A 127576-nucleotide genomic window follows, 5' to 3' on the forward strand; every position below is an offset into this window, starting at 1 on the left:
AGCTTCGACGCAGGGCCCAAGCTGCCGGTGATCAGGGATCAGGGGGGTTACCATGACGTGCTAAAAAAGCCGTTCAGTTTAGGTTGAGAGAGAGGGACGGAGCTATGTAACTGCTATAGCTGTGTCCCTTTCTCTCAACCTAAACTGAACGGCTTTAGTACGTCATGGTAACCCCCCAGGACTACAGAAAGAGGAACCGCCGAACTATCCGCGCTGTCTTTAAAACTACGATCCAACAACCTAGCGAAAGTCTATCAATGTGTTGATCGAGACTTTTTTCTATTTGACCGCTAGCTGAAACGTCTATCGGGACAGCGATCGTCGAATCAACATCCCACATGGCAGTTATCTCGTTAGCCGTCTGGGTCACTTACCGGTAAAAGGTACCTACTACCGTCAGTAATGAATCGCTCAGCATTAAAAACATCAGTTCGCGATACTACAATTTATTTTCCAATTTACCCTGGTAACAATACAAAAGCGTTAATTTTAATAATAAATCTTTTACAAAAATAAATGATATAATTCTTTCCTGTGCTTCATATTCTTGTTTCGCGTATGTTACTAACAGCAACAGTCTTAACTAATCATCGGTAGGCTTCATGCCCTTGTAATAAGGATTACAAATGTACAACTAAATAGTGTTGCCGATGGTACCATGGTCGATCTCAAGGAAAAAGTTATGGCTACTTGTGGTGCCAACTGGCCTTACGTTTTTCAACAAAACTCTTAATCCCCTCCTGTCCATCGTCTATATTTATATTATCCACCATTATCTGTTCACCTAAACCGTAAGCATCGAGCAACTTCATATCAATTTGTTTGTAATAGAACTCTTTTCCAAGCGCTATGACTCGTCTGCTCTTGTGTTTGATGCTTTCGACAACGTTGTTGACTTCTTCGTCTAGCTGGGTAGCTGGGACAACTTTGGTGACGAGTCCACTGTCATAGGCTTCTTGTGCTGTTAAGGGCAAGCCTAGAACAGAGAATAACATGAGGATTTTAAAATCAGAAAATAAGCAAAATATAACTTAAATTCAATTTAAATGCATAATCAGATTGTAAACATGTTTGCTGCTTTAACAAAGCCTAAGGCTGTATGAATATTAGGTACATTAGGCACATACTTAAAGGTTTTCGAAATTCTGATGTCTGGTAGAAATTCTTGACAAACAAACCACCAGTTTTTTTTTATAAAATCAAACTAGGTACGAAAAAGTGAGGCGATAGAAATTAAGCATTAAAATCCTCGGTTAGTATTGACCACGAGCATTATATTTAGGGTACTACGAAACCATGCATTTTTTTCTTAATATTCACATAGTAACATGATAACAAATACCTGTTAAAAGCATGTACATAGCCCTAGACTTCGGCACACATCTACCAACAGCTATCCCTGGGGTCGAGCAGAATATACCGAAGTTGGCGCTGAAAAGATAACAAACGAAATCGAAAACCTTGTTCAACAATATTGCGATGTTGCTATGCACGTTTGCTGACGTTTTTGGTGGTCAAAAAGTACAGTACCTAATGTATTTTCAGGTAGTTCGATTAGAAATAAAACGTTTTAAACGTTTCATTCTCCTATGCTTTCAATATCAAATTGAGATAAATAGGTCCTTTGGAAGGTTCCCCTTGTTTTGGCATAATTTTACAATCGAGAATTCTTTTTGACATAATTCACCTTTCGCATAATCTGTTATGGCATAGTATAGTTACGCATAATTTGTCTAGGCATATTTTTGTTTGTCCGAATATATTTCATGCATAAAGGTTATTCGCCGAATGGTTTTTATACATAAATTATTTCTGCATAACATGGTTTAGTGGAAATTTACTACGCAGAATTTTTGTCATAGGTAATACTACTATATTAATGTTGCAGTTCTAACCTAACCTAACCGAAATTCTTGACAAAATGTTTTATTTGTTGAGGTCGCAGTTCTAACCTAACCAAACCGACTCTCTTAACAGCATTTAGTATGGGTGGATATTCTGATTTTAAGAAATATGCCAAATACAATTATGCGAATTAATTTTATTCATAAAAACAATCGGCGTAAACAGAATTATGCGAACTTATTTTCGGACAATGTGTTATTCGTATTATTTTCGATTATGACAAATAAGTTTTCTGCCAAATTAACATTCGGCGAAAATCGATTATGCGAAGTCTGTTATGCGAAAATCGTTTCGGACAATTAAAGTTATGCCAAATAGAGGGAACCCCCTTTGGAACCTCTCATAAGTTTGTTTCATAGTACTTACTTGGCGTCTTTTATTTTACTTTGGGTTGCATTTACATATTTCAAAACTCTTGACGTGTAGAGGCGGCGGTCGCTACTCTTGAAAAAGCTCCTCGAAATGAAGCGAAACTTGTCGAGCGTTATATGGTATTTACATGTTCATTTAGATAATACAATAAGTCTTACCCAGGTGTAGAGAACTTGCTAGTGTCTGAACATACAATCATATCACAGGTCGCAACCAACTGGCACCCTGCTGCAGCCGCAAATCCATTCACCTACAATTTTAACTTTACTTGAAGGCAACAAAAGTTCGTTTGGTGCAATTTTCTGAAGTTATGCACATAAGAATTAATGGTAATCTTAATTAATGCATACCTTCGCTATAACAGGGACGGGGCTTTGAATAATCGACTTCATTAACTCTGTTGCTTTTTGGAATACCAATTTATGTTGATCGATTCCAGTACTTGATTGCTAAAAGTAAAAAAAAAAAACAGATGTAGATAATAAATAATGTTTTCCTTCATGTTTTCACGGAAACACACGAATGTGTCATGGTAGTTCGGTTATTGTTAGTAGTTCTTGTAGGTACTGAGACTGACTGAAACATTTGGCACTACATCTGCACTGCCAAACACAAGTATCTCAAGAGTAAATCATACTTCTACTGCCTCTACTGGATCAGAGAGTAATATTTTTGATCTTGTTTGTTATTATACATTTTCAGCAGGTTATGGGCCTTGTCAAATAGCAAGAATTTGTAAAAATACTAAAATATCAAAGGAGTAAGTAATTAAATTTTTTATTATACTTACTAATTCTTTCAAGTTGTGTCCAGCAGAGAACACATTGCCTTTGGCAGACAAAACAATAGCCCTCAGTGACGTGTCGTCCTTATTGGAATTGATTGCTTCTGTGAGGTGGCTCATCATATCCAATGATAAAGAATTTCTAAAAAGAAATTATTAGTTCTACTTAGACAGTATAATTCATATTATACCCATCATATTGTATTTGCATTTCTAGTTAGATGACATTAACAATATTGACGAAGTTAGGATCATGCCATGACATGAGTAGTAAATTTTTTTAAATTGATATAATAAGCTTCAAGATTAGTTGATATCTAAGTATGAATTAAAGCCTCCTAATACAAGTAGTATATTAGTAGACTATGGTGATAATCAGCGGTCTGACCAAATCCAAATAAAAATATAGCTCATATTTTAAAAAAAAATCTGTAACAACTTACTTCGTTTTCTCATGGTTGAGTGTTATTTCTCTAGTTCCATTAGCCTCATTTGTTATTAGATATTGGCTGTGAACACCTCGGTGCAATAGCCGGCAAGAGAATACAATATTTCTCTAAAATAAACACCAAATAGTAAGACTTCACATGTAACTAAAAAAATAAAGTTTTTACAATGTTACAATATAAAAATAGTTACCTTACCTCTATTGTGGCGAACATTTTTGTATATTTAGATAGTAATCTACTTTTAATTGGTTGGTTACAGTGTTTTTAATACTAAAAATATTTTCTTATCTAAATCTAACCTCTACTGCTGCGCTTGATTACTTCTTATCATTTGTTTACGAAATGAAATGTCAATTTGACATCTCTCAACTTGGGGTTGCCAGTTGAAAAATATAGTGTAAAATAAAAAAAAGGTATGTCATAAAATACATTTATTTGCGCATGATAATTCATGTCAATTTAGGTCTTTTAGTAATGGTTATAGCGTCTATTATGGTAACCGCTATCAGATCCAGAGTCCGACTCATAGTCCATGTATTCCGATCTTTCGTCTTCTGCAGTCATCACATCGATCACAGCCCTGAAAAAAAAAAACCTTTTCAGCAACCAAATGTGTACTTTTAAGCAGGGATGTAACGGAGTTCTGCTTCTGCTTCCGTTACTGCGGAACTTCCGTTTTGTTTTACACATCCGCTTCTGTTCCGGTTCTGTTATTTTTCAAACGGAAGTTATAACGGATGTCGGAACCTAGCGCGACTGTGGGACATGAGCGGCGTACATCAAAGACCAACAGGTCTATACCTATCATTTGCTCATCTCTCCGCTTGCCACGTGCTGCGATACTAAACATTAATCGCTTCATTCCATTGCGCGCCAATATTTGTCCTGTCCACCTAGTTAGTAGCGAGTGAACAACTATTCAGTGGTGCAGGGCTTATCTACGATCCCCTTAGAAGCTCCCCTTAGATTTGTTTATTAAATACAGTTTACTTCTTTTACAATCACTCCATTTAATTTAAAAATTTAATTGTGTGCTAACAATTACACATATAATTTTTACTAGTTAGTTTTGGATTGTATTATACTACCTACGAGTAAGTTTTCTTTTCGTTTCTAAAACCTTTTACGGCATAATAAAGGTTTAAAAGGATTCTTATGTGATTTTTAGTGATTACCTAAACAACAAACAATCTTAAAGTTCAAGGTGATTTAAATTTTTGGATTGTAATGAATGATATACTTAAGATAAAATATCAGGTAACTTTTCTTTTCGTTTTTAAAACCTAAGTGGGCCTAAAGGCTGATTACAAACTGCTGATTACAGGCTGAACAGTAAACACCTAAAAGTTCTAGGTAATTTAATTAGTTTTGGTTTATGTTATACCTATGTGGTATTTTTTCATTTCGTTTTTAACATCTATAACTTCCGCTTCTGGTTCCGGTTCCGCTTCTGCTTCCGTTAAACTAAATTCAAAACTTCCGCTTCCGCTTCCGGTTCCGTTAAAACCACATCCGTTACATCCCTGCTTTTAAGGACATATTAGTGATTCTTTCCTGGAATCCGTTCTGTTCCGTTGCTATGGTGACCTGGTCTATCGAAGTTTGGACGGAATATCTGCTGATACTTTCTGACACCTTCACAGTACACACTGATGTCAGTTTATTACAAACTTGAAAACTCAAACTGAGTGTGTCTCATTGATGTGTGACTGGAATCCGTCACCTTGGAGGCCAGGACCTTGACTAAAAAGGACCAAAGCTTGAAGAGCACATCTGCTATCTCTTTCTGGCCACCTTCACAAAACACTAAAAAGCACTATATAACAAAAATGAACTTACTTGAAAACTAATTCGTCAAATTGACTGTGCCTCGTGGACCTCTCACTGTTTTCTGTCACCATGGAGGCGAGGACCTGGTCCAACAAGGACCGAAGTTTGAAGAGCACGTCTGCTGTCTCTTTCTGGCATCGGACTTTCACAGTTGATACTGACATGTAGCACTCGTTGGGGGAGTCTTCAACTGAAATTAAAAACCTTTTTAATATGTTTTGATGACACTTTCGCAACCAAGAACCCGCTGAGCGGGTTGTCACCCTACAAGTGGATGGTTATGGAAAACGTCAAATTCGAACTCATGACACTGCAAGCAATGCGTGTTGAGTTATCTAAGAAATCTCATTGTGTCACTTCAAAGTAGAAAAGAAAAGTTAGCCAAAGAGTATGCGTGTAAAGAAAGTGGTAGATGGGGAGATATAGGTATTTGTATTAACCTTTGCTAACAGCCAGCTCTCCAAAGAACAGCAAAGGTAGAGTATACACCAGGGTTACATCAAACAGGAACAGATCCGAAGATTTCTGCTTCAGCCAATACACCAGCCAGTTCGCGCCAGGCTTGTCGCACAGAGGCCCTCGGTTAGGTTTGAAATTGGAACTCATAGCACTGCAAGCACTGCAGTATTGTGTTACCTACATAAGCAATCTTATTGGGTCACTCCAATGCAAAAACGAGGGAAGTTAGCAATAAAGAGAGTTGTTGATACTAACCTTTGCTAACAACTAGCTCTACAAAGAACAACAATGGCAGAGTATACACCAGGGTTACATCAAACAGGAACACATCAGAAGATTTCTGCTTCAGCCAATACACCAGCCAGTTGGCACCAGGCTTGTCGCACAAAGGCTCTCGGTTCGGTTTGAAATTGGAACTCATAGCACTGCAAGCAGTGCAAGTATTACGTTACCCGAGCAATCTCATTGAGTCACTTCAACGCAGAAACGAGAAAAGTTAGCCTAAGATTGTGTGAGTGAAAGAGAGTTTTTTTATACAAACCATTGCTGACAACTAGCTCTCCAAAGAACAACAAAGGCAGAGTATACACTAGGGTTACATCAAACAAGAACAGATCCGAAGATTTCTGCTTTAACCAATACACCAGCCAGTTGGCACCAGGCTTGTCGCACAGAGGCCCTCGGTTCGGTTTGAAATTGGAACTCATGACGCTGCTCGGGTGTATTTGGATTTTCCCGTCTTCCGGTGTTGAGACTTTGATTCGTTGTGGTTTTTGCGGGTTTCGAGAGTGTGTCCATCTGTAAAAAACACAATTTATTGGAGTAATGAATTTTACATGATCCATCCATCCATACCTGCAGCTAAGATATTTTTTGAGTCCAAGTTAAATATCTCAAAGCATCTCATTAGGAGTGTTCTTAATGTGTATAAGTTCTACTTTAGGTTACAAGATACAAGGCTAGCCCATTCTAGATTAAAAACTTAATTTTTAAATTTCTTCGCAATCTTAAGTTTTCTCTCGAAGGCGTTTTACTTCTTCAAAAGCAAATGTCGAATGGTAAAAATAAAATTACATTTGGTACTTTACTTGTACTGTCAGAAATCCGGAAATGGGACTTGTTTGCAGAAACTTATTGCTCGTTTCAAAAACGTTTAATTTACCATCGAAAACAAATCATTAACTTACCTAACCGTCCCAATATTCGGATACAGCGCAGCCGCCATAATGGCCTTGAACACACACAGGTTATCCTTATTCCGATTCTCCCACGACCCACGAACATTGGCACTAGCCAAGAAGCCCATTTGCCTCAGGTTCTCACACAGTTGCTGTTTCATTTCCGACAGCAGTTGTAAAGTGTTGTATGATAGGAAATAGTCGTAAGCGAAGTTGCTTTTGGCTCTGCGGTCGAGGCGCTCCCATTGGATGATGGCCTCGGATATGGCGACGTGGTCACTCGGCTCGCCGAGGGCTAGACTGCGCTTTGCATCGTCTACTTCTTGCTGCTTGCCTATAACAATTAATATTGTAAAGTATAGTAAACGGCCATAAAGAATGCACATCGGTCTTTGGAAAGAGACAAAGTCACATAAGCAAGAAAGAGACATCGCTTTACGAAGACGAAAAACCCATGTGCATTCTTTATGACCCTTTATTGTACACATGTTTTGGGACTACTATTAAAAAATTGACTAAAATTCAAATCGAAAAATCGGACTTGAAAAACTTATACATTTTTCAGACTTCTTACGTGGTAAGAGTTTTGAATGATTCACGGTTATTTTCATTAGACTTATATTGACCGGGATATAGACCGCAACTTTGACATCCACCCGCCTTCGTCAGTTTTCCGTGATCATGATGCATGCAACTGCGTCGAAATATCGGGAGCTCGACAAAAATCAAAAAGGTAATCACGGTCTATACCCCGGTCAATATAAGTCTCTTACGTGGCATTACAATATTTTGTTGACGTTGATATACTGTGCGCTCTGTAGGAGTCACTTGTGGCAAAATGCACGTAGGGTATTTAAACTCCAGCCAAGCTCCTGTAGCTATTCAAATTCGTTGGTTTGATAGGATCAAGGGGTAAGGGCAGACGCGCTAAGTTTCAGCCTAGAGTCAGTCGCGCGTCTATTAGATAAATGTTCAAACTTACCAATGACGAGAATAAAGGGGTCTTTGAAGCCCCAGACGGCAGCTACCGAAGCGGCGCGATCGACGCAGCCGAACAGTGCGCCAAATAGCAACAGTTTGCCTGCCGCTGGGTGTACTGGCAATCGAGCTAAGTGCCAGCCTAGAGGGGTCAACCGTTCCTCTCCGTCTAAGGCGCCTAACCTGAAAACAGGAGGAGGTAATTAGCCAATTACCATGATCATTTGCTTCTGTTATAGCTTGTAAATCCTCCATTGTAAATCTGGTCAGTAGTCTATCTTATATGTTTTATGCGTATTCGGCAGACTATAGAAAAGTAGATCGAAATGCAAGACAACGACTCTTTACATACGGTTGCGGTCTTTAAAGCCGACCTTTCAGTTATCGATGTTGGATTGCAAGATGCATAAATATACTTATCTTTATTCTTTTCCTATTCTTATGTGTGGCGGAGACTTTACTGTTGCAAATTCCTGAGAGCTCTATCCACCGTAACCTCCGCGGCCGGTCCCGGCACAAGTTTGAACGCGTCCAGCGCGTTTCCTAACCTCAAAAAAAAAGCCTTTTTGATCTGTAGTACTGGTTCCAATAACTTGCTCCGTTGTAACTCTGCCAGCAGCCTACAGTCGTGTTGAACTATCGAAGTTGGATCGACAAGTAACGATATCCACGAATTGTAGGAGGAAGGTGTACGACTTACCGTTTGGAATTATTGGAGCAGAGTTCTGTGATGGTTTCTATGATGCATAAAACTTACTGTTGCAAATGCCTGACAGCTTTATCCACAGTAACCTCCGCAGGTGGACCAGGTACCAACTTAAACGCGTCCTGCGCGTTTCCTAGCCGCAACTTCTTGATTTGCAGCACTGGTTCGAGCAAGTTGCTTCGTTGTAACTCTGGTAACAGTCGGTCGGGGATGTTTTGTGCGCGGTATGAAGTTAGAAGATGGTAGGCGATACCTGGTTGGCAACGACCGGCGCGGCCGCGTCTGAAAATTAGAATTAGGATTTTATCAAGCTTCTTAGTAGTCCTCCTTGAGCCAAGTCATTGAAGAAATCTCTAGTTTAGTGCGAATTTAAAACCGGAAAACCATGGTTTAACTGATTCAAAGTGGTTCTCTTAGTTTACAACGAGTATAACTGTAATATTTATGATCAAAAGTTATTCCAACAAAGCGAAGTGCCTTCTAAAGTTGATAGTGACACAGAAACAGTGAAAACTATTTACAAAACAAATCTATGGAATGAGTTCTATAGGTTGAAAGAGAGCAGTCGCTTATAAAGATGATAAAAGCTTCTAGGTATGGATCAGATCATAATACCATGCTGTCATATTATCGACTGAGCATTTTCGAACTTTACTGTACTTTTTTTAACAAAGTAAGTTCTACTAAAAATCAATGATCAAGAGTATTGTAATTATTTTGATTTTAGACATTTTTCTATGAAATAAATTTTATCTTATCTTTTATCTTATCTTAATGATCGTTTTGCTATTAACTTACCTTTGCATCAAATTAGCTTTAGACTCAAAATCCGTCTTCAGCGTCGAGACATTTGTTTCCACATTCAGTCCTGTCATTTTAATTCTCCCACAGTCCACAACATACACAATATCATCTATAGTAATAGAAGTCTCCGCTATATTCGTCGCTATTATTATCTTCCTAATATTCTGAGGAGGCCTTGCGAATATCTTGTGTTGGTCTAATGTTGGCAGCTTTGAGTGCAGGGGATATATTTCGAACTGTGAACTGGGGAACATTCCGCTATCATTCATCATTTTTACTAGCTTGGATATGTCACCGATGCCCGGTAGAAATACTAGTACAGCGCCAGGCAGGCCTTTGGATATGTGCGTTAGAAGAGCTAGTATTAAATCGATGTTGAGGTCTTCGATTCTTGAATCTTGGAGTGAGACGTATACGTTTCTGTCTATTTTTCTTTTTATACTTTCCAGCCAAGGACCTGTAATTAAAAAAATTACGTATAGAATTAAAACTTATAGAGAGCAAGCGTGCACAGCAGGGCCAGCTTCATTCTTATAACGAAAAGTCTAAATGTAGTAGTAGTAGTAGGTAAAACACTTTATTGTTGTTGTTGCTGAATGTTCTAAGGCACCCAATAGGTGCATAGGGCCTCCACAAGATCCTTCCACGCCTTTCTATCTTGAGCCACCGCCTTGGCCTCGTTCCAGCTCAGTCCATATTCCCTCAGCTCGTTCTCAACGCTCCGCCTCCAGGTGTGAAAGGGGCGTTTGCGGGCTCACTTCCCTCCTTGAGGCCGCCACTCAAACGCGATACTGGCGCTGTTGGTAGCTCCTCTTCGAAGGGTATCACCGATCCATCTCCATTTCCGCAGAGCCACTTCCTGGCCGATCGGAGGTTGTCGGCACATACTCCACAGATCCTCATTTCTTATGGTTTTCGGCCAGAAGATACGGAGGATCGACCGGAGGGACTTTATTGCCCAGAAAATAATACAACACACAAAAAAAGAGCTTATCATAAAAGAACGAACTTATCCCTTTAATGTTAAGTTTATGTTAAAGTTTTAGACCAAAGTTGATCGATCCTGCAACACGCAAGAAAACATACGTAGGTTCGGTTGGTAAGTCTAAAATATCAATGTTACACATTTGTACATGCAAGCGCCAATCGAAATAATAAGTTATAAAAATGCGTACTAATTTTAGCTATATACTGCTCACGTATGCAGTATACTGCAGAGATGTCTCCACGTGTTGTTTCCACTGCCCACCACGACCCCTCTTCACAGGCCCAGAGTTCCTCTTATTTTCTGCGGGTAACTGGTACCCCATAAGGACGAGAAGGTCCTCCAGGTATAGAGGCTGTACGGGGTACGCGAGACCCTCTAATACATATCTATAAAAACAAAATATACTTACTAATTTCAGCCCTATATTGCACATCTCTCTCCATCTGATTCCTCTCGATTTTCATCTGTTTCCACTGCCCGCCACGACCCCGCTTCGCAGGGCCAGAGTTCCTCTTATTCTCAGTGGGTAACTGGTACCCCGTTAGGGCGAGTACGTCCTCTAAGTATAGAGGTTGTACTGGGTACGCGAGACCCTCTATGTGCATGGTCGGACAGTTGTCGAAGTACGCGGATAGTCGGTCGCTATCTATGGTAGCGCTCATTAGGATGAGCTTTAGGTCCTGGCGTTTTCTGAGCACCTAAAAATAAGTTTTATATAAATTCAAATGTCTAATTTTTTTTTTATTATTTTACACTTACAGCAACCAAATTCTTTACGATTTAAAAGGTCCGTGTAGGTTATATTAAGTATACTGTAGATATATTGAAGAATTTGGTCTTTATAATTGAGGTGTTTTGATTACCAGAAAATTCAACATCAGACGCGTTATCGTGAACCTTAACGGAAGGCACGCCAGTTGTAGTCTATGGAAATCAAAGGTCTAAGTAAGACTCCTTCCGAGACGATAGGTATTTGCCAGTCTTTGATCCCCACACGCCCTTACATAAGTCGTCTAACGTAATAAATTACCTACTGACAACCAAGTCTCAATTTATGAATTTTAAATAGTTACCAGTTTCAACATGCACATAGAGAAGTCCATATGGCAGTCCCTCTCATGGGCCTCGTCCAGTATGATATGGCTGTAGTTGGTCAAGCCCTGATTCACTTCTAAATCCGCCAGGAGTATACCAGTGGTCACGTACATGATACTGCCGCGGGGTCTGGCGTCTGTTCTAAAAAAAAAAAATAGGACCACAATTCATTTATAGAAATTTCATTCATGAAGACGAGAACTATGGGTAAAATCAGGGGCGGCTCATTCCGCGATTCTTTCGCCGAACTACAAGTATGTACATACATACAGTGCTTGAGGACCTTCGCGCGGCGGAATAGAACTCAATGTAGGCTGCTCGCGTGCGGTCAGTTTCTTAGTGTAGGTAAAAATTACGAAAGGCGGCATTTTGTGAACATCAAAGCAGTGAGCCTTCTGTACTTGTACTATTATATATTCTATGATAAAGGTTAGATTGGACCAATTTCTCGTCATCATGATTTTTATTCGTTCAACGAGATTTGACTTAAACGGCTGGCACCTGGCATCCAGGCCGTAAAATTAAAAAAAAAATGTACGCGAAAATATTTCCACTCACAAAATCCATTGCCTCATGATGCCCAATTAACGCAACCAATAAAAAGTGGGAAAAGAAAACCAAAATCTTACTTTTCTAATCGCACGGCATATCCAACAGAGTTGCCCAGACTCTCAGCTCTCTCCTGGGCAACTCTGCTGGCTAATGAGGAAGCAGCTATTCTTCTAGGCTGTGTCACAAGTATGTGAATGTAGGCACCTTGGTTTTTACGTATGGCATCGTCTAAGATTATCTGTGGTACCTATACATGAAACAAAAGAAGAATGATTTTTTTAAATCTGCTTATTTTCGTAAAAAAGCTCAAAATTTGAAAATATGTTGTTTAGGTTGCTAGAAAAGTGAACAAAAGAAATCAAAACCAACTCGTAAAAAAGAAAATTGGGAGAAAACATGCCAAAAACAGCTTCTGGTTTAGCTACTGCTAATTTGCAGTTTTTTTAAGATAAAGGAAACAAACAATGATGTAAGATGAGATATTATAAAAGCCAAAAGAGTTACAAAACCAACAGAGTCAAGTTATTTAATTCAATAAATAGTAAATTAAAAATTAAAACACTTTATTTATAATTCATAGGTACTTAAAATAAAAAAGTAGTATTTTTTATCATATCATGTACATATCTACTATAATTCATCATATGGCAAATTAAGTACATTTATAGAAATACTTATCAGATGACTTAACTCTCATCTCTGTTGGTTTGGGCCCATAGTCCAGTGTTGACCAAGGACCACAAATAATTATTACCTGTGTAGATTTTCCACAACCAGTTTCACCGCTGATCACAACCACCTGGTTGTTATTGATAAGTTCTAAAAGCTCTGCTGACTTCTTATAGGTTGGTAGTTTCTCACGGAAACCCAACATAGATTTATACTGGTTTCTTGTAACCATGTCTTTATATTCTTCATGCATTGCAACACTCATGTCATAATTTTCTTGTGTATTAGTACAAATGTGAATACCTTTGGCTAGGTTCTCATCTAATTTTTCATCAAATGCGCCTGTTATTATATCCTGATATCCATATTTATAATGTGATTGATCTCTCAAGTGAAGAGTTCTTTCCGTGGAACTTTCATAATCTTCGGTTGGTTCAGTTTTCACTTGGATATAATCAGAACATTCCGCTGGAGGATGTTTTCTACTAGGTGCTTTAGGAGTTTTAAATATACCTTCTGAAGAACTTTCTTTAGATGAAGACGGCCCAGCTTGACTATCATATTCATCTTTTACAATATCTTCACATTTTATTGCTATTTTTTCAGACTCAAAACTACTATCAGACATTGGTTCTTCTTTAATATACATTTCAGATTTCCTTAAGGTTATATTTTGTTTATGAGCTAATTCCTCAATAGCTTGTATGTCTGAGGATAATCTATACATAACTGCAGATGGTATATTCAGTACCATATGGATCTAGAATAAGAATTACTATTAAAATATTTCATTGCATTGTATATTAACCCCTCATATGCGGCCTGTCAATTTTGATCTTTGAAATAGTGACTTTGACATTTAAAACAATAGACTAAAATTCCCAGGCACGGATCCGTGTCTAAGCATACGAGGGGTTAATAAAAAGATCACTAGTACCATGTAGCATTTAAATGAGGTTACATGTAATAATTAAAGTTACACAACATAAAATTAAAATGATCCTATCCTTTGGGTTGGAAGCTCAGATGGCAACCGCTTTCGTAAAAACTAGTGCCTACGCCAAATCTACGAATAAGTTGTCACAGCGGACCCCATTAGCCGTGGCTAATGCCGGGATAACGCAAGGAGGATGACGACACAACATAAAATTAAAATCTTTTTTTATGGGATAGGAGGCAAACGAGCAGACAGGTCGCCTGATGGTAAGCGATCACTGCCGAAATCTGCTGGAGTATTACCCTATGTATGCAGTAGAGTGCAAAGTAGTCACATTTTACAGTATATTTTGCATAAAAATATGTTTCTAAGTCAATATCAAATGAAGAAAACAATATCTACGTTTGTAAAGTGGTCTGAAAACTGTGACCGAATGTTTAGTATAAATCCTAAAAAAACTACTCACATCCCTGCGTTCTTTCTTTTCACCATTCCTTTTCGCTGCCTGATCTCTGTAGAATAATCCAATAGCTTTGCCCTTTAAATGTGGTGGATGTGAACTCTGTTTTTTAAAGTTTCCCCAAGATTTATTTTTTCGCCCTCTTTGCCAGTTGTTCGACATTTTTAATAAAACTTGATAATACTAAATAAAGAAACCCAGATTGCTATTGCACTTTACGTTTTATTTAATATTTATATATTAAATGAATGTACAATTGGAATTTTATTTCACATTGATTTCCCGCAACTCGCAAGTGGGAAATATACAGGAAATATAGAATTGTAAATGTCAGTAATGTCACTGTCAGCCTCGTGCAGTTCCATTTTACGAAGCGAGATTACAACGCAATCAAGTTGTTGTAGGCCAGGCCGGTCCAGACCAAAGACCTTTACAGGGGACAGAGGAATCACATTTTTTGCCATACTAAATTGAACCTTATCACTGAGACAGAAAGGTGATCGTATCAGACGAGCGAAAACGGTCCACATGAGAGGGCATTGTTTGGGCTGGTGTCCCTCTCGCACGTGTGGCCAGTGTTAATGAGGTTACCATAGTAGTAGTATTTTTATCTGTATATTACCTGACTTTATAACTTCTTATATTATTTTAGTGTTATATTCAAACTAGGGTTTCGATATATTTTAAAGAATTGGCAAATAATTATAATGTAATTATTTTGATGCCAATAAATCAAAGATTTGTATAATTAAAAAATACCTTCAATTGGGTATTAGTAGATTTGGTAATTGACTTTGAAAATTGACTGGTATCCCCAATGTATGACAGTGATGACGTCACTGAAAGCTAGGAACATACTACGCGGACGTCCGTCGTAAATCGACCGCGACCGATCAGTGTGCACGGAACAAAACATCCAGCGAGCCAGATTTCGATCGGACGTCCATGTCCACGTCCGTCGATCGATGGTTTGCACGGTTAAGTGTATATTCATTGTCCAGATCCCCGTCCGCGGTCGATCGACGACGGACGTCCGCGTAGTATGTTCCTAGCTTTGTTGACATTGTCAGTAAGTGCGAGAGGGACACCAGCCCAAACAATGCCCTCTCATGTGGACACACTTTTTGACCGAACTAATCATTCTGGCTTAACTATATTCTGTGGTCCAGTCGAGATTTTTTTGTCAAATCGCTTCAAGCACAAGCAATCATACACGGTGTTAACATGAGGAAGAACAAAATATAAACAAAATGTTATAAACTTAAATATATTTTAGTTTTTTTTTGGTTTCTCGGAAAAAGTTAATTTTATCCGTAAAACTGGCACTTAAAATTGTGACAGAGAAAAACTAGTGAATATTATCACTTATATTCTTTGCTTTGCTACCGTATGTTTGCAAAATTGCTATGGATGTACTTCAAAAATCCTCGTATGATTTTGCCTACGAAATTTCCGAAATTTGGTTATCTGCATCTTGATGATACTATTTCGATACTATATGATAGTTTATATGGGAAGAATTTATTATAATAATAGTAAGCCAGTAACAGACAGTAATAAATACATCATGAAATGTAAGCGCAAAGAGACGAAAGAATAGGTATAAATTCATGTTTTACTACTGGCAACATTTTGGCTAAGGGCCAGTTGCATCAACCACATTTGACAGACACATCATCGTCACGCAGCAGATGTCTATGGAACTTCCCATACAATAAAATTTAACGAACGCTATAACGGAGACAGAGGGTTTGATGCAACCGACCCTAAGTGTGATATTTTTTTTTTGTAAAAGGACCATGGGCAACTTTGTAAACAGCATAAAAACACTATCAATTAAACACATTTAATCAATAACAATAACAGGGTAACGATCTTCAGGCTTCATGTCGCATACGACTTCACAGTCAGAGCTATCAGACTCCGAGAATTCGTCCTCCAAGCCCTCAGGTCTCTCATCTTCTAATGTCATGAGATCTATCACAGCCCTGAAAAAGTTGATCAATAGACAATAGCAAAGAGGATAGAGTATTATAGAGAGTTACTGTCAAAGTAAAAAGTGTAATCACAGTGCATAGACTGCCATCTCTCGATACAAGCTTAAAACTTTTGAACCTCAGTACAATTTGGCCCAAATTGTTAGCTTGATATGTGTTAATATGTCAAATATTAATATTAGCGCCATCTAGCCGAGCGTTCCCCAAAGGTGTAACGCCATCTAGGCCACCGTACCTTTTTCTCTAGGGCTTTGTGGTACGTTTTTTTCTTAGACTTTATCCGTCTATACGGAGTTACACAATAATATGTCTTTGACTAAAGGTACCTATTCATTTAAACTATACTAAAGATCAGACATATCATGGGTCATGCATGAGTTACTTAAAAGCGATTTAATTCCTAGTTACCTACTGATACTACGTTTAAAAGCCGACACAGACAAGTAGATAATGGTGTATAGAGGTAAAGCAAAAAACATTTGGTTGGCTGACACTGCTGTGCCGGAGTTGACTATCACGAGGGAATAAGTCACCCGAGATGCTATTATACTAGGTAATTGGTAATGGAATAAGGTATAATATTTATTGTATACTTACTTAAACACTAAATTATCAAATTCACTATAACGCGTAGACCTATCGCTGGTTTCCTCCACCATGGAGGCCAGGACCTGGTCCAGCAAGTTTCGAAGCCGGAAGATGACGTCAGCTGTTCCCTTCAGACAGCAGACTTTTACCGTCGACGCAGATAAGTAGCATTCTTCGGGAGAATCTTTCACTGAAATGTAAAGACTTATTTTTAGACGAAAAAAAAAATCTAAATACGCGGGTATTGTAATTTTGTGAAGTAAGCTAGTTTACTCTAAAATAAGCATATCTCGTATAAAACTGATGATATTAGGTACAGATAGAGTAATTTTGCTTACTTAGTCATGAGTGACTAGCAAAGTATAACGTATTTTCGTAATTAGTTATTACATATTATACATGCGTAATTTAATATAATTTTATACAAATGGTGGTATAACCGTGTTTCACTTAACACTAAAAACCTGAAAACTGTTTGTTCAGAATCGAGAGTAGAATCGATTGAGGTATATCTTGATGGGGGTAATATTTTTTGTTTTAATTTGTATTATTAGTTATTGTTTACGTGTCCATTCTACAAATTCGTAATACAACATTGTGCATATCATATTGTTAGAGGTTGTATACCTTTCTCAGTATTTAAGGGTATTAATACTGGCTGGTTACTTGGACGATTTTTTTTTCTGCTACGAAATAGACGTTGTGCGTCAGTTTAAATTTAAAGTTTATCATAAGTCATAACAAACTGAACTCGTACCTAATTACAACCTTGTCATTTTGAATTTTAGGTTTAAATTTGCTTACTGAGTCACCTGTCCAATTTGAAGTTTACTGTGAGACAGGTTAAAGTGCTTTACATTGCCATAGCTGTCTATTGGTAAACCTTGTGTCGTTGCAGTAACGTACACAATTAAACAGTTTGAAGGCTTATGGTGGTAGCTAGCAATTATTTTATTGAGTGTAGAGTTAAAAGCCGAGTAGAGCTGCACAGAAAATTAAAAATTCAATTTAAACAAATAATAATCATCAGATTAAAAAATGAACATTCTAGATACGTTTAAAAAAATAAAAATCTGTTGGGGTGTCTGAGGTTTTGAGTGATACCGGAAACACGGTGTATGTTGCCAGCTGCAGTTTACGTTAGTGACATGATCTGTTGTTTATTTTATAATGGCATCTATATCTCCAAAAAGTTATACAACATTACAGTAGGATTTTTTTTTTAAATATCCCTTTTGAGGAATACCTCCTGTCACCTTTTTAATCTTTTTATTTACCTTCACTCACTGCCAACTCTCCAAACAACAACAAGGGTAAAGTAAAGACCAGCGTGACGTCGAAAAGGAACAATTCTGAAGATTTCTGCTTCATCCAATACACCAGCCAGTTTGCCCCAGGCTTATTACACAGCGGTACCATAGGGCCTCGTTGAGGAACAAACATCATACTGCTTGGATGCAATTGGACTCTCCCATCTTCAGGTGTTAAGATGTTTAGTATGGTTTGTTTCTCAGGGTTATGCAGGTTTGTCCATCTGTAATAATTATTGTTGGTCAAGAAAATACTTTTATTTTACGAGTAGTACCACTGATACTGCATTTTTACAGGCATGCGGTGTGTGGTGGATGTAAATGTCAAGACCCATACGTAACGTAACGGTTTAAAAAATAAGATGAAACTACCCAGGTACTCTTTGAAATCGTACTGGAAACATGTTAACTGTCACATAACATAACTAATACGTCAAAGGCACCAAGACTACAGCTTCTAGTAAACATATTTAAATAATTTTTAAGAAAAAAAACCGCCTTCCTTTGGGGTTCTGGTGATAAATACTTTCAAATGTTGGATTATGTTATCAATTCGTCTGTATATGTTTGTTATTCGATATCTCACTTAAGTCACTATAAGTGTGCCGTTCAGATTTGGGGAGTTCCATTCTGACCATCATCAGGAGTTCCACTGCACCAAATGTCACTGTTCCGTACGTAAATGCATGCTGTTCCTTTAAAAACACAAAAATCACCATATGTATGCCTTTCAGATTTGAGGAGTTCCCTCGATTTCTCCAGGATTCCATCATCAGAACTGGGTTCTGAGAAAAATGGGACCAATCTGTATGCATATACATTCAATAAAAAAAAAATTCAAAATCGGTCTAGTAACGACGGAGATATCGAGGAACGAACATCAAAAAAAAAAAACATACAGACGACTTGATAACCCCTTCCTTTGAGATTTGGAAGGCGGTTAAAAATGATCACGTTCACGGTATATTAAAACTTACCTAACAATAGCGATATTTGGATACAACGCAGCAGCCACAATCGCTTTAAAAATATACAGATTGTCTGCATTCCGATTCTCCCACGACAAGCGAACATTCTTCGATGCCAAGAATCCCATTCGACGCAGATTACCACACAGCTGACATTTCATTTGCGACAGCAGTTTCAGTGTGTTCTCTGAGAGAAAATGTTCTTGAGCGAACTGACTCTGATTTTCACGATCTAACTGTTCCCATTGTATAATTCCCTCTGATATAGCGACATGGTCGCTAGGTTCCCCTAGAGCCAGCTTGCGTTTAGCTTGGTTTATTTCGTACTCCTTATCTTAAATAATGAAACAAAAAAAAAACATTTACTTTCATGCAGTTAGAGACTCACCACGATAAGTTTGCAACGATTTTCACAGCCTCGCCAGTGCAGATGTTATTTTAAACGTCAAACTTTGATGAAATTATGACGTTTACTTAACCCTTGCAGAGGCGGGGCTATTAAAATCTATGCAGACGTATCGTGGGACGATTCTAGAACATAGTCATATTAATTTTGCTTACTTGGTCATAGAAATGGGCGTACCTAAAAGCATGCCAAAGAATATATAATATACAGATCCGAACATCTTTTAAAATTGTAAAAGGCGCAATGTTTTACGAGTGTGTGATTAATACCTATCATTGAAGAGCGTTTTCCTAGACAATACTATTTCCGCTAGATGCCATTAGACGTAAATGTCGTAATCTCCATAAAACTTACCAAGAATGAGCTTGAAGGGGTCTTTGAAGCCCCAAACGGCAGCGACGGAGGCGGCACGATCGAGACAACCAAATAGTGCACCAAATAAAAGCAGTTTACCGGCCGCTGGATGCACTGGCAGCCGAGCGAGGTGCCACCCCAGAGGGGTAAGCTGTTCTTCACCATTTAGAGCACCTAATCTGAAAAGTGAAAACGCCAATGAATATAATTTACCATTTTGAAAGTATCCATTTTGCGAAACCAGTTATTATGCAGAGTTAGTCATTGCCGTGACTAATGACTAAGTCTGCAAATGAGTTAGCTATGGAGGTACTACAACGAAAAGTATTTATGTATGAAGAGTTGTTGGAAGTTCAGAACGATAAGGAAGGTATTCACTATTAATATTGTATTTACTTACTTTTGCAAATGCCTCACAGCATTTTCCACGGTAACATTTGCTGGCGGATCTGGAACTAATTGAAACGCGTCTATTGCGTTGCCCAGACGCAGTTTTTTGATCTCCAATACCGCCTCGAGCAAGTTGCATCTCTGTAGTTCTGGTAAAAGACGTTCTGGGATGTTTTGTGAGCGGTATGACGTCATCAAGTGATAGGCGATGCCTGGCTGACAACGACCTGCGCGGCCTCGCCTGAAATTAATAAGAACAGTTAAAGCTTATGAGGTCGGTGAAAGATGAAAACCTAGGCAATAGTATTAAGTTCAAACTTATAATACCTTTGCATTAAATTCGCTTTAGACTCAAATTCAGTCTCTAGTGTCGAAATGTTGTGTTCCACATCCATCCCTTTCATTTTTACTCTGCCACAGTCCACAACATATACTATATCGTCAATAGTTATAGACGTTTCTGCTATATTTGTAGCTATTATTATTTTCCTAATGTGTCGAGGTGGTCTCTTGAATATCTTATGCTGCTCTATTGTGGGCAGTTTCGAATGCAATGGGTAAATATGATAGTTTGATTGAGGGAACATCTCACTTTCATTTATCATTCGCATTAGTTTGAATATTTCATGGATTCCGGGTAAAAATACTAGCACAGCACCTGGTGGACCCCTAGATATGTGTACTAGAAGAGCAATAATTAAATTGAAGTTTAATTTTTCGATTCTTCGATCTTGGAGTGTTGTGTATACATCTTTATCCAATCTACCGTTGAAGCTTTTCAGCCAGGGATCTATAATCAAATCATTACTTAATTATGGACCAATGCAAAGTATTTATTAGTTGCCTGATTTTAGTTTCTTTTATTGACTGTTTTTGACTGTTATAAAACAGAAACTATGTTAAATTCCTAATTTACTCGGTCTACATTTTGTTCATGGTCTCAAGGAGAAAACGTATACTGAAGATCTCTTAAGGGCTACCCCTCGAAGGCTTGAAGTGGCAAAGAATTTTCAAAAATTTAGTTTAACTTGATCTCTTTACACAGAAGAAGAAGAAGAACAAGGCGAGATAGTAAAAGCAAAGTAGATTTTGTTTACCTATTTTGGCTTTATACATCCTGTCTTTTTCTTGCTTACTTAGACCACCCGTCGTTTCATTTCCATTTCTGTCTTCATCATTTGTAACACCCTGGACTGGTGGAATTCTGTATCCTGTCATAGTCAAAATATCCTCTATGTAAAAATCTTTCACCGGGTATGACAGACCTTCAATGTGAATGACAGGGCAGTCATCAAAATAAGTGCTTAATCGCTGAGTATCCATGGTTGCGCTCATCAGGATAAGTTGTAAATCGTTACGATTTTCAAGTACCTGTTATGGAAAAATAAAGTGACATAAAGTTAAAATCTTTTGATAGTAAATAAACACTCAACGCTTGCAAGGTAAAGGCACCATTATTAAAATGTGGGCCCAATTATTTAATTAAGGTGACATTATGCCCTTAATAGAGTAGGTAGAATATTTCCTTTTTTGAGTTCAGACATTGTTCACGAATTTATATTAATTACCTGTTTCAACACGCACATAGATAAATCCAAATGGCTATCCCTCTCGTGAGCCTCATCCAATATGATATGGCTGAAGTTCGTTAAACCTTGATTTACTTCCAAGTCTGCCAAAAGTATGCCAGTAGTTACGTACTTGATGCTCCCACGAGGTCTGCAATCTGATCTAAACATAAGAAATAATTATGATATTGACTTTATATACATTTCGAAAGGTCTTGTACGTCTTAAAACTAACATGAAGCAAATTAAGTTGTGAATGAAGTGAATATTAACCACTGACGCCTTAATTGACATGAATAGGTATTTTTAATGTCCCTATTTTGTAAGCTGATTATAAATAAGAAAAAAATTAAGACGCCTATTGATTGATCTATTTTGTATTATTCAATGTACACTAACCAAGGCATCAAATGGGTTAATCAACTTTTTCTTGCCTGTTATTGCCATGGTTACGGTCCCCTGAGTCACGCTGGTTTTATGCAAAATTATGCTACTGAAATTAAGCAAGCATGCATGTAGTCCATGTTTGTAGGTGGCAAATTGAGAAAAGGGCTTGTTAAATGTTAACACCAGAAAATTGCATGTTTGCATAGTTTAAGTACCATAATTTTGCATAAAACCAGCGTGACTCGGGAGACTGTAACCATGGCAATAACAGGCAAGAAAAAGTTGATTCATCCAAATAATTATAAGTGGAAAATGATGTTTCATATATAAGTTTCGCTAATTTAGTCATTGAGTGACTAAATTAGCTTTTGCTTCCTTAGTCATTAATGTAATTTAAATTTTATTGAATTCTCTCAGTATGTTTAAGCTGGCCTAATATATGGTCAGTTAAGTTAGGGAGAGAGTTAGATAAAGTAATATTTATATTTCTAAAGCTCACTTTGCATGTTTAGTCATGATTGTAATTGCTGGCTATAAGATTGCTTCTCTAGTTTGAAAACGTGTTAGTTATAATACAATCTCTTACTTTTCTAATCGCACAGCATATCCGACCGAATTGCCCAATTTTTCAGCCCTCTCTTGGGCAACTCTGCTGGCTAATGATGAAGCCGCTATTCTTCTAGGTTGAGTCACTAATATGTGTATATAGGCACCTTGGTTTTGGCATAGGGCATTGTCTAGGATAATCTGTGGGACCTAAAGGAAAATTAGAAGACATATAATCTGGCACATCCACTGTCACTAGAAAAACGCGGCAAATTAAAAAAGTTGGTGCTAATATGCACATAAGAAATGATTATTCAAATTTAAAAGCGACATTTCAATGCTCTTGAGTATAGTATAGCTGAGAGCTCTCTAGGTAAATAAATAAATAAATAATGTATCCATCTCTAAGGTCCTTGGTGGCATCATCTGTCATGATGACGTCATGAGCCATCCTTAAGTTCACTACTTAATTAGAAACTTATAGCCTACATTCTCTTCGTCAAATAAAAAACCCAAGGCTTATATTTAAAAACTGGAGCAAACATCTGAAATAAAATAATACCTGTGTTGATTTGCCGCAACCAGTCTCACCACTTATCACCACCACCTGGTTATTATTAAGAACATCTAGAAGTTCTGCTGATCGCCGAAATGCAGGTAATCGCTCACGGAACACCATCATGTCTTTGAATTGTGGTCTAGTAATCATATCCTGAAACTCCTCATGTAAAGCAATACTCAAACAGTCATTACCTTTTGTTTTTGTACAAATAGATTCATTTTTAGCAAGGCTTTCATCCAATTTTTCCTCAAATGTCCCTGTTATAATGTCTTTATAGCCATATTTGTAATGTTCCCCACCTCTTATGGGTTCCCTTTTTGGAAGACATTTTACTTCATCAGAGTCTGAGTCAGATTCAATTAAAATTATATCAGTTTTGATATCTTCATTTTCATGTTTTGGTACCAGTTCTTTTATTCTTTCATCAGAAAAATCAGCTTTTGTTTTGATAACTTTGGTTGTGATATCATCATTTGTACATTTTGATGTGGAAGGGCTAGGTTCACTGTCATGGTCAGAATCTCCATTGTTCTCAATTTTTGTAATTGGCACCTCACTAGTTTCAGTTTTAAACGAACTAAAATCAGAACTTTTTGCTGGTGGTGTCTTTGTACCAGTCTCTTTAGGCAGCTGGGATTCAGAATAGCTTTTGCATTTGGCTTCAGATTTAAATGAAATAAAATCAAGGCTTTCCACTGGTGTCGGTTTTACATTTCTCTCCATCTCATAGTTATGTTCAGTTTTAAAATAAATATAATCAGAACATTTTGCTGCTGGGACCTTTATACCAGTTTGTTTAGCTTGGCTTTTGCATTCATTATCTGAATTAAATGAAATAAAATCAAGGCTTTCCACTGGTGCAGGTTTTAATTTTGTCTCTATTGGTGTATGTGACCTGGCAGGCCATTTAGACTTTCCATGATTAGAATTTTTTTGGCGTTTTGTTTGTATTGGTATAAAATCAGATGTATTCACTGGTGTACGCTTATATCCCCCCAGCATCCAGCCACTTGGCGGAGGGTCTTGTGATGCAGGTTGACTCAGGGTCTTCCTTTGAAAAGACTGTGCTGTATTTAAATGTATTGTCTCTTTTTCAGCCAGCTTCTCAATTTCTTTTATGTCTGACACTACTTGGGCTATTACAACCAAAGGTATATCCAGTACCACCTGTGGCTGCAATAGAAGAGTATAATTAAATTTACATAGTAGGTTCTAGAACAATAATTATTGTTAAATAGGGTGGTTATTATTTATATTTCTTTCCCATACAATATGCATGCACAATGGTGTCCCATTCATATGGGTTAATTAAAAATGTTGGATAGGTACTGTTGCCCCTTAGAAAAGTTTTGTAAGCATTTTTTGTAGCTGAATAAAATAAAATAAAACTTAGGATAAATATCAGAAATACTACTTTTCCCCTGATTTTTTTATAGTTACTTACAGTATAGTATAGTTTTAACGCATTTATAGAGGGTCTCTACGTGTTCTAAACCAATTTCCATGAGGCTTCCATGAGCCGTATGCTTGTTTGCAACCGACGTAGTATAAAAAAAAACCATCCTATGTCTGGGAGGTTTACTACAATAAAAATACTTTACATACCAAAGTTTTCTTTATGTTTGAATTCCCTTTCACTGAATTGCGTGTTCCACTACTTGGTAAATCTTGTTTTTGAGGGTCATCTTCTTCATTTTTTGAATCAAACAAACTAAAATATCTTCCCCTTCTTCCTTGTCCCTTAACTTTTTTAAGTTTATTCTTTACTTTCTTGATCTTCGCTTCCATCTGTCGCGACCAACGCGAAACTATAGAGCCCCAAGAATATTCCCCTGCGGCAACACTGGCGGCGCCCTCTGGGTGGAGCCATAGTAAGTATCTCAAAGTTGTCAAACTACGTGCCACGTAGACATTCCACGAGGCGCGAGAAACGCGCCAGTACTTAAAAGTGTAACACACAGTGAAGTGATCCACGTGCTATCCAGATATTGCAGAGACGACTAAAGCTAAGTATTTATTTATACTTGGTGGCTCACAGTGGTGTAATGGTATCTCTTACAATTGTTTCCATATCTAACTAAAGGCTATTACCTCGATTATCTTAGTAACAGACAAGGCGCACTAAAGGTGCCACTAGGTGCCGAGTTGTCTATCTAAATAGTAAGTATGGTACTCAATCCTGGAAGACTAGTTCTCCAGAGGCGCAAGCAGACAAGGCACGCTAAAGGTGCCGGTAAGTGACAGGTAGACACACTTAGAATAAGCATGCATGCTCAATCATGGTGAGACCGCGGCGTGCTCGGCTCAGCCCGGGGGTCGAGGTCGCCGGGGTCGAGGGGCACGTCGGCGGCGTACCTGGCTCAGCCCGGGGGTCGAGGTCGCCGGGGGTCGAGAGGTACGTCGACGGCTCACTGTTCTCAATCCTGGTAAGACTAGATCGCCAGAGGGTGAGGTGCAAGTCCACGGCGTGCTCGGCTCAGCCCGGGGGTCGAGGTCGCCGGGGGTCGAGGGGCACGTCGGCGGCGTACCTGGCTCAGCCCGGAAAGACGAGGTCGCCGGGGGTCGAGAGGTACGCCGACGGCCCTCACTGTTATCAATCCTGGAAGACGAGTTCTCCAGAAGAGTCGGTATGATAGGTACGAGGGTGTTGACAGTTCAGCACGTCCTCACACCCGCCGAGCTCCAGACAGACGTGCCGTAGTGTGGCGGTACGTCTCGACTATCCACTTGGGCGTGTAGGCGTCCGAGGAAGATGTATTTGGTGTACCCTGTCTGGTTGAATAAGATCAATCCTTAGTATGAGTAGTATGACGATGATGTATGTTCTAAGGGACGGTTGTTAGGAGAATACCATATTCATGAGCACTTAAAACCCACAGATCACGGAGTGACAATCAGCCGCCGTAACATAAAAGCAAGCGAAGCAGATCAGAGGCTCACCTGGCCCCGAGAAGGTTGGGACAGCGTGAGCGTGGATGAGGAATCATCTATAGAAATGTCAGGTATGTATACCATGCATTCTGTTTGGTGGTCAGTATATATATTGACCACACACACACAAATAAGTTGCCATCCTTCTCCTTTACGGACTCGTAAATGTACCGTAGGCGGCTAGGAGAGGGGTGGCGACAAATGGTGGTTAATGCTGGGATTGAACAGATATAGAATCAAGGCATAACCTAAAATGAATGCAAGGTATACTATCCTAACATTAAACGTATTATTCTAAGAAAAATAACATGTGTGTGTCAATAGTAACAAAAATTGCAAGATTTGTACTTTAAGTACACGTGCGGAATCATATAATTACAGGGTCTGGTTCAACATCAATTTTGGCTCATTTAGTTATGAAAGTTACTTCAAGAGCTCAATAAGTGAAGACTTTTAAGAATAAAGTAATTTCATTGACTGTGTAATACGGCAGGATATGAGAAAATACATCATGGCGTACTCTCTCGGCTAAAGGATGGTTTACTTACTTATAAGATACATTTTATTCCCCGTATAAGAAAAAAGGCTCAATTGTTATAAATAATGTTTAAAAAATAAAAGTATGAAGATTTCAGTATTCGTCCGAATTTATGAAATTAAAAATTCATTATTCAAAAATAAAAGGTCATGTTATTGAACAAAGTTGCTTCAGTTGCTTCCGGGATACGTCACGAATACGTCTCTGATTGGCCAAAAGCGAAACATGGCGGCCATCGCGCCATCGCGGCGGCCATAGCACGAAGTAGTGTTGCTACAGTTACAGTAAGAAGATTACCCGAAATGTCGGGAGAAAATTACGACTCGAAAGGATTAACCGGATAACTTCAGTGAAGAGAAGAAATTATTTTACAAACGGATTCGACTTGGAAGGCAGTAATGAGAATTTTCTTATAAGATGAATGTGTAATTAAGTCAAACGGTCATACTGAACTGTGTATAGATATAAGTCGGTAAGAATTTTGTCTTTGTGTTCGTAATTATATTGGATTGATTAGTATATAAGCTAGAAGATCTTTTCAGGGACAAGAAGAGAAGCACTAGCCTATGGTATACTGCAGGTATATCTTATAAGTCTTATAAGACAAGCGTAAAATAAGAAGGGGCAGAGGAATTTTCCGCTTTGAATTTTACTTGATACATGTGTGTTAAACTTAATTAGAATTAAGATTTTAGTATTAAGTATTTGTATAAAAGTAATAACGATGCATCTAAAAGGACCGAAGAAGAAACAAGTTACGGTTAGTTTATTCGTTAAATATGTCAGAAATCAGGGAGTTCTGACTAAGGCTGGCAACACTAATTCCCGTAGAGAATACGCTTTACTTTGAAACTTTGTTTACGGAGAAGCTGCAACAGCGCTGGTTCCCAAGAAGTTTGCATCCAGTTTATAGGTAAGATGCAGTTGTTTTGTACAATTTCAAGTGCTTTATAGAAGAATTAAATTGGTGAATGAGTACGATTATTGAAAATATGTGTATTTTACGTCATAGGAAGACAAAAACACGAACCGGCCTCCGTGAACCATCACGGACTCGACACATACCACCGGATTAGACGAGAAAAGAGAAAAGAAATTCCTCGGTAAGTTTTTAAATAACTACTTCGTCATCACATGAAGTTTGTTCAAAGAAAAACCAATCGTCAGCTAATTTGCCGTAAAGTTAGCGAAAACGACCTCGTGGTTTTTGCAAAGAAACATGGCGTGTTTAAAGTTCTAAAGTAGAAATAAAGTTAGTTAAGTAAGAATATTACAGTCAATATTCAAGTTTTAACATCCGTATTACGTTTTATTAGAGATATCTTGAATATTTTGACATTGTACTTGTTATTGGCGAAGATTAACTTGGATGAAGAAATGTATTTGCAGCGGAGTCAAAATGGCGAATTCTAGTATTCTTTAAAAGTTTAGAGAAGCTTTTAACATCGTGAGATGTTATGTTATGCATATCTCGCATATTTTTCCTGAACTCACAATGTTGTTTACTTATTCCTTAAAGAACTTTGAGAAAGTTTTTTTTTTATGTTGATTGTGTGTATATGTGAATTAACATCTTCTTTACAGGTTTAGTATAAGAAGTGAATTTGTGTCAATAGTGTTCGTTAAAATACGTCATACAAATTAAATACAAAAATAAAACAAATGAGTAAGCTGAATGAGTGAAAGTGACAGTGCAAAGTTATATTATAGTTACCTGCGTGTAAACGTCAACGTTACTGACAAGCACTGATAAGAAGTGATAAGTCTTAACATAAATTTGAGTTCAATAACATGTCTGTGTGTATGTTATGTTTACAGATATTCCAATTTTCTTTAGTGATATTCAATTTAAAGTGAAATAATTTAAATTTGGAAATAAAAGAACTCATTAATTAAATTAATTTTAAAGTGAAAGTATTAAAGTTTCAAATAAGAGTCCTCATAAATTAAATTAAATTTTAATCTTTTGTTACTTTTAACTATTGAGTGTTGTTTTCCATAATAAGAATAGATTAATAAAAAATAAACAATTCCTCATTTCTAGTAGCATTCTAAAATAATTAAAGAAAATGTCAGAAACCTATCCTTGTGAAGGATAATTAAATAGACTTTTCCCAATAAGAGTTTTAATAAAAGATACTAGTTTATAGTATATATTTCTGTACCTTCCAGGACAAGATGGACGAGATTCTCTTAATCAGACTTCGAATCACCAGTGAAAAAATTGGTGCTGAATTGGAAACAATACCCAGTACGGTTCGGTCAGAAAACATAGGACAGGCTCAGGTCGTCTATAACAGACTGCAAGCTGCAGTGAATAGGCTCAACGCTAATTTATCAGAATACTTTCGTTTAGCTACAACTCCTGCATCAGATGAAATTTTCTTGATTAGTGGCCAGCAGCTTTTAGCAGAAGAGACTTTAGCAGAACTCAAGGCGAAGATCGACCAAGTCACCGTATCCCGTGAGACCCAGGAAAAGCCGCCTGAAGTGAATTCCTCTTGTCGACTACCGAAACTCCAACTACAGGTTTATAACGGGGATGTGCTTTCCTGGTGCGAATTTTGGGATAGTTTTAGCAGCAATATCGACTCAAGAAACTTACCTGATGTAGACAAGCTGTCTTATCTTAAAACTTCAGTGACGGGTGATGCTAAGAAAGCTATTGATGGCCTGCCTACCACTAACGGAAACTATAAGATAGCGGTCACTCTACTAAAGGAACGTTTTGGCAAGAAAGCTCATCTGATTGATGCCCACTATGCTACATTATACAAAATCGAAGCGGCAAAAAGCAGCGCAGAAGATTGTAGAAGAACTTTCAACGAGGTGGAGCGCAATCTTAAAATCCTAGAGTCTCTTGGCGAAAACACCAACCACAACCATCTTCGTTTCATGATTTTGGAGAAATTTCCTTCGGATTTAATATACGAAATAAAGTTGAAAATTCAGAATGAGTCCACACAAGAACTCCGGGAACAATTGAATAAAATTATCACTGCAAAGGAAGATGCAGAGACATTATCAAGGAAGTACTAATAGAAAAGGACTAAATAGAAAAGGAAAATTTCAAAGGGCCAATGAACCCAAAAAAGGAAGCAAACCGAGCGTATCTAATGTTGCAACATCTGCTAACAGATCTGCAACTGTTAACCCAAAGGAAAAAGGGAAAATCTTAGGTTGTATATTCTGCAACGGCAAACACCGCAATTATACGTGCCAGGACGCTTCTACTTTAGAGGAAAGAAAGAAGCGGTTGACCGGAAGATGCTTTATATGCTTTAGGAAGAATCATCTTGTAAAGGACTGTAAGGAAAACTGGACTTGTAGACTTTGCCCAGGAAAGGAAAGGCACAACATGGCCTTATGCCCTTCAAATTTTCCAAAGGATCCCAAAACAAAGAAACAGTCTTGACTATTTCAGAAAGAGGAATCACCACTCTACAGACAGCTGTTGTTTATGCTAACCCCTTAGGTGATAAGAATAATGTATTGTGTAAATACCGTTTAATTTTAGACCCAGGGTCTCAACGTTCTTATGTCACATTTCAAGCGGCCAAGGAGTTGAAGCTTCCAGTCGAAGAAGAAAGTCTCTTGACAATTTTCACCTTCGGTGAAGATCCTCCGAAGGAAATACATAGTCCTATAGTGATTCTACAGTTAGTAACTAGAACAAATAAGAAGATAGTTATACAAGCTAACTGTGTCCAACGCATTTCAAGAGGATTCATCCCAAATGTCAAGTTACGGGGCGTACCCGAGTCTTATGTACTGGCGGATGATGGTTCTGTAAGCGGACAGGTGCAGATTCTAATCGGAAACGACTACTACTTTAACATTATTTATGAAACTAAGATACAACTAGATAGTAACTTGTTTCTAGTGGATTCTGCCCTTGGATGGATAGTCAGTGGCAAGACGGAACCACAGCTTGAAGAGGAATCATATGTAGTGACTTATGCTCAAACTTGTATTGAAACGAAGCTTCATCAACCAGATTCACCTCTTTGTGATGGAGACATTAAAAACCTTTGGGAATTGGAATGTATAGGAATTTGTGATTCACCTAAAGCAACAAGAGAAGAAGAAGCTATTAAAAATTTTAATGAAACTACAGTAAAAATTAACAATAGATACACGGTAAGCTGGCCATGGATAACTTATCCGCCTGACTTACCTAATAACTTTGGAATCGCCTTTGGGCGTCTGTCAAGTTTACTGAAGCGCATGGACCAAGAAACCTTAATGTCATACGACGATACATTTAAACAACAATTAGCTAAGGGTATAATAGAAGTCGTACCCACATCAGGAACGTCAACTGGTAACGCTATTCACTACCTACCCTTCCATGGAGTACGTCATCGAGGAAAACCTATGCGAATCGTGTATGATGCTAGTTCCAAGAGTAACAAGAACACCAAGAGTCTGAACGAGTGCTTATACAGAGGACCACTCATGCTTGAAGACCTTACAGGGTTACTCATCAAATTCAGGACACATCACATAGGATTGACGTCCGACATAGAAAAGGCGTTTTTACAGATGGCATTACACGAGAAGGATCGTGACGTTACCAGATTCTTATGGCTTAAAGATACCTCTAAACCAGTATCTCAGGATAACCTACTTTACCTAAGATTCTGCAGAGTTCCATTCGGCGTGATATCTTCACCGTTTCTACTGAATGCGACTATTAAAGAACATTTAAATAATGCAGAAGATCAGCATGTCAGGCAGAAAGCGAATGACATATACGTAGACAACTTTGTTTCAGGCTGTAGTACTACAGCTGAAGCAATAGAGTTTTACAAAAGTTTAAAAGGATCTTTTCAAGATATTTCAATGTCACTCAGGGATTGGAGTTCTAACTCCGAAGAATTCATGAAGATGGTCCCTGATACATGTAAAGAAAACAAGATAAAAGTACTTGGCTTAGAGTGGGACATAAAAAAGGACACCCTCCAGCTGAAGCCCAACCTCCAAGAGGAAGCAGTCACAAAAAGAGGAATACTGAAGACTATCGCATCAATTTATGACCCGTGCGGTTACGCGGCACCTCATACATTATCAGCTAAACTTTTTCTGCAAGGACTTTGGAAGGCCGGAGTATCTTGGGACTCACCATTATCAAGCGAGCTAACAGAAGAGTGGAACATCATCCGACAGAACCTAGAAGTCATAGGAAAGGTATCGGTGGATAGATGTTACATGAAGACACCAACGGAAGCGAATTACCAACTGCACTGCTTCACAGATGCTTCACTACAAGCCTACGCAGCATCGGTGTTTCTAGTCTGTGGCTCGAAGAAAAGCTTTATCATGGGTAAATCCCGTCTGATACCAACCAAGGATCAAGATAACCTCAAGATACCCCGTCTAGAACTTCTGGGAGTACTGATAGGCTGTAGACTGATGAAGTTCGTCCTTAAGTTTCTGCAACAGAAAATAGTAAGACAAGTCTTATGGACCGATAGTCAGATTGTCATCGAATGGTGTAAGTCTAACAAACTACTTCCTCCCTTCGTTGCCAGACGAGTAGAAGAAATCAAGACAAACAAAGACCTGGAGATAAGATATCTACCATCAAGCTTGAACCCAGCAGATGTAGGCACAAGACCCCTTCGTGCAGAGGAGGATAAGGAGAAATGGCTGAATGGTCCGCAGTTTATAACAGAAGATCCACAGAAATGGCCAACCACATCCGGCAGTGAGCCAACCAGTTCTCTTCTGACAGGGGAGGGTCTTGGGTTCCAAGAAGACATAGAGATGGTCGATAAAGAAGATCCAGTTGTTAATGTCAACCCGATGAAAACGGAGGAAATTATAACACCAAATGAAGTGATAGGAAATAATCAGTCAACAGACGACAAGCTTCATAAATTAAAAGAAATTCAAGCTAAATATTTTCCTCTAGAGGTAGAAGGAAAAGAAACCAATCTAAGTCGAAACTTAGGAGTATTCAAGGACATTGATGACCTATTGAGATGCAAAGGTCGTATGAAAAACGCAAACTGGTCGTTCGACAAACGATACCCTATACTCATACCAAAAGAGTCAGATTTCACGAAGGAAATTATAATGAAAACTCATCAAGAGAACAAACATGTAGAGTAGCCACGGTCCAAGTAGGAGATACAATATATACAAGATCTATCGCGCATCTCTACCCGTTAGAGATCGAAGATGGAGAGGAACAGTGTAAACAAACGTCACATGAAGAAAGCGTAGAAGAATCTGTACAGGTTCCTGACGTCCCACATCCAACAAGAAGGGACGACGTGATGAAAGAATCCACTAACGACGTTCTTAAGACTTCTGAGCAGAAATCTTATCAATTAACAGAATTAAACGAGTCAGAAGAAATACCGTCTGATTCAGTCTTATTAGAGCCTGCATCTAGTCAGTTACACGAGCCTGAGCCTAAGTCCATACCCGAACCAGACCCACTCGCAGTCAAAGACATGACGTTCTGCGAGAACACTGATCCTGAAACGCACCACCTAGAGAACATCGCGTCGGCTGAACATCACGACGAGTCCAGACCTAAGAGAGCAGCGGCGCTTCGTGCTCTTGAGAAGATTAAGGAGTGGACCAGCAACTTAGTCGCAGTTTTGCTGCCTGTAGTGGGGAGTGTCGCGACCAACGCGAAACTATAGAGCCCCAAGAATATTCCCCTGCGGCAACACTGGCGGCGCCCTCTGGGTGGAGCCATAGTAAGTATCTCAAAGTTGTCAAACTACGTGCCACGTAGACATTCCACGAGGCGCGAGAAACGCGCCAGTACTTAAAAGTGTAACACACAGTGAAGTGATCCACGTGCTATCCAGATATTGCAGAGACGACTAAAGCTAAGTATTTATTTATACTTGGTGGCTCACAGTGGTGTAATGGTATCTCTTACAATTGTTTCCATATCTAACTAAAGGCTATTACCTCGATTATCTTAGTAACAGACAAGGCGCACTAAAGGTGCCACTAGGTGCCGAGTTGTCTATCTAAATAGTAAGTATGGTACTCAATCCTGGAAGACTAGTTCTCCAGAGGCGCAAGCAGACAAGGCACGCTAAAGGTGCCGGTAAGTGACAGGTAGACACACTTAGAATAAGCATGCATGCTCAATCATGGTGAGACCGCGGCGTGCTCGGCTCAGCCCGGGGGTCGAGGTCGCCGGGGGTCGAGGGGCACGTCGGCGGCGTACCTGGCTCAGCCCGGGGGTCGAGGTCGCCGGGGGTCGAGAGGTACGTCGACGGCTCACTGTTCTCAATCCTGGTAAGACTAGATCGCCAGAGGGTGAGGTGCAAGTCCACGGCGTGCTCGGCTCAGCCCGGGGGTCGAGGTCGCCGGGGGTCGAGGGGCACGTCGGCGGCGTACCTGGCTCAGCCCGGAAAGACGAGGTCGCCGGGGGTCGAGAGGTACGCCGACGGCCCTCACTGTTATCAATCCTGGAAGACGAGTTCTCCAGAAGAGTCGGTATGATAGGTACGAGGGTGTTGACAGTTCAGCACGTCCTCACACCCGCCGAGCTCCAGACAGACGTGCCGTAGTGTGGCGGTACGTCTCGACTATCCACTTGGGCGTGTAGGCGTCCGAGGAAGATGTATTTGGTGTACCCTGTCTGGTTGAATAAGATCAATCCTTAGTATGAGTAGTATGACGATGATGTATGTTCTAAGGGACGGTTGTTAGGAGAATACCATATTCATGAGCACTTAAAACCCACAGATCACGGAGTGACAATCAGCCGCCGTAACATAAAAGCAAGCGAAGCAGATCAGAGGCTCACCTGGCCCCGAGAAGGTTGGGACAGCGTGAGCGTGGATGAGGAATCATCTATAGAAATGTCAGGTATGTATACCATGCATTCTGTTTGGTGGTCAGTATATATATTGACCACACACACACAAATAAGTTGCCATCCTTCTCCTTTACGGACTCGTAAATGTACCGTAGGCGGCTAGGAGAGGGGTGGCGACACCATCCTCATTTGCTTATTTTTCTTTCCCATAGTATTTTATGAGCCTAAATTTATTACCGAAATTTACGAAAACTGTTCAACTCTGGAAGAAAAACTATCACATTTTTGACGTTGTACGTCAGTGTCAAAACTGTCAAACTCAACTTCTACCTTACTACCACACTCACCTTACCTGCTGTATCGTCGTAGCAGTAGTGTCGTTCCGTTTACGCTTACACGTATAGATTTGAAAGAGACGACACTACGAAGTTGTCATATTGCAAACACTTTTAATTTTTAGACGTTTGTTCAGAAAATATATATCTAAACAATTCAGAATTTGGTATCAGAACGGTCGTTCAATTGACATTTAATGACAGCTGCATTTTGAAGTTTCCGTTTCGCTGCCTCGGAAGATAATGTCAATCACTTCACTTCAATAGATTGAATTGATGGATACTTGGATAGGCTGTTTGATTGTGAATTTGTGAACAACTATTTATTCTAGTGACCTGACACAGTTTTATTATCCATAGAAATGAAGAATAGACGACTGTAATGACTACTGAAAACCCATAGGGTTATAGTTGGAGCAGTTTTTGGTGTACTAGTTTTTATTCTTGTCTCTCACTTGAAGTTGAACTTCTGAGATTTTGCAACCGAGATGCTGCAAGGCGTGAGTTTAATGAAACTTTGTATCATTCTTCTGAAAAAGAGGTTTTTGAATCATTAACTAATGAGTCAATGTTTTTATTCTCAGGAATTCTGGTCACTGCTGTGCAGAGGTCGTAAGAAAAAAATTATAACATTAATAATAGTATTGATATTTTTAATAAATGCAATGTTATATGTCAGTATGGAATTATACAATACTATTAGAAGAAACCGTGAAGATTGGAGTAAAAAGTAATTTTATTTTTCATAAATGTTTTTTTTGGCTGTTGGGTTTACATTATTGTTCACCAATTTTTTTGTTATAGTTGGCAAAATGATCAGTCAAACACAGAGAAAGGTGGTATGAGAGTAATAGTTGGGCACTATATCGGAGGCTTTGGTAAAGGAAACTTATCTGATGGTAAGTACATTATGGTATTTGTGACAGCGGGATGTTGCAGCACTGGCAAACTTATACATATCATATCATATTTTTGTTTGTATTTTGTAATATTATTTTTAAATCCAATTTCTATTTCACAATGTCACAATTTGGATTTCTTTCAATCCCTCTTTGCCAAGAGTGGCACTGTGCAGTGGCAGTGGCACAACTTTGTAGTTCATGTGCTCTGCCTACCCCTTTATGGGATACAGGCGTGATTATATGTATGTATGTAATTTCTATTTAATATGTCATATAATATATATTTACTAGCTAATACCATACAAATACATAAACTTGTGCCTGTACTCCAAAACAGGTGTGTAGACCAGAAACTGCTTAAGTTACAGTGTCATTGTTAGCAACAAAGGGCAAAAGAAAAATAAATTTTAATATTGCAGTGATAGATTGCTAGCCCATTGCTCACATCACAATAAAATTAAACCCTTATCCCAAAGCTGACTTCTATGACATTTACAGCAATCTTGAAATTTTTAACTTTTTTTACTATCTAACCAAATGTAGCCAAAAAATGTTTGCCATTAATTAAAATATTGCCTAATTTTATAAGTCGCAAAATTTACTTCATTTTGTATTCTACATTGAATCACTGTTTTGTTAAATATATAATACAGCCGGTGTTTTAAATGGTTATCTGATGGTCATTCATTATGACATTGTTCAGTGACCGCTGGAACCTTGACTGATTAAATATTAGGATGGTGTTTTGTTTATGGTAATCAGACTACAATGAAAGCTACAATAGTTATTTTTGGAATTAAATTAACTATGCAGAAGAAATTAAGTAAGAAAAGTAGTTAATAAAATAGGAAATTTCATTTGAACTTGATGGCACTTATCTAAAATTAATTAGAGTAAGAGAGATATAGATATTTTGTAATTAGCTTTCTCATGTAAATTTTGTGCTTACTGTTTCTGTTATTTATTTTAAGTCATAGTAAAATTGTATGTAAGAATTATTTGCTGATATGAATTAAAATAAATTGATCAAATATCTTCAGGTTTAATTTCAGTTGGAATGGCTTTTGTCTTTACAAAGGAAGGATTTTGAGCAACTTTACCAAAATACCTATTAAATCACAGAATCAGATTTTCTATTTATTCACATACATATCATATATCGTATTGCTGATATGTATGAGTTTTTTTTTTAGATATAATAAACAGTAACAACTATGCGCCAGTCAAAGGCGCCGGGGAAGGGGGTCGGCCAGTACAACTCGCTCAGCGGGAACTCATCACAGCACGGGAATTGTACCAACTGCACTCCTATAATATACTCGTCAGCGACAAGATATCTATTAATAGAAGTTTGCCTGATATGAGAAGCGACAGGTAAGAATTTGAATTCCAGATTCAGGAAAATGCAATTGATGGTTAGAGACGATTCTGAGTCTTAGGGTCACTTGCACATTCCAGGGTCAGCCAACTACATACATACATACAATCACGCCTGTATCCCATGAAGGGGGAGGCGGAGCACATGAAACTACTCAAGTTTCAGTGCCACTCTTGGCAAATAAGGGGTTGACAGAAAACGAAATTGTGACATTGCAGTGACAGGTTGCCAGCCTCTCGCCTACGCCACAATTTAACGCATATCCCACAGTCGCCTTCTACGACACCCACGGGAAGAAAGGGGGTGGTGAAATTCTTAACCCGTCACCACACGGTCAGCCAACTAACCCGTGAATAACCTTATTTCCTCTCTAACAGCATGTCTTTACTCCAGGTTTTAGCATTTACCCCCAGGTTAGTGGCTACCCCTGGAACGTGCAAGTGATCCTTAGTAGGATGAAGAAAGTGGAAAAATGTATCCACATAAATTGTATGTAGGTACTTACCCTTTGACTTCTTATCTGCACTTCACCGATATAAAGTCGCAATTCTGCAAGATTGTTAGTTTAACAAAATTAATGTTTTATGCAGGATGCATTCTTAGGTGACACTGATAGCTATACTTTAAATATTGCTTAATTTCAAAGGCGCGATCCCCACACATGTTGCGTCAACCTATTTTTTAAAGATACTGGCATGCACTCGTATTCCTATTTGGGTCTTGGTGACCCTTTTTTGTGACCTCAACCAATTTCTTAACAAGTACTCTGACCACTTGTGCCACATGTGTTTCCCATCCTATAACTTCGCAGAAACCACTTGTTAGTTATTTTTTTGAGCAAACTTAAAACAACGTTAAAATTGTTTGCCTATGAATATGTAGCTAGCAGCTCTTTTTTTATTTCGATGACAACGATTCCTACTATTTCGTTAAAATCTATAAATGGACTTAAACCCTTATTTGTACGTAAACGTTTACTAAAGCTGACATGCAAATCGTTTGTCCCTTTCCATCACACCAATACGTCGGAAAGAGACAAAAGATTATTTGCCGCTTATTAACATACTTTTTATGAATAAGCGGGTTACTGTTTTAGGCAGGTAATATATAGGTTTTTTTTATAATGTAACTAATGCCTATCACATTTTCTCGGGAACCATACCTATTGTCACAATTCACATTGGCATTCACACATCTATTAACTTTTTTTATGGTTCACACGGAGAGCAAAGTAAAGTAAAAAAATTCTTACTTTAAAATACTCGTAACTTACACAATTCCATTCTTGCAAAACAAATCTAACCGTCTTGAAGATACAGGTGACGTCTAACTGTACACATCAGTATAAAAGACCCTACGTATTAACTTGCTTAGTTGCGTTTGTCAAGAATGCATGTAATTGTGTTATTACATAATCTGTTGCAGTTGTAAGAGCGTGGAATTCAACCTAGATAACCTGCCGACGGCGACCGTCGTCATAGTGTTCCATAATGAGGCGTGGTCGACGCTGATGCGTACCGTCATGTCGGTCATCATGAGGTCTCCTAAGCGGCTATTGAAACAGGTTAGTTAAAATAGTTGTCATTGTCACAGTCTGAAGGACTTATTGGTGGAATTAAACATGGATAGGTAACCTGCCGACGGCGACCGTCGTCATAGTGTTCCATAATGAGGCGTGGTCGACGCTGATGCGTACCGTCATGTCGGTCATCATGAGGTCTCCTAAGCGGCTATTGAAACAGGTTAGTTAAAATACATAGTTGTCATTGTCACAGTCTGAAGGACTTATTGGTAGAATTCAACCTAGATAACCTGCCGACGGCGACCGTCGTCATAGTGTTCCATAATGAGGCGTGGTCGACGCTGATGCGTACCGTCATGTCGGTCATCATGAGGTCTCCTAAGCAGCTATTGAAACAGGTTAGTTAAAATACATAGTTGTCATTGTCACAGTCTGAAGGACTTATTGGTAGAATTCAACCTAGATAACCTGCCGACGGCGACCGTCGTCATAGTGTTCCATAATGAGGCGTGGTCGACGCTGATGCGTACCGTCATGTCGGTCATCATGAGGTCTCCTAAGCAGCTATTGAAACAGGTTAGTTAAAATACATAGTTGTCATTGTCACAGTCTGAAGGACTTATTGGTAGAATTCAACCTAGATAACCTGCCGACGGCGAGCGTCGTCATAGTGTTCCATAAAAAGGCGTGGTCGACGCTGATGCGTACTGTCATGTCGGTCATCATGAGGTCTCCTAAGCAGCTATTGAAACAGGTTAGTTAAAATAATTGTCATTGTCACAGTCTAAAGGACTTATTGGTGGAATTAAACATGGATAGGTAACCTGCCGACGGCGACCGTCGTCATAGTGTTCCATAATGAGGCGTGGTCGACACTGATGCGTACCGTCATGTCGGTCATCATGAGGTTTCCTAAGCAGCTGTTGAAACAGGTGACATGAGTTAAAAAAGTTAGGACTGTCTCAGTATGATTTATTGAGATTAGTGTATATTGCTCTTGAAAATGCCATGCACAGTTAAGTCGATATGACGCTGGGCTGATTTGATAGCGCGGCGAACTCGCTGGCGCTCGTTTAGTTATCCACTCGCTCGCTACTCGCCCAGTGTGATAGCTCCGGTAGCTCCCTTAGGGCTACTTGCACCAACGAAAAGGGAGAGTTAACCCGGGGGTTAACCCACCATTTTATATGGAATTTGACAGATGACAGCCTACTAACCCTGAGTTAAGTGGTTGGTGCAAGTGGGCCTTAGTTTAGTAAAACCATGAGTAAAACTGCTAATATACTTTAGTATGTAGATATTCAAATGCATGGCAGCGATAACGACTTTGGCTTGGTAGGTATTTAGTTGATGAAGAAAATATAATGTTTAAAGAAACTTGTTACTGAACACACTATCTTAATTGTTTTTATTTTCTAATCGAAATCATATCTAAAGTGCATTTTGGAAAGAAATTCCAATAAGCAGATCGATTTGTGGTTTACTAACTACGGAAACATAAAAATGTGGTTAGGTATTATAAGTAGTTTAATATTATGGATATGAATTAAATAGGTATTTTGTCTATGTCGAATTGTCTACCTTAATAATAAATATTAGATACATTATGACTAGGGTTCGGAAATTCGGGAGCTAAGCTAAGCAAGTATGGAGTCAGCTTTTTAAAAATAATATTATTTATGATTTAAATCCCGGGATCCCGGGATTGTATGTAACATCAGAACATTGTTAATGTGTATCAATTGTCGTTGGGTTATGCCTTTTTTAGTGAATTTCGTCAACATATGTACAAGCCGTTTTAACGATATGTCGGCAGCATGTACAAAAAGGACACGTGTTAGTCCATTTAAGGCCTTAATTTAGGTATTGTGTTTAGATGATATTATTATTACTGTTATTCAAATTACGGGAAGTCCCGGGAAATTTATTAGTAAAACCAAATTGAGTCCGCCTCCATACTAGTCAACATCACGCAAAACAAAAGACTGAGGTCGAAGTTTAGGTAAAGAAGCTCCCGAATTTCCGATCACTGATTATGACTCACAAGTGCCTTCGCAACCTTTCAGATAATCCTAGTAGACGACGCTAGTGAGAGAAGATATCTCGGCAAAGAACTTTGGTGTTTTTGGATGCTCACTGTGAGGTAAGAACTTTATGCTCGCATTAGTAGGATATGATGCCAGTTAGAAAAGGTGTCTTGGCAAAGAGCTGGACGATGCTATAGCCAATTTGATAAAACAGATAGGCTAGCAGGGGCTCGGCTGTTGGGAGCTAGGAAAGCTGAGTTTCTCCCTCAGCACCCAGCACACTTGTGTCATAAATCATAATGTGCTGTTATGTCTAACTTACAATGCGAGCCATATTACATAAAACTTACTAGAGATTTAAGCTTTATGCGTTCATATGATTCAAAGGGTACCTATAACATACTGATATCATATTATTGAATGATTTCAGGTAACACAAGGTTGGCTCGAGCCCCTCCTCGATCGAGCGGGAAGCGATGACGTCTTCATATGCCCACACATAGACCTACTATCCGAGGACACCTTAGCCTACACCAAGAGCATCGACGCTCACTGGGGCGCTTTCAGCTGGAACCTCTTCTTCCGCTGGCTCAACCCCAGTGCCGAAGTCATGGCTCAAAAAGCAGAAAACCCCTCCAAACCCTACCCCACACCAGCTATGGCCGGAGGCCTTTTCGCAGTCAGGAAAAGCCTCTTCTGGCGCCTAGGAGGATACGATGAAGGTATGCTTATTTGGGGAGCAGAGAACTTGGAACTGTCCTGGCGGGCCTGGCAGTGCGGCGCCCGAGTAGAAATCACACCATGCTCACGAGTAGGACACATTTTTAGACGACACAGCCCTTATAAATACCCAGGAGGCGTTAGTAAAGTTTTGAACGTTAATTTGGCACGCGCGGCCACTGTGTGGATGGACGAGTGGGCAGATTTCTTTTTCAAATTCAATCCTAACATAGCAGCGATCCGCGACCAACAAGCAGTGTATTCTAGGGTGGAGTTGCGGAAGAATTTAAAGTGTAAAAGTTTTAAATGGTATTTGGATAATGTGTGGCCTCAGAATTTCTTTCCTAGCGATGAGAGATGGTTTGGTAAAATTAGGAGCGATCTTGGTCCTTGTTTAGCGGTGCCGGAGCAGACGACGGGGCTCGCCGTACCGGCAAAGGGGGTACCATGTGGGATTGACGATAGAAGTTGGGACACGATGGTCGTTTATACTCCCGAGGGTAAGATTATGGGTGATGAGAATCTGTGCTTAGAGCGAACCGAAGGTCGCGCCATGTGGAAGGCTTGTAAAGAAACGCCGAAGCAGATTTGGGAGCAGAAAGGGCCTAGGTTAAAAACAAAAGACGGGCTGTGCTTATCGTTAGCACTGATTGATAAACAGGCAGATGGTTTTAATGACATCATCTCGACAAAGAAGTGTCGCGACAAGATGCGTGACGCGGCGACCACGCAACAGATCTGGCATTTCGACCGAGTGCCTTGGCGATAAATGTGATATTTAGAGTACTTAAATATATTGTTTATATATTGTATTGGTGATCAAATTCAAAGTACAATATTCCTCTACATTGTTGTAGTTAAGAATCTCATTATTTGTTTCTTCGTTTTCTCTCTTCGTACTTTTATATATGGTTTTTATGTTAAATGTTTATTGCGGAACTATATAATTAACTGTAATATGTTTTAGATAATGGTAGATAGTAGTACCTTTGATTCACATTCCATTGTATAAAAACTAGTATTACATGTATACTGATGTTTAGATACTCTTTTGCTGATGTGTAGAATAAGTCCAGTATGTTTGTGTACTTATACCGATTGATCACATAGTACCTGTATATATGTAATTTATGAATTGTTTATTGGCCAATCTCATGATATTGCTATTGACTACACTCTACAGTAAAAAATATATTTTAAATATTTTTTCGTAAATTAATACGTACATTTTATGTATTTCAATGAGAAGGCAAACTATCGTACCAGTCTGCGTCACTTTAACAGTTTGCTATTACTATCACATCTTATAATTTTTAGATTTTTTTTTCTAGCTTGGCAACACACGATCGCCGTGGTGACATGGGTCCTAAGACTCATCTTATGCTTAGTTCTACTCCACTGCAAATTTATCTTTGATTTAGAAACGTAGTGTTTGTAATATGAATAGTACACAATGAACGAATATTAGCATTTATTTTTGGAAATACTCATTGCCATAGGCCAGTTGTATTACTCGTAATTATAATTATATGTGTATATTGTACAAATTTTTAGTCGTAAAATAATTGTGTAATTTGCAGCTAAATATCTAGTCTTTTTAGATAATTTACAATTATATACTATGTATGCTTGGTGTATAATATATGACTTATTAAAATTTACTTTTCATATGGCAGCAGTAAAATAACTCTCGAATTTAATAACATATCACTAATTATATGAAATAATGTTATTTTATACATCTAATATAAACTATAAATTCGATGGACCTACTTAAAATTAATATGATTAATTAATCTTCCGATTATGTTTAAAACTGTGTTACTTTATTCGTAACAGTAGGCAATAATGGTTGTGTGATTTTAATTTAACAGTGATATTTGTAAACAAATTAAGAATAGTATGTTAACAATTAAAAATACAAGCTGTATAATTTATAATATCTTATTTTATTTATAAATCCCACTTAAACAAAATAAATGTCACAGGACAGAATAAATATAGTGTGACACAAAATTGTAGAAATGAAATAATTTTCTGTAAAAAAATGTTGCCATGTTTTAAACTTTACGTCAAAAATGTGACAGTTACGAAAAACTCGTTAAATTTCTAAAATTGTAGTAGTAGTAATCACTTTATTGTGTACAACAGTTTATATACAATTTGTAGGAATAGAGATATAGTATGTCGCACTTTACTCATTCGGCTAAAATAACTAGCTACTAAATATAAACTACCCCAATAAAAAGAACATAAAACAAATGGCAAATACTATATGAAGGCTAAATACTTGTATGATAGTTGCCGAGTTGCAATTATTTCTGTTGCATGTGAAACAACGCGCGTCGCTGTGGCCTCTCGCTCGCTCCACGGCCTTTAGGGCGAGACACACTGAGTCCACTTGGACTCTGGGGATGCACCCGCGTATAACGTCCACGGTGTTGCCAACTGTAAATAAAAAAGTTAAATTTACAAGAGTGTGATTAGGGGATTTTATGAAATTGTTTTTCTTTACGTAAATGTTCCTGAGTGTTTTCGAGGTCCACCAAAAATTAAATGAATCAGGGTTAAGTTTAATATGCAGCCAGTTTAATCGAAATCTAATATAAAATCTCTTGGAAGACCAGTGTGCGTAGCTGAATGCACCAACGCTCACGATAATATCTCTTTCGTAGCGCTTCTCTCTGAACGCCGCTCTGTAGCGAACCACACCCAAATATTTTACGTTTAATTACTAATACAAAAAGTTAATACAGTAAAAAAAGGTTTTATTGAAGTTACCAAACTCTAGACAGTCTTTTTATAAATACCTACATATTATACTGATACTCGTCGTGGGCGTATAAAATCAATGTTAACTCTCGAGTGCCTTTCTTTCTTCCGACATGCATTCACTATAGTAACTTTTGTGATCGTTTGCTCAATTATTTATCGCAGGCATTTAATGGACTACTACTAGTACCGTAGATGTCATAGGTTTAAACTCAAGAGGCATGAGAGAGATTCCAAAATCTTATGGCTGTCCTATGTTGACATTGTTGACCAAGTTATAGATTTTATTCTGTATCCAATACGGATGAAATTTTGTGTTAATCTACTTACATGATTTGTCATCTGGTGTTGCTACCATCTTGAGACAGCGGTATTCTGTAGGCACCTTGGAGTCTGCCGACGGCGGTGGGTGCCCCAGATTGTCTATCCACTCGGCAGTGACTGAAGTACTAGGGTGACATTTATCGGGCTTCTCTTGTAACCCAGTTGGGGTGGGATTTTTGTGGGAACGGGAACCGACTTACATGACTTATCATCTGGCGTCGCTACCATCTTGAGACAGCGGTACTCTATAGGTACTTTTGAATCCGTGGATGGTGGCGGATGCCCTAGATTGTGTATCCACTCGGCAGTGACTGAGGTACTGGGGTGACATTCTATGGGGGAACCGGGAAATGTGGCGTCGTCTGGATGGCAGCCGAGGCAGCGTTGTTGGAAGCAGCTTTCTGTTGTCACTGTTGAGGATCAGAAATAGTATTGTTAGAATATGTTATGCTGAGCTGACTGTACCATGTATATATTGTATTGGTGATAGTGTTTGTGGAAGAAACAGGTAGCATATGAATGAAAATTATATTGCGTTTTTCGATTGTAACAGCTCGATTCCTAACGGTTAGCTTGTTTTAAGAAGAGGCACTTTTATTCGAACATGTTCTTAAAATAAACTGTAATCCAATTAAGCTGATGAGGAATGTTTTAAATTAGGTAATAGTACATTACGATACAGGTGCGGAAAAGAGGAATTTCGAAACGAGTGGCGATAAATTAAAACACTGGGTACCAAAGGAAAAAAAAACATACACAAAAATGTTAAAGAAATTTTATTTTGTTGCGTCGTGAAATTGTTTACAAAACATGGTTCTACCCTAAAAGGGTTGTTAAGAATCGATCGCTTTCAGACAAGCGACAGCTTTATTTTACCATGTAATTATTAAGCCGTGTTTCGGTGAACTTTTTCTCGGTTCAGGGCCTAGGTCGAATCGGAAAGTGCCCATCGATCATTTTGATCAGATAATGTATATCTGGAACTTTTTGTATAAGGGAACCACTTGCGTACTTACATGTGTCAGCTTTGTACCTACATTTTATCTTCAAAGGTCTGTCAAAAATGATCAAGGTAGATTTATTCTTCCAGTAAGTACTTGAGTAGGTAGTAATAAATAAGTAACAACATAATCTGAAACTCAATATGAGTTGATTCAGGTACTTACTCCTATTTTGTCAGGAAGACGCAAAATCCAAATTTTCAATGGCAATTGCAGGTCAGTTCTCTGTTCCTACGCTTTTAAAATTCGTCTCTTTTTTCCTGACAATGTGCTTAAGTATTATGCTAAATTATGTATGTGACAAATGTTTAGCGAACTTGCGAGATGGCTTCTGTTCACGGAATAACATTAATTCTGTTTTCTTGAGGCATACAGTTATCAAAGTAAAGTGTGCGATTGCTCTTAGTACCTACTTATCCTTTTGCTGCTTTTTTACAGGACATTAACACAGGTCGTATCTTCAGATTTCACGAAGACGTCGGGAAATAAACCTACTTTCATGAGGTGAGACCTTAGTGCTATTACTCTATACTGTAACAGTAGTGCACGAGCGATCGTGATTACCAATTTGCGCCCCAGAATTGCTCCCTCATCATCGACTCGCTATGGCGACTTGGTATCGATCGACATTTGACTCCTGACATGTTCTTTACAATGCTTCGCTGGCTTAACGTCTCAATCCAACCAGTTTTGGTGTGGTCTATACTTACGCATAGTAATAACAGATCTCAAGTTTTACTACAACCCACGGATGAGCTAGCTCACAGTCAACACAAAAGGTTTTGCGAATTAGATATCTGACATTTGCCCGGTCGCGGTCCCTGCATGTCCAATCTACCTTTACTTGCCCGTAACTGATCGTCGTGCCCGCTTGTAATGACTACTCCGGAGAGCATTTTACGTTTGTTTTAACCGCCGCAATCATATGTCATTTTCTCGCGTTTCGCGCCATTTTACCGGTCATCAGCCCGTCGTTCCAATACAGGCGCGTACGCTGCGTAATTATTGAAAGCGAGAGAATCCGCTCTCGATGCGTCGGTATGCCGAGCTCAGAGCCGACCACTTATTTAACTCGATCATTCGCTTTTCTTTCACTTTTCTCCTTTTGGATTTGACGTATAGCGTAATTAAATTAATGGCGACACGACCCTTTATACTACGTTGACGTTGCGGCATGATTTCCCGGAAAGACCGCAAAGTATCATCTTGTTTTGTCATAGAACACTGACGGCGAAACTAGCCTATAATGAGGCGAAGTGTTCCAATAAGGACAGTTGTACACGAGCCACAATGCCAGCGGCTTTTCTATGATCTGGAGAAAGTTGCCATAAATGTATGAATTTATATTATAGCGAGCAGATTCTTTACTTAGTGCTTTGTATTACGATCGCGCAAAAATCCTGTTTGCGCTCTAGATTCTAATGATATTTTATGACATAATGCAATTTTTTGCAAAGGAACTAACTTTAGTAAGATATCTAGGTAGGTGCATTGGGGTAATTTGGAATCACAGAAATTCTCGGGTAATTTCGAAATGGAAATCTTGATATGATGGAAATAATGGTTATTTTTATGTGACTCGAAATTAGACTGCTTTCGAAATTACCCCAATGCAAATACTTTATGATTATTGGTTTTAGGCTAAAATTTAAGAAACTGCTGGACAACATTGTTTACGCATTTTCCATCAAAAATGTGACAGTTACATAAAAAGTGGCGCCCTCTTTTACTACAAATTGTGTCCCACTTTTTTAAACCTCTATCTATACCAATGTTTTCGGTTTACGCAAGTTGTGCTACATCACAACCAAGTTAACGTATAAAAGTTGTTACATTGCACACTGCTCATCCTTTCTCTCGATGCGCGTCAAAGCGACCCCCATTTGTCTCACTGTTAGTTCCGACAATCTGTCCGTGGTCTTAAGTTGGTGGTCAGCCGGCGATGCGTGAAGAGCAGCCGGTCGCCCGGGAAAGTGGATGATAGGCGTCTGACATAATTGTGCACGGATAAGTGCGTGCACCTTCCATTGTGGCCGCGGCTTTAGATAGCGAGCTTTCTATACACCAAAGTCAACTGGAGGAAGCGATCTGAATGACACTTGGACGGATGGACGTAGTTTAGTGAAATGTACCTATCGATCGATGAAAGTTATCGTTTTCCTATAATAAGTTGTCTAAATGTGTTTAAATATAGACAAAATTAACTGTAAGAGGTGACTGGCAGTAGTTCCCGATTTGAATTTTGAAGCTTCTACATAAAATGTCAAACAGAATGAACAGTTGATTGGACATTCGCATAAAATTAGATATTTAAACAAAAACTGTGGTAGAGGTATATGTTCTTCTGAACCTTAACCATAAACCGTCCTTTAGATATTTAAGTGCACCTTGCATTGTGACCACACCTTTCGAGGGAGCTTTCTACAATAGCCAACTAAACAGAATGAGGGGATAGATAATTAGATATAGCTGATTATAGATAATAGGATTATGTACGTACTATTTGTACCTAATTGTACTTAAATACGGGTGAATAACGTATGCGGAATGAAATCTGGACAAAATTCAATGTCTTATAAAATTAATATACCTAACATAGTTTATTTTTGATATCTTTCGTGATTTTAATTATGTATTGAATATCGATAAATAAAAGAGTTTTCGCCAATGTGAGGCTTCTAACAGAACTTGTGATACTTTATGTCCATCGGTGTCGACAAAACCAATGTTAGCATTTTTTAAGGTCCAAATTTATCTTTCATGTGATAACTTTTTAAAGAAGCTTCGTATGCTCGACATTTTTCACATTCTTGTCCGTAGGATCATTAGTGTTCTCAAAATAATAGTTTTCTTGTCGTGAAATTCCATTTACTCGACATATTATTAGTCATTCATAAACTCAGAAATGCAAAAACAGCTGTTTTTTACATTTTTTGACTTAACGGCGTAGCAGCATTTTCAAAGTTGTTTATTTTATTTTTGAAGACTATAGGCCTAACTTTTTTTGAATGTGTATCGATACTTATGTCTTCAAGATAATTTTTATCACTTTCGCTGCCCCATTCGAATGCTGTCTCGAGCTCTCTGTGAGATTTTGTGCCTTAGGGGGCCGACATTTCTTTTATCAAATCTCTCCCAGAAAACTTGCCAATGCTGTAATGTTTTCTTGGACCACGCTTTGTTGCGGTAGTTTTTAGGGTTCCGTACCTCAAAGAGGAAAAACGGAACCCTTATAGGATCACTCGCGTGTCTGTCTGTCCCTCTGTCACAGCCGATTTCTCCGAAACTACTGGACCGATTTACTTGAAATTTGGCACACGTATGTAAACCTGTGGCCCAAAGACGGACATGCAATATAATCAAATGAAATTAAACGAAATTTAATCATAAGGGGCACTTTTGGGGGGTAAAATTGAAAATTAAAAATCAAAGTTATTACAACTATATTGTGATACATATCAAATGAAAGAGCATTTTATAAGCATTTCAAATATATTTTTTTTATAGTTTTTATTTTGGTAATTTAGAAGTTATTTAAGAAAAATTACCATTCCCCCCCCTTATCTCCGAAACTACTTAGCGTAAAATTTTCAAAAAAATACACGAGATAGCCCTCTACCTGTAGATTACAGGAAAACCTATTAGAAATCTACAGTCAAGCGTAAGTCGGACTTAAGAGAAAAAAACTCAAATTGAGATTTTCACTCACTGCCGCTGCAAGTACTTACTAAATGTTTTGAAATTTTGTGAGCGCCATGGACAGGTAGAAAGAAATTCATTTCTGTTTAGAAATTGTTAAAAATTTTAATCATTTGCCAAAATGACTTAAGTTCCTACTAAAAAAGAGGCGCTTAAGACTGTTTAGAACTGCACTGACCATAATATTGCCCTAATAGGTCCAAAAAATGGTGTATATATACGAAAACAAAAAAATTGTGCCACCGACAACCAAAATCTGAAGTCTATTTGCTCTATCTCTTATAGTTTCCAAAATATACGCAAAATCTTTAAAGTACAAATCTAGTGTACGTTGCTATCACATGTCGTCAGGCGCTCATGACCTTTTTGTTTGGAAATGTCGAAATCCGACTCGCACTTTACCGATTTTCATAGAAAGTTGTGTTTTATTATAGTTTTGAAGGAGGTTTCTTGTTTTTAACCACCAACGCAAAAACGACGGAGTGTTATAATAATAATAGGTTTGACGCTTGACATGTCTGTCTGGCATCATAGCTCCCGAACGAATCAATCGATTTTGATTTAGTTTTTAATGTTTAAGGTGAATTCGTCGAGATTTTTTTTTGTACCACGTAGGTGGCAAACATGCATACGGTCCGCCTGATGGAAAGCGGTCACTGTTACATATGGACGCCTGCCACTCAAGGAGTGGCACATGTGCGTTGCCGAGTCGACTCATTAGAAACTTGTACAAACCTGTACTTAGAAGGGATGTACTCAAAGGACCGAAGGAAGGAGGAGGAAGGAAGGAGGAAGGATCTATTGTCCTAATTACTTCCGTAGGTCCTCCAGTTGCGATACAGGCTGCCAACATTTTAATTACACTTTGTGCATTTTAATCTTTCGGGTCGCATGACCACGCCGTTGATAGTTCATAATTAATGGGAAAATACTTGAACAGGCATCCACGACTACTTTCCTAGGTTTAAAGATTGATCAGGGCTTAAACTGGGACCAGCAAGTAGATAAACCGTGTGGTAGTCGGGGCAGTGCGTGCTTTGCCTTAGGTCGAGTTGCAAAGTCTGTGGCTCCAGAAGTAGCCCGGACATGCTATTTCGCCACTGTCCATTCATTAATACAGTACGTTGCGGAGGTCTGGTCTGGGGATGTTGTCCTGAATGGGAGAGGGTCTTTCGCTTTCAGAAACGAGCTGTCAGGATCGTTGCTCAGGTACCTGTAGACAGTAGACACTCCGGCCAAAGAACTCTTTAAAAAATAAGAATCCTTAAGCTAGGAACACACTACGCGGACGTCCGTCGTAAATCGACCGCGGACGGGGATCTGGACAATGAATATACACTTAACCGTGCAAACTATCGGTCGACGGACCTGGACGTGGCCTTGAGCGCATGGACGTCCGTTCGAAATCTGGCTCGCTGGATGTTTTGTTCCGTGCACACTGTTCGGTCGCGGTCGCGGTCGATTTACGACGGACATCCGCGTAGTATGTTCCTAGCTTTACACTCATTACACTGCCTGCAATAGTTATCATGCAGGTAGCCATTTATGTAAGAGAGAACTTGGCAGCATACAAAACCAGGGGCGGCTCATTCCGCGATTCTATCGCCGCGCTACAAGTACATGTCAGCGGCCGCGAGTTCGCGGCCCATTCATTGGCGACGACCTTCGCGCGGCGCAATAATAGTTATTTGTATAATAGTTATTTGAAGAATCATGAACTTGCGAGTTATTTATAGAATCCTGAACTTGCGAGTTTTTTAACACACGAGAAGTAAAATACATTTGCACCCGAGTGTAACACAAAACTTTTCCCCTCACTGTAGCGAGGAAACTACAACGCAAGAAATGCGTTTATCACTGCTTCCAGTAGTTCCACAGGTGGTAAATGATCTTTATTACTAGATTCACCTACTTTTATCAATTTTAAAGCAGTTCATTTGAATTTATTCAAGGTCAAATTACTTTACCCACTCACTAGTGGGTAAAATGCGTTTTTACCCGCTGGTATTGAAGGACAAAACACGTGTTTCCGAGCTAGTGAGGGGAAAAATTCAATGTTGGCTGCTCGCGTGCGGTCCGTTTGTTAATGTAGGTAAGAATTTAGAATGGCGTCATTTTGTGAACATCAAAGGAGCCTTCCGTACTTGTACTATTATACATAATATATTCTGTGACAAAACTAATAACATGTGTTCCAAGTACAACATTCGAAATGCCGGAAAGTTAGTAGGTATCGACCGTAAATTGGCGAAATCCAATTTACGGTCAAATTAACACATGTGATGGACCCTGCCGTCTATAATAAATTGCCGCAATATGTGGTTGAAGCGCCTAGTGTGTCGAACTTTAAGTACCTATCGCTTAAAAAATTGGCTGGTCGAGCACCCGTTCTACACTAATGACAATTTTTTTATTACCTAATTAGAAAAATATTTTTGTGCATTTTTTATGTGAATATTGCTTAACTTTTTGTAATTTCAATCTTCTGTCTATTTATTCTCTAAGTATTATTGCTGTATAAATATTATTTTTTTAAATCAAATCTTGACGTGTAAAATGGCGTTACAAATATGAATAAATGAATATGAGTATAAGTAGTATGATTATTTTAACCATTGAAAGTTTGTACGGAACCCTCGGTGGGCGAGTCCAACTCGCACTTGGCCGGTTTTTTTGTAAAGAAAAAGGACGCAAAAATATTATAAATTGACTGTTAGCTTCTAACCCTTCCTACAAAACTTTCCTCGGGCTTTGCATTCGGTCACAGAAAATTGGTATGTAGAAATTACGGTTTACTGACGATTCGCCAAAAAATGTTTCCCAAAGTTTCACATCCCAAACTATTATTCCCAAATTATCATTTCCCAAATAAACGTTTGGCAAAACAACTTATCGCAAATTGACATTTAGCAAAACTTGTTTTGGCAAGTATTTGTTTCCCAAAATATTTACTTGGTCAAATTTCATTTTACTAAATATTATTTAGTCAAAGGTATTGTTAGGCAAAATTTCCATTTCCCAATATATTGTAATTAAATGGCGCACTGGAAATTTGTTGGTTGATTTTATACTTTGTGTCCAAGATTTGTGTGAAATAATGTGTGTGTCGTACTTTTTTTCCTTCTGCTGCAAATGTCAAGGATGACATTTTCACTTACGGATACATTTTATTAAATAAAAGAAACCTGATGTTTTCAAGACCATTAAGTATGTTCTATTAATTTTTAATTACTTTAAAAAATCATTTCCGGTTTGCTCATTGTGAACCTAACACGCTCCTCCTCGCTTCGCTCGTCGTCGCACCTAAACTGACTTTGTCACACACGACTTTTCTATTACAATACTAATAAAATTATTACATTACATTTATGCCTTGTAATATTTATTGTCAAACGTGGCTTTGCATGGTGTAAGTAGAAACATTTTTTGACAAAAAAAAAAGTTGACAAAATAATTTTGTCTAGTAATTAATTTGACAAAAATAAAGATGAGTATCCTTTTTTTGTCCAACTGAAGCACTTGGGAATAAAACTGAAATTATCATTTGACAGATTTTAACTTAAATTTGGCAAAAAAATCTTCCCGTAGAAATGAAAATGCAAATGCCTAAATATTTTCGAACTTTGCGATGTGAAATTTTGACCAAAACATGTGTTTGGGATATAAGTTTTGCCATTAAAAACGTTTGCGAAATAAAATTTTGTCTAAATAAAATTTGACAAAGTAAAATTGTGCTAAATGATAATTTGACCAAACAAATTCATTGCGAAACATATCTTTGCCAAACAATACTTTGGGAAATGAAACTATTGCGATATGATTATTGGGAAATGAAATTTGACGAAACGTTTTTTGGCGAAACGGCAGGACACCAGAAATTACAAACAGTTTCGCTAGGTCGTCCTTCTCGATTGACCATCATTTCGAGAAAAGGAATCCAATACTCATGAAACTTACCAGTTTAAATGACAGATATGTAATCTTTAATCTGGCATTTATACATTATTTTAGTTTATTTATTTACTTACTCTGTACAATATCAAAACTTTGTCCAGATTTCATTCCGCATACGTTAACCTACTGTTGGCACTTTTGAGCTTTTATAGGGACTTCTTATTCATCGACTACGGATTTTAAAATGTTGTATACAATAGGTACATATATAGAACACAACTCATTATAGAAGATTAAAAGTAGAGGTCAACAACTGGCCATTTTATCGCTAAACATCGACCGGAACCTAGAACTGGACTTGACAGATGTAGGTATTAGAATTAGAACTGTGAGGTGTATTGAACTTGTGCTTTAAAATAACAGGCTTCATCATTTTCAGTTTTGGTACTACAGACTGAATAATGGAAGACTATCACAGAAGAGAGAAGAAGGCTACAGGTGGGATTGGTGCTAGACTAATACTTCAGGTATGTACCTACTTACTTACTGTTTTAGTTAGGTATTTATCGCTTCCAAAATCTACAAGCTGTTGGATTTGGATGAAGAATGTGCTCTGATCTTCTGATCAATAATACGATAAGTATCTACTTGCTTAATGCTTTATATGCTAGGGTTAAGCTATATGACTGTGTGTGAACATGTAGCGGGCACAATACAAAGCTACAAGCTGTTTATATATACGGCATCTGTATTCTACAATCCATAACAGTGCATGGCATTCTTTAAAACAGGAACTAGATGCAGTTCAAACGCTATCTATTTATACCGCCGTCACAGACTCCGCGTGCCCCAATTCATAAACAAACGACGATCAGCATAAAATCCCGTGCCCACGCGCGTGTCGACATGCTCGGATGCTCATTGACAATGTAAATACGTTTGTCAACAGTTGAATAAATAAATATTTATTTAGCAGTAGTTGCTGGACGGGATGAGCTGGTACAATGCGTTGTCGCGGCCGTAGGCGACGGTTCCAGTGTAACGACAAATGGTATTTCGTGATATACATAATGTTACTCAATGGATGTTGCCGCGTTTTGTATATTTGATATGTATATTTGTTTTTTTGTTGGTTTTTGGATGCGGAAGGATGCCTTAAGTGACATGTAAAATGAAGTAAACAAATAGCTAAGTTTTGAAGGTAGGTATAAATTAAGCGTTTGGGAGTCAGTCAGATTTTAATGAACCATTTTAACAGATGGAAATCTTTCAGCATTTTAACAGTGATTTTATTTGGCATTGAAATAAATTTATGGTTTTGGTAGGCAGAGATTACAAGCGATAATAAAATAATGTTATAAAAACATCATGTCAAAAGATAGCAAAAGCTTTATACGTGACCGAGTCTAGTTCAAGGTTCCGCTTTGTCGTTTCTAGATTTCGAGTCACGGGTTTCGTTAAAAGTGGCAAAATTTCATATCAAACTAATGACTAAGGTAACGGACCCAATCATGGACAGTTTAAGAAAAAATTTTTGCCTGTTTTTGATATTTCACTGATAAATGTAAAAATTCTACCGTAAGCGTGTTAAATCTTGAATGTCCTATCCTTCTTTTACATTTCAAGCGTATTGCAGAATAGATACTCCTATTGGTTTCTTCATAGTTAACAAATTAAAACTAGGTGTTTTTTCTCCAATTATGGACGGCAGTTCTCCAGTAATGGATCCCCCATTATGGACAGTGAAATAAGTTTAAAATTTTACTTTTAAAGCCAACTGATACTCAAAGAGTCAATTTTATATACCATAAATACAATTAGTTTGGGTTATTTTAACATAGGATTGTTTCTTGTTAATTTTGGGTTTGTAAATTGTTCCTTGTCCATTATAGGAGGTACGCAGTTTTTCGGTTCCAGTAATGGACACTCGCAAAATAACGCTGTTTCTTTATATCTTTGGAGCAACAAACTAGTATGTTTTATACCTTATCTCATGCTTAATGCAGTAAGTAAAACGCATTCAAGTTTACACCGAGTATAATTTTTTTATTATTTTATACATGTACTCAACTCTCTTAGCAACATTACTAAGAATTCGTCTTGATATTTTTTTCAGTAAACTGGTGAATTTTATCTTGTCGCCAAATCCTTCAGAAATAACAGAATTAATTGAAACTTCAAAATGAAATAGCTCTATAACTCTAGTTTGTGCTACATAGCCGTCAGTTTTTAGAAACTAATCATAGATACTTATTTTTAAAGATTTGTGTTTTTTTGTCCATAATGGCATCACCGTCCATTATGGGGTATTTTACCTTAATCGAATCGGTTTAGCGACATAAAGCTAGTCTACTGTCTTTTTTAAATCCCTATGTGCCGCTGTCTACCACTTATCGTTTTATCATTATCAAACATAGTGTGAAAACAACGCAAATGTTGTCATTGTTTCTATCTTCAACAAATGAATGTAACTTACCATACGGAACCAATCCAATCACACTAAAAACTAAAAACACTAACATTTTCGTTCACAATACAAAGTTTTTCTTTACTGACTAACACCGATCACCAAGGCATTTTGTTGAACACTATCTCCCCTGCACCATGTTATCTATGTTCGAGTTTTGTTATCGCCAGCACCATAATTTACTCGGACAATCTTTCCAGCGTTTTTAGGACTGTGTACTTTAAAAATAGTAGGATATTCGATTTAGTAGATAGTTGCGGTTCGCAGTGACAGCTGAAGACTACTGTAGTTTAGACTACTGTATTACACGCAGCAGATACCAAAATAAATCGTATCTGGAGTTTTGATTATTAGCTCGCACACATAGATATTATACTCGAATGGATTGCGATTCTTGACGTGCGTAATCAAACTATAGTTATTAATAGTTACGTCGTTTATAAACAAAATTGACGACCGAGTGTGGATTGAAATTTGAAACCCGAGTTCGTAATGCCACCACCATCAGTGTCACTGTCCTCACACTAGTAAGGAAACAAATACATAATGTGCCAAATTTTTAAAAAAACATACAGCTTTTACCAATATATGTGTGCCTCAGTTATAAATTCAATTACTCGATTTTCTCGTAAAGAGAGCAAGATGCACTGAATACCCAAATCGTGCGTAATTTCCGTGTAGCTGCGATCGGTTCCGTAACATCGGCGTGGGCGGTAATGAATGTGCCGGCATTATTCGCTAATTAAATCCATGGACTTAATTCTGAAACGGAAAACAAATGTTGATATAATACGACGTGTATGCCTATCTCCGAAGCTTACTCGTATGTCTACGTAAGCACCGGTTTATTTAATTCTATAGACAAATACAGATTTTATAGTGTTAGCTAACATTAACTGGTAAAAATGTATATTTTGAATGTTGTACTATCTCCTATCTTATTAGTTAATAGTAATTAATCTACCATCTACATAATTAATAAAGTGCTCATGAAATAAAACTATGGAAACGGATTCGGGCGGACGAACGCTGTAAAGAGTTCGAAACGTCGGGATGTATTTTAAATTCATTATACGCGATTTAATCCGTTTCCATAGTTTTATTTCATGAGTAACTATCGCGGTAACCGAAGACAATATTAATAAAGTGCTGTTTTGAGAGTATCATAATAATATTTTTCTACTCGTCGACTGTAATCTGTCAATTAGGACACCACAGACTAAACTATAAGTGCTAACTTTTCAGTGTTGGATACTCTATGGCAGTTCCGACTCAACTATAATAATTTCATTATAGTTGACTTTTAGTTAACTGTAATAATTTCAAAAATAGAACTTCATACAATTTCTATACTAATTTGCGATACCTGGCAAATTTGTCGGCATCTAAAACACATTTTTTTTATCTGTCGCGTTATCGGCCAATCAGAGACGGTTATTACAAACAATTGGTTGCTAGGTAATTCGATGTTGATACAACGGTGAACGACGCTATTAACATTAATTTCAACTTGCATGAATGATGATATTTCCGTCCATTGATGATGAAGATGATGACTCGTAGAATAAGTATTGTATACAATAGTGATATAATTAAGCTTTTTACTCTCGTAATACCGTACTATTAGGCCACTCAGCAAAGCTTCGTGGCCTAAACATGGTACTCGACTGAAAAGCTTTGTATTATATCACGATTGTATAAAATACTATTAATTGCGAATCTAAGACATTATTTTCTCATTTCTTTATCATTGATTCACGCCCCTGTATGGCCGTTTATTGAAGACTTTTCGCAATGGTTTCAAATCTTCTTAGGTAGACGTTTATTCATCTATTTAATGATATAATAGGTAATAGGTATTTAAGGTACAGTCCTATTGGGACTAAAATTGTCTTTGAAATTTCTTTGAAATTCTACAAACATTTTAAAATATCAAATGAATGTCAATTTTCGCGGGACGCATATAATTAGACGCAAACGCATGATGCAGTCAATACGATCTCAATATAATTTAACGCTAAGTACCGGTTTGAGAATAGCACCCCATGCTCGAAATAGTCCAAATACTACAAAGTTCAAAACCAGCTTTACATTTTTGGGCGACACTTTTTGGCCATTTCCACGCATCTAATGATTTCAAAGACACCGAGTCGTTTTAAGATGCCGGCGCAATAAAAACCTATTACTTACTACACATTTGGTAATATAATTTATCACGTTTAAATAGACGTTAGACACTGGACTGGGAGTAGTTGATTTGTTAGATGATCGAGACGTTTAAGACGTTTTTATATAGCTAGGGGGTTATTCCTTATGCTATCGAGCTTATCCAATATCCATACCTACTAATATTATAAATGAGAAAGTGTGTGTGTCTGTTTGTTTGTCCGTTGTCACGGCAAAACTGAGCGACGAATTGACGTGATTTTTTTAGTGGAGATAGTTGAAGGGATGGAGAGTGTCATACGCTACTTTTTGTTTCTTTCTAACCCTCCACTTCCCTAAAATGGGGGGTGGAAGTTTGAATTTAACGCTAGCGAAGCCGCGCACCGCGCCGAAAAAGCTAGTACTTAAATTATGTGATGTAATCTTGTTATATTGGTGAACAATAAAGAATATTTGTATTGTATTGTATTGTACTTATTTTATAATTTCAATCTTCAGACGATAGCGGATGATCTCGTGATGCAACGACGACATAAAAGTTTCGGCAACCCGCGTTTTTTTTATGGAGATTTGAATAGTGCGCCAAGCAACACGAGTTGGTAACACAGGTATCTAAACAAAGTCACCCGAAAACGAAATGGTTTACACTAAAGTCTCTAACGGTATTCCGCCAAAATTAGAGGCATCTAGTTTAAACAACTAGGTATCTGCATGTTATTCAAATTAAAAACGTACAAGTAAGGTATGTCGCAAATTCTGACCAATATAAGGTATCTGTACACTATTCCGGGATAGTAAAATGTGGTACATTATTCCGGGATACTTTGGTTTTTGTCGCAAAATAAGGAAACTATCAGTAAAATCTTAAGTTAATGCAATATTTAATTAACTATAGATCAAATAGAACCGAAAAAGTCGATTTTCGGATATTTATCTTATCTTTTGAAGCCATGAGGTACCTCCAAATGCGTCAGTCGCAACCACGCAGTGGTTTCTATGGGCGTGTTTGACGGTGAGCTTAACGCGGCAGCGGAACTTCGTAAGGGTTTGCTGTGATGATGGTAAGTTTATTGATATTAAATTTGTATCATAATTGTCTTATAGTTATTAAAAGACATTTATATCATCTTTTCAAGTTAATTTAAAACATATTTTTATTAAAATGCCCGCTCCCGGAATAATGTACACCATTTTGACGAGGTGTACATAATTGCGGGAGTATCACGGAATAACGGAAACACAGTCCGTAATGTTTTTGTGTCCTATTACTATTTACGGTTTAGTATATTTATATATTTGATGTAAATACATTAAGTAAAGATTACAGATTATAGTGACATAATTACGGTACATATATTTTTTAGATTTTAATCTCATAATTGAATACGAAATGTATACTCATTGAGTAATACGTGCGAAATATTAGACTGTGCCATCAATATTAAATTTGTTTTATTTCATAAAATTAAAGCACAAAGTTTATTTATTTCAATGTTTTGAGTGTAATTGTTATATAATCTTCCAATATACTAAGAAAAAAAATCTTGTTTATGTTTTAATATAGCTTTTTTTTGACTGCCGTAATTAAGTACACGACTTTATATGAGTGTATCTTATTCCGGTATACTTATATAAAGTATATTAAAATATATAAACTCATAAAATAAGGTACAAAGACCCGGATATTATGTTCTTAAACTTCCTTAGTTAGCTAAAAATTTTTCAATTTTCAATTTTCAATTTCAAATATTTATTCAAGTAGGCTTAATTAAATAAGCACTTTTGACATGTCATACAAAATATTAACAATTACAGCTTAAGAATTACAGATAAGTATTACAATAATAATTATATTACAGTTATACGAAATTATATTAGTAAATAATACAATACAACAGTATAATATGGCAATTAAATATTATATAAACGGTATTAGCTAGTATTTAGAGTGCGCAAGTCAACTCAGTCCCAGGCGGTTTTGTCATTAATATAATCCTTAGTGCTATAGTAAGCCTTACACATTAATCTATTCTTTACGTATTTCTTCAGTCTATGTAATGGAAGTTCAGTTATAGTACTAGGCAGTTTATTATAGAACCGTACGCAGTTACCCACGAAAGAGTTCCTGATTTTTTGTAACCGTGTGGTTGGCATTGCTAGTTTGTCCTTGTTTCTGGTATTGATGTTATGAATGTCGCAATTTCTTTTGAAGTTATCTTTATGTTTATGGACGTAAATAATATTTTCATAAATGTATTGGGAGTATACAGTCAGTATATTAATTTCCTTGAATTTATTTCTTAGCGAAGCTCTAGCACTCATTTTATAAATAGAACGTATGGCGCGCTTCTGGAGTACAAAGACAGTATTGACGTCAGCAGCGCTACCCCAGAGCAAGATGCCATATGACATGATACTGTGAAAGTAGGCAAAGTATACCAATCTTGCTGTCTTTTCATCTGTTAGGTGGCGAATTTTAGATACTGCAAACGCTGCAGAACTGAGTTTGTTTGCAAGAATATTTATGTGCAAACCCCATTGCAGCTTGGCATCCAAAGTTAGGCCTAGGAATACTGTACTGCTGGTTAACTCCAGTTCCTCATCATTGATGGTGACAGTTGTTGGTGTAGTTTTGACATTAGTAGTCACGAACCTTACATATTTAGTTTTCCTTTCATTTAACAATAGGTTATTGACGTTGAACCATTTCACTATATTAGACAAAGCGCTGTTTACATGATCATTGGCATCTACGTGACGTTTGACTTTAAAGATGAGAGAGGTATCGTCAGCAAACAGTATTATGTCATGGTGATCCTTAACTAAGTGAGGTAAGTCATTTATATAAATGAGGAACAGGAAGGGTCCCAATATAGAACCCTGGGGTACTCCCATGGTAACTAGTGACCCAGAAGACCGTTCTCCATTGACATCTACTCTTTGGATTCTCCCATACAAATAAGATTTTAACAGATCCAGCGCTTTCCCTCTAACTCCATAAAAATAAAGTTTCCTGACGAGTGTTTCGTGACTCACGCAGTCGAACGCCTTGGATAAGTCACAAAAAATGCCTATGGCATCCTGTGACTCCTCCCAGGCATCGAAGATATTTTTAACTAATTCCACCCCTGCGTCAGTGGTCGATCTGCCCCGCGTGAACCCAAACTGTTTATTGTGCATCAGATTGTTGCTGTGAAAGTGATTTAATAATTGTGACAATATTAATTTTTCAAAAATTTTACTTAGTGTAGGCAGAACTGAAATGGGCCTGTAGTTGGTGGGGTCAGTTGTAATACCTGTCTTAAATATAGGAATAATTTTACTCTGTTTCATGAGGTCTGGAAACTCGCCAGAGTCGACGCAATTGTTGAATATGAGTACTAGGTGAGGTACCAGTAATTCGATTAGTGATTTAATGAGATGAATAGAAACCCCCCAAAGATCAACAGTTTTTTTAACATTGATGGCCTGAAATGCCTTAAGTACATCTAGCTCAGTAACATGTTTGAACCTAAATTCAATTAAACATTTCGGCAAGTTATTTTCTAACATTGTGGCCGCAGAAGAACTTGATGAGTTAAGATTCTTAGTCGTGGTAACTGGTATGTTTGTAAAGAAAGTTTCAAATTCATTTTTATACCGCATATTGATTTGTCCGTCAGCCAGTCTGTCCGTCTACGATTTAGCTCAATCATCATTCGTACTAGAAAGCTAAAATTTACATGAGGACAATACATAATAGGATAGACATATATAAATATAAAATAGTACCTATGTAAACCGATTTCATCAAACATGGCTAAGAAGAACACTCTCGATTAATTCAGCTCTTTCAAACGAAAAAAACTAATCAAAATCGGTTCATCCATTCGAAAGCGATGCATTAGACAGACAGACAGTGAAACTTATAACACCCTGTCGTTATATCATATAATCGTTATACCGTAAAATATCATATTTCCCTTCCCATTCCAGCTCACCAAAATATTGCCAATTATAAAAAATACACTCTGTATAAGCATTTATCAAAACGATATGTGCATTATATATTTATGTAAACAATATTTTTAATTCGTTTCTTTACATTATGCTTCAACAAAGTGGACTTTAAAGATATCCCGTAATAATGTACAACGACTCCCGGAATTAAAGCCATACCAAAATTGTATCCCGGAATAATGGGCAAACTAAGGGTTTAGTAAAACAACGGTAATTTCTATAAATTAGAAGTTACGATGCAAAATAGTGTCTTAAATCAATCGTAGAAGACTTATCCTCAAAATAAAATAGTTAACACCACTAGAAACCTCGTATTTTTGTTTCAAACCTCACTTAAAGTAGGAAACATCTTAAGTTCCCGTAATATGGTACAGTTACCTTAGTTGGCGACATGACAGTTCAGAATATCGAATTTAATACTTATTTATCTTCCAGTGCCACAGTTTGTCGTGTATTTTGCAGTACAGACAAATGCCGACAATGTTTGTTACTTGTAGCCGCAATAATCTTGTTGATATTCTTGATCGCTCTCGGAATATTCAATATTCAATCGTAAATATTAGAGAAATATTCACTTATACTTACAGGAGCCATTCACTTATTCCATCATAATACTAGTACAATATAAAATACATACATACATACTATCACGCCTGTATCCCATGAAGGGGTAAGCAGAGCATATGAAACTTCTCAAGTTTCAGTGCCACTCTTGGCAAATAAGGGACTGAAAGAAAACGAAACTGTGACATTGCAGTGACAGGTTGCCAGCCTCTCGCCTACGCCACAATTTGCCCCATATCCCACAGTCGCCTTTTACGACACCCACGGGAAGAAAGGGGTGGTGAAATTCTTAACCCGTCACCACACGGGTAAAACACACAATATAAAATAATTTCGAATAAGGCATGTTACTAATTTATGTTCAGCGCGGATTGTTTCAAAGCAAAGCAATCTCATTCATCAAAAGTCATATTTTTTTTGCTGAGAAACCGTCATCAAGTGGACTCTTGTGGTGGAGCATTTTTTTATGTAGATACCTACACGACATACATCGATATACGGCGATCCCTCGCTTCGCCTTTCCCATTGATAAATTCATCTAATCAGGTGGCCAAGCATCATCCCACTTCTGGTCTTTACTCTTTAATCAATTTATTGTAGGTACGCACGGCACTAAGATATGTGGACTATGGTCGCAGACATCGCGAAGTCGTGTCGGTATGTAGTAGTCGCGGATGGTTCCGATAGATAACCGACATCCAGATGGCTCAAGCTCAAGTCAAGTGTTACCATTTCTCGCTTCATGTCAGGGATAACCTTGCGCGCAATCAGAAGCTTTATTGTTTTCGATCTCAGCACGTAAGGACAGTTAGAATCAATTTAGATATTGCATTAACAATTAGTAACGAGAACAAAGACCTCTGTAGTTCTTTGATTAAATATGTAACTGTCGTGATAAATTTTAGCTGCCTGTGGAAAGAAATATACAGCTTTCGATAAAAACTTACGAAAATGATTTCTTTATTAATTCAAATACTTAAGTACTTTTGAGTCAGCTCTCCACACCTAGTATTATTTGCAAAATCATCATCTACTTACACGTCGCATGACTATGCACATCTTTATACTTTATATTCACTTCACTTACGACCTGCTTTAGTATCTCATTGCCATTATAACACTTCTCGCCGCCCTCGCCGGCTTCAACGCATGTCAAACAACTCAAGGCCCATCTTGCCCATTTTAGGGATAATAGCTCAGGCATTTACCCCGAGGTGTAAAGTTATGATTGTATCCATTCATACATCAAATCGTAATCACAGATCACCAATTGATTGACGTGCATGTCGTATCAGTACATCTAGGTGTACGACAGCGTACATTACATGTTGCTAATCAATATATCAGATGATAGAGTTCCATATAACGAATCTTTATCATTCGATCATTGGCTTAAGTGTTTTTGAGCGTTATAATTTAAAGGCGGCATGGCTTTCACTCAAGAGGACCAATTAATTTTTGACCCAAACATAAAGCGTCCGATAAATTTCTTGAAAACGCCGGCGTCGATAAGAGGAACGGGTTCAGGACGTCTTCCGTCGAATAAAAAGGTTTATTTATCTTGGACAATTTGTTATTGCCACTCGTCTTGCCTTCCGGTAGCCGTGTAATTGAATCTTCTGGTTTTTAAAGATTTATTGCGTTCATTTGATTGAGCTACCGTCTTTTGATTAGAGGCACTGTTTGTATATGCTCCTTGATTACGCCGCTGCGACGTTTTTTTACCTTAATTGATTTTGGTAATCGCGGGTCCATAATCTTTTGGAGTTTACTGACCTATGTTTATGATTGTTTGTCAGGACATGTTACAGTTTGCAGTGCAGATGGTTTAATCTCGGTATGCGAGTGTCGGACAGCCGACACAGTGACCCTCCGATACGATCCGCAGGACGCGCGATCGCGTGAGATACTCACGCGCACGTCCGCGCTGCCCTCACGATCCTGCGCCGTTATTTTAATTTATCTTCTTTCCACCAGTTTCTATATCTTCACTCGAACATTTGCCGACTTTTATTCATTAACCGCTAATGCTCGCCGTTGCTTGTTTAGTCTAACCGTTATTGTTTGGAGCTAAAGATTCTCAGAATGTTGATAAGTTTTTAATCTTCTTAAAAAGTAAACTATAAGACTGGAGATAAGGTGAGAAAGTAGGAATTCGAAGGTAGTGCGCAGACGTGTTTGACATTCCAGATCTCTAAAATCTCTAAACCACCAGGTTCTCTTCTGAAGGTTGGTCCCAAGAATACCGACTGGCGTAGGTATAAATATGGGACTCTAAAAATTATTATAGTTATTTAAAAAAATGGGAGTTGTAGGAGAGCTGTTGCTTCATTGACTTATGACAACAGCATTAAATTCCGAAAAAATACAGCTAAACCAAACTTTCATTGCAACGGTTCTTAAACTTTATTTCCGTTTACGCAAAAGGACTCGGTGGCTCAATTTTTCGTGTCTGAAACTAATTGAAGTCAATTGACTCGAAATAAAAATATTTCTAAATTGTATCGTTCGTGGAATCGACGTCGGAACGGCATTTTCGCGTGACTGTGACCGCTGAAGGTGGCGAATAAAAGCGATCTGGCCCGATGATACGCAAAGCAATACAAAAGTTTCGGAGGACTTCATTAAATCGGACCTGAATAATTAGTTTGGCACTTTTACACTTTGTAACGAAAACTTTGTATTCTTTCGAAAGTAGGACCTCTCATTAAGAGTAAGTATGTACCTATACATTCCAACCGACCTGAACATACCTATCTTCTTAATATCCTCGGAAATTAACAACACAAAGTGGTAACAAGCCGCAAAATACGGCAGTCATCTATTTAATATAAGTAGATAAAGAGAGGATCGTCGTGTAAAATATTTTCGCTCAGTATTCAGACTACATTTTACTCCATTAAGTACTTGCTACAATGCCGCAGCAGCTATTAGTGAGTGCCAAGCAACTGTCGCCCCGGTCATAACACCTCGAAAAATTTATAACGCCAATTATCTGATCGCAGTACCGACAATTTCACACCGTTTGTGTAATTTTTTCAAAATTATCACCCAACCGCCTATGGAGCGATCGCTATTAACATAATTTACTTTTTAAAAGTATACCACATAAAAATCGATGAGTGTTAAATTGAATTCGAGGAGCCGCGCAAATAAGAAATGGAGGCGCGAAAATTGGACGGTGAACCGTTTAAAGTATCGTTAAGGCTTGTCGGGAGAAAATATTGTAATCACGGCGGTACAGTTTACGAGCTGCGGAAAACGGTCCATTATTGTTTGTGCGGAATTCGGGGTGGTTTTGACGATGCCGCTTTCTTGACAAGTGCGCTTGCTGAGTATTTACAGAAAGCGGGGAAATTCGAGGTTTTTTTATGTTAGGAATGTTTCTACACTGATTTCTAGCCATAAACAGGCGTAGCTTATTCAGTATTTATATCAGATCAGATCTGAAAACTGGGGTATGTTGTTTTAATTTCCGAGGTAGCTTGTAATTATGTAGCAGATTAATATTAAATTATCGTGACTTTGTGTTATTTGGAAATTACCTTAACTTTTAACCCCTGACGCAAAAACGACGGGAAGTTTGACGTGTCTGTCTGTTTGTCTGCCTGTCTGTCTGTCTGTCTGTTTGTGTGTGTGTCTGTCTGTGGCATCGTACCTCTCGAACGGATGAACCGATTTAAATTTAGTTTTTTTTTTGTTTGAAAGCTGAACCAGTCGGTAGTGTTCTTAGCCATGTTTCATGAAAGTCGGTCCACTATATCGCAGTCGGGGGTTTTTAAAATATTAGTCTCAAGATGTATGTAGGTTATCCATACAGTCCGGGAGGCATCAGTTTCGTAATATGTAAGAAATACAGTTTGACATTCCATTGATTTACCGCTCTATAGTATCCATGTTACATCAGCTTGAACTCCAACGCCGCCGCCATTACATTGTAAAAAATAGGTCCAACCAATTAATTCTTTTACCATCAGCCGTCCTTGCACCAATGAAATTTTAAGATCAAAATCAACCAGTAAGAAAGGTCATGGTAAGTCGGTCAGCGGGGGACGGCGGCTCACGTACTAGTACATGTTTATTGTAAAGTAATACAAAGAAATCATGATTGACTCTGCCCGAAATAGCGCCAATCATCGGCTATAGGCTTGCCAACTTCTCCGCGTCAGGTTTAAGCAGAAACAAACTTTTGTTGATTGAAATAAGAGCTATGCTATATGAATGATAAGTTGAAGTAACAGTACGTGTTCGTTCACTGCGTGTCAAGGATACACGTAAAATTGGAGTTTTCCAATTTTCATTTATTTTATTAAATTAACGTTTTGTAATGAAACGTGTCTAGGTATTAGTTTTATTTGATTAGGTCTTATTATCCTCTGAGAGGAACAATGGTGTGCCGATAAGGCTGAATGAACTTGAAACGCAAGGAACGCATGAGGGACCAGATTGAAAGAGACTTACTGAGAGAAATCTTGGAGGTAACGTACCACACGCGCCCAGGCCTCAACTCATATCTATATCCAAGGCCAGCAGAATATCAGAAAAGTATTGGAGAAAAATAATAGACTAACTACTTGGATATAAAGTTGACCTCTGTCGAAAAAGGCGATATACAAATATTTTTGTTTCTTTTTACAAAAAATAAAATTTACCGCCTTAAGATGTTCTCTACAAGTCAACTATCTCCGCCAGAGACTTATCGCTCTGCAAGATAATTATGTTCCTACATAATGTGACACCTAACGTGATCGAGGATAATAGGAACTTTGGAAGAAACGAGGGACAGAGAGGTGTGTGTCACTTCACTGAAAATAAATGTAAATGGCTGATATACCTACAACGATTCTCATTTCGGTTTGGCCGGCTGTCACTGTTTAACTTAACGGAAAATACATACATACATACATACAATCACGCCTGTATCCCATAAAGGGATAGGCAGAACACATGAAACAGCGAAAGCTTCAGTGCCACTCTTGGCAAATAAGGGGTTGAAAGAAAACGAAACTGTGACATTGCAGTGACAGGTTGCCAGCCTCTCGCCTACGCCACAATAAACGGAAAATAGTTTTTAAATAAGTTTTTATTTTGCATCTCAATTTTTAGACTCCTTTCATTTCGCTTATTTTAATCAAATCTGGCCCTGAGATTGACTGCTTGTTATTATATTACACCCTGTCATGAATGAATAAATTTGTTTTTCTGATATTAGAGCTTTTGTGTTAGGTCTGAAGTTTAAGTAAGTATTAGATTTTAATCAATTGATTTGAAAATTAGTATCCTAGTAAGCTTAAATGGTTATTGCCTGATAACTACAACGAAACATAAAGCGGGACACGATTCGAACACGGAATTTAAATTAAGTCTATTAATTAGATGTAGCTTATACGAAATAGGTACTAAAACAGTCAAATGAACCAAGGGTTCTATTTAAAAATGTATGCGTGGTAAGTCTAAGTGGATCGTTAAACTGAGACTTCAGTGAAGTATTTTTGATAATTTAGAATGTCTGAAATTACTTCACTTAGATTAATTTCGATATCAATGTAAGTTGAAAATGGGGTTACAAAAAATAAGAAGGCAATTAATAGCGATATTGATCATGAACTCTAAAACGTTCATAATACTTACAGCTATGCGAGCAAAATCTTGAAAAAGAGAAAATAAATCATTATTTATTAACGGGAACCCTAAAAGTGCCTTGTAATTCAATATTTCGATGACAATAATGCATTGGTGCAACCAAAGGACTGCGGATGCATATTACACAGAAGCGTACTCGTAACAACGCCGGCTGTGAGATATTTAGTTGATATATTAATGCTCTCGAACTTAGTTTGTTCTTTTTTGAGTATTTACTTCTGGCTGGCTGAATTTGACTGACTATTTGACTGCTGCTACTTAGAATACCATGGAGAACTTGATTTCTTTGCTGACGATTTTTTTTCTTTTTGAGAGCATTTAATTGAACAGGCATTCTATTTACACGGATATATCTTCATATTTATTTTTAACCCCCGACGCAAAAACGACGGGGTGTTATTAGAGATGGGTAGGGGTGAGTAAATACTGAGTATTTACCCGTAATATTGTCTTCGGTTACTTCCATAGTTACTCATGAAATAAAACTATGGAAACGGATTAAGTCGCGTATAATGAATTTAAAATACATCCCGACGTTTCGAACTCTTTACAGCGTTCGTGGTCAACGGGTGACATTGGGTGTATTTTAAATTCATTATACGTGATTTAATCCGTTTCCATAGTTTTATTTCATATTTACCCGTAATTTACTCAAAGCACCGAGTAAATACTCGTATTTACTCATTTGGTTGAGTAGAAACTGTTACCTAAAAATAATTAAAAAAATGAGATTTATTTTATGTACTTAGTCGTATTTATTTTAACTGTGTGGACATGTTTAAATGCTATTTATATTATCAGTAAGCTTATGGGACTCTTAGTTTGTTGAAAAAGAGGTAATCATTGTGAGAAAAAAATAGTGATAATGTTTAGTTAGCAGTTCTGTTTCAAAAAAGCAGGTATTTATAGTAAAAGTATGAGACTTAAATTAAATCGATGTTCTAGATAACGGCATGACGTTCGGAAGTGATTGTTAATGTGGCACTTACGACCTTTTATTAAGGGTTTTCTAAAGAAAACTCAAAAATGGCTCAGCTGATGACGTTCAAAGTACTAGTTTTGTGTTTTGTATTCTATGGGCAATAATTTGACGTTTTCTGGATTATTTTCCAATAACGAATTCGAAAGGTTTAAAGGTTAAACATTATTTCGGCCTTAATTATCCTTTTATTCCAAAACTATTCATATTATTAAAAAACTTTTTTAGAAACATTAAAATAAAATTCATATAAATTTAGAAGTCGATAACAAAATACACCAATATTTCTAATTTGTATTTCCGTTTCAGCACGCTAAATAGTTTATACCCACCAATGTGAGTAAAAACGAGTAAATACGGGTATTTTGAGTAAATACTCGACTGAGTATTTACTCGATATTTACCTACTCATGAGTATTTACTCACTACCCATCTCTAGGTGTTATAAGTTTGACGTGTCCAGCTGTGTGTGTGTCTGTCTGTTTGTCTGTCTGTCTGTGTGTGTGTCTGTCTGTGGCATCGTAGCTCTCGAACAGATGAACCGATTTGGATTTAGTTTTTTTTTGTCTGAAAGCTGAATAAGTCGGGAGTGTTCTTAGCCATGTTTCGTGAAAATCGGTCTACTAGGTCGCGGTCGGGAGCTTTTTCAAAATTTTAATTTTGTGGTTAGGTTATTGATACATATTATAATACCGTTGTATGTATGTTTTTAATAAAATGTATGTACTTAATCCTCCTTAAATAACCTTAATAATCCTCCTTAAATGTATGTATTTGGTCCTGGGTTCGAATCCCGGTGCAATGAGGGCATTTATTTGTGTGATGAGCACAGATATTTGTTCCTGAGTCATGGATGGATGTATTAAGTACGTATTTATCTATTTAAGTATGTATATCGTCGCTTAGCACTCATAGTACAAGCCTTGCTTAGTTTGGGGCTAAGTTGATCTGTGTAAGGTGTCCCCAATATTTATTTATTTTGTTTAATTAAATTGCAACTAACGGCACCTCGGACACTGGCGATCAAATATATGAAAGAGGCGCGTTCCTAGCTCACAGTCTAAGCTCGTGTAGGTGAACGCGTACCATGCTTGTATGAGTGAAATATGACAGGTCGAATGTTCGCGTTTTTGACAGGCGATAACTGTGAGGTAACCGAGAGGGGGTAGGCGGCACTTTCAGCGGGGAGCGGGAGTGGCCATACTGTACGATAGTACTCTTTATTATACTGTGCTAACGGTGTGATGACAGCCGAACCTTGATTGTGAATAATTCGAGCTTGAAACTGCAAGCTAACCGAATGAGTGTGCGTATTTTTGAGTGTACTAATTATTTTTTTGTGCGCGCACTAAGGAGTAACATTGGTTGAGCTTCATTGATTTTTTATTTGAGTTATAAAGGATTTTTTTGCAAAATCAGCATTTCCGGTAGCTGATACAACCATTTATATTTGCTGCATGCGTATTTACTGTGTGAATTATGTAATTAAAATCGAAAATCCTGAATTGGAAAGAGAAACTTTACAAATGAGTTTTATTTGCATAGGCACATTAAATATGATATGAAGATAATTCATTTATATTGAAATCTTATTAACTATGTAAATCGTATTAACTAATATATACCTACTTCAGCAAACTTGCCTAAACTACCCTAAAGAATTGCCTAACCATGATGTATTTTTAGTATTAATGACTGACCTCTAATATACATATACAACTTACGAGTATACAATATCGTATATGAATATGACATACATACTTATACTATATGTACGTATAAATGTTTAGATGTATAGAAATATGTGAGGGCAACGAAGCTTACATAATATATACATTAAAGATAGAGATCAGCATGTCCCAAAGACAGAGATTTAAATTGCGGTGCGATGACGGGGCAAGTTCAAGAAATTTCTTTTCGCGATGAAGACTTCGATTTATTCGTGATTAATTGAGAGTGTATTAACAATCTGAGTTAATTTAGAAATTAAACGATGGTAGTAAAAGTTGCGTGATCTGTTAATTGAAAATTCATTATATTGCGTTTGTATGTTTGAAATAACATGTCTTTAATTCACGAAGTTAGTAAATAATAAGGTAAGGTAAAAGGACTAACTACCTATAGCTCGGTACTCTCTCGGGTCATTTGTTGGGCATTAGCATGTCGGGAACTAGTACTGTTAATCGAAATATTTTCCATTTACACAAAAAAACATCGAGTGCCTTATGTGTCCACTGAGCATTCTTAGCAAGCGTGCCGTGTGTGTTATGTCATGGGACATCTATTTAATAAATAATACAAGAATTGGAAATAGAAAATGAATAGTATGTACCTGAAAGTCGCATTACAATATTACTCGATCTGGGATTGTTATTCCGCAACGTGCAACGGTTCGGCAATCGCCAGTGATAAGTCTTATCGAGCAGATCGATAAATTAAAAGATAACCAATTAAACGAGAGATATCGAGTACAATAAATAAGATACGTGCACTGGTATTAAATAATTTCATTGCTGCTGAAAACGCCGCTTCTTGTCCGACGCCGGGAAATGTGGCTTTTTGATTAATAACGACGGTTTATTCCATTAAGCTCTTGTTCGGCTACCGTTAAAAAGCGGTTTAATTTATTACTTCTTCGCAGAATAACAATGAATAACAATTAATTGTACCCCTATTTATTGGGCTTGTATTGCTGTAACATACACGCTAACATGTCGGTATCGTTTAGTTACTTTCGTTTTGCTAAAAATAATGACTCCGCCTCCGCCTGAAGCGGAACGTTACAAATGTTACAATGTCCTCGGAAGAAACGATACAAGTACTCATAACCATCCAATGTGAACTTAAAGTTGGGCACACAAGTCGTTTGTGCTTGTACGAGTAAGCGAGTCTATATTACAAATTACCGATGAAAAATAAGGCTGGGCTGGAAATGTCTGCCGCATGCACCTGGAAAAGTGACCTAAAATGATTACCGAGTGGGAGAAAATGGTGAGAAAATGCCCATGGTCGAGTGAAAAAAGCAAGGAGGGTGAATCCAAGTAAAAGTAACGTGAGTCACGACTTCATTGAGTGTTTATTTGAACTACAGCTGCAAATTAAAGAATCTATGCATATATCTGGAAAATAAGACGCGGCTTGACCCAGCAGATGCCCATGCCCAGCATCCGGACACTAGAATAGGCTAAGAGAATGAAGTTTATTTGAGATTCTTCACCGTAACGTTACATACTCGTACTATTATCATCAATCGACAGGTGTAACGGGAAACTATCTTTTAAAGTGTTTTATATCGTAAATTCCCAACCTGTCCGGTAACATTAGCCCGCTACCCATATTACGGTGCGCAGCATGGCTTCTTTCGTTAATCGATTACACATGATATATTTTCTTAGCAGCCAAAATGCCTTGAGCAAGTGATTATTAAAATGTACAGTGCGTACGTACACGCCAATTAGGAGCACCGTTCGTTATAGTTGTAAACGTCCCAGAATATGTACGACATCTTAAATTCAATGAAATATTCTGTAATAATAGTATGAACGCGTATTTATTTTCGCATATTTTCTTTGCGGCCTCAGTTAGTGCGAATATATTATGTTTCACGTCTTGGGTTTAATTTTCTTAAATTTGGGTGATATTACAATATAAGTACTAAGTAGATAACTGGGCGAAATTGAAAATCTATCTGAAAGGCATTAATTAAATGTTAAACAGAATAAGTAGGTTTTCAGAAAATGTTGAACCTGCACTTGCTTACTTAAGGTGTATGCTCTGCTTTGAACTGAAAATACGATTTTTTGTCTTTCATTATATATTTCAGTGGCAGGGCGTGAAAATTTTCGTTGGTAAAGCCGGAGGGGTCTTTGGAATCTGTTTTGTGTGGGCTTCTACAGATACTAGAGAATTTTAGGGAACCCGTTGGGAATCGAGTTGTATCGACGCTCCGCCACTGAATACTGCTAGGTACTTTTTTTTTTCGTTAGCCTATTTAAGTGTCCCACTGCTGGGCAAAGGCCTCTCCCCTGGCTCTCCGTGACTCCCGGTTCTCCGTTTCCTCCGGCCAGTTCCTCAGAAAGGCGTCAAGATCGTTTCGCCATCTTTGCCTGGGCCTGCCCGGCCCACGCTTCTTCGTCGGCATCCACTTGGTGTGGCTATGTTAGCCCACCTATCCGGATGCATGCGATAGACGTGGCCGGCCCAGTCCCATTTAAGCCTGGCGGTTTTTTTGCCAACATCTGCAATGCGAGTTTTGGAGCGCAGCGTAGTGTTTGGGACTCGATCGGTCCTTTTGACACCTAGAATGCTAGGTACTAAGTATAAAAATTAAAATTGTATCATTCTTATAAGCTAATGCCAGTGTCAGTGTCAGTGGTATTTTTAATGTAGTTAAATATGTACACAAATATGCGCATTCCCAATTTACCATGTTAATTTAATACCCGTTTTCATGAGAGACAAAGTGTTTCTTAATTACTGTACCTTTTTATGGTGAATTTTACGTTACGCCGCCGTGTGATGGGCCTCTTGTTGGCCAAGCTATTAGGGTTGTCAAATTATCGTTGCCAAATTACCATCTTATCGAGCCAGTCGTATTTATACGCGATTAATCACAAGGCGTTCTCAGTGAAGAAATATCGTATATGACTGTCGCCTATGGCCTCATACGACTTTGATATAATAAAAGCGTAAATAAAAGGCCCATCCGAAAGCCCATCGATCATGTGTATTGGGGAAACAACAGAACATTTTGTACGTTTATTGATGTCCGTACTAAGAGGTAAATTTTGTCTGATGTTAATCGGTACTTACGTTTCATCTTCCCACACTAATATCACTTTATTTTTGTGTGAATTAAAAGTTGATGTGACGGTTTGACTGACTTTATTGATGCTTACTTTTTAAATAATTTTACTTATTACTAAACCTGTTTAGAGATATAAGTAAGTATTCGGTTTTCATCGTTGCTCCAAATATAATGTCATCCTAGATTTATCATTTCTCGGTCTTGATAACAAGAGACATAGAGCTGCGAAAACGTAGTTATAATACCTACTTATAATCATGCTTAATATTATCAATAATGTTTGCACTGCATATTCGTATCAGAGGTAAAACTTTAACAACTTAGTGACTAAAAGCGGAAACATATTATAACACGTGAGCCGAATAATACTCGATATGAATATATTTATAATTTACATTCTCATTCGATAGCTCCACTTTCTCGGGCATTTAAGCCTAAAAGAGTGACAGATAAGAATAAGTAATTTAGCATCACTGTCATTAACTGCACTGATTTTGAAAATGCCGGACGTGGCGGCAGTAAAGTGAAACGTATGATATGGCCGTTTTTGTAAAATAACACGTAACTACCTAATTAGTTTGTTTAATATAGGTGATAAATTTGTAATGGACTTTATTTCACTGTTGTGTAAGAATCACTTTCTTTACTTTGCAAATCAGCCAACGTGAAGAACTTATAGAAATATGATATCATAAAGTTTAAGAAATTTGTTGTTATAAAAGGTCATCCGGGATGTAAGACGTTCCAATTTATAATATTAATTAAGGTACGGTAAACCTGTTAGTAATCCTACAAAGGAAACAAAGTCAAAAAAATGTAAGGAAAACCGTTTTTCGCTTCCTGTTTTATCGTGTAGAAAATTCTAAATTTGCCCCGTTCACTGCCGTATTATTTAATCTTGTTAAAGATTATTTGGAAGCCGCTTTATACCTACAGTTTACGATAGCCGGGAGAATAAAGGGCTAAGCATATTTAAAACGCTCAAATACAATGCCTCAAGCAAATCAATGTAAGAATGAGCTTTGACAAAGACTATTTGCTACAGAACCTGAGCTCGAATTATACTAGGATCATGACAAAATGTAAAGTGAATTAGGTATCAGCCGGCCTAGCCAAAGTAATAACATTGACGCTCCGTGGCGATCGAAATGCAGTCTGGCTCTCTCGTACCACTATAGAAGAGGGATAGAGATAGCTAGGTATGAAAGGCTTAAAAAGCGTAAGCGATTGTGACGTTGGATAGGTACCCTGTTATCTACGGTATTCGGTCGGCTGCGCTGACTCACGCGAGCCACACCTGACGCCGAATTCCAGACACGTCTCGATCGAATACCGTTTAATTGGGAACTAATCTGCTGACCTATACGAGGAGTCACGAGAGTTATAACGATTGCTTTGGCCACTGATATTACTCGTAGTTACCAGGCATTCCTTGAATATTACAAAAAGTAGCACAAAATTTGTCTATCCATCAATGACATATTGTTCCAATTCTCTTAATCAAAATTTCACAGCGAACGCGTAGCGCGGGTATGAAATGAGGTTTGTGGTCAAACAATGACTTCCATCCGGATCTCTATATCACTATCAAATCTTAATTTCACACTGGATTATAGCTGTATGTACTTCGATTGTTATAAAGCAATTTATATAAGTCAATTGACGAAATAATCACGCGTTCTGCAACAGTCGAGCGTGACCATGCATTTACTTAACGCCGAATTACTTTGATTTCGGAATTCAATTTGTGACACAAATGTCACAAGACCCATTAGGGATACAATTTAGATTGAATAACGTTAAATGAACAAAACATAAGAAGCGATTTCACGCATGAAAGGGATTTCTGTCAACAAGACAATGTTTGTGACTGCTAAGCGTGCACACATCTTCTTGTCTATGGAAATGTGCTTCAAACTATTGAATCATTCAGATATAAATGCAAGCAGGTAGGTAATAATCGTTAATATTCAACGACTATCGAGTTGGATTCGTTGCAACGATGCATTCCTAACTCTCCAAGAGTCAAGAATGCGACATTGCATCGAGTCCATACTCCCATCAATTTTACAAGCCGCACAAACTTGACAGGGACATGAACGATAGTAGCGTATAAAGCACAACTTTACAATTTAATCAAGAGAAACGTACTCGTGTCCTTTTGGGCCCTTTACTCTTGTAAAAGATAAAACAAGATATCGATCAATCCATCGAGCGATTTTATTAACACCATAAATTTCCGAAATTATTTCCCGCTGACGAAAATTGAGGGCCCGACGAAATTGCCTCGTAATATTGTAACTAAATAAATTATAGTTCCTTGATGCATGTGCGCTTGTAGCCAAAATATGCCGCATTATTCTTTATATGGTAAATGTATGGACGGTAAAACGGCATCGTATTTTAACGTAATCATGTGTTTGGGGATGAAATTATTACTGCATATCGTGTTTTTCAACTTTGGCATAATTTATGTTCCCACAGAACGCACGGTTTGTTTTGCAAATTAAAAGAAGTTTGAGTGGTTGAAAATTAAGTGTTACCACTGTTGATCGAATTATGGCTAACAGAAAAAATCGATTTCAATTTTCGATCGCAATTCCTTTTGCGGTTTAGTAAGAGGCGTTTTCTGCACGTTATCGGGTTCGGTTTTACGTAAGAGTCGGTTGTCATCGATTACAAGGCTTCGTGCGCTCTGCGCCGCTGCGCCCGCGCCGCTCGGAGCGCTGCGTGCGACACGCCTCAAAACCAATCTGATACTTTTTCAACTAATTTACATAGGTGATTTAAAATAAGTGGGCATTAACTTCCCATAAACCGTAATAAGATATTCGATCAATTATGCAAAAACTTAGAAATCTTTAGAAAATTTAGAAAGGGTTGTCAAGCCTATCTAGGTGAATCAGTTTATTCTTTCTGTGTAATTTAGAAAAGACCTTAAAGACTCAATAACTACATAGTGACATGAAGTTTCTTTATGAATAATTATGACTTATTAAGAACAATTTGACCTATGTCACAATAACAACAACTTCTTAATTCTTTATGGTTTATTATGAGTTACCCACACTAAATAAACCTTTTCCAACACTACTAACTTGTCTTGTAACTTTCATCGTATTCCGAAAGGAGTTCCCTTCTTAATACTCGTAAAACTCAAAATCCGAAGCATTAGTAAACACACATTCTATGACTTCGGTATGCCATCTTACGACCTGTCATCACTAAACCGTCTTGCATCAAACTTGCATCAAACTCGCAAAGTATGTTGGGTCCTTAAAGAGCGGCTCTCGGTGCAACTAGCCGGGGGCGCGCGTGGCCTGTCGATGATTTATCAATAGCCGGCCGCGATCGCCGCACGACGCGTCCACTCTTCCTGACCAAGTCTAAGGGATGAGCGGTTGTGCAATGTAACTAATACAATATATGATGTCACAAATTGTATGTAATCGTATCTTTGTCACCCTTTTCTGTATGGCCAGGCCAAGTATGTTGAGTCCGTTGTGAGGGTGCAGTGCAGTTCCCGTACAAGTTACAATTGGGTTTCTGATTGTCTATACCCTAACCAGGCGGGAGCGAGACGCACAATAACTAAAACTCGTTAAATAATCTGATTATAGCATAGGTTCAAATGAACTTCTAAAATTGGCAATCTAATTGCGAAGATACTAGTGTCATTGTAAATATTGACGCATCTACGGCGTAGCACATGCATTAAAGATGTTCGTAGCGCAGATGTGTAGAATATTCAACCATCTTACGTCAGAGATCGAAAACTTATTTTTAAACCGATGTTTTGTACTGAGGGAGTATATACTATAATTCACTTACATATGTGTGTACACGTGTAATGTTCAAACGCATTGTGTATTGTTAAATGAATGACTATTACAATATAAATAGTTATATAATAAATGATAATGTTTGTTACATACGGGACAAACAGTCTTGCTGAAATATACAAGTTTGTATCGCTATTCAAATACCTTTCTCTCCTAGTGTCTCAGTCAGAACTCAGCACCACTTGTTTCTGTTACCTGCAACTATTGTCAACATAATAACGTAACACCTCACTTTCAATCCAGATTACCTCAAAACAATAACATCATACTCGTGCCAACTCGCAAACTATCCAGCATCAGTGTACCTATCGCCCGCCCGGATCTCGTGGCTTGCACAATCGCCTTCCCGTTCTGTCCCTTCTGTCTCCCTCCCCCTCCCCTCCCCCCACGGGCCCAGTTGCGCACGCGTCGGCCACGCCCTGCCTCCGCGTGTTAAATATATCATAGGTCATCTAGTCAGGTTTGTCCGGCTAGGGTTTAGCTACGAAATGTAGGAGCTTGAGAAAAGCGGCCGCTTTTGTTGACTTGTAATTAGATTTATAGGTAGGGCGTGCTCAATAGTACAATTGTACAGTGTCTTTTGAGGAGAGCTTGATGCTTGTTTGAGCTTTATAAACTAAGCTCATATATTTTTTAGGTTACTTAACTACGTTTAAAAAACTAAAGTTTTGAAAAAACCCCGACATAGACCGATGGACCGATTTTCATAAAACATGGCAACACAAAAAAAAACAAAATCGGTTCATCCGTTCGGGAGCTATGATACCACAGACAGACACACTCACACAGACAGATAGATAAGTCAAACTTATAACACCCCGTCGTTTTTGCGTCGGGGGTTAAAACACAGGAAAAACACAAAGTGGAGGAAAATGGGAAAGTGGGAAAGCGAGCCGACCGTAGCAAAGGCTGGGATAACGCTAAGTAGAAAGAGTCCACCGGGTAATGTGGTTTAATTCGTATTCATCATCAGATTAGAAAGACAGATATTTTAATTATTCTTTGTCCTTTTCTGCATTTCATTACTAATGAATAATGCTAAAAAGTTTCATTACTACCCTCGTATATCTCTCATATTTTCTTACGGAAAATGTAGTTACCAGTGTATAAGCCAAACAGACAGGTTAATCAAATCAATCAAATCAATCAAAAATATTTATTTGTATAAATAAGGGTACATAATAGATGGGCAATACATTTTCATTTCAATCCTTATTTTACCACAGTTTGGCGTTCAAATATTTAATTCTTATAACTAACTTAGCTTTTATACATTATATGTACAAGCATGCGCTCTTAGGTGTAATTTAAATGGCACAAAATAAATTAAATATAATATAAATGATTTTGCAATTATATTCAAATTGATTAATTTAATAATACATTTTAAATACACTATAAATACTATAATCAATGGCCAATTCCCTACGAATCCATTGTCAACGTATCCAAAGAACATCTCTTTCACAATATCTACCCTCCAATTCATCTCCCGCGAACAATCAGTGTCGCCCAATAAACCTTTCTAGTAGTAGATTTGCCAACTCTTTCTCTCTCTCTGCCGGCCGGCCATAAAAAGGGGCATATCGACAAGTGATAGTATCGCTCTGTGAATTACCAACGGCACTTGGGCTCCCATTATTTCTGCACAAGCAAGTAGGCGTGCTGGATGTGATTTGGTTTGACAATACTTGACCTAAAGAATATTCTACAGGTCATTATGATAAAGGGCTGTTCCGGTCTTTCGGTTGAACTCGTAACATCTTTAATCTACTTCTGCTAAACTATGGTGAGATATGTGATAGTGTCCTATCAATACATAATTATGTAGGTACTTACTTAGTTATAATTATAACCTATAGCACTGCTCTAAGCGAGTTTCCATGAAACGACTCTTAAGACTTGAGACTATTTGGATTTTAAGGCTGTTACAAAGAAGCTGTCTGTTCGAAGAAACAGATACAAAAATTCGTTGGCTGCTCGTTGCGCAGCGTTAAACGTGAATTCTAATTTCTACCCAAAGACACCTGTTAAACTGTTCATACCCACTTTTTAGTTTAATACAACTGGATTCAAGTCTTTGCAAAATTAAGTAGCCCCCAACAAACGATAGAAGAATAATCTAAGTATGTGTACTCTTGACAAATTAGAAAAGCTCAAACCACCGTTGGAACACTTGGAACTTCCCATCCAGCCGGATCCAGCCACGATGTTATCTCCGCCAGCCATTATTTTGTAGCCTCAGAGACTAATGGGCTATCAGTGCTATAATTCAGCTCCGCTCATTGTCCGCGAATCGCACTCTTATACCCTATCTATAAGCCGGCGACAAATTTATTGATGTCCGACATTGTGCCCTGCTTCATTAGCTCGGTGTAATTTGATGCGGCCGGCGGCACTTTGACTGTTTTTGTTACGGTTATCAACGGCTTTTATATGGTTAGTTTATTGAATGATGTTTTGATTTTTAATGCTATTTAAAAGTGTGGATTTGTTGGTTGATGGTTATTTAAGGTAATGAAGAAAACAAAATAAATTTCTCAGTCTAACTGATTTACAGCGAAGGATTATGTCCATTGTTTACCTATCCATACTAATATTATAAAATAAATGGTAAAGTGTGTGTGTCTGTTTGTTTGTCCGTCTTTCACGGCAAAACGGAGCGACGAATTGACGTGATTTTTTAAGTGGAGATAGTTGAAGGGATGGAAAGTAACATAGACTATTTTTTGTCTCTTTCTAACGCGAACGAAGCCGCGGGCAAATGGTAGAAAATCCAGATGAATCTGCTTATACAATTTTCTTTTGGAAGAGAAAAGAGGATACATAAATAATCATTATGATTGACACGACTGCGTGAGTATGAATGGATAAAAATGTTCATGCTTAAATAATATAATTTATGAAATTAAGTAACTCGATAAAAACCTCATCAACGAATCTGATATTGGAACCCGCACTTTCATAATATCTTTTCAATACCACCTTGTCAGCTTAGTTATCGCCAACTTTTTAACACACAGATTTTGCATAATAATCAATTTAAGCACTGAAACCAATCACAAAAAGCCTACTTTCTACTTCTCGGTTACGTAAGTTAGTAGGTGTCTGTAATGTATTCTCCAAATTTATTCATAATCAATATTAGATAACGTCAAAAAACTTGTTACAGCAATGCAAGGCCGTTGAAAGTAATTAGTCCCAAGGCAGACCACCTTGGAGACATTTTTAAGGCTTCTCCGAGGACGGTATTCCAGGCTCTTTTAAAAAGCATCTGAGAACATGTTTGCGGTTTTTGGTGAAAAGGGTTTCGCGGGTCGTTTTGTAAATAGTTGTGGCTTGAGCAGGTGTTTAACATTATTATTTTTTTATGGTGGGCTTCCAGTTTTTTTTTTATTTGTTCGAAAACTGCATAGCTGCTATTTGTTCCTATGTTGTATGTTCAGAGTACACTTGACTACCACACGAACATGAATCATCAATTCATTGGCAGCTAATATTTGAAAATTGAGCCTTGTAAAAAAAAATCTAGATCAAACGGGCTTCTTAAATGTCGTAATGTTTTTGGTACCTGCATATTAGTTAAATAATAAGATGCGACGAATGTGACTAGGCTTGTGCCGTTTCGTTCGTTGATCGGAGCGCTCCGATCTCGTTCAATCGCTCCCACGAACTAGTTCGCTCTTTTAGGTCTTTTGCTCATTTAGTTCAGCCAGACCAGCGACCACTGCGGTCGGAAAGATCAGAACGAATGGGACCGAATAGTGTCAAAATGCTACGAATAGTCCACAGATAGTAACATTCCGGGACGAAAGGTAGTAAGTAATCGAAGTTTAATATGAAAACTTGACTTTTTTTGTTGCTCTGCTAAGTAGCTCTCGCTCTCGGTCGGCGCAGTCACACATTCGTTCTCGATCCAAATCGCTCGCGCTCGCCGATCCTATACTGAACTTAATGAGCAAAGACCGATTCTCAGACCACGGAAATATTCAGTTCATTTCGGTCATTGATGGGATTTTATTCCTAACAGTTCATAGTTCGTGAACGACACAAGCCTAAATGTGACGTACTTTTATAGGTAACCAGTGAAGCTAATTTACCGTTAATTTCAGTGTTCATGCTTGAAAAGCCATGGTTTATTTCTAAAACTCCTTGTTCTTTGTCATGGTATCCAACCAGCCTAACCTACTGCTCCAATAACGAAAGTTCCAAATTCACCACCGCAGTAAAAACCGCAATGTTCTATTTGACATCACGCTCACCAACCAATCGACACGATCAATAGATATAGAAGTAAGACAGGTCACTCCTTTGCTTGTAATTATGCGAAGAAAAAGATAGATTTATGAGCATGTTTCATAATAAATTCATTAGTTACAATGTTATACTGGTTTTTAGCTTCAGTTGAGAAAAATGTGCAAACATGATGAAACAAAAAGAAACTCAATATATTATGTATAAAGGAGTTCGCAAGTCGTGTGATTAATGTTTTTAGATTTATTTCAGCTTTAGTTCCCGATTTTTTGACGACGGCTGGATTGTTTTCAGATTTTTTTAATTCATTGACTGAGCGTAACGCCGTGGCTTGCGTTGGCGACGGTCGCGCGATGTTCGCGCGACGGCGATGCGATGCATACGAAATCAAACCTTATCGATACGGAAGTATGAGACGCGACGGCGACGGTCGCGCGACCGTCGCCCACGCAAGACACGGCGTTAGCAATGATCTTCGTTTTAGTTTGGGCCAAAATGCTTTTAAGGAAAAAGAAAGCATCTTATGTGATATTTTCATCACGGGTCTGATAATAATTATAATCCTGATTAAATTTGGACTTTTAACAGGTATATCTTGTTGATTTTACTGCTGCAGATCATGATGATGGCATTTTAGGTTTGCGAAGTCGGTTGTTATGGTTCTTATCAACGATTTTCATGTGAGGGTTAAAAATAACACTTGCGACATCACCTTTCCCTTCGGGACCTATCTACTCTTCCGACAGTTTATCGATTGAAATCGAAAGTGCAAGGTCTGATGTACTGAATAGAAAAAAATCGATGAGTTGGTGGTCACCACAATAGACTTTAGTAGGAAGTGTAGTGGTTTGTCATCATACCGGACAAAAAGCGATCACGAAGTTTATGTTGCGTGAAATTGGAACACGTTTTTTTAGAAGTATGGAAACCCACCTCTGACGCCTGGTACTGGCTGGCGATGGCGCTATTGGTCTGCTCAAAAGAGCAACAGTTTTTCAATTAAATTAGAATATAGGTAGTTGTAGTAGTAAGATATGGGATCGCCCTAAATTATTCTACTGGAAAACAACAAGCAGTACAAAATGTAAATTCGAACCCAACGGTAAATAGTGTTGTTTATAAAAGTTAAAAACATGTTTTGAATGTTTTGACCCATGCTAAAATCTTGGTGCTTATAGAAGTTATAGGTATACAATGCAGTATAAGTTGTTGGACAGTGTAAGTTGCAATATTTGCAATTTATTTTAGTCGTCGTTTTATTGGTACATCCGACTCGTATGAAATTTAGTTGAAAGATTATTTATTTACCTAAGGTATAAATTTAAGTGTCTGTCGGTTTTTTTAACGCATTCACATATTTCAGAAAACTCTGAACTTGAAACTTAATAAAGCCTGTCATGTAAAAGATACCAACCTATGCATGTATGATTTTGATTTAGCATAATCGTTTAGCCTTCGTCTACTTGTTATATTTCGTTAATTTTCTTCATCAATGCACTGATAAGATCTCATTTGTGTGGGTGTTAGGCTTAATAAAACATGATTAAATTGATTGAAGTTTTCCTAGTAATAACGATATAAGGTGTTTTAATTACTTGTAAAAAAAAAATAACAAGGCTAATTACATCAAAAACAGGCTAGCATATCTATTACAAAATTGGCATATTTGTTCTTAACAGGTTTTATAAAAGCTTTTAACACGTGAACTAATAGTTTCAGTTTACTTGCACCTAGGACTAAGTAAATATTCTTCATGGACTGCCTTCCGCGTCCTCAAGGTCAGCCCGCCTCCGACTTATCCGATTATAAAAAAATACTTGTAAAAAATGTCGCCAACGTAATTACCCGGTCAACCGTGTAATCCATTAGAGCAATCGAAAGTGTCTGATGAGTGACAGGTATTTGCAAAGACGCGACAAGGTCACCTTGTTGTCTGAAAAATATTATTTGGCAGTTGCGACAGTCGAGGTCTGAGGAGTTATAATTATTATTTAGAGCCTGTCAAGCCACACTCCTGGTCACAGGCCTTCCCCCAATTTCTCTAATAATCGCTATTCTGCAGTACTATGTCTGGCCCTAATAAGGTGTCCAGTCCGTCCTAAGTGGCGGGGTCTGCCAGGCCAGATCCCTGAGTTGAGTTTTCAGATTCTACAACTCATTTTGACTTTGTGCAGACGTGACTGGTCCCACTCATGTTCAGCTTGAATCCTTTAGAATGAAGTTGCCTCCAGTTCTGGGGCACTTCCTCGCTTTGGGTGTTAAGAGCGCAGCGTGGTCTTGCCACCTAATATTCTGTACTTACTGCATAACTCGTTGGCCACTGCGGAGTTCGAATTTTGGAAGAAAGGTTGCCAGATTCTTTAAGAACTAGGTGCTCACACTATTCGTGCAAGAAAGGTCTCATCATTTGTCCCGATACTGCCAAAACGACGCAAGTAGCTGTTTCAAAACTTTTTTATGCTACTTTCTTTCTACAAATGCACCTGCGCCTTAAAAGAGAAGGTATGAACACAGAAACACCAGACATCAGGATTATCAGGAACTTGGCCGTAACTTCGAAAGCATTCGTATTGAATCATTTGCTTCCAGCAAAAACATTTTCAATCAAAGCTTAATATGTACTCTGGACTTAACTTTTTTGCGATTCACTGTCCTGCACAATGTCGATGAGCGTCACCCAATGAGTAACGTTTTTTAGTCGACAAAGCTCGGACGCAAAAAAAAATTGAATTGATTAACTCGTGATCGTCTTAATATTTCAATTAGAGATCTTCGTCTTTTCACAATTGTCATTGATTAAAAAAAGAACAGTAAATAAGAGTAAAATGTTGAAATGATGGGTCGGTAATCGAAATTTCTCTGCCAACTGAAGCAGATCTACCCCGCTGTGCTCTTGAATGCTGTTATTAGCGATTTCTAAGGTCCACCAACGAGGCGTAGCAGGCACGAAGAAATGTTACTTACGTACAAACTGTTTATCACGACTTCTTAATCCGCTACTTTAAGGTGATTTATTATAAAATATTTAGTAGATTGTACCCACTCACAATATCCCGCCGTTAACAACTCAAGGACAGATAGGCCTGACGCAAACGCACAAGAAGGTCCGACCCCATATGAAATTGGGATTAAGGGCAGGAAGAAGAAGAAGATTTAGTATATTGTAGAATTCTATTTTTATTACTCACGATATTTTAGTGATGTCTGCTATTGGACCTGCCTGTCGGCCTAGCAGAAGTGAAAATCGTTGACGCCACTTGGATATTCAAACGCAACTCGCTCAAGTCGCATCCATACGAAAGATCTATAGAGAAAGAGTTACCTACGATACGAGTACGCTACGGAGCGTAAGCGATTCTGTCGTGGGCTAGGTACCCTGATGTTAGTCTCAGCTATACGTACAGATTCAGGAACAGACGAAGGAGTAATTCGTATTAATAACTACAGGATGTGCAGTAAAAGGTTATTCTACTACCGGCGTGATTTCACATATTTTTACAAGGTAAATATTTACGCTCTACTTTTACATCCAATTATTTCATTTAAACACCCGACAAGACGCCGTATTAATTATTGCTTATTCTGTTCCTCTGACGTCGCTGCCGGGGTAAATTCCGACCATGATAGTGTTACATGTAATGAGATAATATTGTTAAGTCGTGAGTAATTTAATAAATGAAAGGTATTTCATGTTTTAAGTAAGACAATTGATATTTAAGTACGGCATAACCGCACGTATATACATCGACACATTTACGCGAACTAAACTTCTGAATACGCTTTTATTTTAGCTCATAACTCATAATATTACTGATATTGGAGTAGTCGTGTTCTTTTTGTTCGCAGCCTATAAGTGTGTATATATTGTACTTTTGTATATATTTTAATATTTTAGTTTTACTAAAGCAATAGTTACCATGTTATGAGGGATGCAAATAAGTGTGTTCTGAAGAAGTTTTCCTCGGACTAAGTTGAGGTCCATTCCTATTATGTATTTTTATTTGGTTGTAGATATTTGGGTACATCTGTATTTCATTTGGTTATGTGATAAACAATAACACATTTTTTTAATAGTACGTCGGTGTTGTCTTTTTGCTGATTTCATTTTTAATATGTCATTAAAAAGAACGGTGCGTCTCGCTTCGTCTTGTATACAGGGTATCAACTTGACAAGTACGCTTCAGTGGTAAAAACCGCGCCCACGCACCGACCTTCGATGCTCTGCGCATACGCATTTACTCCAATTTCGACATTCCCGGCTGATTACGCGGGGTAGCGGTGTGGAATATTACCCAAGTTAACTGCACGTAAAAGGAGCAATCAATATTCATGAACAAGCCCGCAATCTTCTACTTTAATTAGATCTATGAGCTTCAAGGGTCCTTACTTTAATCATATTGGTCGTCATTAATTATAGGAATAACATCTTATAAAACGATACGACAAAATCTAGAAATAATATTCGAGATTGATAATCCGCAAATAAAAAAAAAACTATTCGCGGATTAGCAAAAGAATAAGTATTCTATACAGTTTCACTAACATGGATTTCCTTATGGATGGATAGGGAACTTGACTGTTCTTAAAATAAAATATTTTATACCATGCACGAAATAAAGCATCAGATAATTATTAGAAAAACATGGACAGAAGTTATTTTTAAATCGAATTTCTATTTAATAAGTCAGGTAGAAATATATAAAGTAACTGAATTGACCGCGTGACGTCACTCAATTCGATTTCATATTAATTCCATATTAGCAAGTCGTTCAATTTCGTTTTGACAGTTCTTAAAAAGAAGCTGATTTGACTAGGAGCCAATTAGCCCATTAACCTTCAGGTATTCCGTGATTTTCCACCTACTCAAATATCTTTCGCTTACATTTCTCAGGTACAGAAATTGTAGGCTGATAGCTGCTAGTATATTGAAAATAACACGTATCACGCAGCGTAGCCAGATACAAGCCTTTCAATAAGGCTTTGAGCTGGCAATTGCACATCAGACTAATAAGCTGCAGTAATTACCGCTAATCATAAGAGCTGACTGTTGTACGCATTGACTTATATTACTTCGTAAGGACTTGGCTTACGGGCACCAGAAAACGAGTTTGCGACCGGCAAAACGTCTCATTGTGTTGCTAACAGACGAGATTTGCTTGTGTCTTTATACGAATAATCTGTCAAAACGTCTTTATGGTAAGCGACACGTTGGTTGTTGGGACGTTTTGCCGTTCGCGGACACAAATGGTAGCAGCTTAGGGCTATCAGTAACTCCGCCGTGTAAGAATACAAGCCAAGCGTGCTGTCTATGCGACAAATCGCGCGCGTAGTCGCTATGTAGCATTACATCAGGGGCCCATTTCTCGAAGATAGTTACAATTTACAAGTGTTAGTCAATGTCTAATAAGAGAAGTTGGAAAGAGATTTCCGCTTGTAACTTGTAGCTTTCAGTTTTGAGAAATGGGCCCCAGGTGCACAAAACAAGAATATACAGTCGAAATTGCCTAAATGAATTGCCTTACCTTATTACCTATCCTTACTTATGAAATCTTTGGTGGTAGGTAAGCACTGATGTTATGCATTACTGACGCCAGGCTGCCATCTAAACAATTTCCATGGTATGTGAAATGGAAAGTTGCACGTCATTTTCTAATTACCTTAGTTGTTAAGATGTTGAAGTTGAAACTAAAAAGTGCGTAAAACATGACTGGTGGTGGTTAACAACAAATTAAATCAAAAAACTGGCCAAGTGCAAGTTAATTGAACTGTTATATCTCGCTAGCCAGGAGAAAATATTAAACAAAGTTCGTTAGAGGAAGCTTTTCAGTTATATTGATCTAGTCTTATTGAAAGGATTAAAACTCCCAGCCTCCCACAAAAATACCTGGGTACGTAGCCAAATTATGCACAAACACAGGAATCACAGGATAATATCTCTATCTCTATCGCTCTTCCGTATTGGCGCGACAAAGCCAGACTGCGTTTCGATCTGCGTTTAATATCGTCAAAAATTGTCATTTAGGTTAGGCCGGCTGTTTTGATATTTTAAATGCCATATTAGGTATGCAATGTAAGGTTCAATTAAACAAAAAACCCTTCAGTACATAAACATAACAGACTGAACGCGTCAATTAGGATAGGGTACATTATTGATTTATTTTATTACAGACATATTTAGTGCCGTTGTCCCATCGAAATACTTTGACCATGAGATTGAATGCCAATCACTGATATCGTAATCGAAATAGACATTGATGTTTCTCAGAATAGGGTCCCAGGTTTCAATACCTTGATTAGCAGGCTCACGTATTGTCACGCACGAATGGCCGCGACCTTGCTTCTGATCCTGTTGAGATGTGACTTGCACAAGTTCGACTCCGTCTGTGGTGTTATTCCAACCAGTTACCGACACTGAAACCTTTAACAAAGCTGTATCAGTACGCTCTCTGGTCATGTACAGTTGTTAGGAACCTAGAGATAATTTTACATTGGATTATTCTTGAATTTGATTTGCATATTCGCGTGAAACTGTGAATGTGATGATGCCCGTTACCTTGGCTCGAGGTGACTTCTGGCCGCTTTTGCCCGAATTATGATAAAAAATGGCAAGGGACGCCGACACGTACGTCTTTACGCTGAAGAACAAATGATTCGAGATCGAGGACGTATCAATAGTTAGATGTCCTTTAAGGTATCTTAATGTGGTTCATAACAATTTGTGTCAGTAGATTTTGAAGAGAACTCTATTCACTAATAGCTATCTGATCCGCTTGGGAGTTACAATGTCACATCGTCGTCGGGTTACTGACACCCCTGTTTTTTATTATTTGTATTCCTATAATATCATATCACTCCTTGGAGAATATATTACTTAAGCCAATGAAGATTGTCAACAAAGTCAGTATTTTTATCTATTTAATCATGTAAATTAATATGTATAGGCTAAACTAAAATATGGTTAGTATTTCCTGAATACATTCAGTACCTCGCACTATCTCCGCTATTGAATGACTGAGCTAACGCGCTTCTAATAAAGACTACGATGGTGTTGCAACAGTTCCCGTAACGATGTAATTAAATTCAGTTTTCAATTAAAAGTACATTTTCTAACTACTTATATCGCATTAAATTCACAAAATCAGGGCAAGGCTCGCATCGCTAGCACGGTTACTGACATAATACCCAGCGAGCAGGGCATTCTGCCACTGTTGCCGATAAATCACACGGTTTTATTACGACAGTAACCAATAAACCTATTTGTCCGCGGATAGATGGACATAACTGCTCAGAACCTTTACAACCTCATTTTTCACACAACACTCAAATCAGAAACAGGACTTTCCGTTCTACATAATAAGGTGGTAAACTTCAAAACAATACCAATGCGAAATACGAAATGGAAAGAACGATAGGCGAATAATCGTCCGGTACTTGGGAGATATGGAGCTCTAAATCAAAATTTCTTCGTAAAGTACTTAACAGCAAAATGATGCTGTAGTTCGTTCGGATAGGGTTCAGAATAATTGTTATTTATGCGGAGTAAGTCAGCTCTGAGGTTAATCACTAGAAAATGGTAGTAATTTTATGAGGGAGTAGTCGCTTGTTCCTGTGACGGATCTATCGTAAATCTATTGTCGTACATTATCATAAGAAGTTCAGGCCACACGTGTTGCAGTTACTCATAATGTAGCAAGAATGTGGCCAAATTTACATATTTACAAACTAGACATGTGGCTTGTTTAGTAGCAAAGAAATTGGTACTTAACAGGTTTTGTTTTTACAAAACTCTTAGACTTTCCTACAGGCAATATTGTCGAAAAAGTGTCGTCCAAAAGATTTCACGGTCAATACAATTAAATCATAAACGAAAAAGTAGTACCTGAGGAGTCTGCTTAGAAGCAAGTACCTAGTCGTCAATTTGTTAGAATAATGGAGTTATTATAACCACCTTCCTTTTTTCCACTTTCCTATTTTGCATTGCTTGGGGCATTCTGTGCGTGTCCCTACACGTACCAGTCGTACCTGTTATACAGTGTTAATTCTGTTCGAAATCTGATTACAGCGCTCTTCAACCTTTCTCGACCGTCGACATCCTTAATTGAAGTAAAGTGTCCATCGACGTCCGCTGGATCAAAAGATCCGATTTGATTTTGATTGATATTGTGGTGAAACGGTGCACTTGTCCCGGCCACTTTGGGCTTTCGCTCAATTTAATCCCCGGTAGAAACATTATCTGAGTTTCGGAAATCATTAAAATTAACAGGTTGTCGGTAAGATTATTTCTTAAGCTTGTATCCCAGTTTGTAAACTTTAGTCTTTAAATGGTCATATATTTTTGACCAAATAAATTTTGGTCAATTGACAGCGATTCGTGTGACTACAAAAGAGGTATAAAATACAGTATTTTGTTAAATTTCGTAAGCTTTTTCAATTAATTCTTTTCAATATTGTGAAGCTCTTATCAGTTACGCATTGCAACACCGATTTCACGATCCAATCTTCAGACAGTAGCTAATACTCGATTTCATGCGCTGTCTCCGCCGAACTGTTTTGAAACGCTATCATATTAGACACATATGCAGGCCGATTCAATACGCCAACATCAGAAAGATATCCGAAAGATGACTTAGTCGTCGTGCATCTCGCCTGCACTTATACAGCTATGGACAAGCATGAGCAAAATGCACAATATTTGAATGATATGCTGGAGAAGTAATATTAGTGTTTAGAATTGGCCTAGCTGACATACGGGTATCGTCGGGGCGCGGGCAATTCATCTTGGTCCAAGAGCTGGCAGGATTTTGGAGTAGGTCCTTGAGGCAACCTGGAAAGGTGCTCAGATGCTTCTCTGATCATAGCCAACATCAGGTCTGCAAGTCTGGCAGCTGGGGAGCGGGGCTTTATCGAGCTATGAATTTTTGAAGATTTAATTTTTTGAGGCCCAAAAAAGGTGTTTGAGGCAACCTGGAATTATTAAAAAGTGAAAATAGAGTTCCTCAGAAGTCGCATAGTATTTATGCCAGATCATTTGGCCGGGTCCTTCACCGTGCCAGAACGGTACAAAGTGGTAAAAAAAAAAATTCCAAAAAAGGTTCTTGAGGCAGTCTGTCATTTTTATCAGTGAAAGATGAGGGTCTAAATAGCCATGGAAAAATAATGCCATGACATGAGGTGGGGTCCGTACCCTGCCATTCGATCTTGAAAGTCAATTTTTTAGTTTTTCGTAAATAACTCGTAAACGGTGGCCCGCAGCAAAAAAATATGTTAAACAGAAAATATCTACATAAAATTTCCTACAAGAAAGGTTATGTACGTTTTTTCGATAGGATCAATATATAAATGGATAATTTAGTAAGAAAGTTTTTTTTAATCGATTACATGCTCCGTTTTTCGTCAATACCTCGTAAACGGTGGCCCACAGCAAAAAAATATGTTAAACAGAAAATATCTACATAAAATTTCCTATAAGAAAGGTTATATAAGTTTTTTCGCTAGGGTCAATTTTTTAGTTGAAAAGTATTTTTAAATAGATATTTGGGCCGTTTTTTGTTGATAACTCAAAAACGGTGGCTCACAGCCAAAAATAATGTTAGACAGAATTAATCTACATAAAATTTCCTACAAGAAAGGTTCTATAAGATTTTTCGCTAGGATCAATATTTTAGTTGGAAAGTATTTTTAAATAGATTTCATGGGCAGTTTTTTGTTGATAACTCGAAATCGGTGAATCACAGCCAAAAATAATGTTATACAGAATTAATCTACATAATATTTCCCACAAGAAAGGTTCTATAACATTTTTCGCTAGAATCAATATTTTAGTTAGAAAGTATTTTTAAATAGATTACATGGGCCGTTCTTTGTTAATAACTCGAAATCGGTGGCTCACAGCCAAAACTAATGTGACACAGAATTTATCTACATAATATTTCCTACAAGAAAAGTTCTATAACATTTTTCGCTAGAATCAATATTTTAGTTGGAAATTATTTTTAAATAGATTTCATGGGCCGTTTTTTGTTAATAACTCGAAATCGGTGGCTCACAGCCAAAACTAATGTTACACAGAATTAATCTTCATAATATTTCCTACAAGAAAGGTTATGTACGTTTTTTCGATAGGATCAATATATAAATGGATAATTTAGTAAGAATTTTTTTTTAATCGATTACATGCTCCGTTTTTCGTCAATACCTCGTAAACGGTGGCCCACAGCAAAAAAATATGTTAAACAGAAAATATCTACATAAAATTTCCTATAAGAAAGGTTATATAAGTTTTTTCGCCAGGATCAATTTTTTAGTTGGAAAGTATTTTTAAATAGATATTTGGGCCGTTTTTTGTTGATAACTTAAAAACGGTGGCTCACAGCCGAAAATAATGTTAGACAGAATTAATCTACATAATATTTTCGACAAGAAAGGTACTATAAGATTTTTCGCTAGGATCAATATTTTAGTTGGAAAGTATTTTTAAATAGATTTCATGGGCCGTTTTTTGTAAGTACCTCGTAAACGGTGGCCCACAGCTAAATAAAATGTTCACGAGAAAAAATCTACATAAGATTTCCTACAAGAAAGGTTCTATACGTTTTTTCGCTAGAATCAATATTTTAGTTGGAAAGTATTTTTAAATAAATTACATGGGCCGCTTTTTGCTGATAACTCAAAAACGGTGGCTCACAGCCAAAAATAATGTTATACAGAATTAATTTACATAATATTTCCTACAAGAAAGGTTCTATAAGATTTTTCGTTAGGAGCAATATTATAGGTGGAAATTATTTTTAAATAGATTTCATGGGCCGTGTTTGTAAATACCTCGTAAACGGTGGCCCACAGCTAAATAAAATGTTCACGAGAAAAAATCTACACAAAATTTCCTATAAGAAAAGGTTACTACTGCAGTTATAGGTTACTACAGTTTAAATCCACATCCACATCACTTTTGTCTGAACTCATTTTGAAATTTGAAAAGCATAGGTATTTGATAAATCCGAGCAAATATAGGTATAATTTTTTAAATTTCCGCGCTTAAACTTTTTTTGAAATCTTTTTGAGGCAAAGTTTTAACCGGTGACATTTACCGCATTAGAGTAGAAATTAATAGGGGCGCCACAGTCTATGTAAACCGTTTTGCGAGGGGCGACCGTCGCGCGGCCGTCGCCGTCGCGTCTCATCGCATCGTCTACTTTCATATCGATAAGGTTTGATTTCGTATGCGTCGCATCTCCGTCGCGCGACCATCGCGCGACCGTCGCCCCCGAAAGCCATGGCGTGAGCATTTCTTTTTTTTTGCCACTTTTATGAAGTGTGATATTTAAAAAAAAATATGCTATTTCTAATCAGAATTACTAGCTTTTTCAATCCTAGTAGTTAAAAAAATTGTCCCATACAATTTTTTCTTATTTTGTTACCATTTTCCGTACATGTTGTATAGGGTAACAAAAGAGGAAAGTAACAAAAATGTATGGAAATTCTGGGACACTTTTTGTCTCCCAGTGAGATTGAAAGTACTCGTGATTCTGAGTACAATTGACCTAAAATTTCCTAAAACAATGAAAATTTTTTTGTTGTCAAAAAGTTGTGTCCATGTTAGTCTTACAAAAGTAAATTTTCATTTGCATTAATGAATTACCCTTGGTTCGTGACATTCAAGTAGCCATCAAACCTTACATTATCATCGACTCGTTTAATATGCAGCAATGATGTATCCCACTACCTTTCCTCTTAATTTACACATACAAAACTTTTTTATTACCTATCTCTGTGTATTGACAAATAAAGGTAAACTCCCATTAAACTCCTAATGTTAAAAAGAAATGTATCCAATATATTTAAATTCAGAACAGAATCCAAACAAATGATCTTCAAATTTGAATACAAAAATTTCTTCTTTACGTAGTTTGTTAAGAGACAACAGGAGCGAAAATGCTAAAATGGAAATGTCCCCCTTTCGAATAGGGAATATTTGTTAAATATACTCTTGTTATTTATTAACTAGGTTTATAGAAAACAATCGAAGTGCCACTCTCGACTATTTCGTCCTCTAAAACTTAATCAATCGGAACCAAATTTGAAAATCTGATTTTTTTTTATACTACGTCGGTGGCAAACAAGCATACGGTCCGCCTGATGTAAAGCGGTCACCGTAACCTATGGACGCTTGCAATTCAAACAGCGGCACATGCGCGTTGCCAAAATGTCTGTCGACAGAAAGGTATGTCCTATATGTATAATTTTTAGGGTTCCGTACCAAAAAGGTACAACAGGAACCCTTATGGTGCGACTCTGTCCGTCTGTCTGTCCGTCTGTCACATTCCTAAATATCTCGAGAACTACTAATGCTATCAACTTGAAATTTGGAATAGTTGTGAACATTGTAAACCTCTACAAATAGAAAGTATAATTTTTTTAAATATATTAATTTTAATTGTAGAAAATGGCCAAAATGAAAGGGGGGCAAACTGTAAATTTCAAGTTACTAGGTCAAGTGGGGTATCGTTGGAAAGAGCTCAAATTGAACGTAAATAAGCTGTTTTTTATAATTTTTTTGTTGTAGAAAAAAAATTAATTTTGAAGGAAAATGTAAAAAAAAATACCGTTCCCCCCCCCTTATCTCCGAAGTTTACCAACGAAAAATTATGAAAATTTTAGTAAACATTTGTTTTATGCTAAATATTACAGGAAAAATATAATCGTGTTTGTATTTTGAATACTTTTTTTTTAATTCACAAAAAACTTTTCAGATTTTTACTTTCAATTTACCTACCCTTGCGGATGCATATCGTACGTCAAATTAATACGAGACGTTACGTTAACCATCTTCTGTCCAATAAAGTAAAAACTGTTTAAATCGGTTAACATTATAAAGAATTATCCCTGAAAAACCAGGTCGCGCAAATTAGTTAGCAAATTGACCGGGAGATGGCGCTATACACAATAATACTCATTAGTGCCTATACTTTTGTCTTCTAGTCAAGTCATTAGAGTTATATGAAAATATGAGATTATTTTTACTAGGTAGTTTGAAAGAAAGTTTGTACGGAACCCTCGGTGGGCGAGTCCGACTCGCACTTGGCCGGTTTTTTTTCTTACATGTCAACAAGAAGTTCTACTTTAGGATAATATTATTTAAGAATTACAATAAAGGCAGGAATCAAAGGAAAAATACATAATGTAAAACCTCTTTTTATCGAAAAAATGGGGAAGATACGGAAGGTTATTTATCCACCATTTCAAATACCTAAATCTTAAATTTAGGAACATTATCAGTTTTTTTAATAATATAGTAGTATAGTTTCTTTATAGTTTTGAATGAAAAATGTTACATTTTGCAAAAAACGCTCTTCTTTAGGAATAAGGCCTCTTAACTTAACCTTGGTTGATTCCGTTTCGCGCTACTTAGATAGAGGGATGCAGGTGGACGTGCTGTACTTTGATTTCAAAAAAGCCTTTGATCGCGCAGATAACGACGTACTCTTAAGCAAATTATGCAGCATTGGTTTCTCGCCAAAACTGCTTTGCCTTTTTGCTAGTTATCTACGTGATAGATGGCAATATGTGCAGCACGGATGCTTTGTGTCGAGTGCCTACCCCACCCGTTCCGGGGTCAGTCAGGGTTCTATTCTGGGTCCTCTGCTCTTTGGTGTTATGGTCAATGATCTGGCCTTGGTGCCTAAGCATGCGCAATGCTTACTCTATGCTGACGACCTGAAACTAATTTACAGGGTCCAGGAAGATTCTGACTTACAATCTTTACAAAGTGATATTGATCGGGTTTATGCGACTCGGCGACTCGGTATACATGGCGATCTGTTTCGCTGGATAAAATCCTATGTAGAAAATAGGACTCAGGCTGTTGTTTTGTCTGGATATACATCACAATACAAATCTATAACTTCTGGGGTACCACAGGGCTCTCACTTGGACCCCTTACTATTTATGTTATATATAAACGATATCACAGAGTATATACAATATTCAAACATATTACTGTATGCTGATGATACTAAAATTTTTAGAGTAATCAAAAATGTTTCTGACTGTGACCTATTGCAACAGGATTTACTAAATTTTGAAAGGTATTGCTTGGACAATAATTTATTTTTAAATAATGATAAATGTAATATAATTAGTTTCTCAAGAAAAAAGAACAATATTGAGTATCGTAATACACTTTGTGATAAAATGTTAAGTAGATTATCTGAAATTAGAGACCTTGGTGTAACACTAGATGCAAAATTGACATTCATTCCTCATATAGAAAATACTTTAGAAAAATCTTTTAAACAATTAGGTTTTATATTACGTGTCGGAAAACCCTTCAAAAATTCATCAACTTATAAAATATTATACAACAGCTATGTCCGTAGCCGACTTGAATTTGCTTGCACCGTTTGGAAGCCTTTTTATTCTATTCTTATTAATAGAATTGAAAAGCTCCAAAATAAATTTATAAAATCACTTGATTTCAGAACTGGTAATCACTATGTTAATTACACTAACTCTCTACAGCGTCATAAAATGCAGCCTCTCAGTAATCGGCGTGACTGTGCAGACTCTGTATTTCTTTATAAAATTTTAAATTCAAAATAAGAAATCCCTTGCTTACTTGAAAAGGTTTCTCTCAAGGTCCCTCGTGCCCGTATACGTAAATGTCGCAGAAAGGAATTATTCTCAATCCCTATTAGAAAAACATGTTATGCCCGTAATATATTTATTAGACGCGCTTGCAACTTTTTTAATAAATGTGATACACTAACAGACTTTGATATTTTTAACGGGAGTATAACATCTTTGAAGAGATTGTTCCAATGATTAGTATTACGATTTGCCATTGTTACTTAAAACCACTAGATTCCATATACTTACTTACAATTAAGTATTACATTTTATAACACCATGTGTAACTGTCATAGTTTTCTCCGTTGTTGATTTGTAATTTTTTAATATTAATATACATATAGGTAATATCTAAATTAGCACATCTATAATTAATTAAGGAAACTGTAGGTCTTTAGCGTAGACAGTATCATTGTAGACATTCTTGTATATGACCGTTTGTTTCTTAAAGATTAAATAAATAAATTTATGAATTGAGTCTTGTAAACAAACTTCTGAAACTTCAGTTCAATGTTGACAACTGTGCGGTTATTACTTTTTGTAAAGCGCGTAGTTCCCTGTGTAGGCAGTATCTCCTGGGGTGGAAACCCATCGCTCGTGTCACATCGATACGGGACTTGGGGGTTGTTTTAGGTTCCCACCTTAACTTTCATGAGCACATGACAATGCTTGCTGCAGACTGTTACCGCAGGCTTGGGTTTGTTGTCCGCAACGCCAAAGAATTTGACGATCCTAGGGACATAAAGCTTCTTTATACTGCCCTCGTGAGAAGTAAGCTTGAGACAGCCTCAGCCGTTTGGAATCCCCATGAAGCGCCCTACATCCTGCTGCTCGAAAAGGTCCAAAAAACATTTTTGCGTTTCTTTTATAAAAAAATGTACGGGTATTACCGATTCTTGTACCCAACAAAATTCCTTTTGGGGACGTTGGGTTTCTTCTCGTTAGAAGTTAGGCGTAATGTCGTGCTGATGTCTGATGCATGTGGTATTTTGAAGGGGGAGTCAGATTGCCTGGTTTTAGTATCCCAGCTGGTCCGTCTATTTGTTCCCCCTGTGACGAAATATGCTTTTCGTGAATGTAGGCACCCCCTACTGGTGGTGCCGGCCGCTCGAACCGTGTTTTGCCGCAAGTCACCGCTAGTTCGTGCACTGCAAATAGTGAATGAGTTTTTAGACGTGGCACCTAATGTTGATATTCTTGCGAGCAGATGGGCGTTTATACGTGACGAATGCATGAGGTTTTGTGTGGGATTGGATGCTAGGCCTTCATCTGTTATTTATTAGTTATGTTTTGGTATGTAATGTTTTGATTTTGCTGTTTATTTAATATTTAATTTTGTGTTACTTGTTGTAATGTTTATTTAAAATTCACGGTGCTTTAGTTTTGTATACTGTCATACTGTGTAATTTTCTTTGTGTAAATAAATAAATAAATCTATTTAAATATTATTGATCCTAGCGAAAAAACGTACAAAACTTTTATTGTAGCAAATTTTATGTTTGTTATTCTCGTTGAACATTGATTTAGCTGTGGACCACCGTTTTCGAGTTGTTTGCAAAAAACGGCTCGTGTAATCTATTTAAAATACTGTCTTACTAAAATATTGATCCTAACGAAAAATCTTACATAACGTTTCTTGTAGCAAATATTATATAGATTATTTCTGTTTAATATTATTTCTGGTAATAATTTCTGATCCTAACGAAAAAACGTATACAACCTTTCTTATAGGAAATTTTATGTAGATTTTATTCTCGTGAATATTTTATTTAGCTGTGGGCCACCGTTTACGAGGCATTTACAAAAAACGGCCTATGAAATCTATTTAAAAATATTTTCCAACTAAAATATTGATCCTAGCGAAAAATCTTATAGAACCTTTCTTGTAGGAAATATTATGACGATTAATTCTGTATAACATTACTTTTTGCTGTGAGCCACCGTTTTTGAGTTATCAACAAAAAGCGGCCCATTTAAAAATACTTTCCAACTAAAATATTGATTCTAGCGAAAAAACGTATAGAACTTTTCTTGTAGGGAATCTTATGTAGATTTTTTCTCGTCAACATTTTATTTAGCTGTAGGCCACCGTTTACGAGGTATTTACAAAAAACGGCCCATGAAATCTATTTAAATATACTTTCCAACTAAAATATTGATCCTAGCGAAAAATATTATAGAACCTTTCTTGTAGGAAATATTATGAAGATTAATTCTGTTTAACATTAGTTTTGGCTGTGAGCCACCGATTTCGAGTTATTAACAAAAAACGTCCCATGAAATCTATTTAAAAATAATTTCCAACTAAAATATTTATTCTAGCGAAAAATGTTATAGAACCTTTCTTGTAGGAAATATTATGTAGATAAATTCTGTGTAACATTAGTTTTGGCTGTGAGCCACCGATTTCGAGTTATTAACAAAGAACGGCCCATGTAATCTATTTAAAAATACTTTCTAACTAAAATATTGATTCTAGCGAAAAATGTTATAGAACCTTTCTTGTGGGAAATATTATGTAGATTAATTCTGTATAACATTATTTTTGGCTGTGATCCACCGATTTCGAGTTATCAACAAAAAACTGCCCATGAAATCTATTTAAAAATACTTTCCAACTAAAATATTGATCCTAGCGAAAAATCTTATAAAACCTTTCTTGTAGGAAATTTTATGTAGATTAATTCTGTCTAACATTATTTTTGGCTGTGAGCCACCGTTTTTGAGTTATCAACAAAAAACGGCGCAAATATCTATTTAAAAATACTTTTCAACTAAAAAATTGACCCTAGCGAAAAAACTTATATAACCTTTCTTATAGGAAATTTTATGTAGATATTTTCTGTTTAACATATTTTTTTGCTGTGGGCCACCGTTTACGAGGTATTGACGAAAAACGGAGCATGTAATCGATTAAAAAAAACTTTCTTACTAAATTATCCATTTATATATTGATCCTATCGAAAAAACGTACATAACCTTTCTTGTAGGAAATTTTATGTAGATATTTTCTGTTTAACATATTTTTTTGCTGCGGGCCACCGTTTACGAGTTATTTACGAAAAACTAAAAAATTGACTTTCAAGATCGAATGGCAGGGTACGGACCCCACCTCATGTCATGGCATTATTTTTCCATGGCTATTTAGACCCTCATCTTTCACTGGTAAAAATGACAGACTGCCTCAAGAACCTTTTTTGGAATTTTTTTTTTTACCACTTTGTACCGTTCTGGCACGGTGAAGGACCCGGCCAAATGATCTGGCATAAATACTATGCGACTTCTGAGGAACTCTATTTTCACTTTTTAATAATTCCAGGTTGCCTCAAACACCTTTTTTGGGCCTCAAAAAATTAAATCTTCAAAAATTCATAGCTCGATAAAGCCCCGCTCCCCAGCTGCCAGACTTGCAGACCTGATGTTGGCTATGATCAGAGAAGCATCTGAGCACCTTTCCAGGTTGCCTCAAGGACCTACTCCAAAATCCTGCCAGCTCTCCGTCTATCTCGATTTGTCTGCGGGTCACGGATAGCGCGCGTCGTGACTTCTCGACGTATGAGCTTGCGCGGGTTGACGTACGAGTAAAGTGTGGATTTTTATGGGCTTCTATTGAGCTGAAAGTATCACAGTGGCAAATCGGTAGTGACATCTGAAATGCTTAAAATAAGTATTGGGCCTGTGTATTGGGCCATGCTACGAATAATCTTTGACTAATTGCATCTTAGATTATTTTAATTGAGAGTCTAGAGAAGATATCATTCGAAACAGTTACGTATCGTTTTCGAATGAATTAGTTTAGAAAAGCTGTGTTTAAAAAACCCGACGCTTGGCGCAGATTAAAATTCCCATACAAAATGAGGTTTGCCAAAATATTTACGGTGCACCAGGTTTTTGCCTAAATGTATTGATTGATGTGTTTTATCGATGATTGTCATCTTACTTAAGCCCCTAAGATTATTTTTAGAGATACATTTATGCCCATACTTGTCACACAAAACCTCGACAAAATTGCGCAAGACATAAAGTGATAGTGAGAATTTATAGCCTTTTAATTCATCTCAAGGCGAGGGCGAAGGGTAATCAATTAAATGGTCACTGTAAGGTATACCCGAGTAAGATTTGATGGAGGGTAAGATAACTGCCAAAATAATAGTTATTTTACATCACCAGTAACTTGCTGTGGTGCGAGTGTAATGCCATTTCTCCGTGCTCCTCACGTCACGTCATACTTCAGTACCCGCGTGCCAGTCATGTGTTAAAAACGTTTGAAAAAAAATTAATATGGAAGAAATGAGTTTGACATGAAAATATGTGATTTATTCAACCGTGTTCTCATTGTTTTATCATTCTCATTTAAGTAGTTCGATCAGTCCAAAAAGGAATTTCGGTTTGGTGTCTGGAAGAAGATGTTTGATTCAACTTTGAATGTAGCCAAAGTACATTCACAATTAAAGTTGTTTCATAATTTCTTGTCTTTCATTTGTATTTATTAAACGATAGGAGGTAAAACTTATTTAGAATGGAATATTGTACTTTTTAACCGACTTCAAAAAAGGAGGAGGTTCTCAATTCGACTGAATGTTTTTTTTTTTTTATTTATTTTTTTTTTTTTTTTGTATGTATGTTACTCGATATCTCCGAGAATCGTGGACCGATTTTCAAAATTTTTTTTTTGATCGAACCGGTATAACCCCGAGATGGTCCCATTGGCACCAAGTCAGGGTCTGATGATGGGATCCTGGAGAAATCGAGGGAACTCTTCAAATGTTATAGGCACATGTAATGTTTTTAGTCTATTTTTCAAAGGTACACCAGTATTTACGTCTGATGGTAATAATTTTATGTGGCTGAGCTGATGATGGAAGGTCAACTCCTCAATGGTTAGGAGTTTAAGGATAATTCTTTCACTACTGTACATGTATTCGGACTGATACATATAATATCACTAGGAACCACTAAAAATAAACTGAGCTGATGATGGAAGGTCAACTCCTCAATGGTTAGGAGTTAAAGGATAATTCTTTCACTACTGTACATGTATTCGGACTGATACATATAATATCACTAGGAACCACTAAAAATCAACAAATAAATAAACTTTTTAACAAAAAATAAAACCGCCTTCAAAAATAAGCGCGTTACAAAACACGGAGAAACTAAAAAGCCAAAAATAATAAACCTCTCAATTCAGATTTCTTATCATATTGCAATAAGCTAAACATCCAAATTATAAACAAATCAATTATTTTTGGAGTCGGTACCAGCCTGTGTATGGTTGGGTGGGTCAAACAGGCAATAGCAAGGCGACGAATAGGTCTGGTACCGACTACAAAAATAATTGATTTGTATAAGAAATCTGAATTGAGAGGTTTATTATTTTTGGCTTTTTAGTTTCTCCGTGTTTTGTAACGCGCTTATTTTTGAAGGCGGTTTTATTTTTTGTTAAAAAGTTTATTTTTGTTATATCCTTCAAACTCGCCGTAAAATAGTCTAGTCTTACCCGGGCATACCTTACTGCTCTTCGGAATAATGTAGTTTTGTGTAAGGAAAAGAGACTGTAATTATATTATCAGATAAAAGTGTAACAAAGGACGTACAAATTGCGCAATGTAATGAGCTTAATAAATCAAGTTTAAGGACACAATAACTTAATTAAACATGTACAAAAGGGGCGATTGAATCTTTTAGTAGTTCACTTATTGTAGAAGTTTTATCTCAAAATAAATACACTAACGAAAAGAAGGTCAAAATTCGAATAATTCAATTGATAATTGTACTGACTGACGCAGAAGACTTGCTCACTATTAGGATGGTTAAGGTGCCTGCTGTAGAATGAAAATGCCTCTGTCCTTTTCAACGTTTCCTGAAGCAATGCAGTCGGTAGTAATATAATAACGCTTCGCATTACTGTAGCAGTAATGCTTGTGTATTCTGAATTAGAATGACTTGAACTTTTTCTACTTCGTGCAACTCCATTCATAACTTCAACATTAAAGTTTGACATAGCCATATGCATTCAATTGTTTCAATTAGGATTTGTTTTTCATCTAAACTAAGACAAATGTGCCTTGTTATCAATTCGAAGTGTTCCCACCCAAAATCTAAATGTAATAAGCTCAAGAATCTCACGCATCGCAACTGCATTCTTACCTTGGGCGGTGCAATAAAAGCAACCTGTCCGTCTGACGCGCGGACCCGCAGCGCAAAGTTTTGGGTAATTTATTCCCAAACGCGCCATAACGCGTGGCGACAAGCGCGCCGATGTGAAACGCGAAATATGAACGATTGGTTGCGATTGAGTGTTCCTGATTCGATATTCTTTACAATGATGCATGTTAAGTAAATAAAAGTATTATGTGCAAGTCGGATTCGCATCGAGGGTTCCGCTCTGCAACATTTTTTTGCAATAACATTTTTAAACGGCCGAAAGTAACGGAGAATCGGAGGAATTATGGAGAGCCAGGCCTCTCCCCTGGCTCTCCATAATGCCCAGCCGTGGGACACTCCAATAGGCTAAGAAGAAGAAGAAGAAGAAGAAGAAGAACATCTTTAAACACTTATGTAGACTATGTTTAACCATGTAGGTAGTAGTACGTTTTAATAGTATAATACGATTTAATTTTAGAAAATAGCGAATCTTCATGGCGGAAAGATAAATAGGAGTAAAGTAGTAAGTATGTATACCTATTGAAATGAAAATAAAACTAATATAATCAAATAAACTAAATAAATAATGCAAAATGAACATTCACACAAAATAATTACGGCCATTAAATATTGCTCTTGAGGAGCAACCTCACTGATAAGCAGACGAGACGGTACAATTTATTGATATATTGCACTATTCGGTTGCGGAACCCTAGGAGAGATTGAAGTATCAGCGTATGCTATGAATAATTTGTAAATAAAAGAGTAGTTAAACAGTCTGTTTAAGGTTAACAAAAGGCACTCGACGTGATTGATTGTGGCAATATCGGAATCATTTATATTTATGGAGAAGTCAGCGGTGAGTAAATACAATGTTACATTTAAGTTCGGCAAGAAACAAAAAAGTGCAGAAAAATAGTTAATAAATGGCCTTTGAAAAAAAAATGTTTCATGAAGAAACCCTAAACTTCGAAGGCATATTACGGTTTTCCAAAAGCAATGGTAATGTAGAGGTAGGTACAACAAAAGTTGTTCTAGAACTCGATGAATTCATAATTATTAATTTACAAAAATTCCACCTGTATTGACTTTTCGCAGCACCCTGATTGGGAAACAAAGGAAATTTATCAGGCTTTAAGTCTGATTAAAAAATGAGCAATAGACATCGTTTTGCAGATTAAACGAGATGGTGCCACCCGGGTGGTTCCCAGGCCTGACATTCCCGAAATGTCGCGCTTCTCGAGCCACCTTGTGGGCCCAGCATTCACATTTATTGCCCGAATTATTACTTGGGAGGCCTCAATTAATTACTGAGCACGCCTGACATTAAGTGCGGTGCGCGGAATTTTTTCACTTTTACGTAAAATAATGAAGCCCTCGACGTATAAAGTAGTGAGGTAATTTGCGTGTTCGCTTGATAAATTGGAGCAGGGCAACGTTTTCGACGGACCTTGGTGGTGGAACATTTTTATCTGCGGAATGACCGAGAATTATCGCATTCGCTTACATAATCGAGCTCCAGTTTGGTTCCAACGTAATTTTAGAGCACTTGTCTTCGTGACGCGGGCCGAATAATCGACGTTGAATTTTTATAAAATTTTGGCCGTTTTGCGTAATACAATGTAGCCGGTTTCGCCATTGGTTCCATAATGTAAACGTCCTAAAGCTTTATTAGTTAATGCAACGACGGGCTTAATTTATGCATTACCTACAAGCTACAAGCCTATGAATAAGTGATGTTAACATGCCGACCAATGGGTGTAAGAGACGTCTGGTCGGAGTTATCGTTCAGTTTCCAGCTCAATCGAGCTCAATACTTAGGTATAAAATATCTTGTGAAAGCGTATTATGGTAAAGTAAGATATACATTTTCTTACTTAACCATATGAAAAAAAAACATGTTAAGCTGTATCAAAAATACTCCAAGAAAAATGATAAATATGAAAGACAGAGTCACTTAGCGAACCGCTTTTGTTAATCAGTCGCGGAGCTCACAAATCTTCTTCCCGTAATTTATGTGAGACATGACTCAAATTCCGCGGTGCAGAATTAATTATGTCAACGTTATGAGATATGAATTGTTGAGGAGGCTGCCGTGACAAATGTGGTCAACAGGGCTACGAGAACGTAGACTTAGTAAACATGGACGTGTTCATGGACAAAACACATGTGTGTCATGCAGTTAGTACTAATATTAAATTGAAAAACCATAAGCAATGAACTAAATTAGAAGTAGAATACTAATATCTAGCAGAACTAAAATATTGAACATTCTTGATAAAATACAAAAACCAACCTACGTCATTTGGTCCAATTAATTAGGGATGACGACTATATAAAACAAATGGCATTCGGTTTAGTCCGTCAGTTATCTAACTATTGAACACACGTCCAAAAATATTGAACACATATTTTTCGCCTTATCTAGTTAATGAAAAATACACAGATACAGAGCATCAAAGTGGCTCGCCTGGTTGCCGCAGTAACGTTATAACAATGCGTTGCCATGGTTACAGAGCCAAACAATGCTTTTTCAATTTTTTTGGTTACTGCGTGGGTGCGCGGGAAGTCGGCGGGGGCTTGCTTTGGGGAATAGATTTTTATTATGTATAGGGATTTATAGATCTATGCACGACCTTGCAAATGACGAATTCGCAGTTCGGGAGTAGAAAAAATAAATAAACTGCAAGTTGTTTAGGTTTACCCCCACCCCTACGTCACATCTAGCAGAATACTATATTCACTGTACCACAACGACCAGCTAATTTGATAAAGCACGAGTCGGAGGCGCTCGTGATATGGGCATAGTCGACCCTTAGCAACGTACACACGCCGTAGTGTGGATAAGTCATCATTTAAAAAAGTAAAATCTACAAGAATATTTGTTAACAATTACTTAAAACAACATCTGAATAAAATGAACTAGATAATTTATTAATACTTCTTAAATAGAAATTTGAATTTGTATTATAAAAACTTGAAATTGCTGCTAACATTGACAGTGTCTATGTTTATCGATCTGTTGTTAGCTTGATTTAACTTTATTAAGGTAATAAAACTTAAATAACAAGCTAACTCTAAAAAATAATAAAACAACTTAAAATTAAATTAAAAACTAATCTAAACTAAAATATATCTAAATAGGGCCCCCGCGGCATTGTGCCAAAGATGCTGGCAGCATTCCCTTGCTGAATAGCAATGCTTATGCGTTGCGAGAGAAAGCTGCCAGCTCTCTGGTCACCGTCACCGGTAGTTTCTATGAGCTTTGCGCTCAGCTCTTTCAAAAGTAGGGTCTCGACACCAACTGCCATAAAGTGGTATTGGTGTCCGAGACCCCGATATTTTGCCACCTTTTTGCTTTCAGCCGCCTCCACAGCTGCCCCAGACCTGTTTGAGGTTCATGGAAGATGGGAAGGTGCCAGTGTATCGACGCATGTAGCGTCCCAGACTAGCACCCGTCCCATCTTCCAAGGAACCAGGGTCATACCGTCCGGTCTCTTGCCATCGTCCCTCGAAACGCCGCTTGATTGTGGTATTCATTTCTATGATAAATGATAAGTGCTAATTATTACCATATTTTGGTGAGACAAATTATTAATCATAAATTAGTGTTTGCGGAAGGTATATCGATATAAATACATAAAAATCATTGTTATATATTTAAAAAAAGGTTTATAATTTAGTTACAGACTTATGTATGTTTTTGTTCCCGTATCCATACAAAGTTTTCGTCGGAGATTCAATGATTTATGCGGGTGCATTCGTGTCGAGTTGTTTTTGTTTAAAGCAAACAAATAAAAGATTGGTCGCTTTGTCTGTCCGTTCAGACACCAGTAGGCCCTTGGTTTACAACTAACTTGACACTTTCAAGTAAATCACCTATTTTTTTTATTATTTAGGTATCTCATGATTACGGATCTTATCTCAAGGGGTGAATATTTTGAAAAGTACCGTTATATCACAAGAGACGATTCGCGTATAAAGATGCAGTCAATGCAGCTCATTATTGACGATTCGTGTTTGCCGATGAGCCGATGCCCATAAACCGTCCAATAAATTACCCAAATCACCGCAGATTAAGTGATTATTAAGCAAAAGCGTGTAAAAATTACCACAAAAATTGATAAGGATTTCTTTTGTTGGCGCACTGCGAGTAAATTGCGTCGTCGTACATTAAAAACCGCTTTAAAAGAAGGGCGACGTTGCAAAACCTTGGAGAAAGGTAGCCTGTTTTAATAAAGGCGATCGGCGGACTTATTTAAAGTTGCAATAAAAGGAATTCCTTAATGATGCTGACGCCGATATTAATATCGGCCGAAGTCGTCCGGCCGCTCTTCGGTTGTAGTTTTTAAATTGCGTTTTTGGAGGAGCTTCGGGCTCACTCGTGTCCACCCTTCCTGGAGCGATTTTGTTTCTCGCCATTACATTCGTTGTAATGATGCCTTTGTGAAGTATTAAATCGGAGGCCGACTGTTGTACCAGTTGTGTCATGTCATGAGTTATTGCGGGTAGTTAATGCTACGATTTCAACGGAGATCAGTCTCCTTTTATACTAAATATCTGGGCGACCGTGGCGCGCGAAGAAAAACGCATGAAAACTCGAAAATTCGCGTTTTCCGGGACCTAAGGATAAGTTAGTCCGATTTTTCACCCCCAAAAACCCCCACATAACAAATTTCTGCGAAATCGTTAGAGCGGTTTCCGAGATCGTCAGTGTAAATCTTATACTATTAAACGAGCAATTCTTGTATATTTATTTATTTATTTATTTATTTATTTATATATTTATTTATATATACCGACGATCTTGGAAACCGCTCTAACGATTTCGCTGAAATTTGTTTTGTGGGGGTTTTCGGGGTGAAAAATCGATCTAGCATAGCCTTAGATCCCGGAAAACGCGAATTTTCGAGTTTTCATGAGTTTTTCTTTCGCATTTGTAAACGTAAAATATGGTCCTTAATTTCGCCGCGCGCGCATCGATTCCGCTTAGCTCAGTCGCACGAGGTCGGTCTAATGTACGCAGATAGATCGTAGGTGTCAGGGTTTCGAATCCCGGTCAGAAATTAAGTTTTTGTTTTTTGTCTTTTTTTTGTTTTTGTATTTATAAGAGTTTTTTTTTTATCTAAAGACGTGATATATTAAAATAGAACCGAGCGAAGCTCGGTCGCCCAGATATTAAATATATATATAAATAAATAAATAAATAAATAAATAAATATACAAGAATTGCTCGTTTAAAAGTATAAGATAAATACAATATATCCATTTATCCATACTAATATTATAAATGGTAAAGTGTGTGTCTGATTGTTTGTCCGTCTTTCAGGGCAAAACGGAGCGATGGAATGACGTGTTTTTTCAAGTGGAGATTGTTGATTGGGTGGAGAGTGACATAGGCCACGTTATGTCTCTTTCTAATCCCCCACTTCACTGAAATGGGGGGGGGGGGGGGGGGTGTAAGTTTGTATGGGGCTTTCCGTAATTTTCGAATTAAACGCGAGCGTAGTCGCGGGCGAAAGCTAAGATAATATTAATGAATTGACTGCGTTTTTATGTAAATATATACATATTGTAAACTATTACAGGATCCAGTTGCGGCTTTTAGGGGCGGCGAACGGGGCCGTCGCCGGGGCTTCGCGCTTGCGCGATAATCAAATTTGTATCTCTACTACATCTTTATCGCTCTTAAGTAATCAGTCCAAAAAGCGCGGTAGGGCCTCTAAAGAAATCGCTGAAAGACATAAATATTTAGCATCATCTGGGGTGGGGTCTGTGGCACTACTGGCACTCCTGCAGACCGTTGTGTAGGTAGTATTAATAAAAAAATAAAATAAAATAATAAATATTATAGGACATTCTTACACAGATTGGCTGAGTCCCACGGTAAGCTGAAGAAGGCTTGTGTTGTGGGTACTCAGACAACGATATATATCATTATACAAATTATTATATCTGTGCTCATCACACAAATAAATGCCCTTTCCGGGATTCGAACCCGGGACCGCGGCGTAGCAGGCGGGGTCACTACGCGCTAGGCAAGACCGGTCGTCAACAATATTGTTGTACAGTCACCGGCATACATTTGTGATGATTTCAGTACCTCGTCATATTAACGTCTTGTTTGAAATGTCATACGAAATTGTCAAACGATTTATAGCGACAAGGTGGAGAAATCACTTATTTTAAGTTATTTATGCCGGTGACTGTATTCCTACGTGTGTTGACAAAATATTAATTTATTGACGTCAACGATGAAGCTATATATAAATAAATCACGCTCTTAAAGTAATTGTCAGATCATGTCGAATGTAAAATCGAGATTAAAACATAATCGGACAGCGGGGTTACGGTGCGACCTCGCGCGTCGATCGACACATCAGTTCCGCGAACCTCAATTATCTTGCCTTTCCTCGTAATTTAGCTTGCCCAACAAAATTAGGGACTCATTAAAAACAGCATTAACTTGTAAATAATATGTACGCAAATATTGAAACAACTTCATATGAAAAACTGTGTCAGCAGAAAGCACTTTAAATGCAATGATCATGTAAATAAGTCGATTGAAACGCATATGAACTAGCAATTTACTAGCAATGAAGTAATAGCTTGAAGTGTGAGCTTAGATAGACCGTAGGCAGTTATTTAAGAAAGGCGTTTACCGTAAAAGCCCGGAGGAGTCAGTATTAATGTAAAATAACGCCGATTTGAATAAATTATACATTCGACATAACATTTAATAAAAACTTCATCTATTCATAATAATTTGATTATAACGACTTAATTCGAGTTGTTCATTTATAGCTGTCATTGATAGAATTTATGGCTCCTCCTCGTAATACGGAGCAATTAAAGCTTTCATAACGTCTATTAATTGGGATTGTGTTAGAGATTAATTAGTAATTGTCGATCTATCGGATAAGCTTCAAATTGTTTATTGTTTGCATATTAGGCGCGGTCGTGGTAGCGGCACTCCCAGGTTACGAGACACCATTGAGCGTTTTAAATGTGTTTTGTGTAACAATAGATCGGGTGTAATAGCCGAAGGTACGGGCGAGAATAGGCTTCGGTCATTTTGCAATGTTGAGTGGCGGCGGTAATTAGAGCCGCGTCCGGACTGTTACAGCATCCTGATTCTACTTAATGCGTGCCCCGGTAACACGCAAAAACGACACAAGTCTTTAGATATCTCCATTGAACACATATTTTATTTATCTGTAATTAGAGTTCAATCTCTTTTGGCCATTAATACACACTCGCCCATTCAACCTCCGCTATAGTCCAGCTTTAACAACCAATACGAAATAGCCTAAGCCGAATTGGAGTATATGTGAACCTCGCGCTTATGGCACTTTCTATAAGGGTTTAAGTAGCAACAATAATCATTGCCATATTCCCTTCTTATGTTTGTAAGAGTTCGATATGGTCCCTTAGAAGTTAAGCAAGTTTCGCAAGAGGCCGCCTTGCTATCGCATCGAACTGATATCGTCTAATTATAAGGTATGGTAATGGACCAACGCGCGTGCAGCTGAATCAATTGCTCTACGTTCATTCAGCTTTTATAAAAACGTACTCACCTACTTGCTTTCAATAAAATAAAACACGGATAGTTACCTATTTATAAGTTGTATATTCATAAGAGTTGCCATGCGGGTGTGCAATTTAACAAATAAGAAACAACTTAAAAAATAACTTGACGTGTTTATTGAGCTGATTGACGTGTAATGCAGGATGTTCATTATGATTTCAATTCTTAGACAGTCAATATAAAATGGAGACATTATCATTTCAGTTTGTAGCCACGTGTATAGATAAAGATCGTCGAGGTCGCGCAATCGGCATTTTCTGGTAAGTGTGGCCTCCGAGATCAACTAACATTAATTCCTGCCATATCGGTCGTCAAATCTCGTCCGCGGTCACGTCAGTATGTCTACGCTATGTACTAACATGTTCCCAATGAGCCTTACTTCCACAGTCAAATAATTTGTTTACGTGGAGGTTGCCCCGAGGCCGCCCCAGTTGCCCGATCCTCGGCGATCGAACCAATAAAAAAACCGCTTTTATTACCTCGATTGTTGCGAGAGGACACGGTGAATTATTTCCTTTATAAAACTTTTTATTGTGCATAACGTCATCATTTTTATAATGCCACACGTTACCGAGAGAAGCTGTTACGAGCGCAGTTTCGCAGTAAAAAGTTTGTCCGCGGGTTTGTGAATATTCTGTATTCGCATAATGGAGGTGCCCTTAAGTGATGTTAATGCGGTGCACCGGCGCGAGCGCAGGCAGAGTTCTTATTGACATCGCTTACCGAGTATTAGCCTCGAGTAACCAGTGTTCATATGACTTCAATGTTCTTAACAGGTATACGTAGGTTGAGTTTGCTTTTCCGGAGTTGAGCGCTCGGTGGACGACGGGAGCAGCAGGCCAGGCAGTGAGACGTCTCGGCGTCCGGCGTCTGGCGACAGTAACGAACCGAGAGACCCGTTTAAGGACGCCACATTATGTTGGCTTTTGACATCATTAAGGCAATTCTTGGGCCGGTCCCGGGTAATCCTTGACGTTACGGAAGAACGTAATAAGAACTGTGCAGAATAACGACGAAAATTCTTGTTACTAAATTATTCCTTTTTCCTCAAGTAAAAACATTAAGCATGGCCAATTGGCCATCCGGATTTAAACAGGATATGTTATTATAATTAGTGTTAAATGTGACACCAACATTAATTAATTATTAATCTATTAATCTCTGTTTGTTTATATCTTGATCTCTGAATTTACAAATTTAAATGATATGTTGCTGTCAGCTTATGCAACTTCCTTTAAATGTAGTGCGCATTACCTATGCAAAAAATCTGTGGGTGGTCATTTACTTGGAAAACATCAGCATACCTAACAACTAACAGAACGTGGATAGCAGCTAGGAAAAGGTTCTTACGACATTGGGTGTATGTATGTATGTATGTATTTATTTGTACCTATTTACCTTGGTCACATGGGGCGGAAACAGCTACCTAATCTACCTACTGATAATAAGTGCAAACGTCACTGGATCTCAAGAATTCATACCATATTTGAGTTATTTGATAGCACACGGTGCAAAATTTGAGATAGCCATACAAATAGATAATCCATAAGACTATAAATATTACAAGTTGGGTAATGTACATAGATAAATCGTATCTTAACATGAGAATGAAATTAGCGAGAAGTTTAGCTATTTAGAAGTATTAGTCATTAGAGAATGGTAAATTAAACAAGAGAATGAATGAATTGATCTCGTTATAATGCTTTGTCATTTATTGAGATCTATTTAGTATTTTAGAAACTATAATAGCTGTCACCTGGTTTTCGTGGGTGTCAACAATCAGCCTACATAAATCTGCCAGCGTCTCTATTAAGTTTGCAATAGCACAATTTTCTGAGGATCGCATATTATGAATTGTAAAGACGGTAGGTCTATCACTTATTTTTTATTATCTACTAGGTATACAGGTGATAAAGTGGGGTGTAGGGTCGCGACATTACCCTCATAGGTGAACTGTGTAGTGTTATTATATTTGAGTGAGGTGTTTTTATCCATGATATAGGCCAGGTATATATTTAAGCTTATGTTTTATAGTTAAATTTAGAATTAGATAAGTAACAGACGGCCTGTCGATCGCCTGTAGTTTTCATTTAGCTTAATTCTCTAGTCTATCAGAACGTATTCACTTGGACCTATAGGTTAATGGTATAGACTTTGTCTCGTGCGTAGACTTTCAACCTTTATAGGGCAAGGGGCATATAAGTACATACCGCCATCCTTATTAGGGTCCACGGCTCCACGTGTTGACAGTACGGTCGAGTTCACAAACATGCCAAAAATATATTTTTCCCCTCACTAGCTCGGAAACACGTGTTTTGTCCTTTAATACCAGCGGGTAAAAACGCATTTTATCCACTAGTGGGTAAAGTAATTTGACCTTGAGGAAAGTCTAATTAACTGCTTTAAAATTGATAAAAGTAGGTGAATCTAGTAATAAAGATAATTTACCACCTGTGGAACTACTGAAAGCAGTGATAAACGCATTTTTTGCGTTGTAGTTTCCTCGCTATAGTGAGGGGAAAAGTTTTGTGTTACACTCGGGTGCAAATGTATTTTACTTCTCGTGTGTTAAAAAACTCGCAAGTTCAGGATTCTATTCTCGAACCACTCGCTTCGCTCGTGGTTCAACTATACAATCCTTTCACTTGCTCGTTTTTCAATTCCAAACTCGGCGTTAAAATACAACTTTGCCCCCTTGTATAACAAATAACTATAGATGTCTCTAACATAATGACAGTAAGGTCATGTATGTTTTCGGAATGAGCTCAGCTTTACATGTAATTTTACATTTAATACATCCATCTTCTGGCAGAAGAATTCGAATAATGTTCACCATCATATATATGTAATTATATATATTAGTCTATCTTTATATAAATTTATATAAGTATTAGTATTCAACCTGAGTTTAGTAAATTTATGTTTGATGTCACGATTATATTTGTCTCTGTTAGCTATTATTTCTCCTGCGCCAACATATATGTCTCTGTTTAACCCAATGGTTGACTGGTAGAGAATGCCTTTTGGCATTAAGTCCGCCATTTGTACATGTTTCTTTAGTTGTGCAATAAAGTTTAAATAAAAAATAAAAATAAATAAACGCGTTCAGTTTTTTTTTATTAAAAATTGCACCGCATCTATCCTTCCTTCACAGCCACACAAACTTACTTTCCTCAGAACTATTAATATAGATTGCCAGTTGCCGCCACCGCTCGCTGAGAGCCTTCGCTTGTACCATTTAAATCGAAGATTGATGAGACGAAACTGCCGAGCGACAGGCCTGGTTAGTAATGCCTGCGATAGTGCTTTGATGATCCATCCATTACGAATTTACATAGCAATCATGTTTAGACTACGGTAATTATGGACAAAAAACGTCCCGAAGCGGCGAGATGACAAGAAAGTTATTGAGGTTTCTAGTGATTTTAATGAAGGTGCTACTGTAATTGGCGCACTCTCGGGAAGTACGTTGATTAATGAATGTTTTTATGAAATAGTCAATGTATAAGCTAGAAAGGAGGAGTTATTTTACCCTGGAAGAAGTTTGAGCCCACTTCTTAATTAAACAATTAGAAAGGATTCATACCACGACGTCAACGGAGCTCAGAGTTGTCTTGTTTATTAAATAAAAAATCATTTCTTTACATACACACAATTAGTGTTTCATACACACCATTAGTGTTTCAACCCTATCCAGAATGAATTAATAAAATATCACAATGATTTATGCTTAACTAAGTAATAAGTTTAATATTGATTTGTACTTATAACTACTTCCCACTTGAAGCTAAGAAGCTTAAATGACAAATGTAATACTGCCGTTTCCTCTTTAATAAACATAATATTATTTAATGACTAAGTCATTACATCTCTACTTTGCTCTTGTTAAAGTCCATAAAATAGGTAACAACTTGGTTTAAATAATCTTATAGGAATAAATATCGACACTGTAAAAGCTAAAGCTCTCAAACTTAATCCGGAAACTACGAGTAAAGGCATTTATAATTTATGATATTTAATTAACAACTTATTTTTCCGTAGTATATGTGGACGGATAGGTACTCCAGTCGAGAAGGAGTTGTAATATAATATAACATATTTACTTCTATCCACACACAGCACAAAGACGACTAGGCATGTTATTGTTTGGTTGTAAAGTCATATCATACTTGTAGTTCGGAAACTTTTGCTTTTCGCTACGGATATCCAGGGCTTGGATATAATATAATATAGGTGTAGGTATTGAAGTCTATACTAATATTAAAAATGGGAAAGTGTGTGTGTCATGTTTGTTTGTCCGTCTTTCACGTGACGCCTTTCATTAACGTGATTTTTTAAGTGGAGATAGTTGAAGGAATGGAGAGTGACATAGGCTACTTTTGGTGTCTTTCTAACGCAAGCAAAGCCGCGGCCAAAAGCTAGTATTCTATAAACTGTACATATTAGCGGGTGAAAGTGGCGGTAAGCAGTCAGTTGCTACGTGACATTAAACCAGATTGTGTCAGTGAAGAATAGTCATATGGCTACTCAAAAAGTTAATATTTCATAGTTCATTTTTTCTTGAAGTCCTCGATGACTGGAGTAAAGGGCTTCTAATTACACCAGCAATTATGAAAGCGTTAGCGACAATAATTGTCTCGGAAAAACGCCACGCGCCAATGACTGACGCTGCTCTCGTCTCGTGATTACATGATTGCGATTGATCGCGACCGGCTTGGTGGACGAATTCTATCGCGTAGAGCTCTATCTGTGTGGTGGCTGATAGTGATATATCTAGTAAGTGGCTGATAGTGATATATCTAGTAATTCCAAATCATATTCTAAATTTGAAGCCCTATACTCCATTCCTCATTCATCATTGATGTTCAAACGTGTTTAAAGATTGAAATAAAACTGTATAGGTATGTCAAATACTGACGCGATGGGCAAAGCTTGTTAGGGAAAAGTTTAATACTTTTAAGGTTGTTATTACCAGTAATAAGCGAGTTTAAAAAAAATTAAATTAGTTTAATTAATTATTTGACGCAGTCGGTAGTAACCCTGCCTGCTGCGCCGCGGTCCCGGGTTCGAATCCCGGTAAGGGCATTTATTTGTGTGATGAGCACAGATATTTGTTCCTGAGTCATGGATGTTTTCTATGTATATAAGTATTTACATATTATATATATCGTTGTCTGAGTACCCACAACACAAGCCTTCTTGAGCTTCCCGTGGGTCTCATTCAATCTGTGTAAGAATGTCCTTTAATATTTATTTATTTATTTTTATTTATTTATTTATTATTAATAATTGCATAGCATAACCACAGTAGCATAGCGTTACCCAAAAATAACGTATGTAGGTAATAAATAGAATAAAAAATAAACAGGCATCTACTAATCGTAGTATCCATATTAAAGGTACTAATTCTGTGATAGTTTTACTAGATCAAAGAGAGAATGACAAAATGTAACGTTACAAAATGTTCGAATCACAATCCTTCAACCTTTACAAAAAGTCAAATAAAGAATAAACAATCGAAACAATCGGAGGAATGCCATCCTTTTCGCTTCTACTAATGGCTCCACGGTATCATTGCACCGCACCATTCAATCTCTGTAACTTATCTTATTCATCCATCTCACTTATACACCAAGTTCTATCTATTCAATTCTGTACTTACAGCGAAATGAGTGAGAGTTTCTATTTCAGTGGATGTAGAAGGTGCTTATGATGTTTTGGATGGTGTGAAGAACGCGTGCCTAGCTCGTGCCAATTTGTGAATAGCGCCGGACGCTCCGGGCAGCTTTCTTTCCTCCATTGCTAAACTAGTTAGTTGAATATCACTGCTGTAAAATAGGGCTCGATAGTTTCTATAGAACATCGATATCGATTTAAACTTGATTTGAACGTAGATTCTATTCATAGTAGGTTGACTGCTTTAGATTTTCGTAGTTGAAAGTGTATTGAAAATTACGCTACTTTAAGGTATAAATAAGTGCAAAATTGGGAAATACAGGCATAAGTCCAGAGGAATGCATTGTGTGAGAGTAAATTCAAATGGTTGACAAATGTAATGGCAAGTTTAATATTTTTAACGAGTATGCGTTGCTGTTCAACGTTGTAACTCCTAAATTTAAACAAGGTTCATAAATACTAATTTGCGTGTATTGGCGCAGTCCAATTTTTGTAAATGAAAGTATTGAAAGTGACTGAGGTAATTTTTAATTTTCTAACTAACAGGTTCCAAAATGTAGGCCTTGACGGGCCATTATCATATAAGTATGTAATAATGCTTTAAACTGAAGTTCCAAATAAAAACCAACTCCCCAAGTTTACTGGTTTCAAATTTAAAGACCTTATCGTTCCACAATTATGGCATTTGTAGGACTTCGATAATACAATGTAATATAATCTCCTTTTTATTTTCTGCTATAATCACTTGCATCTAACAAATTCAATCGGATTGAATAGCCCACAAAACAATAAATCATCGACAGTCAGAGGAAGACCCTATGACCATCACTATCAACACGTGATGCCCTCGCGCACCGTATCTGCCTACTGCCCGCCAGCTCATTAGAATGATTGATGCTGTGTTTGAATGCATAAATATGTGCCTACCGACCGTACGGCATTACCTCAGTCACGAACTAACATGCGTAAAACAACCACTACAACTTGACCCCACATATCTATAAAAACATCACCAAATAGAAGCTTACACTATTCTGGACATGGAAGTCGCTATATGTATGATCTTCTACGTCTATTTAGCTGCATATAAATTAAAGATGGTTTTATACTGGTACTGGTTCTTACAAAACAATGCACGAAAGCTATTCTGTGGACGGAAGAGACGAGGACAGATGGAATGTCTTATACGCTGTGATCTATTTCATTAGGTTTATTATGTTGTTTATTTAATTTAATTGTGGTTTGTGTTTCAGTAGATTGAGTGGTGATGTAAATATTCTTGAAATTTTACATGGGAATGCAACCATAACAAAATAAACATAATAGGACACGAATTCCTGTGACTTGCCTGGCACCAGGCTTTATCTTTTGAAACAATTTGCCATATTTTATTTAGGTATACGTGCAGTTAAAAATTTCATCTCCTCAGAAGTGCCACCTACCTCAAAACTCAGCCTTGTGTTGCAAATATGTCGTTTGGAGTCGAAACCTTGGGATTATAGGAGGCTGTTACTCATCCATCACCTCAATAAGAGCATTACGTAGGCTTCAGGTTCAAGGTGCTCCACGGATGCTCAGAGACGTAGTCGATATTTGGGTCAGCAGATCAGCATTGGTATTGGCCGCACACCAAATTTTCTGAGCAGTCCTTCAAGCGAAAACAATAATTTATTGGAAAAATACAAATTATTTTATATACAATTTTAGCATCAGCCTGTAACTGGGCGGGTTCAAATAATTAAGTATAACAGATAGTCGTGGGCGATAACAATTAAATGAAGAGATGTCGCCGTGCGCGTGACGTGCAGGCGTGTTGCAACTCACTTCACCTATGTTGTATGCTGTATGGTAAGCTATGAACAACGTTTTAATTTAATGCTGAGAATATGTGTGACATGGGTACAAGAATCCGATAGTGGACTAAGGTGTATTCGGGTAATGCCGTAAATCGGATAATTCCAAAATTCAAATGATAATCACCCGTGATTCCATAGTAATAAGGGTCCCTTTTCGGAATTTACCGACGGTTTTTGACGTTCGGAATTACCCGAGTACACCTTAATAAATTTCTAGTAAATTACTACCAATTTATAATTAGTAATTTATTTGTAATTAGTTTTTAGGAAAGTCATGAGATCAAGGTATTACGAATGAATGAGGAAGGAAGTAACGGGAGAGGAAACCCGAAGAAAAGGTCGATGGACTGTTTGGGAGATGACAGGAAAATTAAGTGAATGATGAAATGTCAAGAGTAAGAGAGATATGAAAGAAGAAGACATGCTGCGCTGACCCTAAATAGCTGAAATAAGGGCATCTTTTAGCCATTTTTGAAGCATTCTGTTTTATTTAAATTTTGGATAAGCAACAGAAAGATACACTAGAGTGGCACTGAAACTTAGTAGTTCATGTGTTCTGCCTACCTCTTTATGGGATACAGGCGTGATTATATGTATATATGTATGTGTAACAGAAAGATGATGAGCTAGTCAAGTTAATAATGATGATTTACAGTTGCACATTTTCAATTTAACTGGGGTTCTTAGCACAGTTTCAAATGATATCAACGCATTACCTAGATAAACGCGTATCAGCGCAGCAAAAACGCGCGGGCTAGACTTGCGACATCAAAATCGCAAGTCGTCGGATGAATAATGCAACCGTATGATGTATTATCACCTCGAGCCGTGTAGGCCGCGGGACACATTGGTGAATTTAATAGAGGTATATTGGTTAGCATTTTCGTAGCTAAGTTCCTTGTTCCTCTTACGTAAGTAGGTATTACACACTATAATTATTTTGAATTTTTGATACATGAAAACTGTTTATGAATTCATGTTAGATGTTTTGTTTACGCTTAATTTAGACGCTTAGAGAACTTTCTTGTAATATTTGATATTTCAGACTACCTAACAGAGTAGGTAAATATGAATTTGTTAGACCCACACCACATATTGCAATGTAATAAAAATTCAACAACAACAACATACAATCACGCCTGTATCCCATAAAGGGGTAGGCAGAACACATGAAACTACTAAAGCTTCAGTGCCACTCTTGGCAAATAAGGGGTTGAAAGAAAACGAAACTGTGACAAACAAAACAAAAATTCGCCTCATAAATAGTCCTTTAATCTTCAACTTCAATAATATTTTGTCGCTTATTATTAGTAATTTCCAGTTCATCCTTATTTTATAACTCAGGGTCCCTTAAGTTTGGCAAATGTATCAACAGCAACAGAATATTATTTCTTGTCTTTATTCCCTAAATGAAGCCTTCGAATATCGTATCGAGCTCTTACATAAAATGTTCTTTCAGTACTGTATCATAGACATTTAGATATTCGAAGTAAGACCGTCATCAACCAACAGTATGACACTGTAACTCATGTACTGACGCGATGTATTATCCAAATGCTGTTCCCGTATTGCAATTTACTCTATCTCTTCTCTAAATCTCCATCGAACCTCACTCCAAAACCTACTCTGCCGCCTTTGACATATTGTAGGGAACGCAATGATCTATTTGGATAATATGTATTTGTGGCTTGGGGTATCGATTTTATCAGTAGAAGTTCTCGTAACATCTCGGTCTGCGCGGACGCATTTGGTACCTCCTTGTGGTTTTATTGAAATTGCGTATCGAGTGTAGGAAAGTCGAACGTTAAAATTTGCCAGTTTTAGGTGACTACTGTTACGCTTGATTATTAAATAGAAATAAGAATGGTTTTCCCATGCAAACTACACGTATAGCAGACCATAGTTTTAGTTCCTCTAAGAAGTGTGCTGCTCAAGAGTCCGTCAAAGTCCGCCCACTTTTAATATATTTTCTTCGCAATCAGCACGGGAAGCATGGTCGCGCGATAGACGATAAAATAGCAGGCCGTCCCTATCGCACTATTTGTAAGTGCGATAGGGACGGCCTGATATTTTATCGTCTATCGCGCGACCATGCTTCCCGTGCGGGTCACGTTTTCATATCATATCAAGGCCGCTGAGATACCTAATACTAGTCTCATTTAAAGCACTTGTCTAGTAGGATACAATTTTAGGTTCTCCTATGAATTTTTGTTGCTTGTACATCTCTTGAAATGTGTAATTTAGCTGTTCATTTTCTGTATTTTTTTTTTGTATTATTTGACAAAGGTTTTTACTTTTAAATATTTTAATTTTATAAAATATGACTCTTGGAGACGCTATACATCTCTATGGAATTTTTGATTAAGTATAATATTTTTACTTGTAATATTCAGTCTTTTACAACTATTGAAGTATTATAGATTTCTTTTATCTTTGTATCTGTTTGCACTTTCTTTATGTATTGATTATAGTTAGTAATAATATGACATTTAGAGACTTTATACATCTCTAATTCTATATCAGTGTATAGCTACTTTGCTTATGATTAATATTTTTAGTTAATATTTCTATTAATTTCATTTGTTTAACTTTAATGAATACTCTGTAATGTTGACATGTAAAAGTGCCCCCGTGGCCTATTTGCCGAATAAATGATTTTGTATTTTGTATCTTGTATTTATAGAAATATAGGCAATGGGAATACCTAGGCTTACTCAAACCGATCCAGTTGAAGAGCGTTGGAATGCCGTCTACGGTTGTTCTATCAAAGACTATTCGCAATAGAACGGTAATGTGCGTAAAAACTGTATGACTGTAGAATGTTCATGTTTCTGATACATATTTATGGGTGTTAAAGTTTTTAAAGACTGTAAGGTTGTTTTATGATTGGGTATGGAATAAATACATCTCATAATTTTATAAGTCCCTATTGGACACTAAACAGTTTCATCGAGTGAAGTAAATCATCTGTTGTAAATGTTTTTTTTTTGTGACAACGGATAGCAATCAAATATCATGTTAAAACATTTTTATTCTTTAATATAGTGTCTTTGTTCTTGTTAAAATGTCTACTACAGAGGCCTCTATTTAGTTTCGAAGTTAAGATTATTTTTGTTTCAGTAGATCTGAATTCATTTTTAATAAGAATTCATCTAAAATATTTAGCCCGATCTCCTCTGATCTAAATACACTTTACCGACAGACAAAACATAAACAACCCTTACATTTTTTTAAAAGGTGTGAAAATCTTCTTACTTCACTGCTCGTTGTATCGAAGGGAAAATTCTACACAAAGTTGAGCACATCATAATCTATGTCATCTAAAATTGATACTCCAGCGCATCAAGGTATCCTAGCGCGATAATAGCGTGAATCGACGCGCGATGCATACGAGATTCTATGCGACAGACATTTATCTCCGCAGCGACCCACCCACACACTATCGACAGACAAAACAGATGAACATTCAATTCGGAACTGGGCAACTTGGACAAAAATATCATCATCATCATCATTTCAGCCATTAATCGCCCACTGCTGAGCATAGGCCTCCCTTCGTGTACGCCACTTATCCCGGTTCTGGGCTAATCTCATCCAGAAGTGCCCCGCCCCGGACAAAAAATAGGAAAGTAAAAGTAAACTCGTATATACCTAACAAAATAAATTTTTGGTTAGTTACCTATTTTTCGTGTATCAGGCACATCTACGACGGCGATGTATGGGAGAAGTGGCATGAACTCGTTATACTTTTAAACGAGCAATTCTTGTATATTTATTTATTTATTTATATATTTATTTACACTGACGATCTCGGAAACCGCTCTAACGATTTCGCAGAAATTTGTTATGTGGGGGTTTTTGGGGGTGAAAAATCGGTCTAACTTATCCTTAGGTCCCGGAAAACGCGAATTTTCGAGTTTTCATTCGTTTTTCTTCGCGCGCCATCTCGTGTGCAGTACTTGTACTGTTAAGACAGAATTCTTTCGGTCGATGTAAGTACTATTTATTGCAAACACTAGATGGCGACACAGGTCAAGGCTAAAACGAATAGAAAAATACACTATTTGAGTTTTTGTGGCGAAATGCGCGCCATCTCGTGTGGAGTAGTTGTGTTGTTAAGGCTGAGAATTCTTTCGCTCGATGTAGGTTCATTTTGGAACTAGATGGCGACACATGTCAAGGATACGAACAGAACCGAGCGAAGCTCGGTTGCCCAGATATTTATTTATATTTGGGCAAGCGTCGCAAAGATATTGTGGATCAATATTTATTATGATACCAAGGTTTAGGGGGTATACCCGGCCTGAGCTGGGCTGGGAAATCTGATATTTTAGAATACTGCCCGGGTGAGTCTTTTGCACAACCCAGTTAGCTATTTGCTCGTAAAACCTAATTCTCACCGAGTTTACACAATTGCTTCAATCGTCAGTTATTTTTCGAACATTCCCGAAGCAGCAGGGGAGTTTTGAAGCGCGACAGACACGCGAATGATAATCGTTTATTTATAAGTTACTGATCGGGAATGCTCGGACACCATCGGTATGTCTCGGAACCCAGATTACCCACATAGCCACCGAGAGACATACGGCGATAACTATTTATTAGAGCTAGTTAAAAACAGCTGGGTGTAATGAGAATTGCGACGTTTATGTGATCGAGGCAGCTCTATTAAGGCAATTATAAAAAAGATTTCAATGAGATGTTTACTATGTTGACGGAAAGAGCGTTTAGTCCCGCTGAGATAACGAGGTGATGTAAAAATATTCTTTCTACGTGCTTTTAATATTTCATAGACTAATGGTTGAGAAATTGTTTAAGTACTGTTAATCATGCCTTGTTCGATTTAACAATTTTAGATGCGTAATGACATCACTCAAAGTTGTATCGAAACAAAATGACAACCTTATCTTATCAAATTTTTAAATCAGAATAGGTGACAGAAAGGTACTTTGAAGAAAATATTTGAGAAAACATTAAAAAAGTCTTGTTTGTCATGAATTTGTCCGCTTTTTGCTCCTAAATCATCCAAATATGACACTCTGAATGCGACCAACAAGCGTAGACGCTGCGGTCGTTTTGTTGGGCTACTAACAAGGTTTTTGCCGCGACAAAAACGCATGCGGCGGCGGCGGCGGCGCGCCTACCCCGCGAGAAAGTTGAACTGCTCAGCCGTGATATTGTTTAACTTGAACTACTTAGCTTCTTTAACATATATTCGATTAAAGTAACCCAATTTAATGGATCCCGACAAAGGTGAAGGTCTGATTTTGGTGCCACTTTTATCGACTCAAATTATTACTGCATTTCTAACAAATGGTTTAAAATACTTTAAACTGATTTTCATGTTCCTTGGGATGTGTTTACAAATGTTCAAAATTATAATGTTTGGATTAGATAGTTAAGTAGCTTCACATCTTTAGAGGTAGGTACTGTTGCAAAAGGAAGACTAATTAAGTAATTACGTTAATAAAAATAAAGAAAATACTTAATATGTAATTAACGACCGGTCTGGCTCAGTCGGTAGTGACCCTGCCTCCTGCGCGGTCCTGGGTTCGAATCCCGGTAATGGCATTTATTTGTGTGATAAGCACAGATATTTGTTCCTGAGTCATGGATGTTTTCTATGTATATACGTATGTATTTATCTATTTAAGTATGTATATCGTCGCTTAGCACCCATAATACAAGCTTTGCTTAGTTTGGGGCTAAGTTGATCTGTAAAAGGATCCCAAATATTTATTTAATATTTATTTATTTATTTAAAGTATGACGTGTTGACTCAAATCATACAGACAAATTTCATTTCATTTATTTTTCAAAGTGTGTTACAAAGGTCTTAAGTACATATCAAATAGTTTCAACTAGGGCTCCCGGTCGTGACCGTGTATCGTGAACACGTAGCCGTACGCACGTTGCCGTGATACACGGCAACGGATTTCTGGTTCGTTCGTCACGTGAAAATAAATCACGTGAAATTAGGGTACGTACGTTCGTAGATCCGTCCGTACGTACGTACGAATTCACGTGACACGCCCGTTCGGTCCGCCAGCGGCGTTTCATGAGAGAAGATAAGATCGGATGCAGTCTCTATAAGTTATGAATAAAAATGTAGGTATCGTGAGGTTATATCTTAATTACTTTTGAATTAAAATTTATATACAATACTGCGGTTTTTCAAATATTAATATGTAAGTAATAAATAAATATAACCAAATAAACGATCCGGGGTTTCCGATAGGCTTAATTTAGAAGTGGTTATTAAAATACCAACGATTTGGGTAGGTAACCTTTTGTAAGGGTAACTGCTAGATTTGGTAACCGTTTCAGATAAAGTTTCCTTCCAGTCATTTGAGTTTTTTACTCTATCCAAAGGTTTTCAACAGTTATAATTCTAAATTCGACTTATTATTAAATAACCACTGTTAGCATTGTCTCTACGCTACAACCGACGCTTCGAGTACAAATTCAAAAAATGCTTATACTTTCACTAAAATATTACTTTTATGTTTAGTAAAATGGCACTATACCATGACTATACCTTATCCTTTGTTAAGCTTATCTGTTGAGTGGTTGTGGTTGAAAAATACCATGCGTTAACGTGGTAATATGGGCTTAACCATGCACCGTGATACCCTTGAATCTGCTTATTATGTGTCTGCAATGTTCGTTGACAAAAACTCTCTAGTTACCCTCTGATTAATAAGATTTAATAGGTAGATAAGTATCCACGGTACCATTCAATTATTGATGCAAGGAGTAAGAAATTTGTCAATTTAGTATAAAAATTAAGAATGTGACGATAGGATGACATCCACGGAAACGTAATTTTAACACATACCTAGTTAATAATTATGTTATACATTTTACGCGAACTTACTTAACTGTTATAGCCACTATTTAATTAGGTAATTACGTTATATAGTAATAAGATTGATGGTAGTAAAAAAAAGTCTACTTTAAGAGGGTTCAAGGCGCAGGATTATCATTTTATTAAGATGTAAACACTCACAGACATCAGAAAGACGGCAGGGCCGACCTGGCACAGAACCGCCGCTTATAGAACAGAATGGAAATCCATCGCAAATATGCTGAGAAGAAGAAGAAGGAGATGTAAACACTGTTTTATGACTGATATATTGTTTCAAAAATAATAAATAGGCACTGCTTAATAAAGTGAGCTTCGTTATACTATTTACATGCAATAACTTTAAAATTATTTTTTCATGGTATTTAAACTTAGACCTTTGCTGCTTTCATTTACTTATTATGGATTACACCTATTTGAAAAATTAACTTACTCGTTTGATGTCGTAACAGTAACAGCAGATTTCAAATGAACTGACGTCAAATGCCTCGCGATAGATCCTGTAGTACCATGACGACACGGAAACTCATTGTTTGTCCGATCCTTGCAGAGACTACATAAAGTTGAATCTCCGACTCTGGTGGCATATCTCCACACCAAACTTTTCTTCGTTGTTAAGAGTTTCAAACATTAACAGTAACAAGACAAAAACTTAACAAAACAACAAGACAATAACTTTTAAATTCACCGCTAAAGTAAAATGTCAAGGCCTTCAAGTGTTGATCAACTGGGATCTTACAAGTGACTAATTGAAATAAACTAAAATTCTAAACTGCCCCATCCAGATTAAATAAAAAATCCTAAAATGTAAAAATAACACATCGCTCACTTCACTCAGCTTCACGTACAAAAGGCTGCTCGTAAATTTTACTGTCTTTATTACCACGTGGTGGAACTGCACTTATTATTTGCAAAATACCACCACAGTACGATAGCTGAGCTCGTTCGTCAAACAATACAGTGCTATAAAGGAATATACTATCTAAAAGTATTATTTAATGTACCGAAACTGATAAGAACTGCAGCTGTCATTTTTTTTTGTCTTAGCCGTGGCCCCGCGCACATGTGTGCAAATTTTTTGCCTGGAGTATAATAGTCATCATAAACTTGCTCTTTTGTTCACCTACACTCCTGTTTGTCTTGTTTACATTTAAGATTACGTTATATGCTTACATAATAGCAAGCTTAAATATTAATTAATTAAAGCCACTTGGTAGGTAAATCACTTTAAATAAAAATCTTTTTCATTTTCATACATAATAAATGAAAGAATAAATAAGAAAACCTTAAGAATAACATAATAATGCTTGACCAGAAATATATGGCTAAGCGTCGTGTTGCTGAATTTCATCAGAACTATTGTCCCGGATCCGTAAGTTCACATTTTTGACACATTTGTTTTGAAGTACATATGTTGCGATGTGGCTAAGACGTATCGTTTGCCAAATCTAACGATTAATTTAGAATTGGTTGAATCGATTAGGCCCTATGGACAAGGAGGCGCTTAAACAAATATACGATTTCTATCAACTTACTGAAATGTCATTTGAATCGAAATTACACTCTGCCACAGCACTAGTTTAAAAATAAAAATTAATGATAAATGGTTTAATAAGTAAATCTTGCGTTATAAATTAATATCGTAAAATACTTACTAACGAAGATCCGCAAAAATGTAACATGTTTTAGATTATGTTTAAAGTAAGCGAAATATTATTTTTCTACTCGTCGACTGTAATCTGTCAATTAGGACACCACAGACTAAACTATAAGTGCTAACTTTTCAGTGTTGGATACTCTATGGCAGTTCCGACTCAACTATAATAATATATGTACTTAATCTCATTATAGTTGACTTTAAGTTAACTGTAATAATTTCAAAAATAGAACATCATACAATTTATATACTAATTTGCGATACCTGGCAAATTTTTCTGCATCTGAAATACATTTTTTTTTATTTGTGGCGATTTGTAACAATTGGTTGCTAGGTAATTCGATGTTGATACAACGGTGAACGACGCTATTAACATTAATTTAAACTTGCATGAATGATGATATTTCCGTCCATTGATGATGAAGATGATGACTCGTTGAAAAAGTATTGTATACAATAGTGATATAATTAAGTTTTTCACTCTCGTACCGTACTATTAGGCCACTCAGCGAAGCTTCGTGGCCTAAACATGGTACTCGACTGAAAAGCTTTGTATTATATCGCGATTGTATAAAATACTATATTAAGTACTTGATTTTTTTAACCATTATTACAGGATTTTACGTTTTGTGGACGCTGTCATGTGTGAAAAAGAGGTTCTTACACTTCTTACAGCTCTGGGACAATAGTTACTCCATACTATACTAAACTGTCACCACATACAGTTTTAAGTTAGTGTCGAGTATTTGAGGATTCTGACGGCACATGTCAAAAAATAAACAATATTAAGACGTAACGTAACACAGGTTGATATTTACCATACAGGTATATAGTGTAAGGCATCGGACAGTTTGCTAGTTTTAATTTCAATAAAATCGGAAACAGAATAACGCCATAAATCACTTAATCTTCTCTTATAAAATAAACTCCCCAGCCGCGTCTGTATGTGTGTTCGTGATAAACTCAAAAACTGAACGGGTTTTCATATGGTTTTCACTTATGAATAGAGTAATTCTTGAGGAAAGTTTAGGTATATAATTTGTTAAAGTTTTGTTTGAATTGGTTGAAATATGACGATATTTTCTAATCGAGTTGGACAAAATCCCGCTGGCTGAGAGCTTTAATCGAAAACGCTGCCGAAACCGTTTGAGCTATATCAAAATAATGTATTGGAAAATTGTGTCTCTTTAATAGGTCTACAAAAAAGTCCCCGATGGCATATGTCTATCTTTTACGGATAACTTATTATAACAATTTTTATCATAATCTCCGTGCGTAGCCGGGGAGGGCCGCTAGTTATATGTATTGTATAAAAATCGAAGCAAAACATAAATATAAGTTTAATTCATATGTAAAAA

General features: G+C 37.3%; 6 protein-coding genes across 8 annotated transcripts; 2 read left to right on the forward strand and 4 right to left on the reverse strand.

The window, feature by feature from the left end:
• Window positions 1-430: 430 nt before the first annotated feature.
• On the reverse strand, window positions 431-3851 carry LOC125231182 (enoyl-CoA hydratase domain-containing protein 3, mitochondrial). Of its 2 annotated transcripts, none has more exons than XM_048136547.1 (7): window positions 3706-3851; window positions 3505-3617; window positions 3068-3203; window positions 2628-2726; window positions 2436-2527; window positions 1343-1431; window positions 431-976 (listed from the first exon to the last, which is right to left on the reverse strand). In XM_048136547.1, exons 1-7 carry the CDS (start codon window positions 3721-3723, stop codon window positions 687-689), a joined length of 837 nt encoding a protein of 278 aa, XP_047992504.1. In that variant the 5' UTR covers window positions 3724-3851; the 3' UTR covers window positions 431-686. The 2 variants fall into 2 exon arrangements, with proteins under 2 accessions (XP_047992504.1, XP_047992505.1); XM_048136548.1 differs by having other exon boundaries at window positions 3701-3824.
• Window positions 3852-3926: 75 nt separating this feature from the next.
• LOC125231181 (ATP-dependent DNA/RNA helicase DHX36-like) lies at window positions 3927-14446 on the reverse strand. Its single transcript, XM_048136545.1, has 12 exons — window positions 14173-14446; window positions 12855-13529; window positions 12178-12347; window positions 11527-11689; window positions 10863-11151; window positions 9460-9922; window positions 8713-8943; window positions 7960-8138; window positions 6987-7311; window positions 6341-6597; window positions 5350-5530; window positions 3927-4090 (listed from the first exon to the last, which is right to left on the reverse strand). Exons 1-12 carry the CDS (start codon window positions 14326-14328, stop codon window positions 3979-3981), a joined length of 3201 nt encoding a protein of 1066 aa, XP_047992502.1. The 5' UTR covers window positions 14329-14446; the 3' UTR covers window positions 3927-3978.
• A 1552-nt stretch (window positions 14447-15998) lies between these two features.
• On the reverse strand, window positions 15999-34988 carry LOC125231463 (ATP-dependent DNA/RNA helicase DHX36-like). Of its 2 annotated transcripts, XM_048136935.1 has the most exons (14): window positions 34857-34988; window positions 34690-34771; window positions 24848-25027; window positions 23243-24415; window positions 22721-22890; window positions 21748-21910; window positions 21277-21550; window positions 20507-20969; window positions 20190-20420; window positions 19790-19968; window positions 19039-19363; window positions 18029-18285; window positions 16761-16941; window positions 15999-16154 (listed from the first exon to the last, which is right to left on the reverse strand). In XM_048136935.1, the coding sequence occupies exons 2-14, from the start codon at window positions 34717-34719 to the stop codon at window positions 16013-16015; spliced, it is 3768 nt and encodes a 1255-aa protein (XP_047992892.1). In that variant the 5' UTR covers window positions 34720-34771; window positions 34857-34988; the 3' UTR covers window positions 15999-16012. The 2 variants fall into 2 exon arrangements, with proteins under 2 accessions (XP_047992892.1, XP_047992891.1); XM_048136934.1 differs by having other exon boundaries at window positions 34690-34988.
• Window positions 29736-34683, forward strand: LOC125231465. Its single transcript, XM_048136936.1, has 2 exons — window positions 29736-33427; window positions 34437-34683. Exon 1 carries the CDS (start codon window positions 30078-30080, stop codon window positions 32826-32828), a length of 2751 nt encoding a protein of 916 aa, XP_047992893.1. The 5' UTR covers window positions 29736-30077; the 3' UTR covers window positions 32829-33427; window positions 34437-34683.
• Window positions 34989-35133: 145 nt separating the features above from the next.
• LOC125231353 (polypeptide N-acetylgalactosaminyltransferase 1-like) lies at window positions 35134-43644 on the forward strand. Its single transcript, XM_048136798.1, has 10 exons — window positions 35134-35344; window positions 35429-35574; window positions 35649-35743; window positions 36940-37120; window positions 38550-38688; window positions 38907-39019; window positions 39078-39197; window positions 39256-39400; window positions 40745-40789; window positions 41104-43644. The coding sequence occupies exons 1-10, from the start codon at window positions 35333-35335 to the stop codon at window positions 42160-42162; spliced, it is 2055 nt and encodes a 684-aa protein (XP_047992755.1). The 5' UTR covers window positions 35134-35332; the 3' UTR covers window positions 42163-43644.
• On the reverse strand, window positions 43361-55824 carry LOC125231466. Its single transcript, XM_048136937.1, has 3 exons — window positions 55560-55824; window positions 44690-44899; window positions 43361-43841 (listed from the first exon to the last, which is right to left on the reverse strand). Exons 1-3 carry the CDS (start codon window positions 55603-55605, stop codon window positions 43627-43629), a joined length of 471 nt encoding a protein of 156 aa, XP_047992894.1. The 5' UTR covers window positions 55606-55824; the 3' UTR covers window positions 43361-43626.
• Between the last annotated feature and the right edge of the window lie 71752 nt (window positions 55825-127576).

The sequence above is a fragment of the Leguminivora glycinivorella genome, chromosome 11 (assembly GCF_023078275.1).
Source record: "Leguminivora glycinivorella isolate SPB_JAAS2020 chromosome 11, LegGlyc_1.1, whole genome shotgun sequence".
NCBI lineage: Eukaryota > Metazoa > Arthropoda > Insecta > Lepidoptera > Tortricidae > Leguminivora > Leguminivora glycinivorella.

Coding starts and splice junctions, on each gene's coding strand:
- LOC125231182 (XM_048136547.1), bottom strand. Junction 3,204..3,504: donor CTCAACCATGAGAAAACGAA/GTAAGTTGTTAC, acceptor ATTTCTTTTTAG/AAATTCTTTATCATTGGATA. Junction 2,727..3,067: donor GACACAACTTGAAAGAATTA/GTAAGTATAATA, acceptor TTTTACTTTTAG/CAATCAAGTACTGGAATCGA.
- LOC125231181 (XM_048136545.1), bottom strand. CDS start 14,328: ATGTCGAACAACTGGCAAAGAGGGCGAAAAAATAAATCTTGGGGAAAC. Junction 9,923..10,862: donor GCAATATAGGGCTGAAATTA/GTAAGTATATTT, acceptor TTTTAATTACAG/GTCCTTGGCTGGAAAGTATA. Junction 6,598..6,986: donor CCGAATATTGGGACGGTTAG/GTAAGTTAATGA, acceptor TGTTTTTTACAG/ATGGACACACTCTCGAAACC.
- LOC125231465 (XM_048136936.1), top strand. CDS start 30,078: ATGCCCTTCAAATTTTCCAAAGGATCCCAAAACAAAGAAACAGTCTTG.
- LOC125231463 (XM_048136935.1), bottom strand. CDS start 34,719: ATGGGAAAGAAAAATAAGCAAATGAGGATG. Junction 20,970..21,276: donor GATGTATAAAGCCAAAATAG/GTAAACAAAATC, acceptor ATTTGATTATAG/ATCCCTGGCTGAAAAGCTTC. Junction 18,286..19,038: donor CCAAATATCGCTATTGTTAG/GTAAGTTTTAAT, acceptor TAATTATTACAG/ATGGACAAACCTGCATAACC.
- LOC125231353 (XM_048136798.1), top strand. Junction 38,689..38,906: donor CTAAGCGGCTATTGAAACAG/GTTAGTTAAAAT, acceptor CACAGTCTGAAG/GACTTATTGGTAGAATTCAA. Junction 39,198..39,255: donor GTCATGTCGGTCATCATGAG/GTCTCCTAAGCA, acceptor TCATTGTCACAG/TCTGAAGGACTTATTGGTAG.
- LOC125231466 (XM_048136937.1), bottom strand. CDS start 55,605: ATGTTAGTGTTTTTAGTTTTTAGTGTGATTGGATTGGTTCCGTATG. Junction 44,900..55,559: donor GATTGGATTGGTTCCGTATG/GTAAGTTACATT, acceptor GATCCTCAACAG/TGACAACAGAAAGCTGCTTC. Junction 43,842..44,689: donor GACGCCAGATGATAAGTCAT/GTAAGTCGGTTC, acceptor TTTTATTTACAG/TTGGCAACACCGTGGACGTT.